This window comes from Marmota monax, unplaced genomic scaffold (genome assembly GCF_021218885.2).
Source record: "Marmota monax isolate L192 unplaced genomic scaffold, Marmota_monax_Labrador192_F-V1.1 WCK01_AAM20220418_F8-fsc00038, whole genome shotgun sequence".
Lineage (NCBI taxonomy): Eukaryota > Metazoa > Chordata > Mammalia > Rodentia > Sciuridae > Marmota > Marmota monax.
In genome coordinates, this window is record NW_026692498.1 from 11791393 (window position 1) to 11935571 (window position 144179).

The 144179-nt window shown below is 37.2% G+C and overlaps 3 protein-coding genes across 14 annotated transcripts in view; all 3 read right to left on the reverse strand.

Annotated features, from left to right (window-relative positions):
- Window positions 1–26625: 26625 nt before the first annotated feature.
- Ms4a13 (membrane spanning 4-domains A13) lies at window positions 26626–90316 on the reverse strand. 11 transcript variants are annotated; one of them, XM_046445648.2, is made up of 11 exons: window positions 90040–90316; window positions 89680–89745; window positions 87860–87969; window positions 85363–85503; window positions 83029–83085; window positions 81836–81955; window positions 46120–46263; window positions 41121–41177; window positions 30304–30423; window positions 28001–28117; window positions 26626–26851 (listed from the first exon to the last, which is right to left on the reverse strand). In XM_046445648.2, the coding sequence occupies exons 3-10, from the start codon at window positions 87902–87904 to the stop codon at window positions 28016–28018; spliced, it is 786 nt and encodes a 261-aa protein (XP_046301604.1). In that variant the 5' UTR covers window positions 87905–87969; window positions 89680–89745; window positions 90040–90316; the 3' UTR covers window positions 26626–26851; window positions 28001–28015. The 11 variants fall into 11 exon arrangements, with proteins under 11 accessions (XP_046301604.1, XP_046301603.1, XP_058435570.1 ...); XM_046445647.2 differs by lacking the exon at window positions 89680–89745; XM_058579587.1 differs by lacking the exon at window positions 87860–87969.
- Window positions 90317–96093: 5777 nt separating this feature from the next.
- Ms4a12 (membrane spanning 4-domains A12) lies at window positions 96094–106992 on the reverse strand. The gene is given in 7 exon segments (XM_046444520.1): window positions 96094–96137; window positions 96140–96176; window positions 96336–96446; window positions 99142–99258; window positions 100926–100982; window positions 101564–101701; window positions 106753–106992. Coding segments are annotated over 7 exon segments (744 nt in total).
- Window positions 106993–142440: 35448 nt separating this feature from the next.
- Ms4a1 (membrane spanning 4-domains A1) overlaps window positions 142441–144179 on the reverse strand; it is a 12839-nt gene continuing 11100 nt past the window's right edge. For both annotated transcript variants that reach the window (XM_046445656.2, XM_046445655.2), the window contains exon 7: window positions 142441–144179. This exon is cut by the window's right edge. In XM_046445656.2, the coding sequence (XP_046301612.1) occupies window positions 143977–144179 (203 nt within the window). In that variant the 3' untranslated portion in view covers window positions 142441–143976.

A 144179-nucleotide genomic window follows, 5' to 3' on the forward strand; every position in this document is an offset into this window, starting at 1 on the left:
TTTTTGACATCAGACAGGGCCTAGAAGCAGCTGCATCTCAGAGCAGGGATCCCAAAGGGAGTGTGAAACCCACCCTTTCAGTCCCATATTGCTTCCATCTTGGGGCACCTTAACTATTATCTTGAGTTACCTCGGCTATTGCCTCCACCACCTTTAGTTGCAGTAGCATACATTGAGGGACACCAGCAGGGTCTGGAAGCCCAACATCAAGGTGAGGTACAGACAATCTACATGGGTACTACAAGAATATAGGGAAGAAGCTGTAATATCTCAGATCCACGCTGCAAGAAAGGAAGACACATAGACGGCATGAAAAAACAAGGGAGGAAAGTGCCCCAAACAAATCAGGACACAATAATAACAGAACCCACGGAGAGCAAAGCTGATGAAATGTCAGAGAAGGAGTTCAGAAGGTTCAAAATTTAAATGATCTGTGAATTAAAGAATGATCTAAATGAGCAAATATAGGCAAAAATTGATCACTCTAACAATAGATAAGAGAACAAACACAGGTAGCAAAAGATTACTTCAAGAGAGAGATAAAGACTCTGAAAAAAACAAACAAACCAGAGATCCTTAAAATGAAGGATACAATAAATCAAATAAAAAACTCAATAGAAAGCATAACCAACAGACTAGATCACTTGGAAGAAAGAACATCAGATAATGAAGACAAAAGTATACAGTCTGGAAAATGAAGTTGATCACACCGTGAAGATAGTAAGAAACCATGAACAGAACATCCAAGAATTATGGGACAGCATCAGAAGACCAAATCTAAGAGTTATTGGGATAGAGGAAGGCACAGAGTTTCAAACCAAAGGAATGCACAATCTCTTCAAAGGAATGCACAATCTCTTCAATGAGATAATATTAGAAAATTTCCCAAGCATGAAGAATGAATTGGAAAGCCAAATACAAAAGGCTTATAGGGCACCAAATGTACAAAATTACAACAGATGTACACCAAGGCACATTATAATGAAAATACCTAGCATACAGAATAAGAATAGAATCTTAAAGCCACAAGAGAGAGGAATCAGATCACATATAGGGGTTGACCAATTTGTATCTCATCTTATTTTTCAACACAGACCTTCAAAGCCAGAAGATCATGAAACACCATATACCAAGCTCTGAAAGAAAATGGATGCCAACCAAGAATCTTATATCCAGCAAAACTAAGCTTTAGATTTGATGATGAAATAAAAACTTTCCATGATAAACAAAAGTTAAAAGAATTTACAACTAGAAAGCCTGCACTACAGAACATCCTCAGCAAAACATTCCAAGAAGAGGAAATGAAAAACAATGATGAAAATCAGCAGAGGGAGGGATTACACTAAAGGAAATCTAATCAGAGGAGAAACCAAGTCATGTTAAATACCAAAAATAAACAAAAAATGGCTGGGAATACAAATCATGTCTCAATAATAACTCTGAATGTTAATGGCCTAAATTCACCAATCAAAAGACATAGACTAGCAGAGTGGATTGGATTAAAAAATAAAAAAGACCCAACAACATGCTGTCTCCAACACACTCATCTCATAGGAAAAGACATCCATAGGCTAAAGGTGAAGGGTTGGGAAAAATTATAGACTCACATGGATTGCAGAAGCAAGCAGGGTTTCCATCCTCCTATCAAATAAAGTAGACTTCAAGCTAAAATTAACCAAAAACGATAAAGAAGGACACTACCTACTGCTCAAGGGAACCATACTCCAAAAAGACTTAACAATTATAAATATGTATGCCCCAAACAATGGAGCATCTACGTTCATCGAACAAACTCTTCTCAAGTTCAAGAGTCAAATAGACTACTTCACAATAATTTTGGGTGACTTTAATATACCTCTTTCATCACTAGATAGATCTTCCAAATAATAGCTGAACAAAGAAACTATAGAACTCAATAATACAATCAATAACTTAGACTTAACTGACATATATAGAATATTTCATCCTTCAACGAGAGAATACACTTTCTTCTCAGCCGCACATGGATCCTTCTCTAAAACAGACCATATACTATGCCACAAAGCAACTCTTAGCAAATATAAAAAAAGTAGAGATACTATCCTGCATTATATCAGATCATAATGAAATGAAATTAAAAATCAATGATAAAATAAGAAATAAAATCTACTCCAACACTTGGAGACTAAATAATATGCTACTGAATGAACAATGGGTTGCAGAAGACATCAAGGAGGATATTAAAAAATTTTTAGAAGTGAATGAGAAAACAGATACAACATATTGAAATCTCTGGGACACTACGAAAGCACTTCAAAGAGCAGTTGATTGCATGGAGTTCATTCTTTAAAAGAAGAAAAAAACCAACAAATAAATCACTTAACATTACATCTCAAAACCCTAGAAAAAGAAGAACAATTCAACTCCAAAAGCAGTAGAAGACAGAAAATAATTAAAATCAGAGATAAAATCAATGAAATTGAAACAAAAGAAACAATTGAAAAGACTGACAGAACAAAAAGTTGGTTCTTTGAAAAACTAAATAAAATCAACAGATTCTTAGCATGCTAACAAAGAGAAGGAGAGAGAAAATTCAAATCACTAACATACGTGATGAAAACAGAAATATCACAACAGACAATACAGAAATACAGAAGGTAATTAGAAATTATTTTGAAAACTTATACTCTAATGAAATAGAAAATATCAAAGGCATTGACAAATTTCTAGAGTCATATGATTTGCCCAATTGAATCAGGATAATATACACAATTTAAACAGATCAATTTCAAGTAATGAAGTAGAAGACACCATCAAAAGTCTACCAACCAAGAAAAGCTCAGGACCAGATGGATACAAAGCCGAGTTCTACGAGACCTTTAAAGAAGGGCTAATACCAATACTCTTCAATTTATTTCAGGAAATAGAAAAAGAGGGAGCACTTCCAAACTCATTCTATGAGGCCAATATCATCCTGATTCCAAAACCAGGCAAAGACACATCAAAAAAAGAAAACTTCAGACCAATATCTCCAATGAACATAGATGCAAAAATTCTCAATAAAATTCTGGCAAATTGAATACAAAAACATATCAAAAAGATCGTGCACCACAATCAAGTGGGATTCATCCCAGGGATGCAAGGTTGGTTCAACATATGGAAATCAATAAATGTAATTCATCACATCAATAGACTTAAAGGTAATAATTAAATGATCATCTCAATAGACGTAGAAAAAGTATTTGACAAAATGCAGCACCACTTTATGTTCAAAATACTAGAAAAATTAGGGATAACAGGAACATATCTCAACATCATAAAGACTATCTATGCTAAGCCCCAGGCCAACATCATTCTAAATGGACAAAAATTGAAGGCATTCTCTCTAGAAACTGGAACAAGACAGGGATGCCCTCTTTCACCACTACTATTTAACATAGTTCTTAAAACACTGGCCAGAGCAATTAGACAGATGAAAGAAATTAAAGGGATACACATAGAAAAAGAACTCAAATTGGCACTATTTGCTGATGATATGATTCTTTACTTAGAAGACCCAAAAAGTTCCACCAGAAAACTTCTAAAACTAGTAAATGAATTCAGCAAAGTATCAGGATATACAACACCTTTGTCAATGCCATAAATCAAAGGCATTGACAAATCCTCAAAAAGGGAAATGAGGAAATCTATCCCATTTACAATAGCCTCAAAAAAAAAAGAAGAAAGAAAATACTTGGGAATCAACAAAAGAGATGAAATATTTATATAATGAAAATTATAGAACCCTAAAAACTAAAAGAAATCAAAGACGACCTTAGAAGATGGAAAGATCTACCTTGCTCTTGGATAGGCAGAATTAATATTATCAAACTGATCATACTACCAAAAGCACTATACAGATTTAATGCAATTCCAATCAAAATTCCAATGACATTCCTCATAGAAATAGAAAAAAAGTAAATCATGAAATTCATCTGGAAAAATAAGAGACCCAGAATAGCTAAAGCAATCCTTAGCAAGAAGAGTGAAACAGGTGGCATCACTATACCAGACCTTAAATTATACTACAGAGCAATAATAACAAAAACAGCATGGTACTGGCACACAAACAGACTGGTAGACCAATGGTACAGAATACAGGACACAGAGACTAACCCACAAAATCACAATTATCTTATATTAGACAAAGGTGCCAAAAACGTGCATTGGAGAAAAGATAGCCTATTCAACAAATGGTGCTGGGAAAACTGGAAATCCATATGCAACAAAATGAAATTAAACCCCTATCTCTCTAACGATGCACAAAACTCAACTCAAAATGGATCATGAACTTAGGAATAAAACCAGAGACTCTGCGTCTAATAGAAGAAAAAATAGGTCCTAATCTTCATCATGTGGGATTAGGTCCCAACTTCCTTAATAAGACTCCTGTAGCACAAGAATTAAATTAAGAATTAATAACTGGGATGGACTCAAACTAAAAAGTTTCTTCTTAGTAAAAGAAACAATATGTGAGGTGAATAGAGAGTCCACATCTTGGGAGAAATCTTTACCCCTCACACATCAGATAGAGCACTGATCTCTAGTGTATATAAAGAACTCAAAAAGTTAAACACCAAAAAAACAAATAACTCAATCAATAAATGGGCCAAGGACCTGAACAGACACTTCTTGGAAGATGAGGTACAATCAACAAATATATGAAAAAAATGTTTGTCATTACTAGCAATTAGAGAAATGCAAATCAAAACTACTCTAAGATTTCATCTTACTCCAGTCAGAATGGCAGCTATTATGAAGACAACAACAATAAGTGTTAGAGAGGATGTGGGGGAAAAAGGCACACTCATACATTGCTGGTGGGACTGCAAATTGGTGCAGCCAATATGGAAAGCAGTATGGAGATTTCTTGGAAAATTAGGAATGGAACCACCATTTGACCCAGATATCCCTCTCCTTGGTTTATACCCAAAGGACTTAAAAACAGCATACTACAGAGATACAGCCACATCAATGTTTATAGCAGTTTAATTCACATTAGCTAAACTATGGAACCAACTCAGATGCCCTTCAATAGATGAATGGGTTAAAAAATGTGGGATATATACATAATGGAATATTACTCAGTAATAAAAGAGAATAAAATCATGGCATTTGTAGTAAATGGATGGAGTTATAAAAGATAATGCTAAGTGAAGTTAGCCAATCCCAAAAAACCAAATGCTGAATGTTTTCTTTGATATAAGGAGGCTGATTCATAGTGGGGTAGGTAAGGGGAGCATGGGAGGAATAGACAGACTGCAGATAAGGTAGAGAGGGAGGGGATGGGAGGGGGCATGGGGTTAAAAATAATGGTGGAATGAGATGGGCATTATTATCCAAAGTACAGGTATGAAGACATGAATTTGTGTGACTATACTCTGTATACAACCAGAGATATGAAAAATTGTTCTCTATATGTGTAATAAAAATTGTAAGGCATTCAGCTGTCATACATAAATAAAAATTAATTTAAAAATCATCACTCATTATTAGTTCTCTGAGAATTTCTATTTCTTCATGGTTCAGTCTTAATTATTTTTAAATTTCTATGAATTTATCCATTTCTCCAAAGCTATCCAATTTGTTGGTATATAATTGTTCATAGTAGCTTCAGGATTCTTTTTAAATTATATATATGTATATATATATATATATATATATAACATTTTGATAGACCTTTATTTATTTATATGCAGTGCTGAGACTCGAACCCAGTGCCTCACATATGCAAGTGCAAGTGCACTACCAAGTGCACTGCCACTGAGTCCCAGCCCCAGCCCACCTCAGTTTTCTTTGTATTTCTGTGGTATCAGTTAAGATGTCTTCCCTTTCATTTCTGATTTTATTTATTTGAATCTTATGTTTTTTTCTTGGTTTGTGTAGGTAAAAGTTTACCATTTTATCTTCAAAATACTAACACTATTTTTTAAACATCTTTCCTATTTTTCCTAGTCTCACATCCATGTCCATGCCGATCTTCACTATTTCCTTACTACCAAGTCGGCACTCAGTTTGTGCCCGCCCCCTGGCTCCATAAGGTGTAATGCTAATTGTTTGTTTGGCATCTTTCCCTTTTAAAAAAATGCACATAGCATGATTTGGTCAGTTTCATTCCCTGGTACCTTCCCTTGCTCTCTCCCTTAACCTTTTCCTCTATTCTAATGGTTTTCCACTATTTTAAGGAGATCCCTCTTTTCTCCCTAGCTTCCACCTGTGAAAGAAAACATACAACACTCGGCTTTCTGAGTCTGGCTTATTTAGCTTAAGACGATGCTATCCAGTTACCCATTTACCAGCAAATGACTTTTATGGCTGAGTACATTTCCTTGTGTGTATGTGTGTGTGTGTGTGTGTAATTTTCTTTATCCATTCTTTTGTTGACAGACACCTAGGCTGGCTCCACAACTTGTCTATTGTGACTTGTGTTGCTGTTGTGAACATGGGTATGCATGAACCTCTGTAGGAGGCTGTGTTTGATTTTTTTGGAGAGAAACCAATGAGTGGTATGTTTGGATCAAATGGCAGTTCCAGTCTTTTGATAAACCTCTGCACTGACCTTCATAATGGCTGTTTAATTTACATTTACTAATTTACATTTCTACCAGCATTAATTCCTACCAACTATAATTCCTTGCCAGTATTTATTGTTCTTTGTATTCTTGATGGTTACCACTCCAACCAGAGTGAGATGAAATCTCAGTGCCATTTTGATTTGCATTTCCGTGATGGCCAGAGATATTGAACATTTTCCGTATAATTGTTGGCCTCTAGTATTCTTCTTTTGAGAAGTGTCTGCTTAGTTCTCTTGCCCACTTATCAAATGGGTCATTTGATTTTTTTTTTATGTAGAGTTTTTTCTTTATTTCTTTGTGTTTTCTAGATATTAATCTAGATACTAAGTGGAAGGGAAGAAGGCAAAGATTTTCTCCAGTTCTGTAGTTTCTCTCTTCACACTGTTTCCTTTGCTGTGTGGAAACTCTTTACTTTGGTGCTGTCTGCTCTTTAGTTCTTGGTATTGTTTCTTGTGCTGTGGGAATCCCACTGAGGAGGTCACTCTGCCTACTCCTGTAGTTGAAGTATTTCCCTTAGCTTCTCTTTTAGCAGTTGCAAACTTTCTGTCTCTTCCTAGGTCTTTGATCCCTTTTGAGTCAACTTTGGTGCAGGGTGAGGGATAGGAACCCACTTTTATTCTTCTAAACATGGACATTCAGTTTTTGCAGCAATGTTGGTTAAGGAACCTGTCTTTTCTCCAGTGTAAATTTTTGGCACTTTTGTCAAGAATTAGAGGACTAGAGCTGTGTGGATTATGTCTTCTAGACTATTTCAGTGATCTACATGTCTATTTTTATGTCAGTACCAAGTTGTTCTTGTCACTGTGGCTCTGTAGGATAATTTGGAATCAGGTATTGAAATGCTTCCAGTATTGATCTTTTTTTTTTCTGACTCTAGCAAATTATTATTTTTTATTTGTTCTCATTAGTTATATATGATAGTAGAATGCATTTTGACACATTGTACATAGATGGAGTATAACTTCTCATTCTTCTGATTGTACATGATGTAGAGTTACACAGGTCCTGTAATCATATATGCACACAGGGTAATAATGTCCGATTCATTCTACTATCTTTCCTAGTCCCCTTCCCCGCTTCACTCCCCTCTGTCTAATCCAAAGTACCTCTATTGTGAATTAGCGTCCGCATATCACAGAAAACATTCTGCCTTTGGTTCTTTGGGATTGGCTTATTTAGCTTAGCATGATATTGTCCAGCTCCACCCATTTACTGGCAAATGCCATAATATCAATCTTCTTTAAAGAAGGCTAAGTAATATTCCATTGTGCATATACACAACATTTTCTTTATTCTTTCATCTGCTGTAAGGTACCTAGGTACCTAGAGTTTAGCTATTATGAATTGAGCTGCTATAAACACTGATGTGGCTGTGTCACTACAGCAGGTTGATTTTAAGTCCTTTGGGTGTGTGCTGAGGAGTGGGATACCTGGTTCACATGGTGGTTCCATTCCAAGTTTTCTGAGGAATCTTCATACTGCTTTCCACAGTGGTTGCACCGATTTGTAGTCCCACCAGCAATGTACGTTAGTGTAGCTTTTCCCCCACATCCTTGCCAACATTTATTGTTGCTTGTATTCTTGATAGTTGCCATTCTGACTGGAGTGAGATGCAATCTTGGTGTAGTTTTGATTTGCATTTCTCTAATTGCTAGAGATGTTGAACATTTTTTCATATATTTGTTGACCAATTGTATTTCTTCTTCTGTGAAGTATCTGTTTAGTTCCTTCACCCATTTATTGATTGGGTTATTTGTTTTTTTTTGGTGTTTAGCTTTTTGAGTTCTTTATATTCTGGAGATTAGTGCTCCATCTGAGCTGCGCGTGGTAAAGATTTTCTCCCTTTCTGTCGGCTCTCTATTCACACTATTGTTTCCTTTGCTGTGGAGAAGCTTTTTAGTTTGCCAGCATTGCTCTTTTTGCTCAGAATTGCATTAGCTATTCTGGGTATTTTGTTCTTACATACAAGTTTAAGGAGTTTTATTCCCCCTAGATCTGAGAGGATTACCATTGATATTTTGCATTGAATCTATAGATTACTTTTGGCCATATGATCATTCTGACCATATTAATTCTGCAGATCCAGAAACATGGGAGGTCTTTCCAGCTTCTAGTATCTTCTTCAGTTTCTTCAATGCTCTATAAATTCCATAGTCTTCCACCTTCTTTGTTTGATTTATTTCAAGGGGCTTTTTAAAAAAATTTTCAGTGCATTTGTTATTGGTATGTAGAAAAGATATTCATTTTTCTGTGTTGATTTTGTATCTTGCTTGTGTGCTACATTTATTTTTCATCTCTAGAAGTCTTCTGGTAGAGGTTTTAGGATCTTGTAAGTATAGGATCATATCACCTGCAGGCAGGGACACTTTGATTACTTTCTTTTTTATTTGTATTTATTTTATTCCTTTTCTTGCCTAAACATGTTGGATACAATTTCAAGTACCATATTGACTAGGAGAGGTGAGAATGAGCAACTCTGTATTGCTCCTGATTTCACAAGAAAAGCCTTCCAGTTTTTCCCCATTCCATGTGATGTTGTCTTTGGGTTTATCATATGTTAATTCTATCTCTAGTTCCTTCAGTGTTTGTTTTTTAATCAAAAATGGGTGTTGAATTTTTTATAAACCCTTTCTGCATTTATTGAGATGACCATGTGATTTTTGTCCTTGATTCTATTTATGTGGTGTATTATATTTATTTGTGAATGTTAACATGTGAAGCTAATCCAAATAAAGGAAGGGATTAAAAAAATAGAAGAAAGATAAGAGTAAAAATAGGGAAATGAAAGGGAGGAGGGAGAGAATATGGAAAGTCAGTGGAAGAATCTGGCCAGCTTTCCTATGTACATATATGACTATACCACAGTGAATCTCACTGTCATGTACACCCACAAGAAAACTATTAATAGCAGAAAGTTCAGTGGAGTAGGGGGAAGAGAACAGGGATGGGAGGAAGGGAGAGGAAGGGGAAATACTGGAGACAGAATTAGACCAAATTACGTTGCCTGCTTTTATAATTATATCATAGTATATTCTATCGTCTTGTTTAACTAAAAATAACAAAATTTAAAAAAAAATTATAAAGATGGCTAGTGATGTAGCTCAGTGGTTAAATGCCCTTGGGATCAATTACAGTACCAATAAAAAATAAATAAATAAGTTGACCAATGGAGATACTAAGTTATAGTAAGATAGCACTCAGAAGTTTTGGGGTGCTGATGCACTATAGTATGACTATGGATGTTGATAATGTACTGTATATCTTAAAAAGCTAGATGGAAGAAGTTGGATGTTTTCATCACAAGGGAATAAAAAATGTTTGAGGAGATAGATATGTTTACCTGATTTAAATTTTGAACAATGTATATTTATATTGAAATATCACATGAAACACCACACATATGTACAGTTTTTATGTACTGTTAAAAACAAACTAAAAATCATTAGAAAGACTTATACTTCTGGTACGATGCGAAAGTTTATAGCAGACTAATATTCTCTCTGAGAACAACTGGAAAAGTAGAATATAAAATAAAATGCATTCCATGAAAAAGCATCAGAAAACTGGAGAGGCAATCAGGAACATACAGAGACCAAGGGTCCTGAGAAATAAGACCATGGAGAAGTGAGATGTTCATTCTACAGGTGAACATGTTGACTAGGAGAGGTGAGGATGACGACTCTCTGTCTCTCCCTTTAGCCTTTCTTAGGATCAGAGGCTGAGGTACAAGACTTTGCTTGAACTGGGGATCGTTGCCAACAGCTTAGCTTTTGGTGTGCTTTTAGGGCTGTAATGACAAAATATAAACCTGAGGGGAAAATCTTCTAGGCAGAAGAGAGGATCAAAGAAATAAGCCACAACAACACAACAAATTTTTCTTTTAGCTAGTTAGATTTTTCCTTTAGCTGGTCAGATTTTTGAAGCATTGCTGGTCAGTAGGTCAAGAAATTAGGAAGACAAAATTTGTAAAACAGAAAAGAGATTTTGGTCATGTAATTGTGGATCAGGGCTGCTAGGGGAAAGTTTCTTATAAAAAAATAACAGATTCTCAATTGAAAGCCTTGGAGGGTGCTGTGCTACAAGCTGAAGATGAGTGAGGACATTCATGGAGTCGTATGTTATCTTCTGTCCAGCCCAAATTTCTTTGGTCAACTAAGCACGAGATGACCTTTTTTTTTCATACACGATTTTTTTGCTGCCCGGTCAAAAATTACTACACACATTAAAAGACAGGCTCTCAATCTAATAAAAACCTTAAAATCATCATCATTAATATCTTCAAGAAAAAAACCCCACTGGAACAGAGAGATGAACAGAGAGTTTCACAGATGAATTAGAATCTAAATCCAGAATCCAATGAAAATTCCAGAATGGAATTTTCTAGAATTGAAAAATATAATCAGTGAAATGAAGAGCTCAATGACTGAGTTGCACAGGCTAACTGAGTAACTCAACAGTGAACAGCATTAGTGACCCGAGTGAAGGGCAAAATAAAATGTTAAAATTGAAGTAAAGAGAGAAACAGAAAGGAAAAGGAAAAAAAATGGGTGAGAGACGGGGATAAGAGATAGTCTTGCAGAAACAATGTCTGAGGGGAAAATGGTTGATAGTTTTCAAAACTGATGAAAAGATAGAAGCAGATATTTAATCTATATAGGAACATTTGTTTGTCAAATACTAAATAAGATCAGTATCAAGAAAACTGAATCTAAGTACGTCACAGCAAACCTGCTGGAGACTGAAGGGAAAGGAAACCATGAGGAAAAAAGATGCAACATTCTCAAAGGGGCCAAACAAGATGAACACAAACTTCACAATAGCAAAGACGAAGCCAGAACACGATTGAATGGCATTTTTAAAGTGCTGAAGTAAGCCAGGCATGGTGGCGCACATGTGTAATCCCAAGGACTTGGGAGGCTGAGGCAGGAGGACTGCAAGTTGGAGGCCAGACTCAGCAGCTTAATGAGACCCTTGTCTCTAAATAAATAAATAAATGGGGCTGGGGATGCCACTCAGTGGTTAATCGCCCCCGTGTTCAATACTCCTCCCTCCCCAAAATACACCTAAGAATATTTCAGAACAAAAGCAATAGTGATTGTTTTCAAACTAACAAAAGTTGAGATAATTTATTGCCAACATATTTGTGCTGCAAGGCAAAACAAGAATTTCTCAGCCAGAGGGAAAGTTATGCTAGATTGAAATACTGACATGCCAGAAGAAATGAAGAGAAGTAAGTGGTATGTATGTGAATACATCCAAGTAAATAGCATGTGCCCCTTTACTTGGTTGGACGGGGTCCACAGAGTACTTGGATCTTATCTGATCCTTAACGAGGACCTCCTGGTCTGAAACGCTCATTCTGTACCCGCCTCCTCCCGGACTTCCTAGTCTAAGCATCTATTCCTCATCCTGTATTTCCTAAACAGTGGGTAAGTGTTTAAATTCTGGAGCCAAGGTGTCTGGGATCAAAGCTCAGCTTTATCACTTTACAAATCTAGATCTATAGACAATTTCTTACACTCTTGGTATCTCCATTTCTATCTATGAAATAGTGTAATGTGAGATAATGTGAAAAAAATCAGTGAGACACCATTCAGTGAATCTTAACACTATTGTTCTAATTGCATATTTTCTCTCTTGCTGTTATGACTAGATGTGCCTGATGTTTCTAGCACAATAGTATCTTAACTTGAAAAGAATGACATGCTTATCCTACTTAAAAATTTCGTCTCTGATTCTCTGTTTTGCTTCATGCATTCTGTAATTATCTTGATGCTTTATAAAATGAGACATGAACTCTGTTGGAATGTATCTTTTTTAAAAAATTGGAAATCAAAATTCTGTTGTTTAAGAAGTTGCAATAACTCCTCCTTGCTGGCATCCTTGTTTTTGACAAATTAAAAATCCTTTCTCTGGAATTGTTTCGATGATTCTGACTTACCAATAATAAGGATTGCTCCTTCTCTGCTTTTACTGCAAAAGTTCCTGATATGACATACTGAGAATAAAAAAGAAATACATCAATTTTTTTTTTCATTATTACCCAGGAGATTTCCTCATAACTTCAATAACATTCTTGAAGTCCATCCTAATAGTTAATTGAAGTTTGAGAGAGATTTGACTGAAATACACAATTTTCACTGGAGTTCTGAGGTAGCCCCTGGAAAAATCACACACAAAAATACACATAAGAATAGTTCAGAACAAAAGCAATAGAGATTGTTTTCAAGCCAACAAAAGGTGAGATAATTTATTGCCAACATATGGCCAACAGTATTAAATCCAGTTGTTCTTTATTAGACAGAGAGGGAGAATGATTTCAGAATTAATATGACTCTTGTATTTGAGATGGGACTAAGGGGTAATTTTCTTGTGATACTGGGGATTAAACCCAGGGGTGGTCTACCACTGAGTACATCCCCCAGCCCTTTCTAAAATTTTTATCTTGAGACAGGGTCTTGGGGTGTTGCCTAGTCTGGCCTCAAACTTGTGATCCTTCTTCCTTAGGCTCCTTAGGTGCTGGGTATTACTAAACATATCTAGTTTTATTTAATAACTTCTTACTTGATTCATGAATGGGTAAAAAACGTGACATACAATCACACACATACACACACACACAATGGAATACGATGATTGGCCTTGAAAAAAGAAATCTTGGCATATGCTACAGTGTGGACAGACATAGAGACATTGTGCTAAGTGAAATGAGTCACACAGAGAAAGAAAAATACTCCACAATTTTGTTTGTGGAGTAATAAAAGAGGTCAAATACACAGAGATAGATTGGAAATAGTCGTTACCCATCCATGGGCAGGGTGGAAAGGAAAGAAAAAGGGGAGATACAGGTCAAAAGATGCAAAATAGCAGATACAAATAATAAACTCGGTTAGAGATGGAATATACAGAATGAGGAATAAAGTTAACAAAATTGTACGGCATTAGGGATATTTGCTGAATGAGAAGATTTTAGCTGCTCTGATACAAAAAGTATGTGAGAAGATAAATATGTTAATGTACTTCTCTAAAGTAACTGTTTAACTATTTGTATTCCATAACATCAAATCTAAAATATACACTAATTTTTTTTTGAAAAAGAAAATACACTGCTATTTGGAGTTGGTGAGCTTGCTTGCAGTTCAGTGTTATTGAAAAATATAACATTAACTGAACATAGTATTTGAAGTGTTAAACTTCAGTTTAATTTTTGAAATGTAAGAGTCACACAGTGTCCTCCAAATCTAGGACACTTGAATATTTTATTGAATATTTTACCCTTTCCTGCACAAGCTGGAAGGATAACTGTTTCTGGTGCGAGACTGACTTCTCTCCCAGTGGTATAAACCCTGTGTGCAAGCGGTCTTTCTAGGACATTAAAAAGATCACCTAATCCATAGTGAGGAGAGAAGGGCAAGTTCCTTTTTTTGCATGTACAAGGCCATGGGTTCAATCCCCAGCACCACAAAAAACAAAATAAAACAACAACAAAAAAACCCCAGATCAGAAGAGACTGACAAATCATCGTTAAGATCTGAGACAGATAGTTATCAAACCAATAGAAACATGAGAAGAGTTTTCATGCTGTGTTAGAATATGTGAAGAACATAAAACTGTATGATTCTATATGACAATGAGCATAAGGATCTGGGGGCCACCTCTCCAGGAGAAGGAATGAGGGTGGACACCTGCTGTGAAGTCCTGAGCCTCCCTGTGGGAAACTCCCTGTGGTGCTCCCAGCTGCTGGGAGCTAGAGGTCTCAGGGAACCCTGGTCCACATTCCTCCAACTCTCCAATATGTGGGGGAAAGTTTAACACGTATTTATTTGCCTCTCTATGTGTTTATCTCTCCTTAGTTCAAAATGGAAATCAGATGAATTCCCTGAGTACATACATTACATTGGAAAATCAACAATAGAAGTAATTGATATGTGGAGAGAGAAGGGATAAGGGCAAATAATTAACCGAGCTGAGGGGTAATTATAATTCAGTGAAATTGCATTGTGGGTCCAAGGACAATCATGGGACTAGAGGTGATACTTGCTTTTGTCTCTGTGGTTACTGGTGGCTTTCCTACTGCACAATGATATACTAATGACATCGCATGCAAATATTTGAGACCCACGCTCAGCTTAGCCACTTTGGGTGACCAATGAGCTCAACTTACTGTTAGGTTCTGGCCACAATCTTGAAGCCAGACTCGGGTAATTACTGTGTCAGAAAGAAAGCACATACTGCATTGGCTGGGTCAGCTACTACCACATCACTTTTCTTCTTTTATGCAGGAAAATTCAATAAAGAATTGTCTAAACTTGGTATCACACCTTCCAATTCATTCTTAAACACACTCTGATCAGATTTTCAGTTCTATTTTGCCATTGAAACTTCTCTTGATGGGATCAGTCATGACCTCAGCATTTCAAAACCCTCTGGCAAGTTTGGATCCTATCTCATTTAATGTGACCTATCTGTAGTCTTTGAGAAGTAACTGGTCTCCCTTCCTTGGCTCTATTTTCTTCAGTGGGCTTCTGCAGTGGCTCATGCTTGTGTGTTTCTCCTTCTTAATTATCTTTTCTGGTCTTTTCTCTTCAGTCTGAATTCCTGTTGCTGGAGACACCCTGGACTCATGCCTTGATCCTCTTCTCTACCTGTCCACACAAAGGAGATCACTTCTTGATAATCTCAGGTTGTCTTACAGCACTAGACCCATCCCGAGTCCAAGGACCCTGAGTTCACGCTCATGTCTCACGTACCAGACTCATCTATTAGGCAGGACAACTGACGTCTCTGCCTGGGGTCTGAAAGAGATTTGAAACCCAATGTACCCCCACAAGAACACCTGCATTACACTCCCTTCAAACCAGCTCTGGCATGGTCTTGCTCATCGGAGTCCATGGCAAATCCATTCATTCTATTAGCTGAAGCCAATATTTGGGAGTCCATATTATTTCTTTTCTTCTCCTCTTGCATCTTTCATTTGGTCCATCGCTAAATCTTGTGGGCACCATTTTCAAAACGTATCTAAAGTGAACTTCTTTTCATTTGGGGCTACTTCCCCTGATTTGAGCCACTATCATCTCTAACATGGATAATTGTAATCAGATTTTAGGTTTCTTTGTTTTTCTCTTCACTCTTTTAGTTTTACTATGTATTTATTGGTACCAGGATTGAACTCGGGGTGCTTAACCACCGAGCCACATCCCCAGTCCTTTTTATTGATTTATTTTTAAATTTTGACACAGGGTCTTGCTAAGTTTCGTAGGACCTTGCTAAGTGGCTGAGGCTAGCCTTGGACTTGAGACCCTCCTGCCTCGGCCTCCGCAGCCTTTGGGATTACAGGTGTGTACCACGTGCCCAGCCTCTTTATGATCTTTTAGTGTTCTTTTAATACTTTCCTCTGAGCCTCTCTTCCCTTTGTTTAGCAACCTGTAGTGGTTCTCAGTGTTATTCATGCATGCAATGAATACAGATCTTCAGATGGTGTCACCTTCTGTCATTTCACCCACCGCTTTCCCTACCTATGGTCTCTCCACTGTTTGCTCCATCCAAACTAGCCTCCTTGTTGTTCAGCAAACTCTGAGGCTTTTCGACTTAGGAGCTGCTCTCTCTTTCATACCCTCTTTCTCCAGATGCCTCTGGGGTTGACTGCTTCAGCTCCTTCGGGTCTCAGCTCAGGTTGTTTCCTTCTCAACAAGTCTTGACTAACTTTAAAAAAAAAAATGCAACCTGTGCTAGCTTCAGACCTAATTACCCGTCTCTATTTCTTTTTCTAGTCTTTTTCATCTCCTAACATGTTATCCTTCACTAAAAGGTAAATTTTACAAGGGTAGGAATCTTGGTCTGCTCTTTAAAAATTTTTTTTATTGATGCATAATTGACAAATAAAACTTGTTTCTATTGGTGGCGCATATGATGTTTTCATGTGTGCATGTGTTGTGACACTCTTATGACAGCCATCTTTCTCGTAATGAGGAAATGTGAGATATATGGTCTTGGCAATTTTCAAGTGTACAACACAAGACTGTGGTCACTGTTCTATACAACAATCTCCAGAACTTATTCCTCCTGTCTAATTGAGATTTTGCATAATGAAACAACACATCTGGGAGCCTCTGCCAGATGAGTTTGACTTTGCATATAAATGACATCATACACTATTTGTCTTCTTGTGCTTATTTTATGTAACATGATGTCTTCCAGGTTCATCCATGGTATCACAAATGACTAGATTTCCTTCTTTTCTAAGGTTGAATGCTATTCTGCTTTCCATATCACAGTTTATACATTCATCTATCAATGGACACTTAGGTTGATGGCATATCTTGGCCATAATGAATAATACTGTGGTATACATGGGAGTACAGATATCTTTTACATACTGATTAATTTCCTTTGGGTGTATATTTCTAGAAGAGAAATTGCTGGGAGAAACGATATTTCTATTTTTAATTTTTTATAATGGTGAATCTATTTTACATTCCCCCAACACTGTACAAGAATTCCCCTTTTCTCCACATCCTCACCAAGACTTGTTATCTTTTGTCCTTCTGATTCTAACGGGTGTGATGTGATAGGTCATTGTGGTTTTAATTTGCATTTCCCTAGTGATTGGTGATGTTGAATACTGTTTTCATGTACCCGTCAGCCACATTTGTGGTTTTCTTTTGAGAGATGTCTATTCAGGTCTGTTGCCCATTTTTAATTAGATTGACTTCTTGCTATTGAGGTGGTAGAGTTTCTTATATATTTTCCTTGTTAGCATGATTTGCAAATGTTTTCCCCCTCTTCTGCAGGTTACTCTTCACCCTGTTGATTGTGTCCATTGTGGGGTAAAACTTCTTAGTTTGAGGCAATCCTCCTTGTATATTTTTGCTTTTGGTGCTATGCTTTTTGGGTCATACCCAGAATAATTGCCCAGACCAAAGAGGCATTTTTTCCCTAGTAGCTTTATACAGTTTTGTTCTTATATTTGAGTCTTTAATTCACGTTCAGTTGATTTTTCTGTATGGTGTAGGATAGAGGTCCAGTTCCACCCTTCTGTCTATGGAAATTCAGTTGTCCTACCACAGTTTTATTGAAGAGACTCTCTTGACCATATTAAGATCTCTTGATCTTAGCACCTTTGTCAATCATCAGTTGACTGTATTTGCATGAGTTTATTTCTTGTCATCCTATTCTGTTCCACTGGTCTATATATTTATTTCTGTTTTGAATTCTGTGGCTTAGCAGTAAATTTTCAGATCATATAGTTTGATGCTCCAAGCTTTCTTCTTTTAGCTTAAGATAGTACCATTTATCTAGAATCTTTTGTGGATCCATAAAAACTTGGGGAGTTTTTGTCTTATTTTTGTGAAAAATGTCACTGGAATTTTCAGAGTGATTAGATTGGATCTATATATCACTTTGGGTGGCATGGTGATTTTTACAATATTAATCCTTCCAATCCAAGAACATTGGAAGCCTTTATTTGTGTTTTCTTCATTTTTATCAATATTTTATAGTTTTTAGAATACAGATCTTTCACTTCTTTGATTAAATTTTAGATACTCTCATAAATGAGATTATTTACTTGATTTTGCCTTTAGATAGTCAATGTTAGTGTATAGAAATGAAATAGATTTTTATATGTTGATTTTGCTTTCTGAAACTTTATTTATGAATTTTATAAGTTAAACAAAAGTTGTTTTGTTTTTACACTTTTTCATATAAAAGATTTTGTCATCTGCAAACAGAGATAATTTCCTTCTTTCTGTTTAGATGACTTTAATTTCTTTTTCTTGTCTAATTACTCTGGCTAAGACCTTTAGCACCATATTTAATGAAAGTGGTTAGAGTGGGTATCTTTCAACTTTTCCTTAATTTTTGAGCTTTGCACTATTGAGTATGATGTTAGTTGTGGGCTTCACATATACAGTGTTTCATGTATTGAGGTATATTTCTTCAATATATAATTCATTGAGTTTTTAATCATAAAAGTTTACTAAAATTTCACATATGTTATTATATGATTGTTATTCATGTTGGTGTTAATGTGGCATATCACATTTATAGATTCGTATGTTTTGAATCATCCTTGCATCCCTGGGATGAATCTTAACTTTATCATGGTGCATATTGCTTTTAATGCATTGTTAAAATTGGTTCAATAGCATTTTATTGAGAATTTTTACATATGTATTCATCAGGGGAATTGCCCTATATGTATTTTTTTCTTATAGTGTCCTTGTCTTTTGATATTAGATTAATATTGGTTTCAAAAATGAGTTTAGAAGTATTCCCTCTTCATTTTTTTTGAAAGAGTTTAAAAATTAGCATCAATTCCTTAAATGTTTGCTAGAATTAACCGGTAGAACCCTCAGGTCTTAGGTTTTTGTTGCCATTGGGAGGTTTTTGGTTACTGATTCTATCTCCTTATTGATATCGTTTTGTTCTAATTTTCTGTTTCTTCATAAACCACTCTTGATCGGTGTATGTTTTTAATCCTGTTCTCTTTTGTTCACTGCTGTAACAAAATCACTTGGAACAGAGCCTGATCCATTGTAGGTATTCACTAAATATCTGGTAAATAAATTAACTAAACATTTTTTGTGAGCTGGACAGATATTACTGAGAAGCATGTCAAAAAATGGAAAGAGATGTAACATTTTTCCATGTATTATAAGACAATTATAATCAAATCCTTTAGAAATCCCTGTTGAATTTATCCAAGTTCTTCTTGAGCCAATAGAATTCTGATTTCTCTTCTTTGTTGGTGAATTACTTTTAAAATTCTTTCTAATGCTCCAACATTTAAGTCCTTGTCTTCAAACAGACTGTATGAAAGAATTTCATAAATACACATAACATTGTAAAATATCTTCAAAGATACAAGAAGGAATTCCTTCCAAACTGGGGTTATACGTTTGCACAGATGATAACTCTAGCAAATTGCCTGGCTGCAGAAGCAGACACTAAATAAGTTAAACAAATCAATTAATCAATGATCATCAGCAAGATAATTTACTCACAAATACAAATGACCAAAATGGGTATCCTGATAGCAATACAAAAGGCCGGTATATTTTGGAAAATGAATGCAATTGTCTCATATATAAAACCGTCCAGACATGTCCCAGAGCACTGTGGATCAGACCAATCATTATTTGGGCAGCCTGTAAGGAAAGAATGTCATAATCAATGCAAGACATATCATATCTCAATAGCTTTACGAATTAGGTGACAGAAAAGATAAAGGGGCATTTGGCTTTTATGTTTTGAAATCAAGAGGGTTTCTACTACTGTTCTTGTTCAATCCTAAAAATTCTCAAAAACTGGGAAGAATTCAAGGAGATGAAAGAAGGTATTGGGCTTCAAATATCTACTTGGGGTTCACACAGGCATTTTGAGAATTTTTACTGACATTTAGAGGTGAGGGTGCTTTTGGATAAATGGAGGTGTCTGGGGGCTTGTTTAAGCTCCAGATCAGAAGGTCACACACCTCTAACTTCTAGAAGAGCTGTGATCTCTGGGTGTCCCTCCTGTCGTAGCTTCTTGTGGGTTTAGTCTTGGATACACTGCCTTCCAATCCAGCTCCTTTCTATGTTACTTTTCTACCACCCACATCAACTAGTTAATGCGGCAATGTTTTTCTTCTGATGGCAGTTTTGACCCTCAGCACTCCACATTTGCAACCACAGAATCATATTGATTCTAAGATATGGCCCCAATGATCACAGGAATTTTCCTGAGCCCACTGTATTGTACAGTCCTGATGTTTTATAGTCTAACAAGGGTGTATGATACAGAAAATGTAGCATGCCAGATGTTTGGCTGGAGTCAAGGAACTGAGATAAATGTAGAAAGGATGTCAAGAGCACAGTGCCACTAGGTGATTGATGTCCAAGCCCTGTGGTCGTGATTATTGCTAAACCATAACCTCTAATCACCTCATTTAGGACTCAGTCTCAGATTTACTTCAAACTATTTACAGATATATGTAGATCAAGGGGGAAATCACAGTGGTAGGATTGCCAGACCTCAGTTTATTGATTCCCTCCCTGGGTAACTGAGATAGAAATCAATGTCTTCTGCTTTAAATATCTGGAACTTGCAATGTCAAAGACTTTTATCCACTCATGTGGCATTCAGAACTTACCCCCAACATTCTGGTTTCTTCTTTCAGTAAGATGAAGGTCTGTGGCATGTTGTTATTCAAGCGTGGCACAGGTATTATAGAAAATGAGTGGAAACTAATTTTGGAAAACAGAAAAACAAATAGTGATTTTCTCAGATCAAGCAGTTATAAGTCATTGAGAAATCTATTGTTATTTTCTCTAATTTTTCACAATGAAACAATTCCATGAAACAAATATTTAAAACCAGTTCATTGATAAACTCTCTTGGATATACCTAGCCTCTTGCCAATTCTAATTGTTCTATTAGATTTTATCCATATTTATCAACTTTCAATGAAACTTGAGTCCTTCAGATTCTTGGGGGCACCAAACAGAATTGGGTTTGTCTGACTTAAGCAAATAAATAAATAAATAAATAAATCACTGTGCAGGTTAAACTGGTCAAACAATGCCCAGAGCCAAACCATGGATCTGTACTGAGGAAGAGTAGCCTTTGCCATTTCTCACCCCCGGACTCTACAGCAGAACCAATTTGTTCGAGAAACCTCCCCCTGTTTCCTGCGCTGTCCAAGGAGAATTTATACCCATTATAGGGTCTTTTTTGTTGATCTCTACCAAACTCTAGTGCAAAAATATGTGATTGGCAGGATCTAGATCAAATGTTTGCATTCTGACTGCACGTGGGGCTAGAGAATATCATTTTTGGTTTCAATGTTGGGAAAGGTAGTTTCCACAGTTAAGTGACCAATAAGAAAGGGTAGTGAAGATGTTTAAAAGTTATTGCAGCCATGAATGATCTCTATTACTCTACGATGATAAATAACCTTTTGGGACACATACCTAAAAGCTCAGTTTCATTGTTATCACCTGTAGGAAATACCCTGATAGTACCTACTTGGGAGACTGGTGGGGAATCTGGTTGGATCTATCAGCATCTCTTTCCCAGGAGTTTTATATTTAAAACTAAAATATCACAGCTTTAGTCTGGGCTTGTCTCTTGAAATGAAATCAAATTCCTTGTGACATTATATTTCCTAGTTACAATTCTTTCCTGAAATGAAGATGCCTTCCCGTCCTTGGGAAATACATTTTCCTTTATTTTGCTTCATATATCACAAGTTGTTTCCTGTTACTTGTAATCAAATTATTTTTTATACATTTTGCCTTGTCTTTCCTGTAACTCTTATCCTATAGCTTTGAGAATTTACTCTTTAATTTTGATAATATCTGATGTGATTGATTTTTTCTCTGGTTTAGATTTCTCTTTCTCAATCTTTTGCTCATAGCCAACTCTTAGATTTAAGTTCTGGATTTCAAAATCTTTGCTTATATCAGTTTTCTTTCCAATGTACACCAACTTTCAAATCTTAACCATCAGTTAGCAAGTGCAAGTACTAATGACACACAAAACTGAGGAAAATGGAGCTTTGTTTTGTGGAATCAGTGGACATAGACCCGGTCAAATCTTGTCTATATTAATTTCTAATTGTGTAATGAGTCTCCACCTAGTATTGTACTAATAGTGATTTCTAATGGCTAGAGCACATTAGAAATCAAATATTAATTTAATATTTAATATTAAATATTCACTTAATATTTCAGTGAATGGGTTTTCTAATCCCATATAGTGGTTTATGGTCAAATGCCAATAATACTTCTTTGCTGTTGCCCTTCAACAGTCTCCAGTTACTTCATTACCAGATTCCTTCCCATAGTTTTGGGTACTAGTTTTGATCTCTTCTCTGTATTTTATTAAAAACAAGCTGGTTGGTTGTTTCACATTATGCCTTTCAGTTATTCCCTGAATTTAGTATAGGTCTTGATGAATTTATTCTTGGATAGCTGCAGCAGCAATCCTAGTGTGTTCCCACACTAATGTAACTCACAGGAAGGTGTCTTCCCAGCTGTTCTGCCATTTCTATGGCTTCCTCAGGCTGGGAGACTGAGCTTGCAGGTTGCTTCTCCTAAGGTATCATCAACTACAGCATTTTTATGACTCCTAACTGTCTAATGGTCAACATTAGAGATGCTCCCTTGCTATAACTTGCTATAGAATACAAAAACACAAAGCAGTAACCCAGTAATCACAGCAGGAAACCTAAAGCCATAAATCCACTTTCACAATAACTGTAGTGACACTTTAAAACTAGAAATAATACATGAAAAGCACTTGCTTGCAACCTTTCAAGGGCTTTTTGATGCCTCAGGTCCCAGAATACATTCCTTTGTGTGGCTCATTAGAGCCAGGTTATGCTTGACTCCCCCCCCCCCATTTCTTTCCCTTATGTAGCAGATGGTCCATTCTTGATCACTAACATTTCCACTAACATTTTATAGTATACTCATGGATTCCCCATATATATATTTTTTCCTGCTGTTAATCCTCAAATGGTATTGCTGTGTCGTCTCTCGCAATGCTTGCAAATTGTTGGAATTTAATAGTTGCTTACAGAATCCACCTGATAAATAAAATTAAATTTCTCTTTGTCACCACATTTTGTATAAATTGGGTAGATTTGTTTATACCAGGCATGAAATGTGTTTGGGAAGGTCAGTCTTAAAATAGGTTTTCTGGCATTTATTAATGTTGGGCAGTCTTGGAAGGTTACCACAAAGACACGTGCATTCTCCAGAGCCATGAATTGAAGGAAATGAAACATGTGGCTTGTACTAAAAAGACTTGAATAGAGAAATCAAACTCTGTTTTGATATTGAGGGGCAAAAATTCATATGGGTAGGCCATCTGAATTCTAGGAGGTGATTCTCAGAAGAGCCACTTCTGACATAGGGACTCTCTGGAGAACAGTAGCAGAATTTACTTCTTACTCATAGTTACAGATGGTCCCAAGCAATGCTTGATAGACCAGCCGGGAAACGAAATGCACAATCAGGGAAACTCAACTCATGGTTGTTGAGAGTTGGGCATTCCTATCATAAAGAATGAGTTTCTGTTGATGCAAAAACCAAGGAACATCTCCAAAGTCACAAGGAATATGGGAATATTGTCAAAGGGTGAAAGGCCAGTCAGTATTGCTGCTTGCTGTTGTTCCTGGGATCCCTAAGTCACCACACTCTCCTTATGTTCTCTTCCGTTGAGTTAGTCAACTTACTGGCCCCTACCCCAGGGACTCACCCCCAGAAGATGTTGTGTGTTTAAAATACAGGTTGGAATGGGGTGACTGAAAAGAACACATAAAAAGTACCGTGATGTTTCATCCGAGGTTCTTCCCAGCTGTGTTTTGGGGAGCACTGTGTTCCAGGGTCCTGGGGAATACCCTCTTTCCTGCCCCCTGCAGGTGTCTGCACTTAGGTGTGGTCTAGGCGCGGGCGGGTGTGATCCCGCAAGCAGTGGCCTCAGTCCCGGGCCTCGCAGCCTCCAAGCCTGCGGAGCCAGAGCCGGGTGGGCGCCGCTCCCTGGTGGTTCCTCTTCTTCTGGCTCCCGAGGTTCTAATGCTGCGGTTGTGGCCCGGAGCGCGGCCACCGAGAACGCAGCGCGAGGGATCCGCGAGGGCAGCCCAGGCGTCACCGGGATGTCGCAGCCCCAGGATTGGCTGTGGGCGTGGGCTGGCAGAGAGGCCGCCCTTTCCTGGGGGTGTCAGCTTCGCGCTCTGTCCTTGCACCTGCGCACACCCAGGGGAAGAGGCTGGGTGGCCCCCTCACTGACGCAGAGACGCCCCCTTGGAAGGAGCCTCAGCCTGGGAGGCTCCCCACACCAAGCCTCTTCCCCAGGACGTGGTGGCCACAACGCTCCGCTGAACGTCTTTGGTCCTTGGTTTATTCTTTGGCAGGGCGGAGGCGGGAATCAAACACTACCACGTACACGTGTCTTTCGGAGGAACTTGACATATTTAGTGTTTATAACTGCCTCCAGCACGTAGTAGGAACACGCGAATGATCGAAAGATCTAGCCTAAATTGCTGATTTATTTGCATCAGATGAGTAATTACGAATAGTAGGTGGGAATAACATTTGTTGAGCTCCTTAATATTCTGCGTTTGACCAGTTAATTCAGTACATTTTTCCTTGAGTGCCCGCTTGTGCCAGGCGTTGTCTTCAAGGCTGGACACACAGCAGGGAAGAAAGCAGAGGAAATGCCCTGCCCTTTGGGGGGTTTATATTAAGGAGGGTGAAACCAATAATAAGCAGGTTCCATAAGCTAAGGAGAAAAAAGAAATTACAGAAGGGAATCAGGGCAGACAGAAATGTAAAATAAAAAAATGTCAAGTGTGAAACTACCCTGCAATGATGACGTGATTGAAGACCTAGAGGAGATGAAGGAGAGAATTTGTCTTCAGATGCAATATGATCTTTCCCCCCCTCATTTTTAAGTTGGTGCATTATAGTTGTACATATTGAGGGGATTTGTTGGTGCATGTTCACACATGCACACGGTACAACATGATTTGACAATATCACTCCCCAGCACTTCCCCTCTCCCTTCCCACTTTCCATCCCTCAGTCCCTTTCCTCTAAAGATCCATCCCCACCTTTTCCTTTTTCCTCTCTAGCTTCCACTTAGGAGACAAAACATACGGCCCTTAACCTTCTCAGTTTGAATTATTTTGCTTACCATGATGTTGTCTAGTTCTATCCATTTTCCTGCAAAAGCCATAATTTCATTTTTCTTTATGACAGAATAAAACTCCTCTGTGTATATATGCCATATTTTCTTTATCCATTCATCCATTGATGGACAGCTAGGCTCCTTCCGTAGTTTGGCTGTTGTGAATTGCGCTGCTATAAACATACGTGTGCATGTAGCTCTGGAGTGTGATGACTTTAATTCTCCAATGTAAATAGTGAGAAGTGGGACAGCTGGGTCCTATGGTGGTTCCATGGCTAGTCTTTTGAGGAGCCTGAAGGAAAGAATCATGTTGATGTGTGGAGGAGATTTCTGACCTAAGGGCTGGCAGGAGGATAGGATCTGAGTGTGTTTAAGGAGGACAGCTGGCTGGTGAGAGAGTGAGGAGAGGCAGCCAGGTGATGGGGAGGTGAACCCAGGGCCTTGCTAGGACTTTGGCTTTACCTATGAGTGAGATGAGAAGTGATGAAAGGTTAACTTTTTATCATGGAAAAAGAATCTGATGAACCCCATGTAGCCATTGCCCAGCCTCTACAATTATACTTTGTGACCTTATTTCATCAACAAGATATGCTTATTGCATTGGGTTGCTAGACCTGTCATATTAATCTATTAATGATTTCCCCTCCTTTAAAAAATTATATTAACTGAGTAAACTAGGTCATATATCCCTTATAATTTCCCACATTCTGACTTTGTCAGATTGTTTCTGTGTGGTATCATATGACTTGATGTTCTACTTCACCACAGGACCAAAAGCAACAGATACAGGCAACCAGGAAAGAACCTTGTCTCCTTATAATTTGTTTATCTCAGGTACTTTGTCACAGCAACAGAAAACTTACAGGATGGTCCTTATACAACAAAACATTTTTAACAAGATAATTTACTAAAATATTTATACAGTTCATAGCATTAGAAACCATAAAGTAAAACTTTGAGCAAAAGATGTAACATAATCCAGTAAACATTAATTAAATTCCAGTGGACATTAATGCAGTAGTCTCCATAACATAAAGAAATGGCTAGTTGTAATATGCCTTCTAAAGAAATATTAGAAATAGTGTGTAGAGCTAACATTCCTTCCCAGAAAATGGGACTATTTATAACTTAGACTAATTTTCCTTTTCATAGTGACATGATTTCCTCGAGCCAGCAGTTATTGCCTCACCCTATCAATATCAGATATAGATTACACTCCAGAAGCATGTGTCCACTCATAGAATTTACTTGCATTGAATAATGTCTTCACTGAGGCTGACCATAGTCAGCCTGAGATAAATTTATGCTGACAAGATAAATTTATGTTGAGCTCCTCACACAGAAAAAAATAACCATATTCATCAATATTGACTTTTATTAAAGAAATGGAGGAAAGGAAATACTAAGAAGGGCTTAATTCAATCATATTTTCCAAGAAGTCGTTTGGACAAAATGAAGTCATTCACCACTCAACTCTCCTCCTTGACCGAAGTCATGATGGTTCTTCATACATAGGAAACGGATCTTCTTCTGCCATGAAACTGAGGTAAGTTGGACACTAGTAAATTGATCATCAATACGTTCTAAAGTTAAAAGAAGACATAGGATTTTCACTAGTATTTTGCAAAGAATTCTAATAAAATATTCTCATACTGAGAGTCCTAAATAAAATTAAACTATGTGCTTTGATGCTTTTTACTTTTCTTCTTCCCCCTTCCCTTTCCTTTTCTTCTCCTTCCCTCCTTCTGTCCTCTTTCTCTCCTCTCAGATTAAATTCCACCTAGTTGAAGTGGAAAACTGTATGTTCATATATGTTCACATTCTTACTCTTTTCACTTTGTTCAGAGGAGAATTAAGAATGAGATATGGTGCGTAATACTCCATAATCCCTAAAAAACCAATGCCAAATGTCTTCTTTGATATAAAGAGAGCAACTAAGAACAGAGCAGGGAGGAAGAGCAGGAGGAAAAGACTAACATTAAACAGAGACATGAGGTGGGAGGGAAAGGGAGAGAAAAGGGAAATTGCATGGAAATGGAAGGAGACCCTCATTGTTATACAAAATTACATATAAGAGGTTGTGAGGGGAATGGGGAAAAAACAAAGAGAGAAATGAATTACAGTAGAGGGGGTAGAGAGAGAAGTTGGGAGGGGAGGAGAGGGGGGATAGTAGAGGATAGGAAAGGTAGCAGAATACAACAGTCACTAATATGGCATCATGTAAAAATGTGGATGTGTATCCGATGTGATTCTGCAATCTGTAATTGGGGTAAAAATGGGAGTTCATAACCCACTTGATTCTAATGTATGAAATATGATATGTCAAGAGCTTTGTAATGTTTTGAACAACCAATAAAAAAAAAGAATGAGATGTGGGTCTGTCTACTTTGCATTTAACTAGAACTATCATTTTTTTACCTTATGAATTTCAATATCTTTAGATGGAACCCTGCTCTCATTTTATGGAGCCAGAAAACCATATATTGTCTACCTCATTCACTCATTTAAGTGTGAACATAAAAGCACCCTGCAATACAAAGCACTTTAGTAGAGAAATCTGTTTATCTTCAGTTACTGGAGACCCATTTACTACCCTAGAGTTATTGCAAGGTGTTTTCAGGTACCCACAGTCACAGTTTAGAGATGGCAGGGGTTTATGCTTCTCATCAAGATGTTTTTTAAATAGGGTTCATCACAGAAGGCAGCTCACTAGAGAGGAATGAGATACTCACTGCATCTTTTATCTTCTATCTGTTTGCTTTGTATCCCCAGTCAGTCACTATAACTGCCAAACAAAACTCCAAGATACTGAATAGGAACAAATACGTTGAAAGGAGGGCACCACTTCTCTGCATCCAAAATGAAACATACATTCTTTATAGACCTTTATATTTTAATACCATTAAAATAATAAAAGTATCATAAAATTACAGAAAGAAGAAAAGTAGAAGAGGAAAACTAATCACTCTATACTCTCAATAGCTGAACATACATCATAATTATATATAACAGCATGACAATAAGTGGTAATTACTAAGGATAATGATAAACAAATATATTCTGCTAAATGAGTAGTGAGAGACACTGGTCATGTTTTCATGTTTGCTGTTCTGCACACCATTAGCAATTTTTCATTGAGGCTAGTGAGATACTTTTGAGGGTTAGTGTTATAGAACTTATTTACTAGAGAGGTGTATAAAATTTATTCTGTTATTTAGTAAAGAACCTTGAAGAGGAACTCACAGTGAAGGAAGAAGAGGTTTGAATTCATAACCTGGGCTCAACATAAGGGTTTATATGCTCTGGAGTTAGGCTGTTTCCTTCTGGGATCATGCCTCTGACTATCACCAATAGATCCCATACCCTTATGGGATAATTAGGTTGAGGACAAGAATACAGAAATTGTAATAGAGGAGTCCTAAGTTCCCTCGATTCCCAGAGCACTTTTGTGCTAGCCATTCAGAGCTTTGTAGACCAGTGCTCAATAATGACCCTATTTAATAATAATTGATGGTAGTGGACTATGGGCATGTTTATGGACTGACGAGATAATCCAGGATTCTTATCAACCAGGGATTTGGAGTCAATATTGAACCTTTGGCTCCCGGTGTTCTTGAATTATATGAAAGGTTATTAAGGGAAAATGTTTTGTTTTAAGAGGAAGATCCTGGATTTCCTCCTGATGTGATCATTGGTGGTTCAACAGATAAACTGGAATAGTGAAACAGGTAAGACCAAAACTGAAGATTGTCTAATAAAATGAGCTTTTCTTATTGTGCAAATAAAATCTAAAGCAATATGTTGATGTTTGTATTTATTTAAGATGTAACTCTAAGGTGTATATCAAGGTATGTTTTATAAAATATTAGCATTCTCGTTGTGCCACTGAGTTGATTTCTGTATGGCTCCATTTGTGTGGTGAAATCGCTTGATTAAAATAAAAATTCTTCAAGGTGCTAAATCTGTGACCATGTGTAAGTACCTTAACATTTCTAAGTTTGCTTCTTAATTGCATTAGAGATACAGATCATTCCCTGAGAAAGTTTGTAGTCTCACACAGTATAAAGTCTCTTTTAAAGCTACATACAAACAACAAAAATCTGATGCAATGTAAAATAACATGCTTCAGAACTAGGTAATTTACCAGATGTTTTGGATTTTGAAGTAAAAAGAGCTTTATTAATTAGTCCAGGAACTTAAAAACGGGCAATATCTAATGGGATCAATTCAGAAAGTTGGTTTCTAGGTCTTGGGCAAAGGTCTAGGCATTCAGACCTTTGTCATACCAGGAAGACAGGATAGAGCAGGAGGATGGGAATCTGTCGACAGGATGTTTGCCCCAAAGGCTTCAATTTCTATACAATTTGCTGAACATTGACTTCCCTCTTTGCTATCCTAGCCCTTTCTCTCTACACTAATAAACCTATGTGCATAAGTACATGTCTGCACCCCTACCTGCCTAGGAACACAGATGTATACAGGTACTGAAATATAAACATAAACATCCTTGAACAGTCTCACACAGACCTGCTAACAGACAGATACAAAGAAGGTGGTGCACATATGTCCACGTAGTCCTGTGCATGTAGAACTGCATGCACATGTATCACAAGTACCTAAGGATGGCACTTCCTTTTTTGAAGATTAAGTTTTGCTATAACTAACTTGATCTTTTAAGACTTTAGGAGAACTGTCCTTAGAGATGCAAGTATCTAGAAAGAATGAGCTGCCTATCATAAATATATCATGGCAACCAGGTGGGTCCAATATTGAATATAATGTTTAATCACCCTAAATATCTACTTTAATTATTCATGCTACCTTCCATTTGGTTACTTGAGGTTTTGGTTCAAGGCTTGGGAATGTAACCTGTAGTTTGAATTACATTTGTAGTAGTTATGAATATTAAAGAGTAAATTAATGATGAGGGTCTCCTCCATTACTGACAAAATACTTAAATACTCTCATCACTCACAAAGAACTTGATGCATGATTCTAAAATCATGATGAAATTTCATAGAAACCTGGTACTTACGCGTGACCAAGGAGAATTACTTGAGACTGTACCAAATAATGTAAGTTCAAAAAGTAGTAACGTTATACCAATTATTGAAATGCAGGCACTTAAGATGTTCACTCCTATAGCATAGGACAGCTGGAATAGATAAAAGTTATCACATAGTTATTGGAAGCTATTCCATATTCACATCTGGCAAGTATATTCAAGTAGAAGGTTTATAATTTTTCCACAGTAGTAAGATTGTTAAAAAGACTATCAAAACTGAAGGTTTGTCAGGATCCCCTGAGGACCAAGTGACTTTGGAGATATTAAAATTTCTGGTAGAGCATGCATGTGTTTACTATGCAAGTACTAATTATTACTTATATAAGTTCTACATAAATTATTAATTATCACATAATCATTGAATATCTATTCTGTATCATGGAAACTATGCTTTGGATAAAGAGGCAGAAAAGAAAGGGCTTCTACGTTCAAGAAATTTTCAGGCTGTTGAGTAAGACAGAGTGCATATAAAATGTGAAGAGAAAAAACCGTTCACAGTATAGATAAATCCACAGTGCCAAACAATTTCATATTACCAGAGAGCTAATGTTCCAAGTGTTTGCTATGGTTCATTTTGGAGAGCAAGAAGATGAGTTACAGGGAATTTTGTTGAAAAGACAGGTGCTATCTAGCTTGACATTAGGAGTTTATCTTGAAGATGGTGGGGAACTAATTGCTGGAGGTATCTACTATGTTTTCAGGCCACACTCTTGTTGGGCGCTTTACTTCAGACAATGGACATTTATAATGTTGCTGAATAATGAAACTTTGTATATGAGGTCGGAGAGGTGATAATATTGCTATCAAAGATAAACTTTCCTCATGCTTATTCTTTATCCATATTTGCACTAATATATTTCTTTATACCTAATACAAATTAGATGACAAGCATGAAAATTTAAATTACTGGATTTTGAAGCCTATTTTACTGGATAAAACTTATGTTTATATAAATTGCTATTGCATATTGTCTACTAATCATGATTAATTTATTTTCTTGGAACATACCTTCCTTAAAGGATGGCCACCAAATTAAAGCATTATTTAATTTTTATGATTTAAAAATCCAGCAATATTGTTTAGTAACATGCAGTACTGCATGTTAGTGTAAACTTTAAAATGAAGCATTTGCTGAAGTTACAGTTATATGCACAAATGATTACGCAAAAATGATTGACTTTTATCTAGAAAAAGCCTTCATGCATTGGTAAGGCCACTTGGAACAGGTATTTTTTAATACACGAAATTTTGCTGGCAAAAGCTTATTGGAGGAGCCCGCGGGGACTGCTTCTTGGAGCTTACACTTATAGGAGCTTACACCGAGCACAGAGCGGCCGAGTTCCGGCTCCCGGAACCGTCCCGGAACCGCCCTGGCTCAGGGCTGCGGAGCCCGCGGAGGCTGCTTCTTGGACCCTGCTACTATCAGAGCATACACCAAACACTAAGCGGCCGAATTCCGGCTCCCGGAACTGAGCCCGCGGGGGCTGCTTCTTGGAGCCTACACTTATAGGAGCTTACACCGAGCACGGAGCGGCCGAGTTCCGGCTCCCGGAACTTCCCTGGACCGGGGCTAGGAGCCCGCGGAAACTGTGTCTCGGTCCGGGTCCTGCTGAGGGCAGGTCAGGACTCACCCATTGCTTGGGTTGCCTGGCAAGGGGAACGAAATGCTGCCATTCGCATAGGATACCAACATGGCAGAGATCTGATGTCAGCAGAAAGCGGTGGAGGAGAGATCTTCATCAATACCAGCGGTGACATAAGCAGTTGGTCTCCTGGTAAGGGGGGTGAGGCTCAGTCACCCGAGTCTCCTCAATTTGTCCTCGAGCCAGAGGGAAGGAGCCGGGCCGCCGCCAGCCCCCGGAGCAGGCCCAGCGGCTCGCCAGCGTGGTGACCGCGTGACCCCAATTGGAGAGGGGGCGGAGCGGAGCCGCCACCCACACCCGCCAGGTGGGCAGACCCACGACCCAGTAGTACATGGGCGTGGTAGGAGGGGCAGGGCAGAGCCGCCCTTCGCGCTTGCAAGGTAAACAGACCTGTGACAGCCTGGCGGGTCAGGCCCAGTGGCCTGCCAGTGTGGTACACACGTCACCCCAACTCGAGTAGGGGCAGAGCAGATCCTTATCCCACGCCCGGATCAGGCCCTGCCGGTGTGGTGGTCACGTGACCCCAATTGGAGTGGGGGTGGAGCGGAACCGCCACCCGTGCCCGCAGGGTGAGCAGACCAGTGATCAACCTGCAGATCAGGCCCAGGGGTCCGCAGGCGTGGTAGGAGGGGCAGGGCAGATCCGCCGCCCGCGCCTTCAAGGTAGGCAGACCTACAACAGACCGGCGGATCAGGCCCAGGAGCCTGCCGGCGGGGTACAAACACCACCCTAATTGGAGTAGTGACAGAGCAGAGTCGCCTCCCTTGCCAGGAACAGACCCAGCATCCTGCAGGCGGGGTAGTCACGACACCCCAATTGGAGTAGGGGCAAAGCAGAGCCTCCACTCGTGCCCGAAAGGTGAGCAGATCTGCGACCGACCAGCAGGACAGGCCCAGTGGCCTGCTGGTACGACAGACACGTCACCCCAATTGGAGTAGGGGCAGAACAGAGCCGCCACCAGCTCCCAGAACAGGCCCAGTGACCTGCCGGCGTGGTAGCCACGACACCCCAATTGGAATAAGGAGAGAGCAGAGCCGCCGCCCGCACCTGCAGGAAAGATACGCAAGCAGTATGAAAAGACAAGGAAAGAAAGGACCACAAGCAATGCAGGTCAACGCAACTTTAGAAGAGGTAACAGCTGCAGCAGATGGAATGTCAGATAAAGAATTCAGGATATACATGCTTCAGATGATCTGGAGTATCAAGGAAGACATTAAACAGCAAAATCAGACAATGAAAGATCACTTCGACAACGAATTACGCAAACAAATCCAGGAAGCAAAGGATCAACTATACAGGGAGATAGAGGTTATAAAAAACAAGCAATCAGAAATCCTAGAAATGCAGGAAGCAATAAACCAACTTAAAAACTCAATGGAGAATACTACCAACAGAGTAGAACACTTAGAAGATAGAACATCAGACAATGAAGACAAAGTATTTCAACTGGAAAAGAACATAGACAGCTCAGCAAGACTGTTAAAAAACCATGAGCAGAACATCCAAGAAATATGGGATAACATTAAGAGACCAAACTTAAGAGTCATTGGGATACAGGAAGGTACAGAGCTCCAAACCAAAGGAATGAGCAGTCTATTCAATGAAATAATACAAGAAAACTTCCCAGACTTGAAGAATGAGACAGAATCCCAAATCCTAGAAGCCTACAGGATGCCGAATGTGCAAAATCATAAGAGATCCACACCTAGACACATTATAATGAAGATGCCCAACATACAGAATAAGGAGAGAATTTTAAAAGCTACAAGAGAAAGGAAGCAGATTACATTTAGGGGCAAGCCAATCAGGATAACAGCTGATCTTTCAACACAGACTCTGAAAGCTAGAAGATCCTGGAATAACATATTTCAAACACTGAAAGATAATGGGTTCCAACCAAGAATTGTGTATCCAGCGAAATTAAGCTTCAGGATGGAGAATGAAATTAAAACCTTCCACGATAAACAAAAGTTTAAAGAATTCGCAGCTAGAAAACCATCTCTTCAAAACATCCTAGCCAAAGTATTACAGGAAGAGGAAATGGAAAATAACAATGAAAACCAACAGTGGGAGGTAGGACAGTAAAGGGGGGGGGAAACAATCAAAGAGGAAAACAAACAATGTTTAGTAACAGAAATAAACAAATATGGCTGGAAGAACAACCCATATCTCAATAATAACCCTAAATGTTAATGGCTTAAACTCACCAATTAAGAGACACAGGCTAGTAGAATGGATCACAAAACAAGACCCAACAATATGCTGCCTACAGGAGACGCATTTGATAGGAAAAGACATACATAGGCTGAAGGTGAAAGGTTGGGAAAAATCATATCACTCATATGGACTTCGGAAACAAGCAGGCGTGTCCATACTCATATCAAATAAAATAGATTTCAAGCCAAAGTTAATCAAAAGAGATAAAGAGGGACACTACATACTGCTTAAGGGAACCATACACCAACAAGACATAACAATCATAAATATTTATGCCCCAAACAATGGTGCAGCTATGTTCGTCAAACAAACTCTTCTCAAGTTCAAGAGTCTAATAGACCACCACACCATAATCATGGGAGACTTCAACACACCTCTCTCGCCACTGGACAGATCTTCCAAACAAAAGTTGAATAAGGAAACTATAGAACTCAATAACACTATTAATAACCTAGACCTAATTGACATATATAGAGTATACCACCCAACATCAAGCAGTTACAATTTTTCTCAGCAGCACATGGATCCTTCTCAAAAATAGATCATATATTATGTCACAGGGCAACTCTTAGACAATATAAAGGAGTAGAGATATTACCATGCATCTTATCTGATCATAATGGAATGAAACTGAAAATCAACGATAAAAGAAGGAAGGAAAAAGCATACATCAATTGGAGAATGAACAATAGGTTACTGAATGATCAATGGGTTATAGAAGACATCAAGGAGGAAATTAAAAAATTCTTAGAGATAAATGAAAACACAGACACAACATATCGGAATCTATGGGACACATTGAAAGCAGTTCTAAGAGGAAAATTCATTGCTTGGAGTTCATTCCTTAAAAAAAGAAAAAACCAACAAATAAATGATCTCATACTTCATCTCAAAATCCTTGAAAAAGAAGAGCAAAACAACAGCAAAAGAAGTAGAAGGCAAGAAATAATTAAAATCAGAGCTGAAATTAATGAAATCGAAACAAAAGAAACAATTGAAAAAATTGACAAAACTAAAAGTTGGTTCTTTGAAAAAATAAACAAAATCGACAGACCCTTAGCGATGCTAGTGAAGAGAAGAAGAGAGAGAACTCAAATTACTAGCATACGGGATGAAAAAGGCAATATCACAACAGACACTTCAGAAATACAGAAGATAATCAAAAACTATTTTGAATCCTTATACTCCAATAAATTAGAAGATAGTGAAGGCATAGATAAATTTCTTAAGTCATATGATCTGCCCAGATTGAGTCAGGAGGATATAGAAAACCTAAACAGACCAATATCAATTGAGGAGATAGAAGAAACCATCAAAAGACTACCAACTAAGAAAAGCCCAGGTCCCGATGGGTATACAGCAGAATTTTACAAAACCTTTAAAGAAGAACTAATACCAATACTTTTCAAGCTACTTCAGGAAATAGAAAAGGAGGGAGAACTTCCAAATTCATTCTATGAGGCCAACATCACCCTGATACCTAAACCAGACAAAGACACTTCAAAGAAAGAAAACTACAGACCAATATCTCTAATGAACCTAGATGCAAAAATCCTCAATAAAATTCTGGCGAATCGGATACAAAAACATATAAAAAAAATTGTACACCATGATCAAGTAGGATTCATCCCTGGGATGCAAGGCTGGTTCAATATACGGAAATCAATAAATGTTATTCACCACATCAATAGACTTAAAAATAAGAACCATATGATCATCTCGATAGATGCGGAAAAAGCATTTGACAAAGTACAGCATCCCTTTATGTTCAAAACTCTAGAAAAACTAGGGATAACAGGAACATACCTCAATATTGTAAAAGCAATCTATGCTAAGCCTCAGGCTAGCATTATTCTGAATGGAGAAAAACTGAAGGCATTCCCTCTAAAATCTGGAACAAGACAGGGATGCCCTCTCTCTCCACTTCTCTTCAACATAGTTCTCGAAACACTGGCCAGAGCAATTAGACAGACGAAAGAAATTAAAGGCATAAAAATAGGAAAAGAAGAAATTAAATTATCACTATTTGCAGATGATATGATTCTATATCTAGCAGACCCAAAAGGCTCTACAAAGAAACTATTAGAGCTAATAAATGAATTCAGCAAAGTGGCAGGATTTAAAATCAACACGCATAAATCAAAGGCATTCCTGTATATCAGCGACAAATCCTCTGAAATGGAAATGAGGACAACCACTCCATTCAAAATATCTTCAAAAAAAATAAAATACTTGGGAATCAACCTAACAAAAGAGGTGAAAGACTTATACAATGAAAACTACAGAACCCTAAAGAGAGAAATAGAAGAAGATCTTAGAAGATGGAAAAATATACCCTGTTCATGGATAGGCAGAACTAACATCATCAAAATGGCGATATTACCAAAAGTTCTCTATAGGTTTAATGCAATGCCAATCAAAATCCCAATGGCATTTCTTGTAGAAATAGAGAAAGCAATCATGAAATTCATATGGAAAAATAAAAGACCCAGAATAGCAAAAACAATGCTAAGCAAGAAGTGTGAATCAGGCGGTATAGCGATACCAGACTTCAAACTATACTACAGAGCAATAGTAACAAAAACAGCATGGTACTGGTACCAAAACAGGCGTGTGGACCAATGGTACAGAATAGAGGACACAGAAACCAATCCACAAAACTACAACTATCTTATATTTGATAAAGGGGCTAAAAGCATGCAATGGAGGAAGGATAGCATCTTCAACAAATGGTGCTGGGAAAACTGGAAATCCATATGCAACAAAATGAAACTGAATCCCTTTCTCTCGCCATGAACAAAAGTGAATTCAAAATGGATCAAGGAACTTGATATCAAATCAGAGACACGCCGTCTGATAGAAGAAAAAGTTGGCTACGATCTACAGTCGGTGGGGTCGGGCTCCAAATTCCTCAATAGGACACCCATAGCACAAAAGTTAATAACTAGAATCAACAAATGGGACTTACTCAAACTAAGAAGTTTTTTTCTCAGCAAAAGAAACAATAAGAGAGGTAAATAGGGAGCCTACATCCTGGGAACAAATCTTTACTCCTCACACTTCAGATAGAGCCCTAATATCCAGAGTATACAAAGAACTCAAAAAATTAGACAATAAGAGAACAAACAACCCAATCAACAAATGGGCCAAGGACCTGAACAGACACTTCACAGAGGAGGACATACAGTCAATCAACAAGTACATGAAAAAATGCTCAACATCTCTAGCTGTCAGAGAAATGCAAATCAAAACCACCCTAAGATACCATCTCACTCCAGTAAGATTGGCAGCCATTAGGAAGTCAAACAACAACAAGTGCTGGCGAGGATGTGGGGAAAAGGGTACACTTGTACATTGCTGGTGGGACTGCAGATTGGTGCAGCCAATTTGGAAAGCAGTATGGAGATTTCTTGGAAAGCTGGGAATGGAGCCACCATTTGACCCAGCTATTCCCCTTCTTGGTCTATTCCCTAAAGACCTAAAAAGAGCATGCTACAGGGACACTGCTACATCGATGTTCATAGCAGCACAGTTCACAATAGCAAGACTGTGGAACCAACCTAGATGCCCTTCAATAGACGAATGGATAAAAAAAATGTGGCATTTATACACAATGGAGTATTACTCTGCATTAAAAAATGACAAAATCATAGAATTTACAGGGAAATGGATGGCATTAGAGCAGATTATGCTAAGTGAAGCTAGCCAATCCCTAAAAAACAAATGCCAAATATCTTCTTTGATATAAGGAAAGTAACTAAGAACAGAGTAGGGACGAAGAACAGGAGAAGAAGATTAACATTTAACAGGGATGAGAGGTGGGAGGGAAAGGGAGAGAGAAGGTAAATTGCACGGTAATGGAAGGAGACCCTCAGGGTTATACAGTGGAGGGGGTAGAGAGAGAGGAGGGGAGGGGAGGGGAGAGGTGGGGAGGGGGGAGGGTGGATGATGGGAAAGGCAGCGGAGCACAACAGACACTAGTATGGCAATTTGTAAATCAATGGATGTGTAACTGATGTGAATCTGCAATCTGTGTATGGGGTGAAGGTGGGAGTTCATAACCCACTAGAATCAAAGTGTGGAATATGATATGTCAAGAAATTTGTAATGTTTTGAACAACCCACAATAAAAAATTAAAAAAAAAAAAAAAGTGCCAATTTAAGGGCACATTTTGTTTCCAAAAAAAAAAAAAAGCTTATTGGAATAAAGTAAGAAGAATAGAATGCTTCTTTTGGTTCCTGATTTAAGTGGGCAGAATGTAATAGGACACAAATGCTTCAGAAAAAAATGTTTGGCAGTTTCTTAAAAAGTTAAATATATGATTTAGGTATTTACTCAAGAGAAATGAAGGTGTATGTCTGTACAAAGACTTATACATAAATATTCTTGATATTCTTTGTATATTTATTTGTGAGATCTCAAAACTGTAAACAATGCAAGTCCATCAACAGATGAATGGATACACAGATTGTTGAACATACATCCAATGGAATGTGACTCCAAAACAAAGAGAGATTATTCATAGACCCTCTATTTGGGGTGAATTCTAAAGTAAATATGTTGAGTGAAAGCAGTCAGATAAAAGTATACAATACTGTATCACTCCATTTTTATAAAAATCTAGAAAATGCAAACAAATCTATAGTGACAAAAAAAAAAAAAAGATCAGAGGTTGCCTGGAGGAGAAAGGTTTTGGGAAAGGAGCAAAAGAAGGGAATATCAAGGGACGCAAGCAAATTTGGGAGAGATGTTAATGTTCTTTTGAATTCAGCTGAGAATTCCTCTGGTCCTGAGCCATTCTTTGTCTGGAAGGTTTTCATTACAGCTTCAATGTCATTGTTTGTTATTGGTCTGTTTAAATTTTCTGTATCCTCTTGGTTCAATTTTGGTATTCCATGTGTCTAGAAATTTATCATTTTCTTCTAGATTTTCTAATAATTTTGAAATTAGTACCTAATGATCCTCTGAATTTCAGTGGTGTCTAGTATAATGTCTTCTTTTTAATATTTAATTTTAGAAATTTGGGTCTTCTCTTTCTGTTGGTTAGTCTGGCTAATGGTTCATAAATCTTGTTTATTTTTAAAGAGAACTGGCTCTGTTTCATCGAGCTTTTTAATTTTTCTTTTGCTTTCTATTTCATAAACTTCAACTCTGATCTTTACCATTTCCTTCCCTCTACGTGTTTGGGATACTTTTGCTCTTGTTCCTGAAACTTTCAATGCATCATTAGGTTGTTTATTGGGGTCTTTCTGACTTTTTTAATGTAGGCACTTATAGCCATAACTGTTTCTCTAGAACCGCTTTCACTATAGCTCAGAGATATTGCTATGTTGTATTCCTATTCTTGTTTGATTCTCAGAACTTCTAAAATTTCTCTTCTGATGGAAATGCAGGGGAAGCCTGGAGGATGGGGCCCCAGGGATTGTCCTGGAACTAGGCATTACTGAAACTTGTGTCCATAGGAGGCTTTTAGATGCGTAAGGCCCTCAGGAATGGTGACCCAGCACTGGGGTGAGACTGGGTCCCAAATCCACAGATGCTAACATAGAGATTGGATCCATGTGTACTGTCTAATGACTGGGACTTAAAGGGCCAGCTTGTTGCTGCACCAAGGCTCAGGGCCTATCAGGCCTATCTGATGCTGGGACCAGTCTGGAAGCTAGGAATGCTGAATTTATTGTGGCTTTGGCATGACCATGGAGACACAGTCTGAGATTACAGGGTCCTATCTGGAGCTAGGGCAGGGTACTGCCTAGAAGTCTGGTGCTTCAGGGGTTATCCTGATATGGAGGGTCCTAGAGCCTGTATACATAAGGACTAGAAGGGAGGCTGGGCCCACGAGTGTTGAAGTAGACCTGAGGGCTGGGATCCTAGGGTTCAGCTCGGTGCTGGATTAATTTGGAGACTGGAGCAAGCACAGAGTTAGAACCAACTGGAGTGTGGGTTCCCTGAGGTCATTCTGGCAGTCAGGTAGCCTGGGGGTTGAGTCCACTGGACGCGTATGGAGCCCTAGGTTACAGCATTTGGCCTAGCACCAGGGGCTTCTGGAGGCTCAGTGTTTGAGTTCTGGCTTACTCTTGGGCTGTGGGTGCCTTCTGCATGAAGTATTTCTCCTCAAACTCTGCCTCTTGGGTTGTGGAAGAGGTGATACACATAATATAAAAATGTCCTTCCTACCCTCTTCAGTGTTTCTTTTCTTATTTCTGTATACACCCAGGTGCTATAATCTCTCACCTGTCTTTCTTAGCTTTTGTGAAGGTAGTTTTCTGTGTGAATAGTTGTTCAAATTGGTGCTTCTTTGGGAAGATGAGCACTGGTAAGTCCTATTCCATCATGTTGCTAATATTCCTCTCTCTATTCTTTTACTTTCAACTCATTTGAAAGAAAAAAGAAAAGATAGTAACATACACTAGGTCATTTCAAGATATCCAAATTTACATGTCTCAACTCACAACTCTTTTTTTTTTGCAGTGCTAGGGATCAAACTAGGGTCTTACACATGCTTGGCAAGCACTCTACCACTGAGCTGTACATGACTAGCCCACAATTGACATTTTAATTTGCATTAATCTTTCATATATAAGCTGAAGTTATTAACTTCCTGAATTATTCCAAATTATTGTTTAACTTATTAAGTTCCTAAATTATCCTGACTGAATGCATTCTGATTTATTTTCAAAAATAGCAAATACAACAAAGATTTCAGTAACTGGAATGTATCCGGTGTGTGTATGTGTGTGTGTGTGTGTGTGCATGTGAGTAAATGAAAATGCAATAGGAACTTACATTTCTTATATTTTAAATATATGTCCCCCCCAATTTTTGAGTATGTTTGAAGTGACCCAGAGACAATGCTGCCTCCTCACCTGACTTTTCTTGTATTGACTATTAAATTCTCTGAAGTTGCTGCAAGAATTCTGACTTACCAAGAATTTTGAACGCTTCTTCTCCACCACTACTGCAAAAGTTCCTGAGAAGACGAACTGGAAACAAAGACCACATTTGTCAATACCTAATCATCATGTTCACAAATAAACTTAAAGAGTAAGAGAATTCTGGAATGCTGTAACATGTGGGATTTCACCTTGATTCTTTGGTGGGACCCTTGATAAAATCATCTAGGAAATAATTCAAGGGTTTTCTGTTCACAAAGATGGGGAGGGCCATGAAGTCTCTGGTCACTAGTGTAACTCACATACTGGAAATGGAATCAAGAGGTACTCTGAAAAGATTTTTGGGAAAAGGAGTATCAATCTTTAATTAATTATTGTTGATCATAATTTCCTGAGTATAAAAAGTGAATCACAATAAAATATGTCAATTAATGAATTGACTATTAGATGATATTATATCTTGGGCAGTCATACGCAAGTGCTTTAAATACAATGTTAAAATACTTTACAGGTAGAAAGAGTCAATCAGAAAACGTTCAAGCTCTAGTTTACACATTTAAATAAATGACATAAAATAAAATTTAGGTACATTGGTAATCTAAATGTAAAAAGTAAAATAATTAAGCTTCTAGAAAGCAATGTAGAAATGTCTACCTAAGCTTAGTATGGAAAAGATTTATTCAATTATATACAATAATTGTTATCATAAAGAAAAAAATATATTAGACTAAATTAAAATTAAGAACTTATTACCTATAGATAGGGAATAGGGGTGGGAGGAAAAGGGAGGGAGAAAGGGAATAGCATGGATGGTGAAAGGAGACCCTCATCATTATACAAAACACATGTATGAAGATGTGAGTTTGGTGTCAACATACCTTATATACAATCAGAGATATGATAAATTGTGGTATAAAGGTGTATTAAGAATTGTAATGCAAAAAAATAATAAGAGCTCATGTATAATGGCATAATCTGGAGCGAAAATACTTTATATACAGAGTTACAAAAAATGGTGTTGTGAATAGATAATTATGATGGTAATGCATTCCACTATTGTCATGTATGTAAGAAATTAAAAAAATAAATTAAAAACAGAACTTATTTGAATTGAAAGACACCTTCAAAGGAGAGAAAAGACTCATTCAACCGTGCTGTAGCCAACAGATTGGAATGGTGTCAGCCACCTAGTGTAAAGTTTGAAAAGATGTTGGTAAAATAGAAAGGGAACAGAGCTTGCATCTAGAATATATAAGACACTGTAGTAACCAGTGTGAAAATAGAGACAACCCAATAGAAACAGCGTATAAGCTTCTTAACAAAAAGGTACTTAACCAAAAAGTATGTCAAAATAGGCAACAAACAAAAGAAAAAATACTTTCATCAATCAGCAAAGCAAAGTAAAACTACAAATTAGAAGAATTGACCAGGATGCCTAAACTTAAGAAGACTAACAGTACAAAGTTCTGCTAAGGATATGGAACAATGGTAATTCTCTTGATATGCTATTAGGGATACCAATTTGTAGAACTACTTGGGAAACTTCAGCATATACACTAAAGTTGAGTATGTGAATAACCTAAGATCTTATAATTCCATTTTTGCATATATGTCTAAAAGATATATCTCTATATGTGCAACTAAAGACATGTGCCTGGAGTACTGTAGTATCCCAAACTAGAAGCCAATCAAATGTCCATCCATTAGATTAAATAAATTATAGCAGATTAATAAAATAGGATATTAATACCAAAGGTAAACCTTATAGTAATTGGGGCACATGGCAGCAGGAGGTTCGCTCCAAAAGGCTTGTGTAGCTCTGCCTCTATGGCTTTTCTGGTTGCAGTACACTTTGCCTCTCTTGGTTTGTCTCTGATTGATTCCTGTTTCTCTCCTCAGCAGACATTCCATAGTACTGGAACTGCTTAATCTCAGAGGTCTCCACCTTAGCATCGCAACACTTTACCGTGTCTCCCAGGTTTCCTTTGAAATTTCAGTGGAAGCCTCCATAACCCCCCAACTCCAGCATCCTGCATTCCTGGGGAACCAGCACCAAAGTCTGCTGCCATCTCGAGTAATAGTCGAGCCTCTTGGGACTGCAGCTGCAGCAATCTCTGAGTGCATGGGTAGCTAAGCCAGGTGAAAAAACTTCCTAGAACCCCTTATGTAAACAGGTACTCCAAATGTCTCTTCTTAAAATTTTTCCTTTCATACCCTTGAACTTGAGATGGGTGTGGGTGTGGGAGATGTTTTTCTTTAGTTCCAGTTTTCCTAACAATTTTTCTGGCCAAACTGCAAGGTTTTCAAATCTTTCTGCTCCCGATTATCAAAATAAACTTGGCAAAAAGGTGCCAGCAATACAATGTCACTGCCTAAAAGTTATGCTACCCAGAAATTTCTTCTGCCAGATTATTTAGTACATCACCTTTAAATTTAGCATCACAGAAAGTCTCAGGACATGGAGACAACTTCTTAACCAGAATGTCACACAAATGTTCTGTATTCCAATTCCCAATAGTCCTTTCCTCTGAAACCTCTTGAGCCCAGTCTTTACTGTCAACAGTCCTATCAGTGTTCTGGTCTTTCGAATTTCCACTAGAATAGCCCATTTAAGTCTATTTACAACATTCTAAAGCTTTTCCACCTTGCATTGCTAAACTTTCCAAAATTCCTCCCACAGATTCAAAAAAAGCTCCAAAAACTTCTGAACCACATGGTCAGGTTAGTCACAGCAACAACCTCACTCTAAATTTTGTTTTAGTCAGCTTTTCCATTGCTGTGACCAAATGACCTGACAAGAACAATTTTAGAGGAGTTGAAGTTTATTTGGTGCTCATGGTTTCAGTGGTCTCTGTCCATTGACAGCTGACTCCATTGCTCTCAGTCCAAGGTGAGGCAGAACATGAGAGTGGAATGGTGTGGAGGAGGAAAGCAGATCGGGGCTTGACACCAGGAAACAGTTCCTCTTACCATGGACAAAATATAAACTCCAAAGGTGAGTCCTAAACACTCACCTCCTCAAGTCACACCCTACCTGCCTACAATTATTACCCAGTTAACTGATTAACAAGTGGATTACTGCACTGATAAGGTTAAGGCTCTCATAACCCAATCATTTTACTTTGAACATCCTTGTATTGTCTCATACACAGGATTTGGGGGTATATCTCACATATAAACCATGATACTTCTATAAGTTTAAACCAAAATCCTGGTACTATCCTTAACTTCTTTCACACTCCACACTCGACCTATCAGGATGTTCAATTGCTCCAACCCAACAGACATCTAAGTGTTACTTTTACCAACTTTGTTGCTACAAAGCTTGTTTGAATCTCCTATGAATTTTTGCAATGCCTATCTGAAGGATCTCCATGATAGCCTCCTTTCTTCAACATAGCAAACAAAACTTATCCTTTAAAAATTTGAGTTGTATTATTTAACTATATTCATAGAACACATAGTAACTCCAATTTATTACAGTAAATAACTAATCCCTTACAATGGCCAATAGACCCTGGTATTATCAGGCCCTTCATTAATTTTCTGATCTCTTCTTTATTATTTTCTCTTGATCACTTGGCTTCTACAATACTGACCTCCCTTTCCTAGGAATACTTCAGGAACAGCCATCGAAGACTTTTTCCTGACTATTTCCTCTCCTGGAAATAGTCTCCACATATCCATGTGGACAGAATCGTTAATTTTTCAAATCTTCATTCAAACCTCACTTTGATAGTTTAAATAATTGGCTACAATTCTTTACTTTCAAGTAATAGCAACATATTTACATTTCTTGCCAGCTCTCATGGTTGCTGGACTCTGATTCCCTGCCCCTTAACGTACAACTTGGCCATTTTATCTGCTTTGGCTGGGATTTTAGTAGCCATAATCCAAGGGGAGGCATGAAATATTGTTGTATGATGAGTCAATGAATTAATAATAGCCACTTCCCCCCCCCCTTAGGTAAATTTAACTCAATTATATCTCCAGTAAGTTTCCAGTAGATAAAATATCTACATGTGATAAGATTGTCCAGTGGAACAAAGGAATCATACATCTAGTTGGAATAGGTCTTACACCAGTCAGAGGCTGTGTATCTTTTAGTGCCTCATAAGTTAGCCTCAGAGTCCTACTTCAACCTAATTTAACCTAATTTTAAACAAAAAGCTGTATCCCTTTTTCACTTTCCCAGAAATTCCACTCTTCTTTTTTTCCTTCTATAGTCTTATCATATTCTAATGTACTAACCCCTGTTAGGAAAAAAATGGTTCAAGTCATGTATAACTAAAAAAACAATTAAAAAATAAGCCTATGGTTTTCTACTCTCATAAAAAAATAATTGATACCATTGTTTTATTTTTTGATTCATCTTAAGCAGAACAGTGACTGATAGTAGTAGGTCCTCAACAAACACTGGTCAAATAACCAAACTTCAAATGTACTATTATTATCATGAGTTTCACTCAGTATTTTGTAGAGGATAATAACACATCACATATCATGATATCCTTCTTTCAGGATCTCCTTATTTAATGACAATGGCACATCATTCATTATTCTATCATACAAAACAAAATTACACTCTCTCTGTTCAATTCTGTAAAGTTCTTTTTGGACCAACAGAAAACAAAGATTTCACTTTTCTTCCTACTCAAGATCTATTTGTTACATTATTTCATCAGAAATGTTTTCTCAGCTTACTTGCCTCACTAGGAAAATATATACCATATGGGTGACTAACCATTTTCTGTCTTCCCCAAATGCCTCTTGTGCACCTTACCATTGCATCTAATATAAAAGTGGCCTTTTAAAAAAATCTACTCTTATTTGAAAGCCTATCAATGACAAGAATCTAAGCTTTTTATATTGATGTAGTCTTTTTCAACTGGATGTAAGAATGAATTTCTTGAGAATAGGGATTTTGTGTTTTTAATTTTCTATCTCTGGCACACTGCTTATCTCAGAAGCAGTCAACAAATGTAATGAATAAATTAATGATTAACTATCAGGGATTAAATTATTTACTCACAGACAAAGATGACCAAAATGGATATCCTGATATCAGTGTTAAAGGCAGGTATCCTTTTCCAAATGTCAGAGTTTGTGTTAAGAACACATACAGCCAGATTATTCCCAGGTTGTTATGAATCACACCAGTCATTATTTGTATGGCCTGGAAAAAACCACCATCCTTAATCACTTACTATTTCAGTTCAACATTGGAAAGAAACACACATCAAGAAACTGTGGGGGTGAAGAAGAAATATGATGACCTCACAGAATGCTCATATCTTACCTATTATACAACATCAGAATGCAGAGGTTGCACTTGATGTTGTATGTATGGTTGTGTGCCATTCTCTCAGTGTGTATTTGTATGACCTGCCATAATCGATAACTCTCCTATCAATACAAAGGTATCCCTCATGCCGCACCTTCTTGTCACTCTCCCCCCAACTCCTGGTAGTTACTAATATGTTTTCCAGATCTATAACTTCTATCGTTTAGAGAATGTCACATAGTGGAAACATTCAGTAAGTGCTTTTGGGACTTGCTTTTTTTCATTTAGCATAACACCTTTGAGATCCATCAAGTTGTTGTGTGTATTGACGTAGTCCATTCCTTTTTTATTTCTGAGTAGTATTCCATGGGGGTGAAGACTGTAGTTTGTTCAACTATTCACCTGTTGAACAGCATTGGAGTTCCCAGTTCTGGTGCTATTATAAATTAAAATGTTATGAATAGTTATGTGTAAGTAAGTTGCTGTGCACACATCAGTTGTCAGTTTTCCGGGAGAAATGCCAAGGGATGTGTTTGCTGGCTTTAATGGCAAGTATGTGTTTGGTATTCAGAAAGACTATTTTCCAGAGTGGCTGTACCATATGTGTATTCTCACCATCAATGTTAAGATATATCTAATTTTTTTATATTGTCTCCAGAATTTGACATTGTCACTATTTTTTTAGTTGTTTTTAATAGACAGGTAGTGATAGCTTTTCATGGTCTGTTTTCATTTCTTTGGTGGATAATGATTTTTCTATGTGCTCATTTGCCATCTTTATATCTTCCTCAATGAAATGTCTCTTTATATCTTTTGCTGACTTTAAAATAGGATCATTTGTAATATTTTCTACTGTTTTGAGAGTCAAAAAACGTATTCTGGATATAAATCTTTTGCCAGATATATAGTTTGCAAGTATTTTCTCACAGAACTGTAGCTTGTCACTTCATTTTCCAAGAAACAGTCTTTCACAAAACACAGTATTTTAATTGTGATGAAGTTTTATTTACTGATTTTTTTCTTTGATGCATTGATTATACGTTTGCTGTCATATCTGGAAGTTTTCATTGTGTTCTAGTTACCAAATATTTTCTCCTTCACTTCCTTCTAAGTGTCATAGCTTTATATTTTATGAGGTGGGAGTCAGGCTGAGTTGTTTTTGTTTGTTTTTAACTGATGACTTTTCCAACACCATTTGTTGAGGGAACTATGTTTCTTCCATTGAATTAGCTTTATCAAAACCCAGTTGGTTGTACTTCTGTAGTCTATTTCTGGATTGTGTGTTCTGTTCCATTCATTAATGCTTTTCTTGCTAGAACACCATCACACAGTCTCAATTTTAAATCAAGCAGTGTGATTCTTCCCACGTTATTCTTGATTTTAAAAACAATAAAATCAATAGTTGAACAATAGAAGTAATGATAATTTTGGCAAAGATGTTGGGGAAAGAGACATTTATGCATTGTTGGTAGGACTGCAAATTAGTACAACCACCCTGGAAGACAGTATGGAGATTCCTTAAATGACAAGGAATAGAACACCATATGACCCTGCTACCCTACTCCTTGGGGTATACAAAAGAACTCAAATCCTCATACTGTAGAGATACAGGCACATCAATGTTTATAGCAGCACAATTCACAACACCCAGTTACGGAACCAGTTTAGGTGCCTGTCAATAGACAAATGGATAAGTTAAATGAGGTACATATATCCAATGGAGTTCCACTCGGCCATAAAGAATGAAATTATGACATTTGATGGTAAATCGATAGAACTGAAAAACAATATGCTAAGTGAAATAAGCCAGACTCAAAAATTCAAGGGTCAACTATTTTCTCTCATATGTGGATGCTAGAAGGAAAAAAAGAAGGGATCTCACAAAAATTGATTGGAGATCAATAGAGTAGAATGAGGGACCATGAGGTAGGAAAGAGGAGAGGAAAAGGGGAAGAATTGGGTAATGAAATTAACCAAATTATACTATATGCATGTATGAATATATCACAATTAATTCCACTTTCATAGATGACTCTAATACAACAATTTAAAACCAAATAAGTAAATAAAAGGAAAGCAGCAGAGCAGAGGAAGGAGGAGGAAAAGGAAGGAGATGTACTGGAGATTGCAATGGAGAAAACTATGCTATAGGCCTTTAAGAATATGTCAAAATGAACTCCACTGTTATGTATAACTGTAATGCATTAATATATAAAAAATTATTTGTCTTAGTTTCTCTCCCTTTCCATATACATTTTAAATAATCTTATTTATACTTCTACAAAAGATATTACTGGGATTTTGAAAGGAATTTTGCCAAATATATATATGTTCATTTGGGGAGAATAAACATCTTAATATGTTGAATTCTGTAATCTACAATCATGTCTTTCAATTCTTTCATCAGTATTTGGTTTGTTGGATTTTTAAGTATTTTAATTTTTTGAGTATAGTATTGCATCTTAAATTTTGGGTTCCATATGTTCATTGCAATTATACAGACACACAATTTATTGTTATATTGATCTCATATCCTGTGACTTTGCTCAACTCACTTCATAGTTTGAGGAGGCCCTCCCCCACTTTTAATTTTTTTGATTGTTGGGAATTTTCCTGAATCTTTAACCCTGTTGATTTGACTCCTAATATGAGTGGACAATGCTAAATCTCCCAGAAATAAGGGGATACCTGCTCGAGTGGATAGGGTTGACCAGGCGAACAGTGGCGGGTCTAGGGAAAACAGGGCTCTCATGACCATCATCCAGAGAGTTCAGTGGCCTGCACTTTATTCTAAATGCAGTACCCACAATTTGACCATCGCATTTAGGATTCTGCCATCAGTTTAGGGTTGAAATAATTTACAGTTGCAAAAGGAGATCTTCTACCCATTTCCAGACTCAGGGCATATTTTCTGAGGTTAGAGGCAGATTGGAATGGTGTGGGGTCATTTAAACATGGCTAATACGTCCCAAATTTCTGCTCTAACTTTCATCTAACATAGCACTTGTGTGTCAGGCTGCATGTGGAAAACAGAGATAGTACATAACCATCGTAGGGACACTTTCGTGAACTTTCCTACATTTGGGGAATTCATAGAAGTGGTTAAAGCTTCTTCCATTTTATGTTTAGAAATGGTAACATCACAGTCACTTTTTCACTCAAGTGGCATTGATATCTTACCCCCAGTATTCTCATTTCCTCTTTTACCAACAGATGACTTCGAGGCATTTTTTCACTATGATACAACAGAGAAACGAAAAGGTAAATGTTTCTTTTCTGAGGAAAATATGGAGACAAGTTAATATTATTTTCTTGGGTAAGATACACAAGAAATTTGAGAGGAAATATAATCCAATAGCTACTCATTTTCACTACTTTGTAGTCATATGAAAGGTATTTTTCATCACATCACCAATATTATTATTTTGACAAAATCCAATACTTATCTTTCAAAGATTCTTGCTCACTTATCAAATTCGACCATGCAGTCTTAGCAAATACTATATTGTGGCTGCCCAGATCACATCGACCCCTCTAGAAATTACCCATATCCCCACATTTACAGGATCAGAAAAACTGGACTTTGGGTCACTCTGGTTTGTTCTATTACTCAGTGTTGTTGCTTTTTAAGTTGAAGTCTAGTTCAGGAATGCCTGGCTGGAAGAATCCATATTGCACGCCTACACCAGCTTCAGAAGAGGCTGGAAAACAAAGTGCCACATACTGTACTTTTGAAAGGTGGGCTTTATAGGTTAGGGACCAATAAAAGAATATAGGGAAGACGTTCAATTGGAAAAATTATGACCCACATATTTCCATCTTTAACCTTTGTCATTCTCTATAATTCACACCAGTCCTTCCTCGCTTCCATACTTACTGTGGGCTGGGGATGTAGCTCAGAGGGAGAGAGTTTCCTAGTATACCCAAGAACTTGGGTTTAATCCCCAACACCACCAGGCTAAGGAAGGGAAGGAGTTATGGAGGGAGGAAGGTTGAGAGAGAGGGGGGCAGGCAGGGAGGGAGAAGGAGAGGAATTATTTCTTGATCCTAACTGACTGAGACAAAAGTGACTATCTAATTCAAGATGGGCCAGGATATACTTTTTCCCAGATTTTTGGGTGGTGGGGTTGGTTAAAAGTAAGAATTAGAAGCAGTGGTAAGGCCACGCTCTTTTGGGAGTGAGAATAATAAAGAGGAAAAGCAGAGATGGAGAAGGAGCAGAATTCCTTATGTCTCTGTGACTTTCAATTTTTTAGTTCCCATTTATTTTGGAAACCTGACTTCTTGCTCTTATACTAGGTAAACATACCTGTTCACATGTTATAATAAATAAATCTTAATTTTGATAAACTGAGCAATGATTTGATTTTTTTTTAACCAGAGGGTTGTTTGTTTGTATACTTTATTTCTTTTTTGTTTTTTAATGGCCTTCTCCCCTAGCTTCTCTCACATGGGTTTTAGGGTCCACTCGCCTCAATCTCCAATGTCTGGTGGCTATGTGTTTTTTCTTCAGCACTTATTTATAGCCATATCTAAAGACCTGTCTTCAAATTCTTCATTTACAAACTTTCCTTCTACTTATATAAACCATGAAGTCTCAAGGTTAAGTTGTCCTTGGGATGGCCTACTGGCACTTGAAAATGAGAAAACAGAAAAGTGTAGGGGAAAAAGTCAAACTGAGCACAAATCTTACCAGTTTTTAGGTGACCTTGTCTATTCATTTACTCTTTTCAAAGGTTCTTTTCTCAGCAGAAAACAAAGTCACAAACAAAAACACCCATAGGATTGTACTGAGGAGCAAACAACAGAAACCGGTGTACAACTGAAATCCAAGAACTCGTGTAGACAAAGCCTGCCTTCAGTGTGGTTCCAGCTGGATCCCTACACTGACTTGATCGCAGGGTTACAGGGGCGGGATCCTGCAGGAGCCGCTTTTACTTCCAGATATTCCATCTCAGGCAGTCCTGGAAGCAGCACCTGCGCGGTGGGCGCTGCTTCCTCCAGGGGCTCATGAACCTTCTTGAAGGTTCTGATGCCACGGTTGTGGCCAGGAGCGCAGTTGGGAGGGTCACTGCGGGAGAGACCCGCGCGCACGCATCGGCAGGGGTTTGAGACTGGGGGCTCTGTATCTTCACCAGGATGTGTTTCTAACAGCTATTCTAACTGGGGTGACATGGTATCTCATTTGGATTTGGATTCTCCTGATGACTAGTGATATTGAACTTCTTTTCATATACTTGTGGGCGTTTTTGAGAAATGTGTCTTCAAGTCATTTGCCTACTTTAAAAATTGATTTTATTGCTATTGTTAGATTGTGTAGATCCCTTCTGTATTCCAGATGTTAATCTTATGTTGGATGAATAGTTTGCAAATATTTTCTCCCGTCTTACAGGTGGTCTTGTCACTCTGCTGGTTTTTTCCTGTGCTGAGTATATTTTTGGTATTGTTGCCTGTATTTTGGGGATCTTATTTAAAAAAAAATATTGCATATACTAATGTCTCAAAGTGTTTCTCCTGTGTTTTCTGCTAGTAGTTTCACGTCTTGTGGTTAGATCTTTGATTCATTTTGAGTTGATTTTTTGTACCCGGTGAGAGATGGAGTCACTTTATTTTATGTATATAGATATTCAATTTTCCCAGCACCATTAATGGAAGAGGTTGTCCTTTATGTAATGTAGTTTTGGGTGTTAAAGTTCAGTTGGGTAATGTGTGCATTTATTTCAGGGTTCTCATTCTGTTCCATTGGTGTCAACTGTTATAGTAGCATGGGTTTTTTTGTACTTACTATAGCTTCATGGTATGTTTTGAGAGCAAGTATTTTGATTCCTCCAATTTTGTTCAAGATGGCTTTGGCTATTTGGAGTCTTTGGTAGTTCCATATAAGTTTTACTATTTTGATTTTTATTTCTATAAAGAATGTAGTTGGAATTTTGATGGAAATTGCATTGAATCTGGAAATCACTTTGGGGAGTATGGACTTGTTAGCAATGACAAGACAACAAGCAATGACAAGACAACAATATTTTGTCCGATTTGTCTGTGTCATTATTTTAGTAACTTTAGCTTTGTAGTAACTTTGGAATTCAGGAATTTTTGTGTGTTGATCTTGCAGAATTATTTTATTAGCTTTAGTAGCTAGCTTTCTTGTGGTTTCTTTTGGATTTTCTATTCAGAGAGAGTTTACCCATTCCTTTCCAATTTAGATACTTTTTTCTTTTTAAGTCTAATAACTCTTGTTAAAACTTGGAGTATAATGTTGAATATCACAGGTGAAAGGGCCATCCTTGTTATGTTCCGATATTTATGTCATTAATTTCAGCTCAATCATTATTATTTCTTTCCTTCCACTAGTTTTGGGATGGTTTTGCTCATTTTCCTGATTTCTTTCATGACCATTCATCATTCAGAATTGCGAGGATGTGCGCAAAAATGTACACTCATATATTGTTGGTAGGACTGCAAATTAGTACAACCATCCTGAAAAACAGCATGGAGATTCCTCAAAAAACTAGGAAACCATATCCAGCTGTACCTCTTGTTGGTATTTATCCAAAAGAACTAAAATCAGCATAATATAGTGATACAGGCACATCAGTGTTTATAGCAGCACCATTCATAAATACCAAGTTATGGAACCATCCCAGGTACACATTAACAGATGAATGGATTAAGAAAATATGGTATATACACAAAATGGAGTTTTACTCAACAATAAAGAAAAATGAAATTATGACATTTGCTGGTAAATGGATGGAACTGTAGAACATAATGCCATGTGAAATGAGCCCGATTCAGGAAATCAAGAGTCCAGTGTTTTCTCTCATGTGCAGAAGCTAAAGCAAAATAAGGGGAAAAAGTGCAGAGGGGGGTATCACCAAAAATAGAAGGGATATATTGGAGCAAAGGAAGGGGACCAAAGAGGAAGGGAGGAAGAACGGGAAAAGGGAGGAACCATGGAATGAAATTGACCAAATTATGCTACGTACATATGTCAAAATACCACAGTGATTTCACCTTTATGTATATCTTTATGTGTATAAAGCACTTTTTATAAAATAATAAATATATGGAAGGAAGCAGAGGAAGAGGATGGGGGAGGGAAGAAGGAAGGTAAAGAGAAAATACTAGGGACTGAAATGGAGCAAATTATATTTCATGCATCTGTGGTTATGCCAATATGAATCCCAATATTATGTGTAATTAAATGCACTAATAACATTTTTCTAAAAGCATATTTTTAAACTCCATGTGTTTGTATAGTTTCTGTAGTTTTTTTTCTGTTCATGTCTAATTTATTCTGTAATGATCTAATAAGACACAAGAAATTATTTCAATTTTTTTTGGTATTTCTATGACTTGTTTGCAGCCTAATGTATGATGTATTTTGGACGAAGTTCAGTAGGTAGCTGAAAAGTGTATGAAATTGCTATTGGGTTAAATATTCTTCAGATGTCTGTTAAATCCATTTGATCTAAAAATTATTTTAACTCTAATATCTTTGTTGGTTGTTTTTCTTGTTAGTATGACTTATTCATTAGTGAGAATGGTACACTGAAATCACCCACTCCTATGGTATTGGGGTCTATGTGTTCCTGTAAGTCAAGTATTGTTCATTTTATGAAATTGGATGCACTGGCATTTGGAGCATAAATATTTACCATCATGATATTTTCTTTAAAAAATTATTAGTTCTTTGTAGTTATGTCATTATGTAGTTATGTCATTTTGACATAAAAGCATGGAATAGAATTTGCTCTAATTCAGTCCGGAGCACTTCCCCTTTTCCTCTCTTTCTCTCTCTCTCTCTCACATTCCCTTACCTCTAATCTACTGACCTTTCTGCTATTTATTATTTATCTTTAAATTAGTGCCTTATGGATATATGTAAAAGTGAGATTACTGTGGTATATTCACATATGTACATAGGAAAGTTAGGTCAGATTTATTCCACACAATCATTACATATGCTTCTTGGATTGTTCCCTTAACCAATACCTAATGATCTTTGTCTCTTATGATAAATTTTGGCTTGAAGTCAGTTTTTTCATATATGAATATAGATACTCTTGCTCTGGATTTCATTTGCATAGAATATAATTTTCCATTCCTTCACTTTCAGTTTGTGTATGTCTTTGCCAATGAGGTGTTTTTCTTAAAGACAACATATATTTGGAACTTGTTTTATAATATAGTTTGTCAGTCAATGTCTTTTAATTGGAGAATTAGAACCATTTACATTCAGTGTTATTATAGAGAGGTATGTATTAATTCCTGTCATTTTCATTTTATCTTTAATATTTCATTCTTAATTCTCATTTACTTATCTATTCTTCTAATGAGATTTATTATTTCATGTGTGCTCTTGATTGTGTTTATCTTCTGCGTGTAGAATTCCTTTGAGTATCTCTGTAATGCTGGCTTCTTGGTCTTGAAGTCCTTTTGTTTTATCTTAGAAGGTTTTTATTTCTGCTTCACTGTGTATAGAAATCTAGGGTTGCAATTATTTTCTCTCAGGGGTACACTTTAAGTTGTTTCAAGTCTGCCTGGACTGAGAAATATTCTGTTGTTGCAAATGGTTTGATTTAAATGAGTATTAAGTTGTTTCTCTTTATGTTGTCCCAGGGTTCTTGTGTATTCTGATTCTTTTTTTTTCTTTTAATTGTGACCGTGTGTTCAGGTTCCACAACCTTGTCTTCAGTCCTGAAATTCTGTCTTCTTCACTTAGTCTATTGGTGAGACTTTCAACTGAGTTCTTTATTTGATTTATTGTGTTTTTCATTTCTGTTTGGTTCTTTTTCAGAATTTCTATGGAATTTTTCATTCATATCCTGTATTGTCTTCCTTTTTAATTCTTATTTTAAAAAAACTGTTTTTAGATGTAGATGGATACAATACCTTTATTTTATTTATCTTTATGTGGTGCTGAGGATTGAACCCAGTGCCTCACTTGTGCTAGGCAAGCACGCTACCACTGAGCTACAACCCCAATCTCTTGTCTTCCTTAATTCATTCAGTTATTTGTATGAATTCCTTGATCATTTTGTCTCTCAATTTTCTGAATACTTTGTCCAAATTTTTTCTACTTTGTTATCTATGGATTCAGTTATTGGGGAGTTACAAACTTTTGGAGGCATTGCGTTGACCTGTTTTCTCATGTTTCTTGTCATTCTCTGTTGAGGTTTGCATATCTGTTGGGATGGCTTTCTTTTTCACTATTGTGTGTGTGGGGTCTTTTAGTGAGATATTGTATCTTTACAATATGCATTGGGCTGTGGGTATACCTCAGTGTCAAAGCACCCACTTAGCATAATGTAAGCACTAAGTTCATCTCCCAGCATCACTGTGAAAGGAGAGAATAACCACCACGAGCAATGGTATTTTAAGATTCAACCATATGTCCAAATATAATAAAAACTTATATTTGATCTCTGCAACTCCATAACCAAAGAGAAAAGAGGATGAATAATATAGATTAAGTTGAAAAATTAGGCATTAATGATAATGTACTTAATAATGAAATATATAGATGGAAAGGAAAAGAAAGAAGAGGGAGGGAAGATAGAAGAAATGAGATAGAATGGAATATACATGAGAAAGGCAAAAAGAGATATTGAGAAAAATTCAATTAATTGAAAAAATACATATAATTAGAGGACAGGAAGAAAATGAAGAAAACAAAATAACTTATAAAAGCATAAGCAAAAAGTAATAATAACAACAACAACAATGAAAATCCTCATCTTGCTGAGATGATAAAAATGGACACACTTCTGGAGCTTCAGATTTAACATACACCAGATATGGTAAATTTGTGGGGTGTAATTGCAGATCAGTTTGTTTCTTCTCAGTTCTAGTCCATGCAGGCCAAACCTGATAGTGAAGTTTACCGGCTCAGCTCTACCCCTTCTTGCCCAAGGAATACTGTGGGAACATCCATTGCAGAGCCAATTTAACCTCAGTATTTCTGAATTTTGTGCCTGGGGATATGGGTGTGGATATGGTAGGGGCCACTGGCTTAGCCCTCTTGCCTACAGGGTCTGGGGACGGATTCAGTTTTTATGATTTCTTGCCCTATACCCCAAGAGTCAATCCATGTGTTGAGCACCTATGTGGCAGGAGACTGGAGTGGGATGGGGAAGTATTCATGTTGCAGTGGTACTGAATCCTCCAAACACCTCTGAGCATGAGTCAGGTAGTCAGGCCCGCTTTGTCCATGGTAGGATGATGTGCTGCAGGAGTTGGGTTTCCACTAAATCCAGGATCAGCGCTCTGGTACCCAGGCCACATCCAAATCCTGCTGCTCTCAGACCTTGTTCTAAACCTTAGATTGCCAATTTTCAAGGACCTGTTGTCATGCCTTCTGTACCCCAGAGCTCCTCACAGGTTAATTCTACAGTCTTACTCCTGAGCCCTGGCTAAATTTTGGTCCAGGCATCTGGCGTCCAGTAAAAAAAGAGAGATTTCTGATCTCTTGCATAGAAAGTGTAGGAAAATGCAGAGTGCTAGTAGTCACTTCTTTCACACCTTATCACCATGCAATATTAATTCTCTGCTTGGACTACTTATTTGCCTAATAGTAGAGTCTGTTTTTCTTGAATTCAATAGGATTCCCTTTTTTTTTGAACATCTAGAGAGGAATTTCCCTTCCCTCTCCAAGTAGTCACATGCCTGGCACTGTATAGTCTATTTCTTTTTCTCTTTTATTATTCTAAAAAGCAAACAAAAAATATTTCTGGAGTCAGACTCCAGTGCTTTCCCAATACTCCCTTATCTCATGTGCAGTCACACAACTGTTGGTGTCAATTCCAATCCCATTATTGTCATCAAAAACTAGAGAACTGACATCTTTCAACACTGATCCTTTTAAATAAAGAAACATAGAATATCTCTTCATTTATTTGGATCTTCTTTGTTTACACTCAGTTCAATATTATGGGTTATTTTTTCCAGAAGTCTTACATATACTTGCCACATTTATTTCTGTCTCTTGTTAGCAGCATAGGGTTAGCAATCCATTGTGATATATTTGGCTTATATTCTGATGCCATATTATTTATTATTTGTTTCCCATTTTTCTTCATTTGAATTAAACAGATATTTAAAAATTTATAATTATGAATTATAATTCTAGGTATATTTTGAGCTCATGAAACATTATCACTTTTAAAATTGTTCATAGCTGTTTATCTCTATTCATTGTATTTACTTCCCAGTGAGAAATTCATTGAAAACTGACAGGATCATGAGTGAGCTTAGCTGACAAGAGACAGACTATAAGCCAAGTACCTTCCTTCCCTTCTTCTCTTGGCCAGACAAAAGGGATTCTAACTGACAGTAGTAGATAACAGTTGTGAAACACCTTGAGAGGGCAGAAAACAAACAAAAACAACATCACATTTAAAAGAGAGTTACATGTACTAAATGGCATGATTAATATTGTTGAACCAAGTTTTCTGAAGTCATGTTCCATAATGGAAAAGAGGATAACTGAGTTCAGAACAGATTCCTGGGAACTTCCTATTGGGTAAAGGCAGTTTGGTTTGAAAAGCAAGTGAACAGATGACCCAAACAATGACAAGCAGATGAAGCGGGAATGAGAGGGGAAGAAAGACAGCAGAAACTTTCAGGGCAGAAAGGAACTTTAATGAGAAGAGGAGAAGTCAAGGAACAATGAAGGATCTCTGAATTGGTGGCATTTTGATTCATACTTGTTAAGTAGAAGCTAGTTCAGGTAGAAGAACTCAAGAATATGAAATGTGCTTTTTACTCTTACAAACATAAATTAGTTTTCCTGTGAATTATACATCATACTTTAAGTGCTTATAGACTGCACTCTGGAAATAAACTTTTCAATGCTCTTTTACAAAATCTGTGTAAGGGAAAATTGAGAGCTATTTTGAGGACCTAGATAACAAACCCTCTCTTGTAATAATCTCATGTTTATATACGGAATTGCTTTCTCCATGGAGCCTAGAAAAATTTATGTAGATAAATTTCTTGAATACTAAGGTGAAAAGTCCAACTTGTTTTGTATTTTCTTTTGCACAGAAATCTGTGGGCTTTGTACCAGGTTTGTTCTACAGAAACATCATTATTACCCATATCAGATATCAACACCAGTAAAAATCTCACATTTCTAAGGTTTTCAAACAGAGCTCTCTTCTGTTTCAGTTGAAATATCTTCAGGATTCAGAGACTGGAAAAAAAAATTAACCAATTACAAGTCACATCACGTTTCTTAAAAGAAATAGGTAATTCTTCAAAACACAATGGTGCTATTTATGGAATAAGATCTTAAAGTGTCTTTTGTCTTATTTCTGTCTCATTATTCTCTCAACCCACATTCTAAATTCCTATTGAATTGTTTGTAATTTTTGGTATACGTCCTGAGTTTTTCAATTAAAATATTCATGGTCAGTTAGCAGGACCTCCAAATTCACCTGAACTTCTCATGATACTTCCCAACTATTAGCCATTCCTTCCCTCCTAGGTAAATGTCATTTTGACTTTTAGGTAATCAATCCCTCATCCCATTTTTTTTTCCTTTCTAGTTTCACCAAGAGCTTGTATCCCTACTTAAGCAATACAGCTTTAGTTTTCCTGGTTTCAAATTTCATATAAATGGAATACAAAAAAGATGAATTCTTTTAATTCATCTTTGCCTGATAGTAGAGTCTGTCTTTTAATTGTCACAGAGAATTATAATAGAGTAATTCGCCCCAGTTTATTCAGCACTCACTCGTTTTTGTTGTTTCCATTCCAAAAATACTGTTTTGTCTATTCTTGGAAATGTATCTTAATATATATGTGCAAACTCTGGGTGTATACCAAGGAATTAGATTACTGATCATATGATTAAGCACATATTAACTTTTCATAGGTAATGTCTAAAAGGTTTTTAAAATTTGTTGTGAAAATTTATACTCTAATCAGAAGTATGATATTTCTTTCATCTATAGTCTTTAATATTACTTAGAATTGTCAATATTTGGACACTTAGTTATTCTGTTAGGTAATAAAGTCTCATTTAGTTTTCTTTTTTTAAAAAATGTATTTGTTCTTTTTAGATATACATGACAACACAGTGTATTTTGACTTATATACTATATATGGAATATAACTTTCCATTCTTGTGATTGTACAGGATGTGGAGTTACACTAGTCATGTATTCATACATGAACATAGGAAACTTATGGCCGATTCACTACTGTTTTTCCTATTCCCATTCCCCATCCCTTGCCTTCATTCCCTTTGCCTAATCCAATGAACTTTTATTCTCCACGCCCCACTGGTTATATGTTAGCATCCACATATCAGAGAGAACATTTAGCCTTTAGTTTTTTTTTTTAATTGACTTATTTCACTTAGCATGATAATCTCCAGTTCTATCCATTTACTGGCAATACCATGATTTCATTCTTCTTTGTAGCACAGTAATATTCCCTTTTGTATATATACCACAGTTTCTTTATCCATTCATCTCTTGAAGGACATCTTGGTTGGTTCCATAGCTTAGCTATTGTGAACTGAGCTGCTATAAATATTGATGTGACCATACCACTATAGTATGCTGGCAGTTTGCCAAGGAGTGGGATAATTAGGTCAAATGGTGGTTTCATTCCAAATATTCTAAGGAATCTCCATACAGATTTCCAGAGTGGTTGCACCAATTTGCAGCCCTGTCAGCTATGTATGAGTGTACCTTTTTCCTTACATCCTCACCAACATTTAATGCTACTTGTATTCTTGACAGTTGCCATTCTGTCTGGAGTGAGATGAAATTTCAGTGTAGTTTTATTTTTTTCTGATTGCTAGTAATGTTGAACACTTTTTCTTATATTTTCTTATATTTCTTATATGATCATATTTCATTTCTGGGAAATAACTGTACAGTTTCTTTGCCCAATTATTGATTGGGTTATTTTGTTGTTGTTAAGTTTTTTGAGTTCTTTATATAACCTGGAGATTAATGCTCTGAGGTTCAGGTGGCAAAGATTTTTTCCCATTCTGTAAGTTCTTTCCTCATGTTCTGATTATTTACTTTGCTGTGAAGAAGCTTTGTTGTTTGATACCATCCCATTTACTCATTGATTTTACTTCTTGTGCCTTAGGAATCTAGTTGAGGAATTCTTTTGCTAAGCAGACATAATGGAGATTTGGGCCTACTTTTTCTTCTAGTAGGCACAGTTTCTCTGGTCTAATGCCTAGGTCCTTGATCCACTTTGAGGTTTGTGCAGGGTGGGTGATAGGGGTTCAATTTCAATATACTACATGTGGATTTCCAGTTTTACCTACACCATTTGTTCAAGAGACTATTTTTTCCTCCAATGTATGTTTCCAGCACCTTGGTAAAGTACGAGATAACTGTACTTATGTGGGTTTGTCTCTGTGTCTTCTATTCTGTACCCATTGGTATTTATGTCTGTTTTGGTGCAAATACCATGCCATTTTTGTTACTATGGCTCTGTAGTATAATTTAATGTCTATATTGTAATGCCTCCTGCTTCTCCTTTCTCACTAAGGATTGCTTGGCTATTCTGGGCCTTTTATTTTTCCAAATGAATTTAATAACTGCTCTTTCTATTTCTATGAAGAGCATCATTGGAATTTTAATAGGAATTATATTAAATCTGTATAGCACTTTTGGTAGTATGGCCGTTTTGACAATATTAATTTTGGCTACCCAAGAACATGAACGATCTTTTCATTTTCTAAGGTCTTCTTTAATTTCTTTATTTAGTGTTCTGTAGTTTTCATTGTAGAGATCTTTCACTTCTTTTGTTAGATGGATTCCTAAGTATTTTATTTTATTTTTTGAGGTGAATGGGATAGTTTCCTGATTTGTCTTTTAGCTGATTCATCATTGATATATAGGAATGCAATTGATGTGTGGGTGTTGGTTTTATATCCTGCTGCTTTGCTGAACTCATTTATGAATTCAAGAAGCTTTCTGGTGGAGTTTTTTTAGTTCTAAATATAGAATCCTGTAGTCAGCAAATAGCGGTAGTTTGAGCTCTTTTTTTCCTATTCATATCCCTTTAATTTCTTTCTTTTGTGTAATTGCTAAAACTACACTGAGATCCCATCTCACTCCTGTCAGAATGGCAAGAATACAAGTAACATTCAATGTTGGCTAGGATGTGGGGGACTAGGTACACCCATACATTGCTGGTGAATGGGATAGTTTTCCTAATTTATCTTTTAGTTGATTTATCACTGATGTATAGGAATGCAATTGATTTATAGATGTTAACTTTACATCCTGTTTTCCCCACTGAATTCATTTATGAGATACAGAAGTTTTCTGGTGGAGTTTTTTGGGTCTTCTAAATATAGAAACCATTGCCAGCAAAGAGAGTTTGAGTTCTTCTTTTCCTATTCTTGTACCTTTAATTTCTTTCATCTAATTGCTCTGCTTAGAGTTTCAAGGACTATAATGAATAATAGTGGTGAAAGAAGGAATCCTTGTCTTTGAATGTTTAGAGGGAATGCTTTCAGTTTTTCTCAATTTAGAATGATGTTGGCCTTGGGTTTAACACATTTAGCTTTTACAATGTTGAAATATGTTTCTACCATTCCTAGTTATGCTTGTGTTTTGAATAAGAATGGATGCTGTATTTTGTCAAATGCCTTTTCTGCATCTATTGAGATAACCATGTAATTCTTGTCTTTATATCTGTTTGATGTGATGAATTACATTTATTGATTTACATATGTTGAACCAACCAGTACTTGATCATGGTGCACTATCTTTTTAATATGTTTTTGTAGGCAATTTGCCAGAATTTTATTAAGAATTTTTGCATCTATGTTCATCAGGGACATTGGTCTGAAGTTTCCTTTCTTTGATGGGTCTTTGTCTGGTTTCATAGAATGAGTTTGGAAGGATTCCTTCCTTTTCTATTTCATGAAATAATTTGAGAGGTATTGGTGTAAGCTCTTCTTTGAAGGTCTTGTAGAACTCAGTTGAGAAGCTATCTGGTCCTATGCCTTTCTTTGTTGGTAGGCTTTTGATGGCATCTTCAATTTCTTTGCTTAAAATTGATCCATTTAAGTATTCCTCCTGATTCAATTTGGATAGGACACATGTCTCTGGAAATTTGCTGATGCCTTCAAGATTTTCTATTTTATTAGAATATAAATTTTCAAAAGAGTATCTTATTATTGTTGGTATTTAAGTAGTGTCTGTCATAATCTTTTCTTTTTCATCACAAATTTTGCTGGGTATAGTATTCTTGGCTAGCATCCATTTTCTTTTATAGCTTGGTATACATTATTTCAAGACCCCCTAGCTTTGAGGTCTGAGTAGAGAAATCAGCTGAAATCCAGTTTGGTTTCCTTCTAAATGTGACCTATTGTTTCTCTGGCATCCTTTAATATTCTATCCTTATTCTGTATGTTAGGTATTTTAATGTGGATTGGTGTAGGTCTGTTGTAATTTTGTATATTTTGGGTCCTGTAAGCCTCCTGTATTTGATTTTTCATTTGTTTCTTTAGGTATTATTATTATTTTTAATTTTTTATTGTTGGTTATTCAAAACATTACATAGTTCTTGATATATCATATTTCACCCTTTGATTCAAGTGGGTTATGAGCTCCCATTTTTACCCCATATACAGATTGCAGAATCACATCAGTTACACATCCATTGATTTACATATTGCCATACTAGTGTCTGTTGTGTTCTGCTGCCTTTCCTATCCTCTATAGGTATTATTTTATTGAAAAATTGTGCATTCCTTTGGTTTGTATCTCCAAGTCTTCATCTATCCAGATAAGATCTTTTCAGGTTATCCCATATTTCTTGGAAATTCTGTTCATGGTGTCTTAACATCTTTTCTCCATGGTCCCCTTTATTTTCAAGATTATATATTTTGTCTTAATTGCCTGAAATTCCATTTTCCAAGTGGTCTAGTCTATAGGGGATGCTACAGAATTTTTATTGTGGTTTATTGATATCTTTATTTCAAGATTTCTGCTTTATGTTTTTTTTTCACAATCTCTATTGAAGCAATCTTTCACTCCTGTATTTTATCCCTGATTTCATTCTTTACATCATCCTTTACCTTATGATCTACACTCCTTCTCTGACAGTATGGATCTGAGTCAGTAGAGTTTCTACCCCATGAACTTATAGAGTCCCTGAAGGTTTCCAGTTCTTCACTGTTTAGGAAGGAGAAAAATAATAACAACAACAAATGCAAACATATACAGCATTTAATCAAATAGTTTCTGTTATTATGTATACAATATTAATTATCACAGTAAACAAATGATATGACCAGTTATTGCCTACAATAAAAATAGTAGCTTTACAAAAGGGTTTACACTTTCAAATGGTTGACAGGGAGAGAACAGAAGTGATATAAGATGAGATGATTTTGAGGGAGGAGGAGCAAAGATAGAAGTAAAAAGTTAAAGGAAAAGTGAAAGGGAGAAAATAGAGATTGGCTGTTAGAAAAGAAAGAGAATCAAGGGAAACATTTTAGTGAGAGAAAAAATATATTTTAAGTAATAATTTAAAAAATTAAAAATAACAATAAAAGAATAAAAAGCAAAACTGAAATATACTAATCAAACATACTAATCCTCAAATACTGATCCATGAAAAATAACTGGCTTCAAAAATGATAGAAATGAGAAAAAAAACAAATATGAATGTGTATTAATTTCTATGAACCATTAAGTTCACAAATGAATAAAGAAAATAAAAATGTCTGATGAAAAGTTAGAGTTATTTCTATTGGAGTTCAAAAGATTCTCAGCTTCCCTTCCCAGTAGTGTTAGCTGGGGTCATCTGGAATGTGATTCTTGCTCCACCCTCAGGGTGGGCTCACTAGAGTGAGAGAGGTAATCGTGCTTCTCCAGGATCTAGCAATTGCTGGTCCACACTGGAGACTGCTCCTCAAGGATCTCCGCTGGATTCCTCTCGGGTGGTGGAGGAGCCAATTATTAGTTCACTATATCACCTGCAGATTCCACATTTCCTGGTCTCTGGTTCAGTCTCCAATCTCAATCTCTCTACCTGCCATTTCGAATTCTCAGCCATTTTGTCTTTCCCAGGTGATTTTGCAAGCAGCTGATTGAGATCTAGGTGGGTTTCTACAACCAGTAGATCCCTGTGTAAACCTCTCTTCACATTTTATTTTCTCCTGGTCACTCTACGTAATGCTGTATTGGTTTTTCAGGCCTGTATTTTGGGACAAACTCAGGTTTTCCAGGAATCAGCTCCCCAGCTGCTGCCACCCCCATCAGGACTGCAAAATGGTTCCTTCCATCTGTCCCAGCTGGGAGAGATGTGGCTTCTTTCCTGCACAAGAATATTGTGCAGCACACCTTTCATGGTAGTCAGACAGTATTTTTGATCTCTAAGTTCTCTGTACCCACACATGCCTCAGGCATCCTAAAAATGTGGGTTCCTTTAATTCTCTTTTCCCTCCACTTTGCTCATGGAAGGACTGTTCTAGCCAGTGCTTCCAGCCACAGGAGTGGCTGTGGCACTTGGGATTTCTTCCTTATTTTATATATCCAACCTCCTGAGTCCCCAATATGCTTTGAATATCCAGTATTAAATTCTAGTAAAGTACTTCCTGCCTTTTTTTCTCCACCCACCTTGCTGAGAAGCTGTCTATATGCTTCCTTAGTTTCATGCCATGGTGAAGCCAGGAAAGTGACCTTCTCTATTCTGACATCTACTCTCATTTAGTTTTCATTATAATGTTATTGTTTAAGTGGTTGGACATATGTCTTACATCTTACTTTTTTCTATAGATCTCATTTTGTTTTCCTCCTTTCCCTATTTTAAAAATACTTTATTAAAGTATTTTAAATACTTTAATACCTTTTATTTTAAACTACTTTTGAGTTTTGTTAGTTGCTAATATGCATCTTAATTTACAACAATCTATTTCGGATGAATGCCAATCCCAGTAAGATATAGCAACATGTTCTCATAGAGTTCTATTATCCTCCTCTTTCATTACACTATTATCATAATATGTTACATCCACATACATTACATACTTAACAATATTATGGTACAATTATTGTTTTTATAAGGTTATCTTTAAAATTTTATACCTGGGCTGGAGATGTGGCTCAAGCAGTAGCGCTCTTGCCTGGCATGCACGGGGCGCTGGGTTTGATCCTCAGCACCACATAAAATAAAAATGTTGTGTCCACTGAAAACTAAAAAATAAATATTAAATTCTCTCTCTCTCTCTCTCTCTCTCTCTCTCTCTCTCTCTCTCTCTCTCTCTCTCTCCATAAAAAAATAAAATAAAATTTTATACCTATTGATCATGGGTGGTAAACTATGACATATAAATTAAATCTGGCCCACTGCCTATTTTGGGGAACAAAACTTTATTGAAAAAAATGCATAGCCATTTATTTATTATCCACATATGTATTTTCATGCTAAAAGTTCGAGGTGCTCTTTATTCATTCATGTGCATTTGAATTTCATCTGACATCACTTTCTTTTAATATGAAGAGCTTCCTTCAGTGTTTCTTATAAGGTATTTCGGCTAGCAACACATTCTGCAGTCATTTGTGCATGTCTTTATTTCATCTTCAGTTTTGAAGAATAAGTTTAAAGGATTCAGAATTCCTGCTTAAGTGTTCTTTTCCCCAGCACTTTCATATGCCATCCCACTATTCTGACCTCCATTGTTTTTGATGAGAAGTCAACTGTTAACCATATTGTCATTCCCTTGTTTCTGAAGGATAATATTTCAAGATTTTCTGTCTCCCTTTGTTCATAATTATGATTGAGATGTCTAGGAATGGATCTTTGTGTTTATTGTAGTTGCAAATTCATGAATGTATAGGATAATATTTGCCATCAAATTAGTGAAATATTTGGCCATTATTTCTTCATTTCCCCCCTTTCTCTTCAATTTCTAAGGGACCACCATTATACACTTACTGGTGTCCCAGTGGTTTCTGAGGCTTTCTTTTTCCCCTCTGTTTTTAGTACTGAATGATTTTCATTGTACTCTCTTCATGTTTGCTGATTTTATGTTATCCATTCTAATATACTCTTGAGGCTCTGTAGTGAATTTTTCTTTTCAGTAACTGTGTTCTTAAAATCCAGAATGTCCATTTTTATTATGTCTTTTGTTGATAGTCTTATTTGCTGAGTCAGTGCTGTCATCTTTTAACTCAAACATATTTTATTTAGTTTTTTTGTTTTTGTTTTTATATAATTCTTCATTAATTCTACCATTTCCCCTTCCCTTCTAGGATGAGAATATATCTTGAGTGGTCTTTTCAGGGTACAAATCATTATACTTTGCTTCTCAGGTATTTCTTGTTGCAGAAAATAGGACATTTTAGATAACATGGTAAAGCAACTTTGGATTCCAATGGATTAATTTTCTTATAGGGCAGTGGTTATTGCTTTAGGAACTTGTTTGCACTAATTGTATGGATTCTATTTCCCTTGCAGTGTGTGGCCTGTAATACATCTATTCACTTTTTCATTTTATTTTATTCTTGGTTTTTATATTTAAGACTAGCTTCCTAGGCTTCTCTCTGGGTCAGCCTAAGTACTCAGACAATGACTAGTCAGAGGGTATACTTAAACACCTTGTTATGATCTGCACTTGTCCACAAAGCTCTAATACATTACAGTCCTAACTCCTGGTATCTTGGAATATGACAATACTTGGATATTAGGTCTCTGAAGTGTAATGAATTTACAATATGTCCTTAGTTGGACCCTAATCCAGTAAGGAATTAGGACACAGACATAAACAGAGTGAAGACCATGTGAATACACAGGGAGAAGACAGTCATCCAAAGCTATGCAAGAGGCCTTAAACTAAGAAAATAACAGTATAAACACTTTCATTTTGAACTTCTAGCCTCTAGAGTTGTGAGAAAAATAAATTTCTGTTGTTCAAGCCACATAGTCTGTGGTACTTTGCTATGTCAGCAATAGCAGAGCATTATACTCCTTAAGATAGAAAGACTTCTACCTTTTTCTGAGGAACTAGTTCAGCTTGAAAAATAGTTTTTATTATTTCTTAAAAATTTAATTGATACATTATAATTATGCATAACAGTGGGATTCACTGTGATATATTTGTACATGCACATAATTTGTTCAATTTAACTCCCAAGTATGTGCCCTTTCCTTCCCCTTCTCTGTCCTCCTGAACTTCATCCTCTATTCTACTGGTGTCCCTTCTATTTTTATGAGATTCCCTGTCCCCATTTTTTCTCAATAGCTTCCAAATATGCAGAAAACATCACTTGGGATTTTGGTCTGGCATATTTCACTTAACAATATGTTCTCCATTTCCATCCATTTTTTTTTCTGCAAATGACTGACTAAATTCATTATGTGTGTGTGTGTGTGTGTGTGTGTGTTTGCATGCTCATTTAAAAATTTATTTACCTGTTGATGAACATCTAGGCTGATTCTATAACTTGCTATAGTATGCTGACTTTCTTTTGGACTAATACCAACAAGTGGTGTAGCTGGGTCATATGTTCATTCCATTCCTACTCTTTTAAATAATTGCCATACTGATTTCCATAGTAGTTGTACCCATTTACAATGCCAACAGGGGTGTGTAAATGTTCCTTTTCCCCTGCATGTTTGCCAGCATTTATTATTATTTGTATTCTTGATGACTGTAATTTGAATTGGAGTGAGAAGAAATTACATTACAGTTTTGATTTGCATTTTCCTGATTGCTAATGGTGTTTGAATATTTTTTCCATGCATGTGTTGGCCATTTGTCTCATCTTGTTTAATGGATTAGTATTGTTGTTGTTGTTGTTATTTAGTTCATTTATTTAAGCAGTCAATGATACATGAATTGGGCAGCTCCAATACAAAAGTGCTTTGGCTTTGCTAAAGGAGCCCCAGAGCAAGGCTTTTATAGGGTGAATGCCAAACAGAACAAAGAAATGATTTGATTGGTTAAAGTTTGAACTGTTGCCTTTGGAGTATCTCAGTGAGTAGTTGAAGATAATAAAACTAAAGTCCTATTGAGCACTGTGATTGGTGGAGCATAAGTTTCATTTTTTCCCCACATTTTAAATTGTTGCATTATATATGTACATGATGGTGGGATTTGTTGTTACATATTTGTACATGCACACAATATAACAATATAATTTGGACAATATCACTCCCCAGCACTCTCCACCTCCCTCCACAGTTCTCACCTATTGTTCCCTTTTCTCTACTGATCTCCTTTTGATTTTCATGAGATCTAACCACATGTCCCCAAGCCCCAACCCTTTTTCCTCTCTAGCTTCCACATATGATAAAAAGCATACATCTGAATGGGTTATTTTTTAGGTGATATTTTTTGAGTTTTAAAAATATTTCTGGATATTAATTCTCTGAGTAGTTGGAAAAGATTTTCTCCCATTCTGTAGGCTCTCCACATTCTTATTGTTTCCTTTGCTGTGCTATTCCATTTATTGATTCTTGTTTTTATTTCTTGAGCTTTAACAAGTCTTATTAAGGAAGTTAATGCCTACACCAAGGTGTTGGAGTGTTGACCCTAAGTTTTTATCTAGCAGCTACAGTGCTTCTGTACTAATCCCTGGTTCTTGATCCATTTTGAATAGACCTTTTTTCAAGGTGATAAATAAGAATTTAGTTTCATTCTTCTACACATGGATATCCAGTTTTACAGCATTGTTGGTTAAAAAGGCTGCCTGTTTTCCAACGAGTGTTGTTGGCATTTTTGTCAAGAATCAGATGACTGCATCTGTGTGGGTTTGTCTCTGTGTTTTCTATCCTATTTCATTGGTCTACACACATATTTTTATGCCAATTCCATGCTGTTATTATAACTAAAGCTCTGTAGCATAATTTGAAATTGGGTATAGTGATGCTTCTGTGGTTGTTCTTTTTGATCAGAATTGTCTTGACTATTCTGGGTATTTTTATTCTTCCATATGAATTTAAGAAAGTTCATTTCTAGTTAGTTCTGTGAAACATGTTATTGGTATTTTGATTGGGATTACATTGTATCTGTGTTTTGCTTTTGGTAGCATGGCCATTTTAACAATATTAATTCTGCCTAAAAAGAATTTTGAGATCTTTCCATCTTCTGTGTCTTCTCCAGTTTCTTTCATTAATATTCTATAATTCTCATTGTAGAGGGTTTCCATCTCCTTGGTTAGATTTATTCCTAGATACTTTATTTTTTGAGGCTATTGGGAATGAAATTGATTCCTAGTTTCTTTTTCAGCATATTCACTATTGGTACATAGAAAAGCTATTGATTTTCATATGTTGATTATATATCCTGCTACACTGCTGGATTTGTTCAACAGATCTAGAAGCTTTCTGATTGAGTAATGTAAATATTCTAAGTGCAGGATCATATAATCTGCAAACAGTGATAATTTAACTACCTTTCCTATTGGTACCCCATTTTTAAGCTTCTCTTGCTTTGACTGATCTGGCTAAAATTTCATATACCATCTTAAATAGGAGAGGTAAAGGTATATATACATGCTTATCTTAGATAAAATGCTTTGTTTCCCCCCATTTAATATTATAGTGGCTCCCATGTAGTCTTTAAGATGTTTAGGTAAGATCTTTGTCTTCCTAGTTTCTTTAATGTTTTTATCAAGAATGGGTGCTGAATTTTGCCAAAGATTTTTTAAAAATATCTACTGAGATGATCATGTGATTTTTGTTCTTTTTTTAAAAAAAATTATTTTTTTAGTTGTACACAGTACCTTTATTTTGTTTATTTATTTTTATGTGGTGGTGAGGATCGAACCCAGGGCATCGCATGTGCTAGGTAAGCACTCCACCGCTGAGCCACAACCCAGCCCACTTTTGTGCTTAATTTTATTATGTGGTGAATTAAATTTATTGATTTGTTTTGTTGAACCATTTTTGTATCCCTGGAATGAAACTAACATGATTATACAGTCATGTATAATCTTCTCAGTGTGTTTTTGAATATGATTTTCTAGTATTTTATTAAGGATTAGGGACCTGTAGTTTTTCTTTCTTTAATGTGTAGTTATCTGGTTTTGCTTTCAAGATCTCACTGGCTTCATACAATGAATTAGGTGTTATCCCCTGTTATATTTCCTGGAGTAATTTTAGAAGCATTGGCAATAGTTCTTTAAAGGTCTGGTAGAATACAGATGTGAATCCATCCAATCCTGGGCATTTGTTGAAAGGCTTTTTATTTTTTCTTCAATCTCACTGATTGTCACCAGTCTGGGTTTTCTGTCCCCTTTTGTTTCAATTTTGGTAGATTATACATGTCTAGAAATTTGTCTATTTCTTCTAGACTTTCCAATTTATTGGAATATAAGCTTTCAAAATAGACCCTAGTTATATTGATATTTTTGTATTTCTTATGACTTGCTTTGTGACCTAAAATGTGGTCTTTTTTTGGAGAAGTTCCATGAGCAGCTGAGAAGAAAGTAAACCCAGTTGTTGTTGGATGAAATAGTCTACAGATGTGTTGGGTACATTTAATTTATAATATATATTTTTTTAATTTCTGAAGTGTCTTCACTGAACTTATACCTGGCTGACCAATCTGTTGGTAAGAAAAGCGTTTAAAATCACCCAGTATCATTCTGTTGGGGTCTATGAGAGCCATTTTCTCAAGTAGTGTTTGATTTACTTTATTCGTTTCCGGCGTATTTGTTATTGTTATATCATCTTGTTGACTTGAATCCCTTCACCAGTATGAAGTGACCTTCTTTATCCCTTCTAATTTGAAGTCGTCTTTGTTAGATATGAGAGTCACTACTCTTGCTTGCTTATGGGCTGCATTTGCGTGGAATATCAATTTTCAAATTTTCACTTTCAGCTATGGATGTCTTTGCTTGAGAGAGGTATGTCTTTTCCCAACAACATACAGTTTGACCTTGTTTTTAAAAACCCAATATGCCAGTCTGTTATTTGGCTGGAGAATTAAGACTATTTACATTCAGTGTTATTATAAATATGTTTAATTTGAACCTATTACTCAACTACTCTTTACTTAAACTACTTAACTACTTTTACTTAACTACTCTTCCAATGAGATTCACCCTTTCCTGAGTTCTGGTATTTGATTTTAACTTTCTCTGTCAGGGTTTCTTTATGTATTTTCCATAATGATGGCTTAGTAGTCATGGATTCTTTATGCTTATCTTGTAAGGTTTTCATTCTCTTTTGATTCTGAAGGTAGCTGTGCATGATATGGCACTTTTGGTTTAAAGGAATTTTCTTTCAGGGTTTGAAACACATTTTTCCAAGCCCTCCTGATTTTTAGGGTTTTTGTTGAGTTATATCAGATGTTGTTTTGATTGGATTACCTCTGTATATAATCTGATATGTTTCTCTTGAGCCTTTTAAAATTCTATTATTATCCTATATATTTGGTATTTTAAGAATAATGTATCATGGAGACCTTCTTTTTTAATCTTTTCTGTGTGGGGTTTTAAATGCCCTGTATGTGGATCCCCATCTAATTCCCAATGTTTAGAAATTTTTCTATTATTTCACTGAAAATGTTTTAATTATTATTTGTCTATATCTACATTCCTTCCTTAAATCCAATGATTCTTATGTTTGGTCTCTTAATGTTGTCCCAGAGTTGTTATGTATTCTGATCATGATTATTTTTTCTTTCTGAGTGTTCAAGTTAACATATTTTGTCTTCAAGGTCTGAAATTCTGTTTTACACATGATCTAATCTGTTATTGAGAGTTTCAATTAAATTTTTCATTTGATTTTTAGTCTTATATTTCCAGGATTTCTGTTTCTTTATATTTTTATTGAAATGCTCTTTCACATCCTGTATATTCTGTATTTCCTAAGTTCATTACTTAAGATTTTCTTATAGTTCCTTGATCATTTAAACATTTTTAAAAAATGTCTTCAGAATTTCATCTACTTCAGTATCTTTTGACTTAATTATTGGAAGGTTATAAACTATTAGAGGTGACTATGTTTTCTGAGGTCATATGTTTGTACATCCATTGAGTTGAATTCCTCTTCTCCTTTTGTGTGGGGGTCCTTTAGTGAGTAGTTATCTCATAATCATCCCTGGGCTGGGGATATCTTAGCTTCAGCATAATCAAAGTGTTAAGTTCAACCACCAGTATAACTTTGAGAGAATAACTGCTAGTAACAGAGGCAATTTAAAAGTAAACTTTATATCAACATATCCTATGTTATTCTAAATGATCTCTACAATGTATTGACCAAAGAGAAGAGTGAGAAATAATATAGAATGTTCTGGAAATATTAAGCATTAATGATAGTGTACTAAATTGAAGTGGAAGAATAAAAAAATAGAAAAAAGAAAAAAAGAGAAAAGTATATTGGGGCAACAAAAGATAAATAAAGGATGAAGGAGAGAAGAGAATGAGATAAGAGCAAAATAAAGAAGTATTGAGAGAGGACCCAATTAATTGACTAAAAATTTGTTTTTCTTTTTGTTGAGATTTTAAAGTTGGAGACCTGACTTTTCAGAGTTTTGAATTTAGACTCTCCCAGCTATGAGGAAGGTTGATAGACTTATTGTTCTGTTTTTGTCAGCTCTGAGTCAAAATGGCCAAACTTGTTAAGAGGAGTATTACGTACTCAAGTCTACTCCCTCCTTGCCTATAACTTCGATTAGTGAAGTACCGTAAGATTCAGAGCAGATCTCATTCTCAAAATGGTTGCTATTGTGACCAGGGATGGAAATGTAAATCTGGCAGTTCTGTTGGCTAACCCTTTCAACCATGTACCTGTAGACCAATCTGCATTGTTTTGTACCCTTTTGTCTGAGAACATCAGTCTGTGGGAAGGGGGTGGGGGTGGATGGGGGTGTAGGCAGTTGTGGAATGTGCCAGTTTATTCTCTATATCCTTCTGGACATGGGGGAGGTGGTGCAGGGCCCAAAGTAGGATGTTGTGGAATTGCTGCTTTTTACCTAACCATGATCAGTCCCAGTTACACCTTGTCAGCCATGTTCATTATCCAGAGTTCAGAGTGTCAATTTCATTAAGCAGTCATGGCTCCTTCAATCACTGTTTCTCCCACATATTAGTCTCCTTCCTGTGCCCACACTGACTCACAGCACGGTGCATGGGTACCCAATGATCCAGTGAAAAATAAAGCTTAAGTGACTGATTGGTCTTGAATATTCATAAAGAAAGTATGCCTAGAACAAGGCAATAAAGGGAAAAATAGAGAAATATGGAAAATAAAGGTAAACTGCAGGGATTTCCAGTCTCTGGTTCCAAAGTTGTTGCCACTTCCCTGTTTTCACTAACTTTGTTCTGCAGAGTGCTGAGGGTTCTCCCATGCCAGCTCAGCCTCTCTGTCTAAAACTGATGGGAGAATGTCTTTCAGCTTATTGGAGGGGAGCTCCCTCCACCACCAAGCCACCATGCCCACCAGTACTGCCTCCTTTTATTAACTTTTTATAGTCTAGAAACCAGTACTTCAGGTTTTCATCTGGTTGCTAGTTTTGTATTGTCTACCAGTGTTTCCCCAGTCTTCCTATCTTAATTTACCACTGCAGAACTGGTTTTTAGATCACTTTCCGGGAGCTCTTATGAGTTTTTAGTGTCCTCTGATCCTCATTTTGTTCTGAATCAAAAAGTATTTCCAAAGCTTAGGCTACTTAATTGTCTGTCTCAGCTTTTACTTTATTTGGCATGGCTTCTTTTTTAGCTAGAGGTGAGTGGCTCACTAGAGCTTTCTCCAGTTCCTTTGTGCATATACCCTTGCACATATTTATTTTCTTCCAGACCATAAGAGATGTTATTCTATAGTCTTCCTACCTTGACTTGCCCTTGTAGAACTAGTTTATTTGTTCAGTTTCAGGGAGCTGCTATGAGAATGTGTTTTCCTCAGACCCTCTGTTTGTTGTGAATTGAAGAATATTTCCAAAGTTTAGGCCTCTTATAAGTCTATTGCAGCTTTTACTTTACTTTGCATGGCTTCTGTTTAGCTAGAGGTAACTCACTAGAGCTTTCTCCAGTTTCTATAGTGTGCATATCCAGGCACATATTTATATTCTTCCAGACCATAAGGGTTAGATGTTATTCTATAGCCTTCCTACCTTGACTTGCCCTTGTAGAACTGGATTTTTTGCTCAGACTCAGGAAGCTGCTACGAGAATGTGGTTTCCTCAGATCCTCTGTTTGTTCTGAATTGAAGAATATTTCCAAAGTTTAGGCCTCTTATAAGTCTATTGCAGCTTTTACTTTACTTTGCATGGCTTTTTTTTTTTTTTTTTTTAGCTAGAGGTGAGTAGCTCACTAGAGCTCTCTCCAGATTCCATAGTGTGCACACCCTTGCACATACTTATATTCTTCCAGACCATAAGGGGTAAATGTTATTCTATAGCCTTCCTACCTTTACTTGCCCTTGCAGAACTGGTTTTTTTGTTCAGTTTCAGGGAACTGCTACGACGTGGGGTCCTCTGATCTTCTGTTTCGTTCTGAATTGAAGAATATTTCCAAAGTTTAGGCTACTTATAAGTCTATCTCAGCTTTTACTTTACTTTGCATGGCTTCTTTTTTTTTTTTTTAAGCTAGAGGTGAGTAGCTCATTAGAGCTCTTTCCAGTTTCCTTAGTGTGAGCACACTCTTGCACATATTTGCATTCTTCCAGATCATAAGGGATAAAGATAATGTTATCAAGGTAAATATCCCATGTTGGCTGTCTTGTTCTCTGAATCTCTGTGTTGAGTTTCTGGCTGGTTGCTAGTCAATTTATTGACCAACAATATTGTAATCTCAGTCAGTCTAGGAGTGACTGTTATCTCTATTGGTTTAATTACGCTAGTCATGGAAATTTCTGTGTTGTGCCTCAAATAAAATTAACTCTCAAGCAGCAAACTGTTGGTCCTCAAAGTGTGAATCACCAAGGTAAATTTCTGCATAACAAAACCAAGGAGGTTGAAGGAATCAAAGTGAGCCCCAAGCTAACATATCAGAGACGAGTTTTTATTTAGATCCAGTATATATTCACAAACACTTCATAATTTGTTGTATACATTGGTCAACTTCCAGAATATTTTTAGGAATATTTGCTATGTGCTTACTTAGTCATTCTGTAAGTCCTATTCATTCTGTATTTTTTTAAAACTAGATCTCATGAAAGTAGGGAGGCCATTAGAATAGAGAAAGAGGATCCTGGGGAGAAGAGGGCAAGGGGACATACTGAGGAGTGAAACTGACCAAATTATGTCACATATATGTATGGATATGCCACGATGAAACCCACTGTTCTATATAATACACACCAATTAAACATATCTATGTGGATTATATACATATGGTTTTACATTAATTATATTATTCCTTAACATTTTCCTCTCAAAGATGTTAGTCCTCTTTTTTTATCTCTATAAATGTGGACACATATCAACACACATGTGCACACGTGTGCATGCACACACACGGCCCAAAACCTTTTTCTGGTCTCAGTTTGTGTACTTCAGTCAGTCCCTAAGTCTTACCTGACCATCGTATGTAAAATACCTTTGCCTTATCTCCTTATTCTGCCTTTACTTCATAACATTTTACTATCATGATTATATATAGTATATATGCACATATATGACCATTTTATATATAAATATCTTTCTTCTCCACTTGAATGCAAATTCCCTGATGAAGAGACAGTGTCTTGTTAGTCATCCTTAGTGCCTATTAAAAAACCTAGCAAATAGTAGATTCTTCATGAATATTTGCAAAAACCATGAATGAATGTTAGGTATCTAGTTATTTTAAGCTTGTGAGAAAACAGACATTCTCATATATTTCTATAGTATTATTAATTATTCCAGCATTTTGGAATATTAAACTTGACCCTACACCCACATTTTTAGGAATCTACCACTTCCAGAAATAGTCTCTTGTTTGCAAAAATATTTGTATTGAAATATTTATTGAATCATTGTTTATAATTTAAGAAAACTGGGAACAAAGTTAAATATACAGAAATAAGGGAACGCGAAATATATAAAAAAATAAGTTATAAGAAGGCTTTCTTTAGATGTGTTTTTTAATGAAAAGATGCTTATGATAGTTGCAAAAAAAGACATGTAACAAGATGAGAAAATGATCATACAATTAGTAAAAAAATTTTTTATGTAGATTTGGATGTGTGGATGTAATGCAGATTATATTAAGTGAAAAAATCACTTTATACATTTTGATACGTAGTTTCATGTATTGCTTTTGTCATTTTATGTTTTCTATTTATTAAATGAAGGGGGAAAAGTAAATAATATATTCCATTTTATTAATTCTAAACACTGGATAGTGTGCTTTATCACCTTACAGAGTAGCTTTCTAGAAACTTATATCTCTTGATTTGCCTGAGTAAACACTTACCAACTGTGCACAGCAGCAGATTGAATGTGCAAGTGCAATACCAATTTCCAAGAGGTACGAAGCCAATAAAATACGTGAAACTTCCCTCCCTAGTTTCTGTAATCAGGAAATAGGGAGAAATCTTACATTATTATTTTTAGTAAGCACAAACAAGCTCATGGAAGGAGCCTGTAGTATAAGAACCAAGGAAAAGAAGGAAAACAATAAATGGACCTTTTCCCAATGTGATTTCCCTAGACATTTTTATTATTTTGCTTTCTTCTTAATTTTTCATGCTACACTTCTTCCCTATTCATTGTATGTGGCTTTCGTCCTTGATCTTCATCACTTAGCATTCTTGTTACACTTCTTATAACTTTTTAATTAATGTTTATGTCCTCACTACAGAGTCCCTGGCACAACTTGCTATGTAAGGTATCCAGTTAGTAAGATTTGGCCCTTCTATTTCTAAGGATTAGATGGCAACCCAGAGGTTTTTTAACAAGCTATTTTTGTTTATTAAGACAGCTATTAGTAACTACAAATTTACTTAAACTTACATTTGTGGTGATAAAAATTTCTCAGAGATACTGCTGTAATAGCATAGAATGATGAACAAATTAAAAAAGAATTCAACAAACATTTTACTTGAAAGCACAAGTGATTGTGACTTCCAGGATAAATAAAATAGATCTCTTCTGATGTTACTGGAAATATTTTCAACTACATACATTATGGGTGAGCTATGCAAATCATAACAGAGCTCTTCCTGAATAAGCAGTCTTTGTACTGGCTATGTAAATAAGGATATTCAGACCTAAAAGAAATAGCAACATAATTCACTTTCCCTTCAATTTCTTCTCCTCCTCCTCTTCTTCTTTCTCCTTTTTCTTTGTTGGTTCTATTTAATATCTTTTATATGTGAAAAAATGTTAAGTGTTAGGGATTAAATAATGAGAATACAGTGACAAAAACTTTCTGCTTTCTCAGAGTTTATAATCAAGTAGAAAAGACAGAGAATAAGTCACATATGGTAAGGTTAATGTCAAAATGGATAAAAATATGCTTAATAATTATAGGCAGTAGGAGGTTCACTCAAAGCCACTAGTATCTAGAAAGGCTTCATGAAGAGATAGGATCTTTGAAATAAGGGTAGTGCTGAGGAAAAAAGGAAGGAGAAAGCAGAATTTTAGGCAGCTTCAATTTTTATTTACTTGTTTCATTGCAACCTTTTTTCAGAAAGAATTTACACCAAAAAAAATCAAATAACCCAATTAATAAATGGGCTAATGATTTAAACAAACACTTCTCAAAAGAAAAAATACAAACAGCCAACAAGTATATGAAAAAAAGTTCAATATCATAGCAATTAGGGAAATGTAAATAAAAACTACACTGAGATTTCATTTTACACCGCTCAGAATGGCAGTCATCAAGAATACAAATAATAAATGCTGAAGAGGATGTGGGGAAAAAGGAACACTTTTACACTGTTGGTGAGACTGTAAATTAGTACAACCAATATGGATATCAGTATGGAAGCTCCTCAAAAGACTAGGTATGGAGCCACCATATGACCCAGTTCTTCTACTACTCTTCAGTATTCATCCTGAACAATTAGTGTCATCGTACCACAGTGATACATGCATACTCATGTTTAGCAGCACAATTCATAATAGTCAAACCATGGAATCAGCCTAGGTGTTCATCAACAGATGAATGGATAAAGAAAATGTTGGCATTTATACACAATGGAGTGTTATTCAGTCGGAAAGAAAAATGAAATTATGGCATTTGTAGAAAAATGGATGGAAATAGACACAATTATGTTAAGCAAAATAAGTCAAACTCAGAAGATTAAGGGTCATCATGTTTTCTCTCATGAGGAATCTATGGAAGAGAAAAGAAAAGAAGGATGTGGTGGATCTTATGAAAATCTAAGGGAAATCAGTAGAGGAAAGAGGCCAAGAGGTGGGAGATGCGGGTGGGGAGCACAGAGGAGTGATACTGGCTAAATTATATTGTTATATTGTGTATTGTGTGCATGTATATATATGTAACAACAGATTTCATCAGTGTGTACAACCATAATGCACCGATTTAAAAAAAGTGGGAAAAAAGAGAAATAGCCTCCCCCAAATAAGTTAAAAGTGTGACAAAATAATTAACAGAGAAATAAAATAAAATGAATAATGGAGTTGTATCACAATGACCTAGTGTATTTACACAAGCAAACAACACAAGAAACTAACATGTTTGAGGAATGATAAAGAAGTTTTAAATGAAACAGTGTTTGATCATGTATGACATGAACAGGAAGATTAGGAAGATTGAAGGATTTAATTCTAATTTATGTTTGTTGGCAGCAATACAAAATCATAAAATTTCAGGTGGAAATTATTTGTGGCCTCTTCACTGGCAAGACTGTTAAAAAATCACTCTGCCTACATCCCTTTATTTGTAAGTTGGTGTTGTTGTCAATCTCTTCCCTTAAAGCAGCAAGATGTCTGATGGAGCAGCTCAAATAGCAAAGTAAGAGAGAGAATATGAGTTCTTGAAATATAATCTATGCTTATGAACCAGGCTTAAATCAGCAAGGGCTCTTTTTTGCTAAGGTCAATTTGCATTATATTTCCTAGACTTAAACATAAGAGAAATCTAATTTTAAAATGTTAAATAAAGAATAAATGATATTTGGTAATTTGGAAAGCCAGTACAAAGAGAGGAGCCAAGGTTAAGATTTTGGGTCTAGAAAATTTCAACAAGGGGGTACTGTACTTTCAAGTAAGTAAGCAATTTCTATTTTATATCTTTTGAGTTTGAGATGATGATAGAAGTATAGCCAAGTAAAGAAGTCAAGCTAGCCACCAGATTAATAGGCTTGGAGTTTGAGAGAAAGAACAAAACAATTAGCTACCAGGCATGAATTAGAACATTTTCCTGTTTACACATAAGGATACTAAGGAACAGGAAGCTAAACTTCACCAAAGCATTACACATAGCTAGCAGGTATAAGGATAGTATTTGAACAATGCAATCTGGTTCTGGAGTCTATACCATTAACCATGTTGTTATATGGGAGACATATTTCAGAGGTATGCACTTTGGGGGACAGATGATAGTGTTCCTCGGAACACTGATTACTTGGATGACTTTCTTATGTAGCCAAACACCTTTCTTATGCTATAAAAGGGGCATGTGAAAATATTGTAAAATGTTGGCTATCTTAATAAATGTAGACATAACTCAACAACGCCACTGGGAAAAGCCAGTGGGTAAGAAATGTATGTCTAATGTACAAGTTCATTTTGTATAACCAATCACAGAAAAAAAAAGATAAAACTTGTGGTTTTGGGGAAAATCATTAGTACTGAGTTCAGATAAGTACAGTCAACAGTGGTTCTTAATATTTATTGCAAAAGACAGGTGCTGTGATTTGGACAAGGTTTCAGTGCACCCCCCAAGGGTTCATGTGTTGGAAACTTGGTTCTCATTTGGTAATTGTAAGAAGTGGCAGGGAACTTTCAGAAATGGACATGGGAGGAGGGATTGTTAGGTCACTGGAGGTGCTGTTCTTAAAAGGAATTAATGTAGTTCTCATGAGACTCTAGCTAAATCTTGTGAAAGCGTTGTTATAAAGGAGCAAGACTGAGCCTTTCCCAATCTTTGTTTTCATGTCTTACCTGTAGACCCTGTCAGGTACTTTCTCCCTTGATATTATCTGCCATTAGGCCCTTACTAGAGGTCAAACAGGGCTACCTATCTTGGGACTTTCAGCCTTTCTTTCTTGTAAGTATACAGTCTCAGTTATTTTGTTATAGCTTTCAAAAAACAGACTAATATAGAAGGTCTTGACAATTATGCAATATTATCTTAAATTGATGATTATAAATTTAGGAAAAAGAATGGTGACCTAAGTACCCTGAAACAATCATACACTTAATAACTTAAGTACACCCTTCTTATTCTCTGCAAACAAAATCACAATTGAAGTTATCTATTTATTGAATCACCAGATATTGGAGATTTTTCTTAGAATTTATAGGGGAAATCTGGGTATGTTTATTTAAGTCATTTATTACACACCATCTATTTTGGGGTATTACTGTACTTTCAATTATTTGCTTATTATTCTACGGTCTTTCTTTCTTTCTTCTCTTTGAAGAGGGGTACTGAGGATTGCACTCAGGAGCACTTGACCACTGAGCCGAATCCACAGCCCCATTTTGTATTTTATTTAGAGACAGGGTCTCACTGAGTTGCTCAGCACCTTGCTTTTGCTGAGGCTGGCTTTGAAATCACGATCTTCTCGCATCAGCCTCCTGAGCCACCGGGATTCCAGGCATGCGTCACTGCACCCGGCCATACAGTCTTGTTTTCTATTCTCTGAATTATTTCCACTGATGAGCCTCTACATACTATATTGCAGGTAAAGAGAGGAAGTGTATAGGGAAGGAGAGAAAGTCATATCCCTCTCCTACAGTAACTCTTCTAGTCATTATTTTATAATAATTGTTTTTTCTTTTGTTCTGTTGGCCAGCCCTTCCTGCAACCTTTCCTCATTTTAAATGGGAGATTTTTTTTATAAGCATTACTAAAGTCTTTTGTAGCACTAATTTTGTGATTTGAAATTTAAAGCCAGAACAGCTGGAATAAATGTAGTTAATATCTTAGGAAGAAATATAGTGATTTCATATAATCAAAATTCATATAAGATGCAAAGATAGGTTGCTATGAAAAGTTCTGTGAAATGAGAAATCACTAGGCATTTAAAATTTGAACTATGCATACATAGCAGAATTCTTTTGTTGATTTGGGGAATGGTTTTATGGTCCAGGATTATGCTTTTCTTACATGAAAAGAATCATCAGAGACCTTGTGCCTAACGCAAAGACACTTATCATTGAAGTCTTTATATTTTTTACTTGCTTTATTTTAATTGGGAAAATCAAGAATTCAAATGGCTTGTTAATATGAACTAAAAATATTACCTTAGAATCATTTTTTAAAATTAAGCTCTTTCAATCAAGACCTCACTGCCACATAAAGGAACAATACAAGCCTTGTTTTATATCCTAAGTCTTCAAAATCACTGAAAATAATAATTTTTAAATTAAGGTTTTCCTATACAACAGGCCACTTACCGCTTGTCCATAATTCCTATATGACACAGTATGAAAAGTAGACAACTCAAGTACTGTTAGACATAGTGCAATAAATGCAGTAATTACAGAGAAGATGTTCATGATCAAAGCCCATATCGTCTGAAAAGGAGACATAAGGTAAATTTATTATATTCAGAATAAATACTTTGGTTAAACAGTTTGTCTTGCTAAAACAAAGTCATCTAATTAAAAACTTTGATCTAGTTTGTGAGGCTTTAGAAGTATTTGTACACTTGCTGCTCATGCAAGATATATTTCTGGTTTACACAAAACCCAGTTAATGTAGACAAAACATTAAATTATCAACAAACTAAAAAGCATTAATCTGGGCTGGGGATGTGGCTCAAGCGGTAGCACACTCGCCTGGCATGTGTGTGGCCCGGGTTCGATCCTCAGTACCATATACAAACAAAGATGTTGTGTCTGCCGAGAACTAAAAAATAAATATTAAAATTCTCTCTCTCTCTTTCTCTCTCTTTAAAAATAAAAAATAAAAAGCATTAATCTTCCAAATCCATTGGGGATCAAAAATATTGTATTTTACAATCTTGTGAATCAGTTGTAAGAAGATTGTAAAACATGATTTGAACCAAAGGGTTTCAACTGAAAGGAAAATTAAAAAAGGAGAAGAAAAAAAAAGTAATGGAAAATGAAAACTGCTTGTGGAAATACAATCAAACGGAATTAAGTTTTAATCATAGATTTTAATTATCTGGGAACATTTACCAATAACTTTAAACAGATATCAAATTTATTTATCCTATATCACAGATCTTTTTCCTGGACAAATGCCCAACTTTGATACAATCCTATTTACAATCTGACTTTCAGAAAATGAGATTTTAGAGCAGTATAATATCTATATATAAAGGCATTAGGTTCTGTTAAATGCTTTCTAATCATGATATTCATATAATGTTAAAAGGTAGAATACCAAACAAAAAACCCTAAAAACTATAATTTATAAGCTTTTACATAAGGTAATCATGAGTTTAACTACTGCAACATATTTGTCTCCATTAACTTATGTAATCCTAGATTTTCACTTAATTTCTTAATTTGTTTTATAGGGTGTGTAGACTACTTCATTATTCTGAATCATCTTTTCATTAAGACCTATTGTTAAGCATAGTGATAGTCAATTCTAGAGATATCCCAACATTTCAACTTACCAGGTATTGACTCGATTTCTGTGTTGATCTTATTGTGGAAGCTCCTGACACAATATACTGAACATAAAAACATAAGTATTTATTGATAATGATTGCCAACTTAAAATGTATTTTTAAAATTTTCTAAGTCAAGTATTTTTAGAATACTAAACAGTAATAAAAAAAATAACTTAAAGGGATCAGGATAAGTATCCATCATGAAGTAATGATGCTATCCAAAGGTTATAAAAAATAACCACAGGGTCACTAGTAATAGAAATATATAAGGGAATGTGGACAGAATGCGGACTGTGGCAGTTCTGAATCTGGGATCATGTCTGATTATGTGTGCATAAAATATTTCACACATAACTCAGTTATTTCTTCTAGTGCTGTTGCTTCTAATGAGATGATGCATTGGCTGAGTACATGTCCAGATATGGAAAACATGGCTTGTGAGTTGATCTCACACTGTGATTTACAAAATACAACTCTTATAGTAATTACTAAGGTAAGAGCTGCTATTTATGCTTTTGTTTGATTTTTCAAAAAGAGATCCCATTATTTCATGAGAGAATATTTATTTCCAAGAACAGGAAAACAATACCATATTGTTCGAAAGTGATCTGTACAACCCCCTGAAATATTCCTTGCCTTATCTGTTTTAGTGGTTTTATTAGCAAAGGCTAATTTTAGGAAAAAAACAGCATTCATGCAACACCCTTTATTTAAGAAGGTCAAAATTTGAAACTTATAAATTCCACAAGAGTAAATTTAAATCACACATTCTACACTTGCTTCTGTAAACAAAAGCTGAGATTTCTAAGGAGGTAGATGGTGAAGAGAAAAACTAACATGATATCAAAGTGAAAATACCTTGTGAATTTTAAACGAGAGTGCTCTCCAACTAGATTATTAAGTCATTTGCTTAATAAAATGCCTTTCAAAATTTGCAACCTGAAAATTTTTTTACTGAATTACATTTAATTGAAATTCTAGAAAATGTATTGTTTAATATGCTATTTTTAAAAGTTTTTTTTTAGGCAATATGTGCCTCTCACATAATCACATATGCAGGGAACTTAATTTGCTCCATTTCAGTTCCCAGTACTTCCTCTTTCCTTATCCTCCTCTCTCTATCTTTTGCCCTTCCTTTACTCTACTGATCTTCCATTTATTTGTTTTTTAAATTGGTACTTTATAGATAGACATAAAGGTGAAATGTACTTGGAGTCTCCTTCCTCTTCCTGCCTTTCCTCAATTCCCTTCCTCTACTCTAATGATTTCCCTTTTATTTTCATGGGATTCCCCCTCACACCACCTTTTCCCCTTATTTTATCCTCGCTTCCTCAGATGAGAGAAAACATTACACCCTTGACTTTTTGTGTCTGGTTTATTTTCACTTAGACGAGGTTCTATATTTCCATCCATTTACCAGCAAATGCCATAATTTCATTCTTCTTTATGGTTGAGTAAAACTCCCTTGTATGTGTTTTATTACCTTTTCTTGATCCATTCATGTGTTGATGAGCACCTAGGCTGGTTCCTAACCTGGCTATTGTGAATTTCAATTGCATTGTTATAAACACTGATGTGGCTTTCTCACTATAGTATGCTGATTTTAGTTCTTTTGGATAAATATCAAATAGTGGGATAGCTGGGTCATATAGTGGTTCCATTCTTAGTCTTTTGAGGAATCTCCCTCCATAAGCTCTGCCAAAGTGGTTGTACTAATTTGCAGTCCCACCAACAAAGAATGAGTGTACCATTTTCCACACATTCTCACCAACATTTATTATTTGTATTCTTGATGACTGCCATTTCTGACTGGAGTATGATAAAATCTTAATGTAGTTTTGATTTGCATTTCCCTAATTGCTAAGGATGTTGAACATATTTTTACATTATTAGTTGGTCATCTGTACTTCTTTTGAAAAATGTCTGCTTTGTTCATTTGCCCATTTATTAATTGTATGTATGTGTGCATGTGTGTTAAGCTTTTTGAATGCTTTATGTATTCTAGATATTAATCCCCTGTCAGAGAGTAGCTTGCAAAGATATTCTCCCATTTTGCAGGCTCTCTCCATATGCCCTAGTTTTCTTTGCTGTGCAGAAGCTTTTTAATTTGAAAATTTAATTTGAAAATTCATTATTTTTCTCTTATTCTTTTTCCAAGGCAATGCTTTGGTATATATAAGTAGTGCATCATTTATTAATGAGTCAGTACATCACTTATCAACCATGCATCATTATCTGGATTTTATATGAAAATTAAATATTTTTATCATTATTTTTCTATCTTCTACTACTGAAATGAATATTATAATGAAATCAATATAAATGTATTGTACTCACAAAAATTCCCCAAAAAGCACATCCTGTTTTGTAAGTTATAGGTTCATATGTCCCAAAGACTCCTTTAATTTGTCCCATATACAAAACCAATAGGAAATACCACATGAAAATATGAAAAATGCCAATCATAATCTGGATAGCCTGTAAAAAGAGAATGTTGTTAGTACTGAAACAATGTAATTTAACACACAATTCCAATGAATTTTAACTATAAGAAATATTCAACACCTTTATAAAAGATGATGGTAAAACAGCAATACACCTACCCATGTATTTCCTGAATTGGTTAGTACAGAAAGAAGGCCCTAATCAGGAAGGACTGAGGTTTCTCAATTAGGAATCAGCCATACTAGACTAAAATATTGTTTAAAAATAGTAGCTCTGACCACTTCTCCCATAAGAAAGTTAACAATTCAATTATACCACCTGTCAAGTTATGGTATAAGGAAAGAATACTGACAGTATGTAGGAAAATGTGGTTCCTAATCTACTTGGATGCAGGAAGCCATATATTTGACATTTTCTTGTTCTTTTGAATCTTAGAAAGGTTTACCTTTTCCTTCAAGGAATACTTGGTATGTATGGATTTTTTTCACAAGCATGCTAGAGTAAACCGTAATCCATACAATAACATAAAGCATATCTCAGGCAGATCTGCTTGCATTAGATCCTTCCATTAGATAAATGACAAGTTAGAACAGGAGAGAATTATTATTCAAGTTTAGCTTGTAAAAATATATTATCCCAGAAAACTTATTTTCAAATTTATGTGAGCTGATAATTCATATACTATACATTTTTATAATTAATCTTTAAAAATGATGGAGTGTTATTTTCATTTTCATATAAACTTTAATAGGAAGCTATTTAATGTTTTAAGAGTTTTTGTACTTTGTAAAGCAAGTAGTCTATGGAACACAATGCACTTAGCTAGTAGAGAATGTATTTTTCTTTTTTTAGATACCTCCTTTTTGATAACAATCCTATCTATTCTTTATGTTTAGCATTTAAGCTTTCTCACTGCATCATATTTACAAGAATGATATCATTTCAGAGTTTTTTGGACTTAATGAGAAACATTACCTACTAAGATTGCAAAATTCCTCTTAATGAGAAACATTACCTACTAAGATTGCAAAATTCCTGAGGGCCTGGACTTTTGTGGTGAGCCGTGTTTGTAGACCGTTGCCGCCATTAGAAGATGGTGCCGGTCTCCGTTGTGGATCTTGGTAAACAACTCCTTATTTGGGAGAGTTGGCGTGCTGTCCCTCAACACCCTATGAGAAAACCCCGCGTGGCAGCTTTGGATTGGACTTGAGTAAGCTTTATTAGGCTATGCTTGGGCGCTCGGCAGGGGGTCACTAGAAGATGATACATGAAACAAGGCCTGAATAAACTGCTGAAAGAAGAATCTTGTGTCGTGTTTTCCCTTGCCGGCGAGGGGTCGCGACAGACTTTGTTTTTTTCCTTATTGCATCATCAGTCTCTAAGTGCCCAGCACAGAGTGGGCACCCAGTAAATACCGCCTGCATAAGCATACTGGTATCAAGAATACTAATTCCATGTGACTTTGCCAGGGATAAAAGGAATAGGCTTGAAAAATAATGTCTCTTTGTATATGACTAGATGCTTTTCTATAGAAAACTATGAAATATCTACATAGTCAAAGCTTATAAAGAACTCTGCCAACAGGCAGGTTTTCTTATTTAAAAATGGCTTTTAATGCTTGGGATAGAGCTTAGTGGTACAGCACTTGTCTAGTATGTGTGGAAGCCCCGGGTTTCATCCCCAGAACTGAGAAAATAAAAACTAAGTTCTTAATTCAGTGCCAAAAAGTGGGTTCCATGAGGTCAAACTCCCTCTCTCCCACTTAAAAAAAAAAAAAAAATCAAAAAAAAAAAAAAAAAGTACAAAAACAGCCATATATCTATGGTTCTGGGGGAGAAGATTCAGGCTTTCATTCTATCTCAAAGTGGTCTATGACCCCAGAGAGGTTAAAATTATCTGCTAACAATCTGATAGAAGACTTAAAACAATTGGCATACACAGTATTCAAATTCAGAGGAAGAATCAGTCAATGGAAAAGTTTTCTTCCTTTTAGATGTAAAAGTGCATGATCCTCATAATTCTTTAGTATTTATTAAGAGTAAACTGTTTTTAACCTCACAGGTTTATAACTTAATAAGACAAAATTACCATATCCTACTGTATAATAATTAAAAAATCAATGATAGTCTCTCTTAAAGTTAAAACACACACATACCCTCTCTTTTTAAAACTTTATTCCTTGGGTTTCTCTAATACTGTGTGTTGGTTTAGTCAATGTTTAAGAATGTAACATTAGTCGAAATTTGTAGAAGACAATCAACATTTTTTTAAATATTAAATTCTTATCCTTTGATTTAACCAAAGCTATCCCTTTCCAGATCCAAGAATACTCTTCTCAAAACTGAAATATTTACGACCGTGAATTCAGTCAAAGTGAAATACTACTTACCCCTAACACAAGACTATCTGCTGTAGAGGTGTTCCCACATGCCATACTATAAGCATTTCTTCTACTTGATTTTGTTTCTAACCTTTGGTGATAGCTTTATTAGCAAACTTCTACAAAACAATACAAAACACACACACATGATTTCCTCAGAAAAAAATACATAAGTTTGATTCTTTTTTATAGTTTTAATCATCTTCCTAAAGTTAGAAGCAACAGTTGTTCTTTCTATGCTTCAATTCTTAGAGGTATCAGCATTATCCACCTCTTCTGAATGACAGCCTCCATGACTGAAAAGCCTCTTTGTGACTAAAAAATACTAGTATATTACAGATATCACCTTTTAGTGGCAAGCAGTGTCTATAGGTGACCTAATAGAAGGGACATGTAAGGAACAGTATTAGAGAATTTACAGTAAAGCATTCAACAATTCATTTGCAATTCATAATCAATTTAATATCATTCATAATGCCACGTTTACATTTAAAAAAAAAACTTCATATACTTGAATTGGCCAACTGTGCTTTTTTTTTTTTTTGGACACATACTTCCTACTTAGTTCTTCTCTCTTTATAAAAATAATCTTTTCTTCTATCACACAACTTACTTAAGTTGCTCTGCAATCCTAACAGTAGCTCCTGTTCTTTTTTTCCCCTTTAGTCTTCCTAGTGTTTAGATCATCTTTGTATTAAGATAAAAACTTGGCTAATAATTCCATTCCCTTGTAGGACTGTATCCTTTTGTAGAAGTGAAATTCTGCATCTGCTAGTATGTCACATAGGAGTCATGACACCTGACTGATGATTTTAAAATTTCAGTCTTGATCTTTTCAGAAAGGGAGTTTTGACTAAATGATCCCATACCCTTAAAATTTAATGGCTTGATTGTTTTCATTAATCCTTGTTTCTGAAATTTATTTTCTCAATGTCTCTTAATGCTTATAAGAGCTACTGATAACAAAAGATAAAAAACAGTATGTTAGTAATTGAAGCAAACTTTATACATTCAATTTGAGAGAAGTAAAAAAGGAGGCTTTGGATGTATAGGCAACCACGTTAAATCTCTGTGTCACAATTAAATAAAATTCACAGAATTATAGAATTCACGTAGAATAATGATGAAAAATCATTATTTGCCACTTTTCAGATAAGAGGAAAATAAAAATAAATCCTTTTTTGTATTTAGAGGAATTCTTTTTACACTCACTGCTAAACAGTGGAAGAGACATGAAGCGACTCTGGGTGTAAAATATTTTGCAACACTATAATCTCTATCAGGCCCCCACTTAAGCCACCCCAAGTGAAACAGTCAAATAAATATTAATGAGAAAAAAGAATGTGTGTATGTGTGTTTGTGTTTAAAATCCTCAGCTTATTTGATGGAAGAAAGAAACACTCCAACATTCATGGAACAATTGATTGGAATTCTTTCTAAAAAAATTTCTACATTTGGCTACTCTACAATCCACTTATGTATCATGTTTATGTAAATGGAAATAATCATTTATTTGTCTTTATTATCTGGTGGTTCCATCATGAACCCAAAAGGAGACAAAGAACAAGTCTGCTAGTCCATATTCCAAACCCTAATCTCTTACTCCAGGATTGCTTTATACAGAAATTCTACAACAATTCTCTTCTAGTACAGAGCTTGTACTAGAATCCACTTCTAGCATCTTCAGTAAAACATCTTCGGTAGAGATGCAAACCCGCATTGTCTTTAGGAAAAAAACCAAATAAATAAATAGAAAAATTGAGGGCGGAAGGGTGGGGAAACACCACTTATGTCCAAAATTTTCAAAAACCCTTCACCAGCCAGCTCACCTTTACCTCCCGGGGGGCCACTACCCGGTTTCAGTCTAAAGGCTGCAGCAGGAATCTTTGGGAAGCCTGCGGTGATTGACAGGACTGTTAGATATTCTTGTTTTCCTAATATTTTGCCCATAATTCCTACTTTTGATTTTCAGGGCTGGCTCCTACGTCAGCAAGAGCTCCCAGAAGCCAGGGAATTCATTTTTGCATGTCCTGGGCTAGGACCCAGAGACTGTAGCTGGAGGAAGTGACAAACAAGGGGCGACGAGGCCCAACCTGCAGCGGGGAGGCATAGTGGGGCGCGGGCCTCAGACTCCTTGCCCCGTTATGGCTACCGACACGTTGGGAAAGCAAAGCAAGCGACATCATTACCTCGCATTTTACTTGTTCAAAGTCCCAAAGATCGAGTTTCCCCCTCTCCGGTCCAGGCCCAGGATAAGGTTTCCCCCGCCTGGGCCGTCACCCTGGTCCGGGGCCTCACTCCAGCGCCCGGGTCCGCTGAAGAGGCAGATCCCGGCCGAGGGCGGCCTCAGCGCCAGGTTCCCAGATGCCGCTGCGTGGCCATCAAGAGGTAGCCCGGAGTCCAGCCCTGAGCCGGTCCTCAGGCTCCTCTGGTGGCTAGGGTATCCAACGGCACTGGCGCTGTCCTCGTGCGCCTGCGCGAACACTTGAGTACGGGCGGGGCGGAGGGAGTACGCGTGCGCAGACCCACTAGGGGCCCGGAGCCACGTGATCGGTGCACCTGCCAACCTTTGCTGGGAATCTCCAGCAATGGCTGCTCCAAGGTATTGCTTCCTGGTGTCACTTATAAACGTGTCCGCGGCAAAATGGCCAGGTCGTTGATGAAAAGTCAGTCCTTCATCCATTCTGTCCTCAAAAATTTTGATCACAAATGTACTTTATGAGATGTAAAACTTGAAAAAGGCAAATCACTGAGTTTACATTTCACCTCCCATTCAGGCAAACATGAGTAAGAAAGAAATAGCATTCAGAGTTCTTCCATTTTTCCCATGCCCCCACCCCTACTCCCACTCCATACCTTATTTTAAAAAAAAAGAAATAGCAAGAGGCCAGAATAACTTTTTTACCAACCTACTGGGGAAGGGGCTGGGTGCATTTTAGCTCATCTACAAAGTGTCAGTTTTCTATTTGATGTAGGCAGTAGTTAAAACAATGTTTATGAAGACAAGTAGAAACCGCAGCTAGAAAAGAGTCAGATCTAAAGGGTGGATGAGGAAGTTGGAGTGGAGTTGGGGTTCAAGCAAACAATGTACTCTAGTGAGTACAGATTTTTTTTTTTTTAGTTGTAGTTGGACACAATACCTTTATTTTATTTATTTATATGTGGTGCTGAGGACTGAACCCAAGGCCCCGCACATGCTAGGCGAGTGCTTTACCACTGAGCGACAACCCCAGCCCCAGCAAGTACAGATCTTGTTAAGCAATTACAGGTGACTTAATGAGGTGTATCTGGAGATCAGACATTCTATAGGCTAGTAAATATTTTGAACTTTGATTTGTGTTCCTGGAAACTTTAACTTGACATTTTGGCTTGCAATGTAAATATTCAGTGAAAGCTAGAGAGTCAAACATTCAGAAAGAAATATTTTATAAAGAAATTTTCTAAGTATCTCCAACATCCGTAGTACTTAAATCTACCAAAAGAAATGAGTAGTATTTAAAGCTGCCAAGATATTTTGTGAGCTTTTTTATAGCTTGAAAAGTCAACTCAAAAGTGGATTTTTTTTTTCGTACAGTTAACTTCCTTACATTGGGACTCCAAAGTCCTTTCAAATTAAAGAAAACAACAACAACAACAACAACAAAAACGCCCAGACATTTTATAGTCTTTACATTTTAAACTGGTCAGTGTATCATTGCAGTTATTAACTTTATTCTTAAGTCACATTACACTTTGTTTTCTATGTTTGTATTGTTTATTTGTCTATGAGCAGAGAAATTTAGGAGGATATTAGCCATTCTGTGTGCTATAAAAAGAACAACAACCTTGAATGCCTGTTCAAGATTAATCCAAGATTATGGATATATTAGAATTTGTAGTGGAAACAGCCAATTCTAATGGGAGTACTTCTTCATTCCTCTGATAAAGCCAACTCTGATTTTTCTCTATACCTATAAACTGGATTGGAAAAATTTAGAATTCCCTTCTTTTTAACTTTTTTTTTCCATTTGATTTTTCTATGGTGTCCATCCCTTAGTAATGATGAAGCAACCAGTCAGAGTTTGGCATCCAGTATGACTCACTTTTTATTCTTTTTTCTTTTTCAATAATCCTCCATGTGGATCATGTTTTTTATTTGAATGGATTTTCTTTGAATTGGTTCGCAGAATATAAGAGACAGTAAGAGGAAATGTACTGAAAATACCATGCCTTTTATAATGTTGTTAAAAACCATTGTTGTAGATGATTAAGGCAATACTGTAATCAGCATTGGCTTTGAGCCTGATAAATACCATGTCCCAATCCCTCTGAGGAATTTCATTTTATTTATATATAAAAACAGATACTTACTTCATGTAAGCACCAGTGTGTTCTAGTAAGAAAAATGGAAATTAATCTGTGTAGACTAGGGTTATTGTAGAAATACAATTGTTAAAATGTATGTGTATACATGTGTATACAGAGTATAATGTATAAGTGTATATGTATACATATCAAGACATATATGCATATACAGTGATTTTAGTTTTCATATAGTTACCATTATCACTTGAATACTGTTCTTAATAAAATGTTACTTAATAGTTTAAAAATATTTTCCTCTTTTTTAAATTTACTATCTTGAAGCAACATTTGAGTGCCTTAAATTGTTTATTTCCACTTTACAACATATCTGCTGTTGAAAAAGTCAAAAGGTCTAGGGATGATTCCCAACTCCTGTTCTGGCTGCATACACTCCACTGTACAACTCTTTGACTTCATTTTCTCAATTGTAAAGTGATGTCTAAGACCCTGCACCCCACTCCCTACCATCCAAACTCAAGGTAAGTTTGGTCAGCATCCGCTCTTTGGGAAAAGTGGAAAGTTGTGAATAATTGATTATTAGAGAAGTGTGACAAACGCAAAACATACTTTTGGAAAGAGAGTGTTCATAAATGTTGTACTGGCCAAGCATGAATCAAAGATATGCGTGTATCTGAGATATATTTATGATTTCCAGAAAGATATCTCTTGAACTCATGCACTCTATACTGAATTATTCACCTTCACTAAAGTCTTACAATTTAGAATTGGAAGACACCCTAGAATTCTGATAATAATCCATACTTTTCTGAGGCAGGAAGAGACTAAATACAGGATACTTGAATTTTGAATGTATGTGAGTACATGTGTATGTAGCCTAAGTCATAATTTTTGGGTAAATCCAGCTGTAGTTATGTGTGTGGGGGAAAAAGTACATTAACATTTACTCCATTCTGTTTTATATTACTCCAAACAGAAAATATTCAAAGTCTAAATTTTATGTAATAGTCTAATAATGTTTGGTCACCAAAGAGTAGTATACTATACTTTTTGGAGAAATTAATGAATAGATAAACACTTTTTAAAAATGTGTCAGAACGCAAACAATAGTGGGCACATGACCTCTATGTTGAGCTAGTGTTTCTATGTCAGTCACCTTCTCAGGTGTCAGATCATAGGCACATTTTCAGGAAACTTATAAGTTTTAAACTTTGAAGTCAAACATTTGATTTTATATTTTAATAGGAGGTCTAATACATAAATAATATAAGCTTCCAGGAAATAGAATCTTTATCTGTTTTTCTCAAGAACATAGAACACTGCCCTGTCCAGAGTAGACAACAAATATTTACAGAATAATGCATGAATATTGTTCTTATCTGGATAAAAATCCAGTTGATCCCATTGCTTAACATGAGTTCACTATTTTAAAATGTTATGCTTATAGTGTTGTTTAAACTACTAAAGTAGGTGATTTTAGTTTTTGCATTCCAAAGAGCCTCAAATAAAAATTTTGGATGCTTGAGCCCAACTCAGCAACTTTTGACTATCTAGTCACAGGAGAGGTTGGCGGGGGTCCTTGGCAGGAAGTACTTGACACTCTGGAAGTGCAGTTAGGGGATTCCCAGGAGTGATTCAAAGGTAATGGTAACCTTCAGGAAGCAAGTGTTGAAAGCAGTTATTGTTATATTACTAACCCTTTTACCACCTATCATGGAGTGAGGCAGTTCTTTCCAAACAGACTGAAAGTTTAATATAGATAAATATGTTTTTGTTTGGAAGCTGAAAAATCTCTGATGATATCTGAGACAGTAGGAAATGCCTGGACTTAGTCATCAGATTTTTGGGGTTCAAATCCTTGCTGTACTCTTTGACAGCTTCCTGTCAAGTTTTTTAACTTCTCTGTCAAAATTCCCTCATCTGAGAATGAAGCTAATAATAGCATCTACCACACAGGGTTGCTGTATTAAATTTGTTAATGTAGGTAAGTGTTTGAAATGTGACTGGCACCTAGAGCGAGCTAAATAGTTGACTATTATAATTACTATTACTTAAACAAATTGAAAATAGGATATATTTGTTAGAAATTTATCTTAAAAATAACTTTGCTGGGAATAGCCACAGTCCCTAAAGGAAGTGTTCCTTTTATAGTTGTTTGCTTTATGTGCTTGGATATACAACATACCATGCCCCCAGACATTTGGGAGGGCAACTGTTTAGTTTCTAGACCCTAAGACCATAATACATGTCTTCCCTTTTGCTGAGCTGCTGGTGACCCAGGCAGGGCTAGAACCTCAAAATGGTGTGACTCTCCCCTGACATAATATATTTGCTATCTCAGATGCAAAAAGTCTGTTTTCTTCTGCTTCTCCAGTGATTCTTATTTCATGGCCTACTCATTCATTGTATATTTTTTCCTCATCTGACTTCTTGAATAATTTCAGAATTTCAAAAATGGATAATACTTGGCTGTTGTCAAACCATTTTCTCCTCACGCCTAATTTGTCCTTCATAACAACTCTACAGGATAAAGGCAGATATCTCATTTTTTAAAAAAATCAGTTCATCTGTTCTTTTCCATTTTTCTCACTTCTATGAAGTTTAGATTTCACAAGGAATTATTTTAATAATATTTAAAATGATGTCTTTGGGTTTCTTGTCTCTTTGCTATTTTATTATCCTCTCTAGAAAAATCCTAATGCTAGGTAGGTGCTTTTTCTGGATCTGTGTCTGGGCACCCAAGCTCTGGGGGGCAGTTTGTTTGAACTCTAAGTTTGTGATCATCCCCTCAAACATGCCCTCAGCACAGCCCGGCAAGCCTCCTGTTTCTCTTGCCATTTTAGTCTTCACTTCCATGACTTTTTGTCATTACCCATTTTGTTGGATATTCTGATTCTATTCATGCTGTCCACTTGGACATGAGCTCACTTCTACTTTGACAGAGATGACAAGAGCCATGATATTGGAAGCTCCTCGTATACTCACTACCCTCATGCAGACCTGTGGCTTTCTGCAACAATCACATCTTCCCTTCCTCCTTCTACAGCTTAGGTCATGTCCTCCACCTGTGATTTTGATGTCTTAAAACTGTCATTTATCCCTTCTCTCTTACCTTAATTGTTCCCACTTTTTTTTTTTTTTTTTTTTAGTACCAAGGGTTGAACCCAGGGGTACTTAACCACTGAGCCACATCCCCAGCCCTTTTTTATTTTTATTTAGACACAGGGCCTCACTGAGTTCCCAAGTGCCTTGCTAAGTTGCTGAGGCTGGCTTTGAACTCTCTATCCTCCTGCCTCAGCCTCCTGAGCTGCTGGGATTACAGGTGTGCGCCACTGTGCCTGTCTCCCACTGGCTTTTAAATGTGTGAATGTTTCTTCTGCTTCAGAACCAAAAGGCAAAAATGGAAACAACACCAACAGCACCAACCCCACGTGTCAGCCTTGCCCGGCTGTTGGTCCATTCTGAACAGAAAAGGGGAGGCAGGGAGGAGTGAAGAATCTCCAGTGACTTGGACACGCTGCAGAGCATCATCAGAAAAGCTCTGCCAGTCTGCACTGCAGGGTTTTTCAGAGTGACTATACAACCAGTATGAGATCAGACAATTAAAAAAAAAAGAAAGAAGGGATTATGTTCATAATAGCATTTTATTGCAGAAAAGGTAACGTCACCAGGAAAATATCTGGCTTTCAGAGTTGAAGGGTTGTTTTTTCAGTTCTCTGGTCCTTCACCCTTGCCAGTGTGGGGTACTGGTAAATACAAGACAGTGACGGGAGATATGGTTGTCATTAGTGATGCACAAATCTCAAATGCAGTCTCTGAAGATTCACAATCATCGTAGACAGTAAAGACCAGCTTCGCAAGCAGTTTTTGCAGAGTAGTTTTACCCCCATGATATCGGCCCAGTGCCCCCATTTTCTTTAATATTTAGGAGCATAAGCTGGTTACCCATCATTTCTCGGAGGAGCTGAGGAAGACTCTTGTGTCACGGGTTGTTTGCATACACAGCTGGAATGACCAGGACAGACTAGAAAGAAAGAGTATAAACCAAGCAGTGCGGTTAGTACAGCCTATTCGGCCTTCTCCAGCCCCGTCCAACACAGGGACAAAAAGTGCCCTTGTAAGTAAGTCTGTGTCTCTCCAGCATGTCTACAGGCTATTTTACAAAGAAGAGACCCCCACTCACCCCACTGGTGTTGGTGACCATTTGCTTGTTAAAATGGGCCGTGGCACAAGTTATGCAGAACTCCAAGAGGGAGAAAATCATCAGCATGGCTGAAATTCCTTTCCCAGAAATCTGAAACCACAAATAAATACTAATCAGGAGGGCCTCACACGGGCTTTGACAAGTTATTGCTCATTAAATGCAATATTACTCATGCTTAACTGAAAATGATTTTCCCATTACCAGCAAGCGCTTATTTCAGGGGAATATGGATTTATTTTGATTTATTTTTTTTTTTACAATACCAAAAGACTTCTTTTGGCCAGTAGACTGCTTTACTTAGAAACATTAGAAAAGAGATAATTTTTTTTCCTTCAATGGTTTCCTCATTTCTTTTTTTTTTTTTAAATAAGAAAGTCATTCACAAAAAGCCAGAAATATAGCCACTAATCCATTATCTCAAATGCTACTGTTTAGAAGTGACCAAAGTTAGCACGGGCGGCTATTATTCTGGCTCTGTATGAACAGGCACAAGGCAAAGAGAAGAATGGATACATGGAGAGACAGCAAGAAAGGAAAAATAGTGAGTAAGAGAGGGAAGGAGAGTCAGAGAGAGGCTCTATGTTTAGTTGAAAAACCTAACACAGATGCCTGGAAACCAAGATGTTGGGTCTGAGTCCTGTGATAGTCACCGAGTACTTTCGCTGTTCCTTGGGAGTGGCAATTGGATTAGAAATGGTGGATATAACTTTCCCAGATTTAGACCACAAGAATGAGGAAGCTCAGTGTTTTTTTTTTTCCCTATGGTTTATGTGACCCACACCCTCATCAAACCAAGGTACATCTTATGAGGAAGAAGGAAGACATATGAATTCACATCCACTCTTATCATCTGATGTGTTTAGTGTCCTAATGAGCTGGATTATGCCCTTACTAAAAATGGATAATGTGTGTCTGTGGGTTTCTGCTGACTCACCAACCAGATCGAATTTTTGGTCTTCTTTCCTCCCTCCCTTCCTTCTTTCAATCACGCTATTGGGCTTGGTTCATTTCCTGTCATTTTCTCAACCTTTCATTCTTAAAGTGAACAGATCCATATGGGCCTTGTATTTGTTCAGAGGGAGGGTGGGTGAATTTTCCTTGATTTGTATTTCCACTCTTTGAATCCAATTTGTTTTGCTTGTTGCTGCCTTTGACTTGAAGGCTACAATTGTTTTTTTTTTTTTTTCCCCTGAATGCCTACCAGGCAGCTGTTTCTGGGAGATAGAGAGCTGAGCCGGTACTGAGACATGAACTTCACTTTCTTTCCTCTGAGAGTCTGCTAAATGACTGGTTCCAGTGCCTGCCCCATGGCCAGAGGTGGATTCTACCCCGTGGATCACTGAGCGCTGTAGGAGGGCTTCTCCCATAAATCATTTGCTTTCTTCCTTCTCAGAACTCACGGCTGTCCACCCCAGTCTTTCCAACTCCAGATGGGAGCACATTGGTAAGGCTGCTTTGTATTTCTTGGCTTCTGTTCTTTCTTCAGTTTGGCTTCTTGGGGAGTGGATAAGAACCAGGACTAGGAGCTGTGCTTTCTCCACCATCTCGAGTCACATTGGATTTATTTCTGTACATGGATTCCAGGTTTGAAACTGAATTTTCAGTAACATTTTGTTCTTTTCATTCGACATTGTAAAATATGAAATTCATTTCCTTGCTGAAGCCCACCTTATTTACCAAGAGGTCCCCTCCTGTGGTTTGGATATGGCTTGTACCCCAAGGGTTCACATGCTGGAGGCATGGGCCAATCTTACGTGGCAGGCGTAAGCACTGGAAGGTGGTGGGACATGAAGAGGTAGGGCCTAGTGGGAGGTGACTGGCTCAGGACTGCGTTTGTGAGGGTGTTAATGCTCATCTCCTGAGTGGATTAGGTCTTCTAGGAGAAGGTTAATTTTCACAAGAGCAAGTTGTTATAGAAGAGTGAGCCTGGCCCTTTTGTCTGTCTGTCTCTTGTGCATTCTTTCCATGGGATGCATGCTCCCATGCTGTCTTCCAATAGGCCTTCACCAGAAGCCAATACTGACACCATGCTCTTGGTCTTCCAGAATTAGCAACTAAAGAAACATCTTTTCTTTGTAAGGTACCCAGCCTCATTTATTCAGTTATAGCAACAGAAAACAGACTAAGATATCACCTTACCTATTCTTGCCTTATATGCCTTTCTCTATACTGCAAAAGACAATAATGCATTCAAAACACAAATATATTGTGTTACTGTGTTGCTGCATTCCTTATCTATGGTAACCATTCTAGCCCTCAGACCACCTGTTTCCTCCTAGGGTCAGAGTCCTTGCTTGGCCTGTATAAAGATCATGAATGGATGATTGCATTTGAACACATTCGGAGACCATATGCTTCATTTCAAAATGGCTTCACTTTCTGGGCTTCTTTAGTAAAAATTGGATGTCCTTGTCACTATTATTTTCCTGTCCCTCATTTTAACCTAAAATAAAGAAGCACTCAATAGCTTCACATTCTTGTTGATACAGAATTTCAAATTGTTGGAAAATAATTTTGGGGTATTCTGAGGAGTGGGCCTATCCAAGTCCTTCCCTTGAGTTCCTGGAATTAACAGTGGGATGGACCAATAATGCTCTTTCTGCTTTAGTCTGTCTGCAGAGGCTTACGTCTCCCACTCTATCATCCCAGCCATGCCATTTCTAGGAATGGGGCTGGGATAGAAGAAGAGATTTACACTGGGGTTCCTACAGCACAAGGAGATTAAAGACATAGACTCATTCTGTGGGAATAGAAAGCATAAATGTGGAGACTAGGGGACACTCACCACTGCCCAGTAGGCCTGAGAAACGAGGCCATTGATGCACAGGTCCACTAACAACAGAATCGCCCCAATTAGGGAAAAGATAGAACTCACAATGTTCATTCCAAGGCTGCTTTTTATCTAACGGAGACAACAGAAAAAATAAATTAGAGGATAATTAAAATTAAACAAAATAATAATCTCAGTTATATAGTTCTTGATCTTTGACATCTGTGGCAATTTTTGAAGTTGAATTGTTTCTTTTTACTGCATTTACGGGTGATTAACACCAAAATCACTCTGCAACCTCATTGTCAGTTCCTTCTGAAAAGCTGTAAAAAAACGTCAATGATGTATTTTATTTGTATAAAAACCTCATGCTTAATAACAACTTTATTTCCCTTTAAAAAAACAGAAGAACAAATAAAATTTTGGGGGTACTGGGGGTTGAACTCAGGGGCATTGGTCACTGAGCCATCTCCCCAGCCCCATTTTGTATTTTATTGAGAGACAGGGTCTCACTGAGTTGCTTAGCTCTTCGCTTTTGCTGAGGCTGGCTTTGAACCCGAAATCCTCTTGCCTCAGCCTCCCAAGCCACTGGGATTACAGGCGTGCACCATTGCAAATAAATAAACTTTAAATGGGCATTGTTCTGTGACAGGTGCTGTGTTAAATTTTTAAAATCATATTGTCACATTGAGATCTTACAGCCATGTCATGAGGTAGTACGATGGCATCTGGTTCTGTAGAAGGGAAAGTATATACCTCCAAAGTTGTTGCTGATAGATTTAAGGATTAATGAAAGCCTCAACAGTTCTCTAGTGACTAGATGATGAACTCCAAGTTTTTAAGGAGAAACCCTTTAGGTTTTTGTGAGTACTGGCATATGGACAGAGTGAAAAACTTGCCCTAGCTTTAACAATAGCATGATGACACGTGACACAATAATTGTGAAACCAGTGCTCAGCTGACTTGCTAAGGAGGCACATAAAAGATGCTTTATTTTGTTTCTGGATTACAAAAAGAGTGTTTGATCAGTTTGAGGCTAGCTTCAATTGTATTATAGTGTTTTGGTTTTGTCTAGAGGAACATGAACAATGGATTTTATGTTCCCACTTTCCCATTCTTTCTCTTTGTGCCTAATTACATAATTAAGGTGATCTTGAAACTACCTCTGCTTTAGTTTTTGGTAAGTCAGTTTCCTTCTCCTGGTTGGAAATTCAATCAGGAAATTGGTATGCTGTGACCAAGGGAATTGAAAGCCCTGTCTCATTGATCTTTTTATAAGTTTTTCTTATGTTCTGAGCTAGATTACTTTAATCCTGATTTAAAGAATTCTACAATAAAAACCCAATCTCAAGAAGAAATATGTGTGTGTACACACACACACGCACACATGCACATACACACATCTGCACACACACACACAACTATAAGGCAGATTTGAGAATAGAGTAGTGAACATCCAAGACCTTTTTACTGAGGGGCAAGTAGGTATTTCCTGGTTCCTGGGGTTTTGTGTGTGTGTGGGTGGCCTTCTGCTGGTGAAGTTTGACTCAACTGAAGCAAAAAGTCTTTAGGTTAAAACTTAAGCCACCCTTATCTTTCCCATTTCCCATCCTTGTGAGTTCAAGAGTCGGGAAGTGGAGCTCTCACATTCCAATTTGCCTAAATTGGCAAATGGCGTGGACCACTCTTCCACATATTTTGAGAAAATGCATCTGTTCACACTTTCTGAATCTGCCTCCTCAATGTTCCTCTCCACTCATCTTTAGAGGGGTTTAAAAAGTAGAAACATTCTAACTTACCAGGCAAGGGGAAAATTCATTGAATGTTGTTATAGAGAGTGATCCAGAAATAATGAACTGTAGAAATAGAAAAATTTATTTGTCAAATGGTGGATTCTCTGATTGTGCCTGGGAACTTCTCCTTACGTGGAAGGTTGGTCCATCTACATTCACCTAATTTTGTTCTTGAAATTGCCTGTTATTTTTCTCAGTTTTCTTGAGTAACTATGAGTGATATGATTTGACTCTTCCCCACCCCTAAGATTCTTGCACATAAAGAACTCATTTTCCTGAAAGCTTTCCTTATTCAAAGATTCCTGAGATTATTGCCTAATGTTGTTTCCTGAAATGTTGCTTTTTTTTAAAAAAAATTATATTTCCAATTATCTCCTTTTGCCACTCTCCACCCAACACACCCTTTTCTGTCTAAAATGTCATAGGGACCTAAAACTTTGGTTAGATTACTTGAGCTAAGTAAACTTTAAGATTCAAATCAAAAATGGGGAACAATGTTCCCCTTCTTTTTTAAGCCCAGAGATGTTATTTCTCTAAATCCTCCCACCCTCAGATAGCTGGATTATTAAAAACTTAATAATATTAATATCACATGTAGGCTGAAGATGCCCAGGTAGGGACAGGTGTCCTAGCCATCTACTCACACAGATTCCACCCCAGAATGGATATCCACTAATAAAAGTGAAGGAGCCAAAACCGAAATATTGTGTAGTAGTGTAGCTCAAAAGGCCCAAAATAATTCCAAAGCCAATGTGCATTGATCCAATCACAATCTGGATTCCCTGAAAGAGAAAATAGGAATTTTACAATTACTTCTTCATTTTCAGCCTTTGAGACCTTATGGTCATTGCTGCTCCTGTTCATTTACCCACCACTTTGCCAGGTTCCATAGGCATCACTTGGACATGTAGGTAAAGCAGGGGTTGGACGTGAACGTTTTGATAGACTCTAGAATAATGGGAGCAAAAGTATCAGTGTAAAGCCTTGCTTGAGGTTTTGGAGGTGGCTTGCAGGGTGGCTGTAGGAGAGTACTTCAGAGAGCGCAACTACTGATGCATCCATTAGCATCTTCTGGAAGCCAAAGACACTCAGAAAAAAAACAATACCATTACATGTGACTTTAGTGGCTCTCTTTTGCAAATAGAACAGTTCTCTGCTTGGATAATATCAGTTATGAGTAATTAATTTTCTACTTGATAATGTTATAATCACTTTATACTTATTGTTCCTTGTAATCCCACCAACAGCTGAAAGAGACACAGAAATATAAATAAATTAGGTGCTCAAGGTCAGGCAGTTAGTGAGGGACATATTTGGGAATTTCCTGCAGCAATTTGACTCCAGAGCTCACATTTGAACTCTTTGGCACTGACTCCTCCCACCCCCGAGGCTCAATGCAGGTCCATCTCTTCCACTAAGCCTTCTTGGTTACACCTGTCAAATTGACTTACTGTCTTTTCTTTCTCAATTTCTATTGCATTTCTCTAATTGCTAAAGATATTGAACTTTTTTTTCATATATTTTTTGACCATATATATATTTTTTCATATATTTCTTCTTCTGTGAAGTGCCTGTTCTGTTCCTTTGCCCATTTAGTGATTGAGTATTTGTTCTGTTGGTGTTTTTTTTGAGTTCTTTGTATGACCTGGAGATGAATGCTCACCTGAGCAGGTGGTAAAGATTTTCTCCCATTCTGTAGGCTCTCTGTTTATGTCATTGGTTGTTTCCTTTGTTTTGAAGAAGCTTTTTAGTTTGATGCCATACCTTTTATTGATTCTTGATTTTACTTTTTGTGCTCTAGGAGTCTGTTCCTGAGCTGACATAATGGAGAGTTGGGCTTACATTTTCTTCTAGTAGGTGCAGTGTCTCTAGTCTAATGCCTGGGTCCTTGATCCAATTTGAGTTGAGTTTTTTGCAGGGTTGGGTGGGTGATAGGGGTTCAATTTCAATATACTACATATGGATTTCCAGTTTTCCCAGCACCATTTGTTGAAGAGGCTATCTTTTCTCTACCTTTGCCCAGTATGAGTTGTCTGTATTTATGTGGTTTGTCTCTGTGTCTTCTATTCTGTACCCATTGGTCTACAAGTCTGCTTTGGTGCCCATGCCATTGCAATTTTTGTTACTATAGCTCTATAGTACAATTTAATGTCTGATATTGTGATGCTTCCTGCTTCAATTTTCTCACTGAGGATTACTTTGGCTATTCTGGGTCTCTTATTTTTCAAAATGAATTTCATAACTGCTTTTTCTATTTCTATGAAGAGCATCATTGGAATTTTAATAGGAATTGCATTAGATCCGTATAGCCCTTTTGATAGTATGGCATTTTGACAATATTAATTCTGCCTATCTAAGAACATAGGAAATATTTTCATTTCCTAAGGTCTTCTTCAATTTCTTTTTTTTAGTGTTCTGTAGTTTTCATTGTAGAGATCTTTCACCTCTTTTGTTAGATGGATTCCTAAGTATTTTATTTTATTTTTTGAGGTGAATGGGATAGTTTCCTAATTTGTCTTTCAGCTGATTCATCATTGGTATATAGGAATGCAATTGATGTGTGGGTGTTGGTTTTATATCCTGCTGCTTTGCTGAACTCATTTATGAGTTCAAGAAGCTTTCTGGTGAAGTTTTTTTTTTTTTTTTTTGGTTCTAAGTATAGAATCCTATAGTCAGCAAATAGGGATAGTTTGAGCTCTTCTTTTCCTATTCGTATCCCTTTACTTTCTTTTGTCTAATTGCTAAAGCTACACTGAGATTCCATCTCACCCCAGTTAGAATGGCAATTATGAAGAATGCAAGTAACATTCAATGTTGGCTAGGATGTGAGGGGAAAGGTACACCCATACATTGCTGGTGGGACTGCAAATTGGTGCAACCATTCTGGAAAACAGTATGGAGATTCCTTAGCAAACTTAAAATGAAACCACTATTTGACCTAGTTATCCCACTTCTTGGCATATACCTGAAGGACTTAAAATCAGCACAGCCACATCATTGTTTATAGCAGTTCAATTCACAATACTTAAGCTATGGAACCAATATAGGTATCCTTCAACAGATTAATGGATAAAGAAAATGTGGCAAGTATACACAATGGAATATTACTCATCCATAAAGAAGAATGAAGTTCTGACATATGCAGTAAATGGATGGAACTGGAGACTATCATGCTAAGTGAAATATGCTAATCTCATAAAACTGAAGACCGAATGTTCCCTCTAATGTCTGGATGCTAACCCATAACAAGGAGGGTAGGGAGGAAGTATAGAAAGACACTCATTGGACTAGACAAATGGGAATGAAGGGAAGGGAGGGGAGATGAGACTAAGAAAGACAATAGAATGAATTGGGTGGAGCTTTCCTATGCTCATAGAAGAATACACGATCAGTGTAACTCCACATCATGTACAACCACAAGAATGGTATCTAAATTGGAATGGGTTGCACTCCATGTATGTATGATATGTCAGAATACACCCTACTGTTATGTGAATCTAAAGCAATAAATAAATTCAACTCCCCCAAACATTTTTGTTGCATGCTAAGATATAAACACACCTTTTCACTTGGCTTTCTAGTCATTTATATCTTTTTTTTTTTAAATTTCAGGTGTGCATCCATTTTCTTATCAGTCAAGAGACATATATCCAAAGACAAGGGACCCCTCTTGTACTTTTTTGTACCTCTTGTCACACCTTTCTTTGTCCTGAGTAAGCATATACTTCTGAGAAATGACAATTGCTAGATTGGTGCAAAAGTCAATGGAATACTATGATTCATTTCTTCCCAATGTGCATGTCTTATCTAACCAGGAAGACTGCAAACACAGACACTTCTGTGTTTATGTCTTCAATAAATAGTTAGTGCATATAATTAAGTTAAATTAAAATTGGAACGTTTCATAAGCAAAGCTAAGAGATTGATATACTTTTGAATAATGAATTTCTTTGAGATTCTCATAAAAACTATGAACCTTTCAGTCTTGCCCATCTATGTACGTATGCCACACTTTTACCCATAGCTCAGGGAGATGATGAGCCTCTTTTAGTGAATGATATATCTCAGTTGAAGAACTCCTGCATGAGATTTTATCTTTGATTTCCACAAGTTCTTCTCATCAGTCCAATAGTCTACAAACTTCCCATCTTCATCCTAATTGTACCACGTACTGATCAAAATCGCCTTAAACTTAACCACCTTTGTGCTTTCAATTCACTTTGCATTTTTGGCCACAGGACCACCTAAAGTTCTGAGCTGATTGGTGTGGATGCTGTTCACCCCACCAGCCATGGCCCCTGCATAGTTGTCATGAATGGAGCTGCGAGTGGCACAGATGTGTAATCTTCATGGAGATGTAGCTTCTGCCAAGTGCAGTCGCTTTTAAAAAGTACTTTTATTTCACACCTCTTTGGTACCAGGCAGTGGTACTTCATTCCATTCAGTAAAAGCCCAAGCCTCTGCCCTCCAGGTCCCACCAGGTCTGGCCCCTACCATGTCTCTGCCTCTCCTTCTGACCGCTCCCTCCCTTGCATTCTCTTCTACTTTATTGGCCTCCTCCCTGTCCATCAAATTCATCACACACATTTTCCTCTAAAGACCTTTACACTGGTTTCCCTCTTGCCCTGATATCTGCACGGCTCACCCCTAACTTCACGTCTGTGCTCAGATGTCATGTTCTAGGGAGAGCCCAGGCTGGCCAGCTTGAAATAGCTCCTCCCTCATTTCCTGGTACTTCTGACCCCTTTTGCACTTTATTCTCTGTGTTTCCTTTATCTCTTTCCAGCACACTCCATGCTCCACTTCCTTATTATGTGTGCAGCTGATTTCCCCCACTAGGTGGTAGGTTCCATGAGGATGATAATCCCAACTCCTCTGTGGGGTGCTGGTTTGTCCCAGTGTTAAGCAGGAAAAGGGAATTTCCTCCATGTGGCAGGAGGAGGAGCTGAGGGGCCACCTCCTCAGCTTAGATTGGCTGCTGGAGGGAGACTGAGGCTCATTATTAATTTCTTAAAATGGCTGAGACTTAAACTAGGTAGTAAGATGGCTAGAGGAGTTCTGGCACGCAATGGTGATTTAATTTTGTTTATGGACAACTCTAGCTGTAGAGGTTGGAGCTGCACACAGCTGGAGATTCCATGCGGTTTGGTGGGATTTTGTTAGGGTCTGAAAGAGGTCTCTGGAATGCTTGGCAAAAAGACTAACAATTCTACCTAAGCAGGTGGAATCTTCACCTCCAAGTAGGGCGGCATGTTTTCTGAAGTCTATGGAAATAAGACTGTGGCTGTTCAGCTCAAAGTAACCTTTGTAGAAATAAGGCATCAGTTAAGCCACAGCATTTTCAAGGGTACTGTGAGGGAAGCACTGCAGGTGATACGCCTCCTAATTCTTTCACCCTGAGCTTTCCCCAGACTTCCTGTTAGTAACTCCACTCGTTTTGGGGCAGCTACCACCAGTAAATTCACCTGTAGGCAAACACCAGGCTTGTAATCATTCCAGAAGTCAGAGTGAGATTGTCTAAAAAGTTTTTTAACAAAGTGAGATCAAGTTAGAAGTAGTGATGCTCCGGTTGTATCAATATTACCGAGTGCCCCTGCTAGGGAGGGAGGGTCCTCTGTCAACCATTAGATTCTTGCTTGAATCTGAAATAAAGTGGACTTGGGGTAAAGTCTGTTTGCAGATTGATTATTTCTACCTGAATGGGACACAGTTTCCAGAATACTGTTTAGAGCTCCTTAATAATTGAATGGTAAATCATCTAGAGCTTACAGGTATAAAAACAAACCAACCCTTGCAAATGCAAAATTAGAATTCTGGTAGCAAGTAGACTCACCCCCAGTGTCTTTGCTTCTTTGAAGTTTGTTGGTACTGTTCCTGTAGCTGGACTTATTTGTACGTTTCCTTGACCCAGCTGATTGCTAGGAATGATTCCCGGAGATGCAACGAAGTAAGGCTGCCCACCTTGAGCTTGGTTTCCTGGGTTTATTGGACTCAGATGTTGCTGAGACCCGGGAGCCCCGTAGCTGCTTGATGGGTAAGGATTGGGGGTGGTTTCACATGCTCCAGGGTACATTGTTACCTGGAATGACATCGTTATGTCCTAAGTATTACAAAACACACATAAGTAATACATTAATGCAGAAAAGAAATTGAAGGACACCTTGTCAAATGTCAGTTGTCTATCCAAATGGAAGAGGGCAAGTTAGCAGCAGAAAACAAGCAACGAGGCTCACATAAATGAGATTCTCATTTGATTTGGAATCTTGTATGTCCTGTGGTTTGGAGGAAGTGAAGAAGAGAGGAATATATTTTGTAGTTCTTTCTATTTAGTTGTCGTGCACGTGTGTGCATTTACTGAGTTCCTTGCTTATCAAGAATAGCAGGAGGGAAGGGACTGGGGTCCATAGAGTAATGTCCCTTCTCCCCTCTAGAGATGTCCACATCCTAATGTGGGAATCTGGGAATATGTTAGCCTGCTTGGCACAGGAGAATTAAGATGGCAAATAGAAGTAAGGCTGTTCAGTTGACCATGCAATAGGAAGATTGGGTGGGCCCAGTCTTAAGGACCCTTAAAATTGAGAGAGGCAGAAGAAAATAAAAAAATAAAAGACAGAGCAATGATGCAGGTAGGGTCGGCAGGATGTGATAGGCTGACTCTGAAGATGGTGAAGAGATCATGAGACAAGGAAGATGGATCCCTCCAGAAGGTGGATAACAAGGAAGCAGATCATTCCTGAGAGCCCCCAGAACAAACCTTAGATCTGCAGACGCTTTGCTGATAACCCAGTGACTTACAGAAAGGCCAGATAAATTTTACGTTGTTTTAGGCCACCAACTTTGTGATAATTTGTTAGACTAACAATTGTATGTATGCAGCTGTATGGTAAGGAAGGCAGTCTAGGGTTAAAATTATCCATAACTGGAAAAGTAGATAACTCATTTATGACGCTCATGTTGATTTTCCTTTTCTTTAAGGAAAATATTCTTGAGATTCTTTCTTCATTTCTGTTCTTCAAGAAATAAAGCCTAGAGCATCTCAGTCCCTATGTAGCTGAGGGAAATTTTGTTGAAAATAAGTCAACATAATTAGACAGGGACAAAAATCATGGTTAATTCTTGAAAACAATCACGACACCCCAAAACTCCTCTTTAGTAGCCTTAGATTCCTTTTCAGAGACCTTCTCTGCAAACTTTTTTCTTGTACTTCATGGATTCAAGAAAACAGGAGTAAGGGATGTCTTTGTCCTTGGCATGAGGTAGGAATTGAAGGAATCCCTATTATGCCCTATTCGAGCACGGCACCACTGGCATTTGAACAGGGTCACTTACTCAGACGATGTACTCATAGAATCACAGCTACATGGGTTGCTGCATTATTGTTGCTATGTAATGTGCATACAGTTTATTGTCTCTTTCTTTATGAAATCCCATAAGGTAGATAATAATATTATTCCTATTTCACAATGAGAGAATATAATGGACTTATTCATTCCCTTGGCATCTCCATGTCTGTCTGTCTTCCTTCCTCCCCCCACTCTCCTACCCCCCTCCCTTTCTTTCTTTCCTCTGTTCCAAGCTCTGTTCCCATCTCAGATATTTACCTGGATTTTATAAGTACCTATTGCTTCCTTTCACAGTCCTTATTCTAAGCTGCTCATATGGTAGATACAATTGAAAAAAAAATAGTTGAAAACTCAGTGGAAAGGGAGAAAACACACTTCTGAAATGTCTGATTATAAAAAGATTACTTTTTGAAAATGGGAACAAATCTAATTCACAAAAAATGTATTAAACAAGGGAAAAAAAAAAGAAAAAAAGAGTTCCACGCCTGTGATTCTTGGAGTCTCTCTAACTCTCACATAACAGCTGAGCAATACGAGTGTATTTCTGGAGTCTGTGGATAAATGTTGCTCCAACTCTTTCTTTTCTTATCTGCAATCTGCTGCTTCACTAACTCTGGGGCTGTGAGAGATTTTCTTAACTAAATCCTTGTTAGTTCCCCGTGTCTCTGTTGTATAAAGACAGATGATGCTATTTGAAAAGACTGGTGCAAAGATCAAATAATCACACTTTTCATAAAACCATTGCAGCAGTGCAGACATAGAATAAGCGTTTCATTAAGGGTAGCTATTATTTTATTATTAGAATCTACAATCTTCTCTCTTGTTTGAAGGAGAGGATTGTGCATATGAAAAGTTTTCCAAAGAGATTGAACTTCAATGCTAGGAGGAAAGAGATTGGAGATGGTGTGGGGGGTACAGTAGTTAACCAGAATCAGAATGAGCTTGAGATTTTAATAAATGTACGATTAAGTGGTTGTCCTGTGTTTCTCTGTGTATGGGATCTTATTACCTTCCTGTTTGCTGTTGACCATTTTTATTTTGTTTCTTTCTGAAAATTGAAATTAACAAACCTGCAGACGATTTGCTGATAACCCAGTGACTTACAGAAAGGCTTTTTAAGAAAAATTTAAGATTTTCATTTATCAGCCATTTCTCATTTTTTATCTGCTATTTAGTTTCTGGACAAAGACCTATACATTTTGTTTAGACCTTGATTATTAACACCTGGCTCTATAAAGATCGTGATTAGTCTCAAAATGTGTTTTTGCCAAGCCAAGTTATGGTTTTAGATAAAAGATTAAAGAGCCTGTTTTGATACCTTTGTTTCATGTCCTAATGACTTACTGTGCAAATAGCTAAATGCTCGGGAATTGAAATGAGGGTAATCCTGTAAATGATGAAAAGAAAAGGGAAGCCAATGAAGAGACTCTTTTCGTGTATTTCGGCCACTGATTTGACAAGTCAAGATACTTGCCTCCAGTTATCTCTCTTCTAATATGAGAACAACTGCAGTTATTTTTAAGCACAGGGAACATACAACTATAAGGTCTAATGAGATTAAAAATTTACAGCCACAGCAAGAAGAGAAAAACTTGCCAATTTGCTTTATGAACTAGATAATTTCAAACAAAATTGCAAAATTTTACTTTTTTTTCTAGCTTCTTTTGACCTCCCTTCCTTATTAACTTTACTTTTAACACACTTAAAAGGACTCCTATCTTTTAGAATATATTTCAGTATATGGTAAAACAGCACACCAAATCGTTCCCACAGAGTCACTCAGTACATCCAAAAGTAGACAAGTCTATGAACTTCCACAAGTAAACAGGCTGACCTAGTGAAAAAGAATGGTTTTCCCCACCTAATTTTTTTTTTTCCAGAAAGAAGCAGCATCTTAGTTAAAAAATGTGTTAAAACCCAAGTGCTACCTTATTTCTACTGAGTGGTGTACCTTGATAGCCACATTACTATCAAATGCCTCCCCTTGTTGGTTAATATTCATGGAACTGCATACTTCTGAACTTGCTGTGGTTTTGACAAGTCTTTGACATTGTTTTTCTTTAAGTACCTTTTATCTGTCTTTCAGTAATTGACTTCCTTTTTATTCCTCTCCCATTTCACTCTGTCCTGTTCCATTTCCCTCATCGTTTCTGTCCTGCTCATTTAATCTATTGGACTCAGCAGAGAGTCGAGAATTGGCCTTCCCTCTGCAGCCTGCAGCACACCATGCGGCTGAGAACCCCTGGGGCAGAGGCTCCTTACCTTAGGTGATGTGACTGAGGCACTGAGACAGGCAGAGCTGTTCAGCGGATTAATTCGGTTCCCTTGGCACCTCTGTGTTCCCTCTTGGTCTCTGACACACGCTCTGTTCCAGTCACAGATATTTACTTGGATTTTATAAGCACCTTTTACTTCCTTGCTTCTAATCATCCTGTCTCACATATTTGTGTAAATTCCAAAGTCCTTTTATTGCCCACTGTTTCACCCCAAATGAATGCACAGACCCATTTTTTTTTTTTACATTTTGGAACATGCTCCACTGTCACCCTCTCTTCCTATTTATGCCAGAAGCCTGTTTTGACTCTTCCAACAGGTCAGTCTTCATTTCTCCAGCCCCCTCCCACCCCCGGGCTTTCTGACACTCTTCAGTGGAATATCATGTTGCATTTTAATTCCTTTAAAGTAAATAAACAAAACAGCAAAATTTCGAAACTTAAGAAAGAGGGTGGGGGAAAAAGGACCTACAATCCCAACACTAAGCAGAATTAATAATATTATTCTATTTAGAATTGTAAATTTAGTGTTTAAATATGAATTTAACAGACAAGATTTTGTCCATTTAGGTTATACCATATATGCATGTGTATATATGTATATAGATACATATACTATTTTAACCTAATGTATAACACCTTTTCATGTCAATAAACATATGCTAAACTAATGGAATAAGTGCATTAATACAGCTCTGCCTGTCTCTGCACCCAAATCAAAATGAGGTTGGTCTAGCTTTTGAGTTCCTGTTGCATTCTATTCTGTAGGCTGGAGAGGTAAACCCATTCTAGACTTGAAGGTCTCTTTTGCTATACTGACTCTTATTTCTTCAGCCATCTTCTGGCTTCCAAAAGGGCAGGAGACAGCATCATTCCACAATCTCTTTTTGTATCACTGGCATAGGAGCCTACTTTAAAACTGAATTAAATGTTAATGAAAAGTGACCAAGAGTATTTGACATTAAATTTTAAACAAAATGTTTACTTTCTTTTTTAAAAAAATGAGAGAAAACTCTTCTAAACAAGTATGGAACTCATTATTCAGAATTCTGAGACATGGGCTACCAGGATTTATAAATGTTTTAGAATTTTTTTTAACCTTTAGTGATCTCACTAACTAGCTGGGAAAAGTGATTCCTTTGGGTACATCCTATGGAGTTATGATTGTATGACTGGAAAGGCTCTCTAGAGATACATGAAAATGATGCTTCAGGTAAGGAACCTCCAACCAAAGAAGGGGTGTGGAATCATGTTGCTGTTATTATTACTACTGTGTTATTGTAACACAGCTGACATTTATTAAGGAAATATAAGTTGACAGACCTAGTTCTCAATTAACTTTCTTAAAGCGAGTTACAAAAAAGTAACTTTCCCAGGATCATACATTTAGTTAGTGCCGAAGAATAAAGTACCACAAAGACCACTTTTACATAGGTTGTAACACCCTTCATACCCTTATTGCAAAACTGAGTTACTCTCTGTAGAAAAAGTGAGCATTAACCCTTTAAGCATACAAACATTTTTCCTGTCAACATTTTTGGATGGAAATCTCTCAATAGGTTTCATATCTTTCTAAAACAGGGTAACTAGGCAAGAGGTCAAGCCTGGCGGCTCAGATCTGCCCACACCACAGAACCCAGGCTACAGTAGGCCTGACCCTCCGACACCGGACCACCCCTTCTGACCAGCAGACTACCGGGGAGGTCAAGCCAGGAGGCCTAGATCCTCCCACACTGGCCTGTGCAGGACCCAGGCTCACAGTAGGCCTGGGTCCATCCCTCCACTGGCGGGCACATGCCTGAACCCAGCCTCTGGCACAGGGCTGCCCCTTCCAACCAGCAGACTACAGAGGGAGCCCAGGCCCAGCCTGGATCCACCCACAGTGATTTGCGCTGGACCCAGGTCCAGGGTAGATCCTAGTTTGCTCCCCCCCCCCCCCCAACCTGGGAGCCTAAGCCTAACCCACTTCCATCTTGGGACACTGTAGTCATCGCCATAGTCTTCCCCACACAGTAGCCCCTAACTTTGTGACAACAGCCAGGGTATAGAAGCAGGTGCATCTCAGAATTTACATGTCTAAAGAGCGTGTGAGGCCCACCTTTCAGCCCCATCTCTGTAAGACATTGCTTCCATCTTGGGGTACCTTAACTATTATCTTGAGTTACCTTGGCTATTGCCACCTTTAGTTATAGTAGCATACATTGAGGGACACCAGCAGGGTCTGGAAGCCCAACATCAAGGTGAGGTACAGACAATCTACATGGGTACTACAAGAATATAGGGAAGAAGCTGTAATATCTCAGATCCACGCTGCAAGAAAGGAAGACACATAGACAACATGAAAAAACAAGGGAGGAAAGTGCCCCAAACAAACCAGGACACAATAATAACAGAACCCACGGAGAGCAAAGCTGATGAAATGTCAGAGAAGGAGTTCAGAAGGTTCCTAATTAAAATGATCTGTGAATTAAAGAATGATCTAAATGAACAAATATAGGCAAAAAATGATCACTCCAAAAATAGATAAGAGAGCAAATACAGATAGCAAAAGATTACTTCAAGAGAGAGAGACTCTGAAAAAAAAAAAGCAGAAATCCTTGAAATGAAGGATACAATAAATCAAATAAAAAACTCAATAGAAAGCAAAACCAACAGACTAGATCACTTGGAAGAAAGAACATGAGATAATGAAGACAAAGTATACAATCTGGAAAATAAAGTGGATCACACAGTGAAGATAGTAAGAAACCATGAGCAGAACATTCAAGAATTATGGGACCGCATCAAAAGACCAAATCTAAGAGTTATTGGGATAGAGGAAGGCACAGAGTTTCAAACCAAAGGAATGAACAGTCTCTTCAAAGGAATGCACAATCTCTTCAATGAGATAATATTAGAAAATTCCCAAGCATGAAGAATGAATTGGAAAACCAAGTACAAGAGGCTTACAGGACACCAAATGTACAAAATTACAACAGATATACACAAAGGCACATTATAATGAAAATGCCTAGCATATAGAATAAGGATAGAATTTTAAAAGCCACAAGAGAGAGGAATCAGATCACACATAGGGGGAGACCATTTTGTATCTCAGCAGATGTTTCAACCCAGATCCTAAAAGCTAGGAGATCAGGGAACAACATATACCAAGCTCTGAAAGAAAATGGATGCCAACCAAGAGTCTTATATCCAGCAAAACTAAGCTTTAGATTTTATGATGAAATAAAAACGTTCCATTATAAACAAAGTTAAAAGAATTTACAACTAGAAAGTCTGCACTACAGAACATCCTCAGCAAAATATTCTAAGAAGAGAAAATGAAAAACAATGATGAATATCAGCAGAGGGAGGGATTACACTACAGGAAAAATTAATCAGAGGAGAAACCAAGTTACAATAAATACCAAAAATAAACAACAATGGCTGGGAATACAAATCACATCTCAATAATATAACCCTGAATGTTAATGGCCTAAACTCACCAATCAAAAGACAAAGACTAGCAGATTGGACCAAAAAAAAAAAAAAAAAAGTCCCAACAATATGCTGCCTCTAAGAGACTCATCTCATAGGAAAAGACATCCACAGACTGAAGGTGAAGGGTTGGGAAAATCATACCACTTACATGGACTGCAGAAGCAAGCAGGGGTTTCCATCCTCACATTAAATAAAGTAGACTACAAGCTAAAGTCAATCAAAAAGGATAAAGAAGGACTCTACCTACTGCTCAAGGGAACCATATACCAATAAGACTTAACAATTATAAATATATATGCCCCAAACAATGGAGCAGCTATGTCCATCAAACAAACTCTTCTCAAGTTCAAGAGTCAAATAGAGCACAACACAATAATTTGGGGTGACTTTAACACATATCTTTCATCACTAGATAGATCTTCCAAACAAAAGCTGAACAAAGAAATTATAGAACTCAATTATACAATCAATAACTTAGACTTAACTGACATATGTAGAATATTTCATCCTTCAACGAGAGAATACACTTTCTTCTCAGCAGCACATGGATCCTTCTCTAAAATAGACCATATACTATGCCACAAAGCAACTCTTAGCAAATATACAAAAGTAGAGATCCTACTCTGCATTCTATCAGATCATAATACAATGAAATTAGAAGTCAATGATAAAATAAGAAATAAAAGCTATTCCAACTCTTGGAAACTAAATAATATGCTACTGAATAAACAATGAGTCAGAAGACATCAAGGAGGAGATTTAAAAAAAAATTAGAGGTGAATGAGAGCACAGATACAACATATTGAAATCTCTGGGACACTATGAAAGCAGTTCTAAGAGGAAAGTTCATTGCATGGAATTCATTCCTTAAAAGAAGAAAAAGTCAACAAATAAATGACAGTATATCTCAAAGCCCTAGAAAAAGAAGAACAAATCTACATCAAAAGCAGTAGAAGACAGGAATAATTAAAATCAGAGATGAAATTTAAACAAAAGAAACAATTGAAAAAATTGACAGAACAAAAATTTGGTTCTTTGAAAAACTAAATAAAATTGACAGACCCTTAGCCATGCTAACGAAGAGAAGGAGAGAAAAAACTCAAATTACTAACATATGTGATGAAAAAAGAAATATCACAACAGACACTACAGAAATAAGAAGGTAATTAGGAATTAGTTTGAAAACTTGTACTCCAATTAAATAGAAAATATTGAAGGCATTGACAAATTTCTAGAGTCATATGATTTGCCTAATTTGAATTAGGAAGATATACACAATTTAAGCAGATCAATTTCAAGTGATGAAACAGATGACACCATCAGAAGTCTACCAACCAAGAAAAGCCCAGGACCAGACAGATACACAGCTGAGTTCTACAAGACCTTTAAAGAAGAAGTAATGCTAATACTCTTCAATTTATTCCAATAGAACAAGAGGGAGTACTTTCAAACTCATTTTATGAGTCCAATATCACCCTGATTCCAAAACCAGGCAAAGACACATCAAAAAAAAAAGAAAAAGAAAACATCAGACCAATATCTCTAATGAACATAGATGCAAAAATTCTTAATAAAATTCTGGAAAATCGAATACAAAAACATGTCAAGAAGATCATGAACCATGATGAAGTGGGATTCATTTCAGGGATGCAAGGTTGGTTCAACATACAGAAATCAATAAATGGAATTCACCAGACTTAAAGAATCATATGATCATCTCAGTATGCAGAAAAAGCATTTGACAAAATACAGCACCCCTTCATGTTCAAAACACTAGAAAAATTAGGGATAACAGGAACATATCTCAACATCATAAAAGCTATCTATGCCAAGCCTCAGGCCAACATCATTCTAAATGGACAAAAATTGAAGGCATTCCCTCTAGAAACTGGAACAAGCCAGGGATGCCATCTTTCACCACTTCTATTTAACATAGTTCTTGAAACACTGGCTAGAGCAATTAGATGAAAAGAATTAAAGGGATACACATAGGAAAAGAAGAACTCAAATTGGCATCATTTGCTGATGATATGATTCTATACCTAGAAGATCCTAAAGGTTCCACCAGAAAACTCCTAGAACTATTAATGAATTCAGCAAAGTAGCAGGATATAAAATCAACACCCATAAATCAAATGCATTTCTATATATCAGTGATAAATCCTCAGAAAGGGAAACTACCCCATTTACAATAGCCTCAAAAAAACAATACTTGGGAATCAACTTAATGAAAGAGGTGAAAGATCTATATAATAAAAATTACAGAACACTAAAAACTGAAAGAAATCAAAGATGACCTTAGAAGATGGAAAGATCTACCTTGCTCTTGGATAGGCAGAATTAATATTATCAAAATGACCATACTACCAAAAGCACTACACAGATTTAATGCAATTCCCATCAAAATTCCAATGATGTTCCTCATAGAAATAGAAAAGGCAATCATGAAATTCATGTGGCAAAGTAAGAGACCCAGAATAGCTAAAGCAATCCTTAGCAAGAAGAGTGAAGCAGGTGACATCATTATACCATATCTTAAACTATACTACAGAGCACTAGTAACAAAAACAGCATGGTATTGGCACCAAAACATACTGGTAGACCAATGGTACAGAAAAGAGGACACAGAGACTAACCCACAAAATCATAATTATCTTATATTAGACAAAGTTGCCAAAAACATGTACTGGAGAAAAGAAAGCCTCTTCAACAAATAGTGCTGGAAAAACTGGAAATCTATATGTAACGAATTGAAATTAAACTCCTATCTCTCACCATGCACAAAATTTAACTCAAAATGGATCAAGGACCTGGGAATAAAACCAGAGACCCTGTGTCTAACAGAAGAAAAAGTAGGCCCTAATCTCCATAATGTGGGATTAGGCTCCAACTTCCTTAATAAGACTCATTTGGCACAAGAATTAAAATCAAAAATCAATAAATGGGATGTATTCAAACTAAAAAGCTTCTTCTCAGCAAAAGAAACAATCTGTGAGGTGAATTGAGAGCCTACATCTTGGGAACAAATCTTTACCCCTCACACATCAGATAGAGCAGTAATCTCTAGGGTATATAAAGAACTCAAAAAGCTAAACACCAAAAAACAAATAATCACATCAATAAATGGGCCAAGGAGCTGAACAGACACTTCTCAGAAGATGATATACAATCAACAAATATATGAAAAAATGTTCATCATTGGTAGCAATTAGAGAAATGCAAATCAAAACTATTCTAAGATTTCATATCACTCCAGTCAGAATAGCAGCTATTATGAAGACAAACAACAATAATTGTTGGCAAAGATATGGGGGAAAAGGTACACTCATACACTGCTGATGGGACTGCAAACTGGTGCAGCCATTCTGGAAAGCAGTATGGAGATTCTTTGGAAAACTGGGAATGGACCACCATTTGACCCAACTATTCCCCTCCTTGGTCTATACCCAAAGGACTTAAAAACAGCATTCTACAGGGACACAGCCACATCAATGTTTATAGCAGCACAATTCACAATAGCTCAACTGTGGAGCCAACCTAGATGCCCTTCAGTAGATGAATGGATTAAAAAAATGTGACATATATACACATTGATATATATTTTTTTATTTTTTATTTTATTGTTTACTTTTTAATATGTTTTACTTTTTGTGGTACTCAAACCCAGGGCCTGGTGCATGATAGGCAAGTGATCTACCACTGTGCTCTATCACCAACCCTGGCTTCCATTTTATTTATTTATTTATTTATTTTTTAAATTTTTTATTGTTGGTTGTTCAAAACATCACATAGTTCTTGATATATCATATTTCACACTTTGATTCAAGTGGGTTATGAGCTCCCATTTTTACCCCATATACAGATTGCAGAATCACATCAGTTACACATCCATTGATTTACATATTGCCATACTAGTGTCTGTTGTGTTCTGCTGCCTTTCCTATCCTCTACTATCCCCCCTCCCCTCCCCTCCCCTCCCCTCTTCTCTCTCTGCCACCTCTACTGACATTCATTTGTCCCCCTTGTATTATTTTTCCCTTTCCCCTCACTTCCTCTTGTATGTAATTTTGTATAACTCTGAGGGTCTCCTTCCATTTCCATGCAATTTCCCTTCTCTCTCCCTTTCCCTCCCACCTCTCATCCCTGTTTAATGTTAATCTTCTTCTCATGCTCTTCGACCCTACTCTGTTCTTAGTTACTCTCCTTATATCAAAGAAGACATTTGGCATTTGTTTTTTAGGGATTGGCTAGCTTCACTTAGCATAATCTGCTCTAATGCCATCCATTTCCCTGTAAATTCTATGATTTTGTCATTTTTTAATGCAGAGTAATACTCCATTGTGTATAAATGCCACATTTTTTTTTATCCATTCATCTATTGAAGGGCATCTAGGCTGGTTCCACAGTCTTGCTATTGTGAATTGTGCTGCCATGAATATCGATGTAGCAGTGTCCCTGTAGCATGCTCTTTTTAGGTCTTTAGGGAATAGACCAAGAAGGGGAATAGCTGGGTCAAATGGTGGCTCCATTCCCAGCTTTCCAAGAAATCTCCATACTGCTTTCCAAATTGGCTGCACCAATTTGCAGTCCCACCAGCAATGTACAAGTGTACCCTTTTCCCCACATCCTCGCCAGCACTTGTTGTTGTTTGACTTCATAATGGCTGCCAATCTAACTGGAGTGAGATGGTATCTTAGGGTGGTTTTGATTTGCATTTCTCTGACTGCTAGAGATGGTGAGCATTTTTTCATGTACTTGTTGATTGATTGTATTGTATGTCCTCCTCTGAGAAGTGTCTGTTCAGGTCCTTGGCCCATTTGTTGATTGGGTTGTTTGTTCTCTTATTGTCTAATTTTTTGAGTTCTTTGTATACTCTGGATATTAGGGCTCTATCTGAAGTGTGAGGAGTAAAGATTTGTTCCCAGGATGTAGGCTCTCTATTTACCTCTCTTATTGTTTCTTTTGCTGAGAAAAAACTTTTTAGTTTGAGTAAGTCCCATTTGTTGATTCTAGTTATTAACTTTTGTGCTATGGGTGTCCTATTGAGGAATTTGGAGCCCGACCCCACAGTATGTAGATCGTAGCCAACTTTTTCTTCTATCAGACGGCGTGTCTCTGATTTGATATCAAGCTCCTTGATCCATTTTGAATTAACTTTTGTGCATGGCAAGAGAAAGGGATTCAGTTTCATTTTGTTGCATATGGATTTCCAGTTTTCCCAGCACCATTTGTTGAAGATGCTATCCTTCCTCCATTGCATGCTTTTAGCCCCTTTATCAAATATAAGATAGTTGTAGTTTTGTGGATTGGTTTCTGTGTCCTCTATTCTGTACCATTGGTCCACCCGCCTGTTTTGGTACCAGTACCATGCTGTTTTTGTTACTATTGCTGTGTAGTATAGTTTGAAGTCTGGTATCGCTATACCGCCTGATTCACACTTCCTGCTTAGCATTGTTTTTGCTATTCTGGATCTTTTATTTTTCCATATGAATTTCATGATTGCTTTCTCTATTTCTACAAGAAATGCCGTTGGGATTTTGATTGGCATTGCATTAAACCTATAGAGAACTTTTGGTAATATTGAAATTTTGATGATGTTAGTTCTGCCTATCTATGAACAGGGTATATTTTTCCATCTTCTAAGATCTTCTTCTATTTCTCTCTTTAGGGTTCTGTAGTTCTCATTGTATAAGTCTTTCACCTCTTTTGTTAGGTTGATTCCCAAGTATTTTATTTTTTTTGAGGATATTGTGAATGGAGTGGTTGTCCTCATTTCCATTTCAGAGGATTTGTCGCTGATATACAGGAATGCCTTTGATTTATGCGTGTTGATTTTATATCCTGCCACTTTGCTGAATTCATTTATTAGCTCTAATAGTTTCTTTGTAGAGCCTTTTGGGTCTGCTAGGTATAGAATCATATCATCTGCAAATAGTGATAATTTAAGTTCTTCTTTTCCTATTTTTATGCCTTTAATTTCTTTCGTCTGTCTAATTGCTCTGGCCAGTGTTTCGAGAACTATGTTGAACAGAAGTGGTGAGAGAGGGCATCCCTGTCTTGTTCCAGATTTTAGAGGGAATGCCTTCAATTTTTCTCCATTCAGAGTGATGCTAGCCTGAGGCTTAGCATAGATTGCTTTTACAATATTGAGGTATGTTCCTGTTATCCCTAGTTTTTCTAGAGTTTTGAACATAAAGGGATGCTGTACTTTGTCAAATGCTTTTTCCGCATCTATCGAGATGATCATATGGTTCTTATTTTTAAGTCTATTGATGTGGTGAATAACATTTATTGATTTCCGTATATTGAACCAGCCTTGCATCCCAGGGATGAATCCTACTTGATCATGGTGCACAATTTTTTTGATATGTTTTTGTATCCGATTCGCCAGAATTTTATTGAGGATTTTTGCATCTAGGTTCATTAGAGATATTGGTCTGTAGTTTTCTTTCTTTGAAGTGTCTTTGTCTGGTTTAGGTATCAGGGTGATGTTGGCCTCATAGAATGAATTTGGAAGTTCTCCCTCCTTTTCTATTTCCTGAAGTAGCTTGAAAAGTATTGGTATTAGTTCTTCTTTAAAGGTTTTGTAAAATTCTGCTGTATACCCATCGGGACCTGGGCTTTTCTTAGTTGGTAGTCTTTTGATGGTTTCTTCTATTTCCTCAATTGATATTGGTCTGTTTAGGTTGTCTATATCCTCCTGACTCAATCTGGGCAGATCATATGACTTAAGAAATTTATCGATGCCTTCACTATCTTCTAATGTATTGGAGTATAAGGATTCAAAATAATTTTTGACGCAGCGCAGAGGTCCAGACCCGCCAGCCGCTGCCCGCGCGACTCGGCGACTGTCGGCTGCCTGCACGCCGCCCCTGCGTCAGGGCGGATAGCCTCCCCGCCACGCAGCGCAGAGGTCCAGACCCGCCAGCCGCTGCCCGCGCGACTCGGCGACTGTCGGCTGCCTGCACGCCGCCCCTGCGTCAGGGCGGATAGCCTCCGAGGCGCAGCGCAGCAGGAGTGGTGCAGGGACTCTAGGAAGAGGTCTCTCGCCAAGCCTTCATGAAATAGCAAACCGGGAGCTGAAACCAACCAGAGACAGACCAGTCCCACCCCTCCCTTCGGACACTCTGGCAAGGAGCCTGGGGCCTGCCATAGCAGAGTGGTGACATCACCAGAGTTCCGCCGACAGAATTCCTTCCCAGCAGAATCCACATTAGCAGGTGTGTGACTCCCACCTCCTCCAGATACAAGCAGCCAGGAAACCACCGGGGGCGTGTCTGTAGGGAAGCAGAGGGGACTCCAGATCCCCACCTCCCCTTAACACCAGCGGCGACACCCAAGATCTTAGCCGCCAGTTTCTGGGGGCGTGCCCACCAAAGGGGTCCTGAAAAATTTAACTGTTGGTTCCCAGATCACCCCACCACAGCACTGGGGCTTAATTGAATGACAGAGAGGGTGTTCATCGTTCGGGATATAGGACACGCGGTGGGGCTGCAAGTGTAATCAGATCCTTGGGGAACCGCCTCTGGTGAACAGGACCTGGCTGGCTGGCTGGGAGGAGGAACAGGGGGAGGGGCCGGATAAGTGAAAGGGCTCTGGACTAACAGGATTGAGAGACTCCCAAGAGCCACCGTACAGGGATTTCTGTCAGCACATAGAGGGCAGAAGCTCAGCTCAGAGGGCACAGCTCCGCCTATTGGAAGAGAAGAAAATGGGATGCAGCCATAGAGCAGGGGATGCCAGCATGGCAGAGATCTGATGTCATCGGAGAGCGGCCGAGGAGAAAACTTCATCGGTGCCAGCGGCGACGGAAACAGTTGGTCCCCTGGTAGGGAGGGTGAGTCACAGATACCCGAGTCTCTCTCGCTTTGTCGTTGAGCCAGAGGCGAGGAGAGGGGCCGCCGCCCACTCCCGCAAGGTAGGAAGACCTGCGACCAACCTGCAGATCAGGCCCAGCGGTCTGCAGGCGTGGTAAGAGGGGCAGGGCAGAGCCACCGCCCGCGCTGGCAAGGTAAGCAGACCTGTGACAGACCTGTGGATCAGGCCCAGCGGCCTGCCAGCGTGGTACACACTCCACCCCAACTGGAGTAGGGGCAGAGCAGAGCCTTAGCCCGCGCCCAGATCAGGCCCAGCGGCTCGCCTGTGTGGTGGTCAAGTGACCCCAATTGGAGTGGGGGCGGAGCGGAACTGACACCCTTGCCCACAAGGTGGGCAGACCTGCGACCAACCTGCAGATCAGGCCTAGCGGTCCCCGGGCGTGGTAGGAGGGGCAGGGCAGAGCCTTCGCCCCCACCTGCAAGGTAGGCAGACCTGCGACAGAACAGCGGATCAGGCCCAGGGGTCCGCGGGCGTGGTAGACACCTCACACCAATTGGAGGAGGGGCAGAGCAGAGCCCCTGCCCGCACCTGCAAGGGAGAATTTTCAACTATACAAGAGCAACATAAATATATAGGGGGGGGAAAAATTTCAAAAACACAACAGTTTCACCAAGAAGAAAGAAACGCAAGCAGTATGAAAAGACAAGGAAAGAAAGGACTACAAGCAATGCAGGTCAGCTCAACTTTAGAAGAGGTAACAGCTGCAGCAGATGGAATGTCAGATAAAGAATTCAGGATATATATGCTTCAGATGATCTGGAGTATCAAGGAAGACATTAGACAGCAAAATCAGACAATGAAAGATCACTTCGACAAGGAATTACACAAACAAATCCAGGAAGCAAAGGATCAACTATACAGGGAGATAGAGGTTATAAAAAACAAACAAACAGAAATCCTAGAAATGCAGGAAGCAATAAACCAACTTAAAAACTCAATTGAGAGTACTACCAGCAGAGTAGAACACTTAGAAGATAGAACATCAGACAATGAAGACAAAGTATTTCAACTTGAAAAGAACATAGACAGCTCAGCAAGACTGTTAAGAAACCATGAGCAGAACATCCAAGAAATATGGGATAACATTAAGAGACCAAACTTAAGAGTCATTGGGATACAGGAAGGTATAGAACTCCATACCAAAGGAACGAGCAATTTATTTAATGAAATAATACGAGAAAACTTCCCAGACTTGAAGAATGAGACAGAATCCCAAATTCTAGAAGCCTACAGGACGCCGAATGTGCAAAATTATAAGAGATCCACACCTAGACACATTATAATGAAGATGCCCAACATACAGAATAAGGAGAGAATTTTAAAAGCTACAAGAGAAAGGAAGCAGATTACATTTAGGGGCAAGCCAATCAGGATAACAGCTGATCTTTCAACACAGACTCTGAAAGCTAGAAGATCCTGGAATAACATATTTCAAACACTGAAAGAAAATGGGTTCCAACCAAGAATTGTGTATCCAGCGAAATTAAGCTTCAGGATGGAAGATGAAATTAAAACCTTCCACGACAAACAAAAGTTAAAAGAATTTGCAGCTAGAAAACCATCTCTTCAAAACATCCTCAGCAAAACATTACAGGAAGAGGAAATGGAAAATAACAATGAAAACCAACAGTGGGAGGTAGGACAGTAAAGGGGGGGGAATAATCAAAGAGGAAAACAAACCATGTTTAGTAACATAAATAAACAAATATGGCTGGAACAACAACCCATATCTCAATAATAACCCTAAATGTTAATGGCTTAAACTCACCAATTAAGAGACACAGGCTAGTAGAATGGATCTCAAAACAAGACCCAACAATATGCTGCCTACAGGAGACGCATTTGATAGGAAAAGACATAGGCTGAAGGTGAAAGGTTGGGAAAAATCATATCACTCATATGGACTTCGGAAAAAAGCAGGAGTGTCCATACTCATATCAAATAAAATAGATTTCAAGCCAAAGTTAATCAAAAGGGATAAAGAGGGACACTACATACTGCTTAAGGGAACCATACACCAACAAGACATAACAATCATAAATATATATGCCCCAAACAATGGCGCAGCTATGTTCATCAAACAAACTCTTCTCAAGTTCAAGAGTCTAATAGACCACCATACAATAATCATGGGAGACTTCAACACACCTCTCTCGCCACTGGACAGATCTTCCAAACAAAAGTTGAATAAGGAAACTATAGAACTCAATAACACAATTAATAACCTAGACTTAATTGACATATATAGAATATACCACCCAACATCAAGCAGTTACACTTTTTTCTCAGCAGCACATGGATCCTTCTCAAAAATAGATCATATATTATGTCACAGGGCAACGCTTAGACAATATAAAGGAGTAGAGATAATACCATGCATCCTATCTGACCATAATGGAATGAAACTGAAAATCAACGATAAAAGAAGGAAGGAAAAAGCATACATCACTTGGAGAATGAACAATAGGTTACTGAATGATCAATGGGTTATAGAAGACATCAAGGAGGAAATTAAAAAATTCTTAGAGATTAATGAAAACACAGACACAACATATCGGAATCTGTGGGACACATTGAAAGCAGTTCTAAGAGGAAAATTCATTGCTTGGAGTTCATTCCTTAAAAAAAGAAAAAACCAACAAATAAATGATCTCATGCTTCATCTCAAAATCCTAGAAAAAGAAGAGCAAAACAACAGCAAAAGAAGTAGAAGGCAAGAAATAATTAAAATCAGAGCTGAAATTAATGAAATCGAAACAAAAGAAACAATTGAAAAAATTGACAAAACTAAAAGTTGGTTCTTTGAAAAAATAAACAAAATCGACAGACCCTTAGCGATGCTAGCGAAGAGAAGAAGAGAGAGAACTCAAATTACTAGCATACGGGATGAAAAAGGCAATATCACAACAGACACTTCAGAAATACAGAAGATAATCAAAAATTATTTTGAATCCTTATACTCCAATAAATTAGAAGATAGTGAAGGCATCGATAAATTTCTGAAGTCATATGATCTGCCCAGATTGAGTCAGGAGGATATAGACAACCTAAACAGACCAATATCAATCAAGGAAATAGAAGAAACCATCAAAAGACTACCAACTAAGAAAAGCCCAGGACCGGATGGGTATACAGCAGAATTTTACAAAACCTTTAAAGAGGAACTAATACCAATACTTTTCAAGCTACTTCAGGAAATAGAAAAAGAGGGAGAACTTCCAAATTCATTCTACGAGGCCAACATCACCCTGATACCTAAACCAGACAAAGACACTTCAAAGAAAGAAAACTTCAGACCAATATCTCTAATGAACCTAGATGCAAAAATCCTCAATAAAATTCTGGCGAATCGGATACAAAAACATATCAAAAAAATTGTGCACCATGATCAAGTAGGATTCATCCCTGGGATGCAAGGCTGGTTCAATATACGGAAATCAATAAATGTTATTCACCACATCAATAGACTTAAAAATAAGAACCATATGATCATCTCGATAGATGCGGAAAAAGCATTTGACAAAGTACAGCATCCCTTTATGTTCAAAACTCTAGAAAAACTAGGGATAACAGGAACATACCTCAATATTGTAAAAGCAATCTATGCTAAGCCTCAGGCTAGCATCACTCTGAATGGAGAAAAATTGAAGGCATTCCCTCTAAAATCTGGAACAAGACAGGGATGCCCTCTCTCACCACTTCTGTTCAACATAGTTCTCGAAACACTGGCCACAGCAATTAGACAGACGAAAGAAATTAAAGGCATAAAAATAGGAAAAGAAGAACTTAAATTATCACTATTTGCAGATGATATGATTCTATACCTAGCAGACCCAAAAGGCTCTACAAAGAAACTATTAGAGCTAATAAATGAATTCAGCAAAGTGGCAGGATATAAAATCAACACGCATAAATCAAAGGCATTCCTGTATATCAGCGACAAATCCTCTGAAATGGAAGTGAGGACAACCACTCCATTCAAAATATCTTCAAAAAAAATAAAATACTTGGGAATCAACCTAACAAAAGAGGTGAACGACTTATACAATGAAAACTACAGAACCCTAAAGAGAGAAATAGAAGAAGATCTTAGAAGATGGAAAAATATACCCTGTTCATGGATAGGCAGAACTAACATCATCAAAATGGCGATATTACCAAAAGTTCTCTATAGGTTTAATGCAATGCCAATCAAAATCCCAAAGGCATTTCTTGTAGAAATAGAGAAAGCAATCATGAAATTCATATGGAAAAATAAAAGACCTAGAATAGCAAAAACAATGATAAGCAGGAAGTGTGAATCAGGCGGTATAGCGATACCAGACTTCAAACTATACTACACAGCAATAGTAACAAAAACAGCATGGTACTGGTACCAAAACAGGCGGGTGGACCAATGGTACAGAATAGAGGACACAGAAACCAATCCACAAAACTACAACTATCTTATATTTGATAAAGGGGCTAAAAGCATGCAATGGAGGAAGGATAGCATCTTCAACAAATGGTGCTGGGAAAACTGGAAATCCATATGCAACAAAATGAAACTGAATCCCTTTCTCTCGCCATGCACAAAAGTGAATTCAAAATGGATCAAGGAGCTTGATATCAAATCAGAGACACGCCGTCTGATAGAAGAAAAAGTTGGCTACGATCTACATACTGTGGGGTCTGGCTCCAAATTCCTCAATAGGACACCCATAGCACAAAAGTTAATAACTAGAATCAACAAATGGGACTTACTCAAACTAAAAAGTTTTTTCTCAGCAAAAGAAACAATAAGAGAGGTAAATAGAGAGCCTACATCCTGGGAACAAATCTTTACTCCTCACACTTCAGACAGAGCCCTAATATCCAGAGTATACAAAGAACTCAAAAAATTAGACAATAAGAGAACAAACAACCCAATCAACAAATGGGCCAAGGACCTGAACAGACACTTCTCAGAGGAGGACATACAATCAATCAACAAGTACATGAAAAAATGCTCACCATCTCTAGCAGTCAGAGAAATGCAAATCAAAACCACCCTAAGATACCGTCTCACTCCAGTAAGATTGGCAGCCATCATGAAGTCAAACAACAACAAGTGCTGGCGAGGATGTGGGGAAAAGGGTACACTTGTACATTGCTGGTGGGACTGCAAATTGGTGCAGCCAATTTGGAAAGCAGTATGGAGATTTCTTGGAAAGCTGGGAATGGAGCCACCATTTGACCCAGCTATTCCCCTTCTTGGTCTATTCCCTAAAGACCTAAAAAGAGCATGCTACAGGGACACTGCTACATCGATGTTCATAGCAGCTCAATTCACAATAGCAAGACTTTGGAACCAACCCAGATGCCCTTCAATAGACGAATGGATTAAAAAATTGTGGCATTTATACACAATGGAGTATTACTCTGCATTAAAAAATGACAAAATCATAGAATTTACAGGGAAATGGATGGCACTAGAGCAGATTATGCTAAGTGAAGCTAGCCAATCCCTAAAAAGCAAATGCCAAATGTCTCCTTTGATATAAGGAGAGTAACTAAGAACAGAGTAGGGACGAAGAGCATGAGAAGAAGATTAACATTAAACAGAGATGAGAAGTGGGAGGGAAAGGGAGAGAAAAGGGAAATTGCATGGAAATGGAAGGAGACCCTCAGGGTTATACAAAAGAACATACAAGAGGGAATGAGGGGAAAGGGAAAAATAATACAAGGGGGAGAAATGAAGGTCAATAGGGGGGGTAGAGAGAGAAGAAGGGTGGGGAGGGGAGGGGAGGGAGGAGGGGGGATAGTAGAGGATAGGAAAGGCAGCAGAACACAACAGACACTAGTATGGCAATATGTAAATCAATGGATGTGTAATTGATGTGATTCTGCAATCTGTGTATGGGCTAAAAATGGGAGTTCATAACTCACTTGAAGCAAAGTGTGAAAGATGATATATCAAGAACTATGTAATGTTTTGAACAACCAACAATAAAAAAAAAAAAAAAAAAACAAAATAATTTTTGATTATCTTCTGTATTTCTGAAGTGTCTGTTGTGATATTGCCATTTTCATCCCGTATGTTAGTAATTTGAGTTCTCTCTCTTCTTCTCTTTGCTAGCATGGCTAAGGGTCTTTCGATTTTGTTTATTTTTTCAAAGAACCAACTTTTAGTTTTGTCAATTTTTTCAATTGTTTCTTTTGTTTCGATTTCATTAATTTCAGCTCTGATTTTCATTATTTCTTGCCTTCTACTTCTTTTGCTGTTGTTTTGCTCTTCTTTTTCTAGGATTTTGAGATGAAGTATGAGATCATTTATTTGTTGGTTTTTTCTTTTTTTAAGGAATGAACTCCACGCAATGAATTTTCCTCTTAGAACTGCTTTCAATGTGTCACATAGATTCCGATATGTTGTGTCTGTGTTTTCATTTATCTCTAAGAATTTTTTAATTTCTTCCTTGATGTCTTCTATAACCCATTGATCATTCAGTAACCTATTGTTCATTCTCCAAGTGATGTATGCTTTTTCCTTCCTTCTTTTATCGTTGATTTTCAGTTTCATTCCATTATGATCAGATAAGATGCATGGTATTATCTCTACTCCTTTATATTGTCTAAGAGTTGCCCTGTGACATAATATGTGATCTATTTTTGAGAAGGATCCATGTGCTGCTGAGAAAAAAGTGTAACTGCTTGATGTTGGGTAGTGTATTCTATATATGTCAATTAAGTCTAGGTTATTAATTGTGTTATTGAGGTCTATAGTTTCCTTATTCAACTTTTGTTTGGAAGACCTGTCCATTGGTGAGAGAGGTGTGTTGAAGTCTCCCATGATTATTGTATGGTGGTCTATTAGACTCTTGAACTTGAGAAGAGTTTGTTTGATGAACATAGCTGCACCATTGTTTGGGGCATATATATTTATGATTGTTATGTCTTGTTGGTGTATGGTTCCCTTGAGCAGTATGTAGTGTCCCTCTTTGTCCCTTTTGATTAACTTGGGCTTGAAATCTATTTTATTTCATATGAGTATGGACACGCCTGCTTGTTTCCGAAGTCCATATGAGTGATATGATTTTTCCCAACCTTTCACCTTCAGCCTATGTATGTCTTTTCCTATCAAATGCGTCTCCTGTAGGCAGCATATTGTTGGGTCTTGTTTTGTGATCCATTCTACTAGCCTGTGTCTCTTAATTGGTGAGTTTAAGCCATTAACATTTAGGGTTATTATTGAGATATGGGTTGTTCTTCCAGCCATATTTGTTTATTTATGTTACTAAACATGGTTTGTTTTCCTCTTTGATTATTTTTCCCCCCTTTACTGTCCTACCTCCCACTGTTGGTTTTCATTGTTATTTTCCATTTCCTCTTCCTGTAATGTTTTGCCAAGGATGTTTAGAAGAGATGGTTTTCTAGCTGCAAATTCTTTTAACTTTTGTTTATCTTGGAAGGTTTTAATTTCATCTTCCATCCTGAAGCTTAATTTCGCTGGAAACACAATTCTTGGTTGGAACCCATTTTCTTTCAGTGTTTGAAATATGTTATTCCAGGGTCTTCTAGCTTTCAGAGTCTGTGTTGAAAGATCAGCTGTTATCCTGATTGGCTTACCCCTAAATGTAATCTGCTTCCTTTCTCTTGTAGCTTTTAAAATTCTCTCCTTATTCTGTATGTTGGGCATCTTCATTATAATGTGTCTAGGTGTGGGTCTCTTATGATTTTGCACATTCAGCGTCCTGTAGGCTTCTAGGATTTGGGATTCTGTCTCATTCTTCAAGTCTGGGAAGTTTTCTCATATTATTTCATTGAATAGATTGCTCATTCCTTTGGTTTGAAACTCTGTCCCTTCCTGTATCCCAATGACTCTTAAATTTGGTCTCTTGATGTTATCCCATATTTCTTGGATGTTCTGCTCATGGTTTCTTAACAGTCTTGCTGAGCTGTCTATGTTCTTTTCAAGTTGAAATACTTTATCTTCATTGTCTGATGTTCTATCTTCTAAGTGTTCTACTCTGCTGGTAGTATTCTCAATTGAGTTTTTAAGTTGGTTTATTGCTTCCTGCATTTCTAGGATTTCTGTTTGTTTGTTTTTTATCTCCCTGTATAGTTGATCTTTTGCTTCTTGGATTTGTTTATGTAATTCATTGTTGAAGTGATCTTTCATTGTCTGATTTTGCTGTCTGATGTCTTCCTTGAGACTCCAGATCATCTGAAGCATGTATATCCTGAATTCTTTATCTGACATTCCATCTGCTGCAGCTATTACCTCTTCTAACGTTGAGTTGACCTGCATTGCTTGTGGTCCTTTCTTTCCTTGTCTCTTCATACTGTTTGCGTTCCTTTCTACTTGGTGAAACTGTTGTGCTATTGAATTTTCCCCCTACATATTTATATTGGTCTTGTATAGTTGCAAAGTCTCCCTCGGAGGCGCGGGCGGCGGCTCTGCCCCTCCTCCAATTGGGGCAATGTGCCTACCACGCCGGCAGGCCACTGGGCCTGCTCTGCAGGTCGGTAGCAGGTCCACCTCCCTTGCAGGCACGGGCGGCGGCTCTGTCCCTCCACCGGCCGCTAGGCTTGTTCTGTTGGTGGTCGCAGGTCCACCTACCTTGCAGGCGTGCGGGGGGGCCGGCTCTACCCTTCCTCAGGCCACTGGGCCTGTTCTGTCTGTCGGTTGCAGGTCTGGCCTGTTCTGTGGATGGTCACAGTTCCGTCTACCTTGCCGGCGCGGGGGGAGGGGGTGGCTCTGCCTCTCAGCAGGCCGCTGCGCCTGTTCTGCCGGTGGGTTTCAGGCCCGCCTACCTTGCAGGAGTGATTGGAAGCTCTGCCCCTCCGCGGGCCATTGGGCCTTTTCTGTCGGTGGTCACAGTTCCGCCTACCTGGCAGGCGCGGGGGGTGGGGGGCGGCTCTGCCCCTCAGCAGGCCGCTGGGCCTGTTCTGTGGGTGGTCATAGTTCCGGCTACCTTGCCGGCTCAGGGGGAGGGGGTGGCTCTGCCTCTCAGCAGGCCGCTGCTCCTGTTCTCCACAATGATATATTACTCAGCAATAAAAGAAAATAAAATTATGGCATTGCAGGTAAATGGATGGAGTTAGAGAAGATAATGCTAAATGAAGTTAGCCAATCCCAAAAAAACAAATGCCAAATGTGTTCTCTGATATGAGGAGGCTGATTCATAGTGGGGTAGGGAGTGGGAGCATGGGAGGAATAGACGAACTCTAGATAGGGTAGAGGGGTGGGAGGGGAAGGGAGGGGGCATGGGGTTAGAAATAATGATGGAATACGATGGATATTATTTTTCTAAGTACATGTATGAAGACATGAATTGGTGTGAATATACTTTGTATACAACCAGAGATGAAAAATTGTGCTCTATATGTGTAATAAGAATTGTAATGCGTTCCGCTGTCATATAAAAATAAAAAAAATTAATTAAAAAATGATAAAACAGGGTATCTATATTGTAGTCCAAATTTCCTTTTATTACTTGCTTGATCACATCTCTTTGTTTTATAGAAGAAAATTAAATGCTGATGTGTGGATTGCTGAGCTTTATAGTTTTTTTAAGTTACTTTATTTTTACCAAGAAGAAAGGACCCTTGCTAATTTCTTAGTAAAAAAAAAATGTATTTCATTTACAAAAGTATTGGTCCAAAGTGGATTGATTATTATTTTTTTTAATGGAAAATGATCTCTCCCCAGAGAGTTGGTGAGCTTAGAGCTGGGACTCGTCACAGAGCCAGTGCTCTTGTTATTTGAGGCCACCTGCAGATTTGGGGTGTGGAGCAGAAGCCACACCCTGAACCACACCTCTCTGTATCTTGCCTGAAATTTGGCCTGATGACTCATTTCTTAGGAATCCAGCTCCATAATTAGGCCAAATTTCTCAGAATTGAAACCTTTTAAAAATATCTTACTAAAATATTTATCAGAAAAGCTAACTAGAGAAGTGTTTTTGTGTTTAATTGACAACAGATATTGTGGTTATGTAATAGACTATTAATAAACTTCCACACACACTATAATTTCACCACCTAAAAGAACAAATCATTTGCTCCCATATAACTTCATTCAGTTATTTATACACAAATTTTAGATGATTGGTATATAGACACTTTAACAAATGTACCAGCACACCATGGAAGCCTCATGTGTGTGTTCTCAAGCTCACCTTATTACCTGCAGGTGTCCCACTTTAGAAGAAGGAGTACGAGACTGAGACTCGCACATATCTGGACACAGACCCTCTGCCATCTATCTATTTCTTGGCGAACTCATAATATTTCCCCATCTTTTTTCTCTGAAACAAGGGTAACAGCACATCTGAGTTTTCTTTTTCTTTTTTGATATCAGGGATTGAACTCAGAGGCACTCAACCCCTGAGCCACATCCCCAGCCCTACTTTTTTTTTTTTTTGAGACAGGATCTCACTGAATTGCTTAGCACCTTGCTTTTGGCTGAGGCTGGCTTTGAACTCGCAACCCTCCTGCCTCGGCTTCCCAAGCCACTGGAATTACAGGTGTGCTCTACTGTGCACGCGGCACATCTGATTTTTCTTGATGAATAATTATTGCAAGAAAGTAGTCAGTCTCACTGGCTTTCCTATAGTCACTGCAGAAACATTTCAGAAGTACATTGATCCATTTCTATTTGATTTCTTCAAAACTGGAAGAATCAGGAGAGTGGTATGATCTTTTTTTAGAAAATGCCACAGAAATTTACAGAGTACTATCTTTCTGGTATTGCATGTCAGCACGATGGGCTGACTGCTAAGGCAACTTTGTCTCAAAAATTGGTTGGCTGCTTCCCATTTCCTCAGTGTAAAATAACTTGTCATGTTTTTGTTATAGTCAGTGGGCATAAAGTCTTCATAAATATAAACAAATACAACTCAGGAAAGCAGAAAAGAATTACAAGTCTGAAAACATTGATCAGTAATTAATATAATCACTACTACCCATAACTTTCTGGTGTTCCACAATTGTAACTAAACAAAAAGTTACAAAGGAAATAATGACTTCCTACATTGAAAGTCTATACTTGCTCTTGGAATGAAATATATATATATATCACTACTGAACTTTTCCATTACTTAAATGAGCTTGCTTTGTGCTTATTAATTTCCTTACACTAAATTGGATCAATGGCAAAGCCACTTGTGGGGGATAATGTGCTTTTAAAACTGTTTCTATAGTTTGTTTTAATATTAGACATTGTAATTTTTTTTTTTTTTTTTTAGTACTGGGGATTGAACTCAGGGCACTCGACCACTGAGCCACATCCCAAGCCCTAGTTTGAATTTTATTTAGAGACAGGGTCTCACTGAGTTGCTTAGTGCCTCACTTTTTTCTGAGGCTGGCTTTGAACTCTCAATCCTCCTGCCTCAACCTTCAGAGATGCTGGGATTACAGGCATTCGCCCCACCCTGGCAGCTCCAGCAATTTATGTTTTAAAGCTATAGAATGACTTCTTTCCTTTTGATAAAAAATTATTCCAGAAACATTAATTTTTAACTTTTGGGTCTTCTTTTGATGGAATATAAAATGTGTAAGGTGATTGGTAATGACTTTTGCAGATATGTCGTACCAAAATCCTCAACCATTTCCTTACTAGTTGTGAACTTAAACTATATGCCATCACTTTCTATGAACAAACACTCTTCTCTTCTTACACTTGTTTTAGACATTCGATCTTATGTGCCACTGTAAAACATGCTGGAGTCCTTCTTTTCATGGAATTATTATAGTCAACACATTATTGAAAATACTGTCCTGGAAATAAGAGAAATTCCAAACCTTGGTCACTAAAGGGGCAAGGGGTGGTAGTATATTCAATATCAAGCTGGGATAACAATACCATTGCCATTCATTGGGTGGTATTTGGCTTTATATAAATCTCCACTACTTAATTGTTACAACAATTCCATAATTGATTTAATTGCCAGTATAAACACCGGGAAACCACTTTTCAGAGTGGAGAGCAGTTTGATCAAGATCATGAAATTAGGAGATGGCAGATATGTTCGAGTCTCAGTCTCGTACTCCTTCTTCTAAAGTGGGACACCCGCAGGTAGATATGAGCCAGCCAGGGGTGATACAGGTGGAATGAGCTTCAGAACAGACACATGAGGTTTCCATGGTGTGGTTTTCTACAGGCTGTGTGGTATCATAGCCTGATAATGGCCTTAAGTGGCAGAGTGGGGTGGAGGAGAAGTTGTGATATCAGTTGTGACACGATGGGACAGATTTCACCACCAGATGTCCTTCATGCTAAATTTTTGCTTTCTTTTCCTTCTGTTTTTTAGTTTCTTGTTTGTTTATAATCATACATTTTTTTCTTTTCCTTACTCTCTCTCTTTTCAGATATCAGAAAATTATCTTGGAGGAGAGGTATGAAAATGTGTTTCTTTTCTTCTTCCTTGATCCCATACAACCCCCAAAGTGACAAATGGTTGGGAATTTTATAACACTATTTATATAGTATGTCCATTTGGGTCAAGTATTGTGAACTTAAAGTCTCTGTCTACTGAAGATCTTGAATTCTGTTAGTTATGGATTTATTGGCTTTGTGATTCTGGCTAACACTGTGAAACTATCAAGAATAGGGCACAATTTTAAAATTCACAAAATATTTAGGCACTGTTAGGCATCTGTAAGTGACCATGATAAAAGAATGCTTACCACACCCCTAGGTTCTGTATCCTTTTAAATGCTCCCACTTATACTGTTCTACAATTGTCAGGCAAACCAAGATTCCTAGATAGGGCCCAATCATCTCCAGGTTCATAGATGGACAGAAAATCTGGTGTGTTTGGGGCATAAGGGTAAGACCTACAGACATTGCTCCATATTTATGTCCTGTCTGTACTAAAATGGGGTCTGTCTCTAATGTATCAATATCTTTACTTTCACTAAAGAGAATTCATTGGCATATAATAAGACCCTGATTTTTTTAAAAATCTGAAATTTACTATTCTAATTAGAAAGGGATCTGATATTGAACAACACCACTATGGGCCTCTGGAGATCAGGTTTTGTAATTAGAATGTCGGTTAATCATCATCATTCCTGATTTAAATTGTACCTACATAGATTTCCATCTTAATGCAACTAAAAAGCAACCAATATTATATCATGGACATTGAAGAACTTGAACTATAAATATTGTAACACTGGTCTATACCCACAGATATTCAAATTGAGTGGATCTGGAATGAGACCCAGAATTCTGCATTTTTAACCCCATACCTAGTTGAAGGAAGGCTTTCTGTTGGATTTTGAAAATCATTGAATTTTGAAGAACCGTAGGAATACCACTCCAAAGAAAAACTAATAAACTCTTGGTACATACAACAACTGATGGATGTCAAGGGCATTATGTTATGTAAAAGGGGCCAATCTCAAAATGCTCTATACTCTATGATTCTATCCATAGAATATTCTTCAAGTGACAATATGTATAATGATGAACAGACCAGTGATTGCCAAGGTTAGGGATAGGGTTGGTACTGTAAAGGGATAATAATGGAGTCACTGGTGTTGGGAGACATATACCCTCTCCAGGGAGTGTTTTGGGGATGGTGGAGCTGTTCTGAATTCCAATTATGGTGGTGGTTACATGAATTGAATCTCTACACATGATATAAATACTACCCCCCACCCCTAAACACATAGTGAGTGCATTTAAGAGCTGGTGAGATCCAAGTAAGTTCTGAGGTTTAGTAGGCAGTGTTCCACAAATGTCAATTTCCTGGTTTGGCCAGTTGTCCCATGTTATGTAAAATGCGAATGAGGAGGAAGCTGGCAGAAGGGTACCCAGGAGCACCTCAGGTTGTTTTAGCAACTTCTGTGTGAATCTAAAATTACTTCCCCCAAAAATGTAAACCCAAAACAACAACAAAGCTAAGTAGATGTGAAGTTATAAATGTAAGGCTTAAAGACTGTTTGAAAAGAGAAATAGAAAGCAGACCCCCATGGAGGAAAAGAAGGATTTGGGTTCCCGTTCTCCCTCTTTCAATGCTTGCAATGCTAGGTATATTAGCCAACCACTCTGGGCTTTTGTCTTAAAAAGGGAGAAAATAGCAGTATCTCTGCCAAAGGTTACTGTGAGGATGAAGCAGGATAAGTACACACGCACCTCTTAGTATAGTGAAGGAAATTATAAAGATAAAGACAAGAGCACTGACTATAAATTGTGATTTGAACTGTGTTTCCCTTCTTAAAATGTTTGAGTCAAGTACTTGGAATTTATCTCCAGATTAAATGGTTATTTTGATTGGCAAATGAAAAATTCTATATACTTATGGTGTACAACACCATGTTTTGATACCTTGTCAAGTAATTAAATCCAACTAATTAGCATATCCATCCCTATTTTTCTTATTTGAAGAGAAGTAAAGTTAGGTAGAAGATAAAGCACATATTTACTTATATTCTGGTTTCACTGTCTTGAGGATTCACCATTGCTGATGGAAATTGTGTTGGGGATGACTTCACTGGGTTTTAAAGTACAAAGTCTAAAGTGGCTACTCAGGAAGTGTTGATTGAGTAGGGACTGGGGATGCTGAGGTTAGTAAAACAATGTCATTTTGCCTTCCAGAAGCTTCCATCAGGCTGAGCAAGGTAGACAGTGAAATGCACAGTTATTCTGAAATCCAGTCAGTGTCTCAGAGAAGCATGTGGGGTGCATGGTGGGTGAAGTTTCACAGGTGCCATCATTCTCAAAGCTGTCTCTGAGCAGGACTTCTGAGACAAAGGGTCTGTGGGGTATCTGGGGCTCAGAAGCAACCTTTACTATAAAAGCAGCTGCATTTAAATTTGGCCCCTACTGCAGGTTTGAGCACCCTCTTCATCCTCACTCATCAACTCTTCCCCAGGTCTAAGCTTCACCCATTGAAAAGGATGAGGGCCCTGGTCTTGGCTGGTGTCCACCTGTTATATTCTCCCCCTATTGGGAACCTGAGGTGAAGGGACTTGGGGAAACCAGGACTGGCCAGCCCAATCTCCACCACCAGGTAGACACCCTGTTCACTTTCTCTTTCCCATTAGTTTCTACTCTCTAGGATAAGAGGCTTAGGGACTGTATCGTGGGATCAGTTTCATGAGGGACAAGTTTTTTTCTCCATTATCATGCTTTGATTTTAGAGAATATTCCAAAAAACACTTTTGCATTGTTAATGAAAGGTTCTTTTTTGTGAGTACAGTCTTTTTTTCCAGATAAGCAAGACAGAAGAAGTTTGGTTAAAAAAAAAATGATCCCCCACTCCCCAGCAAGTATTGGAAGGTAGAATATTTCAGAATGAAACACCATCCAACTAAGACTAAAGAACATAAGTTAAATGAAGCCACCTCTTAGAAGATTTTCTTTTCCAGGATGCCTTTCATCCAAGAGTGAATATATAAATCTAAACTATTTTATTATTATTTCTTAAATATCTCTGCAAGAACTTCCCTCAGGTCAGTCACATATCTAAGCATTTCATTCAATCTCTCAGGTCATGGTTGGTAAAATGCACCCTTATTTTATATAACAGCAAGAAAGAAAAACTCTGCTACTTAACTTATGATACTGTAGGATTTCAATGATGATAACAGTGAAGAGGTAATGTAATATGGTGTATCTTTATGAAAAATGTAAAGATTTTTCCTTTTGGTCTTAAGAAAGAGGAGAAAGGATGAAGATTTTGTCATTAGGCTGAGGTTTGTATCCCAGTCCCCTTCTTACTAGACATGTGATCTTGGGAAGTAACATTTCTTTAAATTCCATTTAAAGAAAAGGAATCACACATCAATTGAGTTTGAGGCAAGGAATAAATGAAGTATGGAGTATAATGTTCTTACTCTGATGCTTGTTGGGCTGGATATTTCATGATAGGTATCAGTGTGTGCTTAACTGAGTTTCTCTTCCTCTTATTTTAAACCAGTTCATTTCTTGTACCAATTTAAATACATTTCCTCTTGTCTGAGTCTCTGAAGTGCAGGCACAATTCTAAAATGAGAAGCCTTCGAAGGAGGTTCTTTGGCCTTGACATTGTTCTGTCTTGCTCCCCACGTCTCCTTGCTCTGTCCTGCTTCCTGTCCTACTGACTGAAACATGGATCTCAGTGGTTGATAGAGGGACCACTTCACACGAAGGCAACAGGATCCTTGGCTTTTTGAATTACCACATATGATCACAAAAACAGCAACTGTCATCTCACATCTTAAGGAAATAGTTTGACTCTGCTAGGATCTCCCCCGGGTTAGGGGTCTTCTTCCTGGATGAAGCTGTAGAATGTTGTAAATGTTGTCTCTCCAGTTTTTATTTCTCTCTAATAAAATTTTAATCAGACCCTCTTTAACTCATTGCATCTTTTCTGTCACCGACTCTAATTTCTTTATTAAATGGACTTCTCAAAGTATTCTTTTTATTTCATTTCATAATTTCAGCAATTATGTCATCTACTTTCTTTAAAGGTGTTGCCGACAAGACAAGACAAAGTGACAACACAAGCAAAGCAAATAAAGACAGAGTGAAGGGAAAGGGAAGGAGGGAAGGAAAAACCTGACAAGTGTCATCCCGCCCTGTTTGGTTTTGTATTTTGGAATATCTGGGACTCCTTACAAGTAATTTAGAATAGAGGTCCTCAACCTGATGCACATTGAGATCAAATGGAACTAAAGAAAAACAAACCCAACACCTACACCCAAGCTGAGCCAGATGTATTCAGTATCAGCCTCTCTGTGTTAATACTCAAGTGCCAGAAATTTTTAAATTTCCCCAAGTCATTTAAAGGCACAGCTGCTGTTGAAAACCACTGGTTTTGAAAAATGTCATACATGCTAAGCTAAAATGCTTAAATGCCCACCCCATGACATAATTAAGCTCACATCTACTCCTTTTCTCCCTTTTGGAATTTGTCTTTCTCAGAGATTTCCTAATTATAAATTTTCAAGAGGACTCAGGTCAACAAGGCATTTAAAATCATCTCTTGCAGTTCTACATTGGCAAACAAAAAGTCTATGAATAATACTTTCTAGATAAGAATTTAGCTTGGTATTTTGTCAAGCAACAGGTCATGTTAATTGAAAAGAGAAATCTCGTGTCTGTCTCATTTAATAAATGCTAATGAAGTTTTCTACTATCTTGTGACACATAGTGTTCCTGTCATACACTTGGCTTCATTGCAGCTGCTTCCTGCAAAACGTAAAAGCATAACTTTAACAAGTTTCATTTCCTATAAAGATAAAAAGCACAGAGAGTTGTAGATAGGTAACTGGGTAGTTCCTCTGCTGTAGAAGCTGATGAAAAATGGTGCCAGATGATTACATGACAATAGCTTTTTGGCCTTTTAAGGTCATGGACTTTTCCTGGATTTGACTTGGTCCATTGAGTAATATTGCTCTTGTCATTGATGCTGTAGCTTACAAATTTATTTCTACTGTATTAGCCATAATGATTGTTTTTATCAAAGCTGAGAAATATTGATTTGAAGATCAAGATCACTGCAAAAGATACAATTGTTAACAATTAGAATATTAATAAGTTGGACATGGTCTGACTGATACTTAGCTCTAACTGAATATAGATGTCAAAACTTTGCATTGTCTTCTTGACTACTTGCTAGTAAGATGCAGATTAATGGATCCGAATACTATAAACTCCAGGAATACAGATATTTTATTCTGTTATTCACTGCAATATCCTCTGCCTTCAGAATAGTATTACAAGGTAGATACGCAACAAATATTTGTCAATTTGATAAATGAATGTGGCTTTGCACTTACCTGTGAGTGCAGGTTTTAGACCACTCACTATTCAGAGTAATCCCTTGCCCTGATTCTCATGCAAACCCCTGAATTGTCTTTTTTCCTTTTCTTTCCAATCAGATATCTCAAAAGCAGAGTCTGCTTTCACAGTTTGAATGCTTTCACATCACTGTTCATTTTCCAGTGTGTTACAGTCAGTCTTCTCTCACTAATACTTGCCTCAGACGGTTTCTCCTAATGCTGGCAATGACCTCCGAATTGCAGAATCCAGTGGTCTCAATTCTTCAGGCTTTCTCAACATCACTGCCCTGCTGCTTCCTTGTCCTTTGAGACACTTGCCCTTCCTCAGATTCCAAGACAGGATGCTCTCTACGTCCCTCTCCTACTTTCTTAGATGTCTTCAGTTTCATCTTTAGTAGTTGCACTTTCTCTGACAGCTAAATGGGGACATCCTGAACAAAGTGTCACCGTCCACTGGGAACTCTCGTCCATCCCTGTAACTCAATCTAGCAACTTTAGGTGCCTAATTCATGTAACTCATTTTTAATTCTATTCTTTTTTCCCCCCCTGATTTCCAAGCCTCATATCCAGGTGTGTGAGAAGTATTTAGTGGCAAATCTCCCTGCTACAGTCAAAAACCATAGAACTATCCTACTCAGAACTTGTGATCCAATCCCTGTGCCTGTGGCACTATTGGGAGGTGATTGAACCATTAGGAGGTGGGATCCAGTGGATGGAAGTAGGTCACTGGAGATGGGCACTTGAAGGGCATACTGGCGTCCTGGACTCTTCATCTCTACCATGAGGTGAAGGTCATGCCATAAGGTCAATAGCTTTCCTCTACCACATACTCCCCACAGTGATATTCTGCCCCAGCACAGGCCCAAACACAATGGAATAGTCAACCGTGAATTGAAACCCAGAGACCACGACCCTCCCCCACCCCCAGCTTTCTTCCTTTTAAGTTGATTTTCTTAGGTATTTTGTCAAAAGGACAAAAAGCTGATTAGCGCACCATAGTAGATGCCTGATAGATATTTTATTAATGCCTCTTTTTCCACCCAGATAGAAATTCTAAGGAGATAATTTGCCTGTTTTTTCCTCACCATTTTGTGTTGCAGAATAGTCTGTGATCAGTAAATATGTTTCAATAAATGAAATAATAATTTTTCAATGATGGGTTCTGTCTTCCTTTAGGATTTTGTTCTCACTTGCAGCAGAATGCATACTTTTTTACTGGAAATTACAAGGGAAGAGATGAGTAGGGGCCAACCATGATTCCATAGGATAATCTTAAATTTGCTTTGACTTTTGCATTACATGATCCTACCATATTCATTTTATACTGCTTGGTTCTGTAGTTCAAAACACATAATCAGGTTTGAATTAAAGGGAATCTCTTTAAGAATTGCAGACTTAACCTAGAAAAAATTTATATTTGAGCCCCCATGAGTGTTCTAAGTTATTCACCAAGAATTTAAAACAAGTCGAATTCCATACATGATTTCACATGAAATTAATCTGAAGCTACCATTTCTGTGTATTGGATCTTTGAGAATTTCACTTCGACCAGTGAAATTAAAATTTGATTTTCCTGGATTTTAACAGATGACAATACTTCCTACTGGTAGACATGGACAAGGCTTGAATATGAAGCCACATTTTGAATAACAAGAAGAGAAAATACATATCTTACTCAGTTTCTGCAGCTCCAACAGTGATTTGCAACACTTACAACAACAACCCAGAAAAGAAAAAAAAATTAGCAGAAAAAGGAAATACCATAAGTAGCCAGTTATAGTGAACTAGTAGAATACTGAATTAATCTTGATTGACTCATTGAATATTAAGTTGCAATTTAAAAATGATGCTTGTGAGAATAAAGAAAATTATGACACATTGTTGCACATAAAAAGTAGATTATACTGTAATTACTAAAGTGATTGTAATTGCCTAAATTGTGTAGAACTATGAACTATGGTGATCAACCACTTAGTTTACTAGGGACTATCTTGGTTTTAACATTGAAAATCCTACATCCTAGGAAATCCTTCAGGCCTGGATAAACTGGGATGGATGATTACCTTATTGTGAATAAGGATTATTAAAAAACAAGGAAAATTGAAAGGATGTAAGTCAATCTCCTAATCAGTGGGTGCAATTAATTTTTGAAATGTTTTATGGTTGTAAAATTCTTTAAACAAAAGAAAAATGGAGAGGAAAAACTAAAGCTATAGAATACATCTTTCACTTTAGGACAAAGCTTATTTTCTATTGGCCAATGTCATTTGATTCCATATTGATGAAAGGATAATTAGGAAGAAGGTTATGGCAACAATTTTCATTCTTCTTTTGGACATTGATGGTGTCTTATAAGGAGTTATGTGAATTCAGTAAAAACAATTACTTGAGATCATAAAAATGAGTAAAATAAAATTTCTAAGTAAACCATGGGTTTGGAGAGGGGTCCTCATGTATATTTCAGAAGTAGGGAAAATAAGAAATAAAATCTTGTATTTTTTTTAGTTTTTTCTGACTTCATTATTGTTTTCAATGGGTCTGCCACTGCCATTCCCTTTTCTCTAATTAAAGCAGGAGCGATGGTCATGCATTCTGGTCATGCTGTGATTGCTGAGAGTGAGCAATACATTATTAACAACACAGTCCATGAAGATATACTCAGGATTTACAAATGTACTGTCACAAATACTAATTACCTGACTCCTCACCATTCCAGTTCAGATTGAGTGTATGTGAATATGATGAACCCCCATGGTCTGACATTTCAAGATTAAAGAAGGATGGGGAGACACTCACATGAGAATCACCTACTTCAGACAAGAACACAAAGCTTTATTCACTTACAGCTAATTTTGAAAACTTAGCATGGAAAAATGGTTAATCTCCTTTTTAAAAATTGTAATTACAGGAAATATCTTCCACAGATTGTCCTTAACAAAGTGGAAATATCACAGGAAATGAAAATTACCTTATCCCATACACCTACCACATTTGGAAGTGGTAGATTACAGCTTTAGGTTGAAGGATGATCTCAATGTCTTCCTAGGTTAACATTCTTCCTAGGTAAGGTATTGTATCTCTGAACATGAACAGGAATTGAAAAGCAGGATGGCTTTTGCCTGAGACTTGGCACTTTAATTATGCTGTTTTCACACATGGTCTTCTTCCTGAGGATGTCTATGATACTTAGTGTCTGCATTATATAGTCTTCCAGCTAATTAAATACTTATGCCATAACTAGTTTTATGACTGTTGTGAATTTCTAAGGTTTTTATCCAAAGGGGTAAACTCTGATTCTGACTCTCTTTGTAACTCTCCTAACATCTTCTGGTCAGAGTAGCTTCTTGATAACAACTGATAACATGGCTCTGGTAATTTATGCAGACATTGCAGTCTGGTTGCTTTGAACATCACCAGGATTTGAGTATGAAGATCTGTGAATGAAACAAGGTTCTCAGGATTGCTAGCTGTGACTATGACAGGTATGTGTTCACCTCTTTGAATTACTTATAAAATAGGGATAAGCATTCTTTCTTGAACATAGATAATTAAATGAAATTATTTTATGAAATAGTCACCTGTAAAGCATTCTATAAATACATGTTTTGATTATTACCTGAGATTTGAGTACTCATGGTATTTTCTCTAATCATTCTTTCTTCTTTTGCCTATAGGTTAAAAGGAGGGAGACAACGTAACCGAGGGCCAGAGTAGGAGTTGGGGAACTTTAAGAGACATGTTCAAATATAAGCTGTACTATTTGGACAATTAAGGGACTGGGTAGTGACCACTTAGAACTTCCCTAATGGAATGCTGATTCTCCAAGAATATGTCATGGCGTCAGCCCTATGAGATATTGATGGATTGATTCTTTATTGCTTATCGTTATCATTTTATTTCCCTTAAAACAATGATACAAAAGGAACTTCAACAAAAAATGTAGATGGGAAGGAGTTAAAGATAGCTTAAAGGAATGGCATGAGTCAGTCATGGATCTTTTCTACCAGATGCTGAGTCGTCCTGTTGCTAATGGAAAAAACAACTACAAAGCACTACTACTGAAAAGCCTAGCCAAGGGGAGATCTAGTGGGAAATCATGTTCTGCAGCACTTATTCTGCTTTTTTCCAATGTGTGAAAGTTTCCCCAAACAAGAAATAGGACATCACAATCTATTATAATTCCCACATTTGCTGAATGTGCTAGAGATGGGGCTGTGGTCACTCCAGCAAAGACCAGATGGAAACATGGAGAACCAGTACAGAGTGCTTCAAGAAATGGGGTAACTATGTCTCTTAGAAGCTAAATACTAATGCTTAAAAGAGGCAGCAAAATCCAGAAGAAACAGTTTAAGGAAAGCTATCATTTTCTATTGGTGGGGATTCCTGATCATGGGGAGGTTCTGGAAAATTTATTTCTGTTTCTTCTTCTCCTTCTTCTTCTTGGACTGGAATAATTTCAATGTCTTCTTCATTCTTTGTTTGAGAAGGTACCTCAGTTAGCTCAACCACTTCTTCTTTTACTTCAATTGTCTGTTCTTTCTTGTCTTCAG

Excerpts from the sequence above, each read along its gene's own strand:
- Ms4a13 (XM_046445647.2), bottom strand. The coding sequence starts at position 87,904 with ATGGCATGTGGGAACACCTCTACAGCAGATAGTCTTGTGTTAGGG. Across the intron at positions 46,264-81,835 it reads ATAGGAATTATGGACAAGCG|GCCATACAAATAATGACTGG; the intron begins GTAAGTGGCCTG and ends GGTTTTTTCCAG. Across the intron at positions 41,178-46,119 it reads CATTTTGGTCATCTTTGTCT|TTCGTCTTCTCAGGAACTTT; the intron begins GTGAGTAAATAA and ends CTTTGTTTCCAG.